Source organism: Bubalus bubalis, chromosome 9, assembly GCF_019923935.1.
Source record: "Bubalus bubalis isolate 160015118507 breed Murrah chromosome 9, NDDB_SH_1, whole genome shotgun sequence".
In the NCBI taxonomy this organism is placed as follows: domain Eukaryota; kingdom Metazoa; phylum Chordata; class Mammalia; order Artiodactyla; family Bovidae; genus Bubalus; species Bubalus bubalis.
In genome coordinates, this window is record NC_059165.1 from 90,472,348 (window position 1) to 90,598,004 (window position 125,657).

General features: G+C 53.4%; 5 protein-coding genes across 8 annotated transcripts; 4 read left to right on the top strand and 1 right to left on the bottom strand.

Annotated features, from left to right (window-relative positions):
• Positions 1–3,962: 3,962 nt before the first annotated feature.
• TLE5 (TLE family member 5, transcriptional modulator) lies at positions 3,963–12,198 on the bottom strand. The gene is made up of 7 exons (XM_025293155.2): positions 12,040–12,198; positions 10,803–10,900; positions 8,462–8,525; positions 7,115–7,159; positions 6,432–6,494; positions 5,160–5,234; positions 3,963–5,077 (listed from the first exon to the last, which is right to left on the bottom strand). The coding sequence occupies exons 1-7, from the start codon at positions 12,064–12,066 to the stop codon at positions 4,856–4,858; spliced, it is 594 nt and encodes a 197-aa protein (XP_025148940.1). The 5' UTR covers positions 12,067–12,198; the 3' UTR covers positions 3,963–4,855.
• Positions 12,199–35,167: 22,969 nt separating this feature from the next.
• GNA11 (G protein subunit alpha 11) lies at positions 35,168–52,670 on the top strand. Its single transcript, XM_006047865.4, has 7 exons — positions 35,168–35,366; positions 44,828–45,012; positions 47,164–47,318; positions 47,872–48,000; positions 49,341–49,470; positions 49,551–49,704; positions 50,437–52,670. The coding sequence occupies exons 1-7, from the start codon at positions 35,231–35,233 to the stop codon at positions 50,625–50,627; spliced, it is 1,080 nt and encodes a 359-aa protein (XP_006047927.1). The 5' UTR covers positions 35,168–35,230; the 3' UTR covers positions 50,628–52,670.
• An 8,798-nt stretch (positions 52,671–61,468) lies between these two features.
• On the top strand, positions 61,469–82,139 carry GNA15 (G protein subunit alpha 15). Of its 3 annotated transcripts, none has more exons than XM_006047867.3 (7): positions 61,972–62,674; positions 70,875–71,059; positions 72,930–73,084; positions 73,898–74,026; positions 76,671–76,800; positions 78,412–78,565; positions 80,879–81,190. In XM_006047867.3, exons 1-7 carry the CDS (start codon positions 62,530–62,532, stop codon positions 80,932–80,934), a joined length of 954 nt encoding a protein of 317 aa, XP_006047929.1. In that variant the 5' UTR covers positions 61,972–62,529; the 3' UTR covers positions 80,935–81,190. The 3 variants fall into 3 exon arrangements, with proteins under 3 accessions (XP_025148941.1, XP_006047929.1, XP_006047928.1); XM_006047866.3 differs by lacking the exon at positions 80,879–81,190 and adding an exon at positions 81,200–81,560 and having other exon boundaries at positions 61,984–62,674; XM_025293156.2 differs by lacking the exons at positions 78,412–78,565; positions 80,879–81,190 and adding an exon at positions 81,200–82,139 and having other exon boundaries at positions 61,469–62,674.
• An 11,442-nt stretch (positions 82,140–93,581) lies between these two features.
• On the top strand, positions 93,582–99,349 carry S1PR4 (sphingosine-1-phosphate receptor 4). Its single transcript, XM_006047868.3, has one exon. The coding sequence runs from the start codon at positions 94,407–94,409 to the stop codon at positions 95,562–95,564; it is 1,158 nt and encodes a 385-aa protein (XP_006047930.1). The 5' UTR covers positions 93,582–94,406; the 3' UTR covers positions 95,565–99,349.
• A 2,826-nt stretch (positions 99,350–102,175) lies between these two features.
• NCLN (nicalin) lies at positions 102,176–116,178 on the top strand. Of its 2 annotated transcripts, none has more exons than XM_006047869.3 (15): positions 102,176–102,487; positions 107,776–107,966; positions 108,058–108,202; positions 109,041–109,135; positions 109,968–110,048; positions 110,341–110,444; positions 111,319–111,407; positions 111,491–111,630; positions 111,846–112,024; positions 112,963–113,050; positions 113,142–113,180; positions 113,267–113,430; positions 114,328–114,381; positions 114,473–114,551; positions 114,645–116,178. In XM_006047869.3, exons 1-15 carry the CDS (start codon positions 102,304–102,306, stop codon positions 114,699–114,701), a joined length of 1,689 nt encoding a protein of 562 aa, XP_006047931.1. In that variant the 5' UTR covers positions 102,176–102,303; the 3' UTR covers positions 114,702–116,178. The 2 variants fall into 2 exon arrangements, with proteins under 2 accessions (XP_006047931.1, XP_025148942.1); XM_025293157.2 differs by having other exon boundaries at positions 113,270–113,430.
• The last annotated feature ends 9,479 nt before the right edge of the window (positions 116,179–125,657 follow it).

A 125,657-nucleotide genomic window follows, 5' to 3' on the forward strand; every position in this document is an offset into this window, starting at 1 on the left:
TTATTTCTGGTACTGCCTAGTGGGGCTGAGAGCTCTGCCAGCCAGCCAGCAAAGGGCAGGAGACCGGCTGTGGCCCTGTCTTGTCTTGTGACTTTTGACAACTTCCTGCCCTTCCTCAGGCATCAGTTTTCCTGTCTGTACAATGGGGTGAGCGTGTGGGGTGGTCATGCCCAGGTCCCTGATTCCACATCACTGCAGGTGCTTTTTGTTTCTCCCCCAAGTCTAATCTAAGTTCAAGGCGCAAACTCCAGACTCTGGAAGGAGGAAGGCCACGTAAATATTTCAGGCAGCAGATGTACCTGGCCAGCCTGGAATGTGAATGTTTAATGTCACATCCTCATTTACAGGATGCTTTTTTTCCCCAGCTGGCTGGAAAATCTGTTAGCCCTTGACCCCTCCTCAGCCTGGGAGGCCAAATCAGGAGGAGGAGGTGAGCCTGGCTCTGGGGGACTGGGGTGCAGGAAGGTGCTGGGTCAGCCTCTTGTTACTGGGGCCTGTGGGAGGACATGATTGTCCTCCCACATCATGAACATCATGATGTGAACATCATGGCTTAGAGAGAGTCAGGGACCTGCATACCTTGAAGCACAGGGATCCTCGCTGCTGGAAAGACCCTTAAAAAGGGGGAGAGGAAAAAAAAAGGGGGGGGAGAGGGTAGAAAAGGGGACTCCCAGAAGGGCCTAGGGTCTGGGGGTGGGGTGGTGTAGTCAGAACAGTTGGGTTCACCAAGACTTGTGCCCCCGCAGCCCCCTCTGGGGTCTCTCTGCCCCTCCCCCTTGCCTCCCTCCCCCTCTTCTGGTGCTCCTTCACTCCCCGCCTTCCTCCCCTCCCCCACATCCCCCCTTCTTTCCTTCTCCCTCCTTTCCCTAACCCCCCTCCTTCCTCCAGCCTCTCCCTTCTCTCCCCTTCCCCCCTCCCTCTCTTCATTCTCCCTCCCCCCTCCTCCTCCCCCCTCCTTCCTCCCTCCTTTCCCCCTCCTCCCCTCCACCCTCCCCACTGCCCCCTCCTCCCCTTCCTCCCGCCTCATTAGGCGCGGCCGCGGCGCGGGGCCCATTAGCAGATCAATTAGCCGAGGTCGCCGGCGGCGCGGTCGTTAAGCGCGGGAGGCCGCGGCGGGGAGGGGGCCCTGGAGACCGCACCTCCGTCCGCCCCGGCTTCCCGGCTGCGATTGCCTCTCCTCTCCCGCCCCAAGACCCTCTGGTCACGCGCCCCACAGCAGACTCCAGGGCCCTCGCTTTACCGTTCCCAGCCCTACGGGAGGGATGGGGGAGCTTCAAGGCCCAGAGGGACACCCCAGGTCACAGCCGTGGTGTCCGTGACTGGGCAAGGCCCCTTTTTCTTTGGAGCAGACCACCCCCCCCCCAAAACGCCCTTCATCTGCCAGCAACATCAGTAATAGTACTAATAATATCAGCTGACTTCTCTTGAGCCCTTGCAGGCTTTCTGCTAATCCTCGGAACAATTTCCCAGAAGCAGATCAGACGAGTGACTTCACTTTCCTCCCTGCCTCGGTTTCTATCCACACACCCGCTGACCCATTTTGTATTTTCCCAACACATGTGTCTATCTGGCCACAAGGGTGGGGACTTAAGTCTTTCCTTTTCCTTCCCTGCTGTCCACAGGGCTCAGAGTAGGAGCTCAATATGTTTTATTTTATTTTTTTAAAGGAAGAATGAATGAATGGGTGAGACTGTGCTAAAGCACTTTCTCCGGAGTCCATGATAGGATCTTCATGACAACGGTGTGATTATACCCATTTCACAGATAGGGAAAACCAAGACCCAGAGCAGTGAAGCTGCTTGCTTGCTCGAATCACCTTGCTGTGAGAGGAAGCCCAGGCTGGAGACTCTGTGTCCAGAACCATTATGGGATGTATTAGTAACAGCTGCTTTTCCCATTCCAATTGAAATTTTCATAGTACCAGGGAAACTTGCTTTGTGAGGGAAGGTCAGAAAAATGACTTCTGGAGGTTTTGGGGGATTAGAACCTAGGGGAGGGGTAAAAAATAATCACTGTTCCAGAACAGCATGTGCAATGGTCTCTATTCAAGGAAAGGAAAAATGTTTCGACCTGGCTCCAGCCTGCTGAGGAGGAATAATTAGAATGGTGGGTAGCAGATCCTCAGGGTGTCCTGGGCCTAGAATTTATTCCTAGGGTCACAGAGGCCAAAGATAATCTATTCTTTAAAACATTTTTTAAAATTTTGAGAAAAAAAAAAGATAGCCCCCTGCCGGGATTTACCTGGCAGTCCAGTGGTTAAGACTCCATACTCCTAATGCAGGGGTTCCATCCCACCGCCTGGGAACTAGATCCTGCCTGCCACATGGCAAAAAGATAAAAATTGTGAAGTAGAACGCATAGAAGAGTGCCCAGATTATAAATGCCCAGATTATCATTTGATCACTTATCACAAAATGAATACACTTGTGTAATCAGCCCCCAAGCTTCCATAGTAGGTAGAGTCTGCTTGGGTAACCCCATGACATATGCAACTATATAGGTCACTTGGGGCTGTTCTTGATATAAATGGAATCACACAGCATCTCTTTTGTACTTGGCTCCTTCAGTGTTGTGTGTGTGTGCTGCAGGTGTTGAGTGAGGTGGTTTCCGGTTCTTTTTCTGACTGCATAGTATTCCATGGGCAGCTGGCGTCACAAATTACCCTTCTGCCCTTTGATGGACAGCTGGTGGTTTCCAGTTTGGGGCAATAATGACTTGTTACAGCTGCTCTAAACACTCTGGTGGCATGTCTGTTGCATGGATCTAACATTGAAATCCAGGGGGATTGCTGGGTGCCAAGCAGTCTTTTGGAGGCAGATGTTAAGTTTATATTCCCCAAGTCACAGAGATGAGTTTTGGGTTTTTTTTGCTGTTGTTGTTGCAGCATGTGGGATATAGTTTCCCGACCAAGGATTGAACCCTGGCCCCCTGCATTGGGAACACAGAGTCTTAACCACTGGGTCACTGGGGAAGTCCCTGCGTTAACATATGAGGATACATGTTAGCCAGGGAGTGAGTGGTCTCATTACATTGATTTTTGCACGTGATTTCACTGTAGTGGGGGAGGAGGTGGGGTACAGAAGGAGGGTCCCCCTGTCCCCTCTACACCTTCTTTCTCTCCTGAGGGACAGAAGACATTTTCTCTGAAGTTGGCTGTCCATCACCACCCCTTCCCACGTTCCCTGTGCCCTTGGCTGCCTGGAAAGCCACTGAATCAGGCAGATAGTTGAGAATTCCTTGGTCTCATGCTCCCAGTCCCTTGAGAGTGAGAGCTCTATGCCAAGAAGCCCTGGCAAGATCTTGCAAGATGGAAGATATTGCAAAGTCAAAATGACGGCTCTCACTCTCCAACCCGCTCCCTGCCCTCAGCCCCATATCCTGGATGGGGAGACTGATGTTCTCTTAACTGAAGTGCCAGGTGCCCCAGGGAACCACCTTTCCTCCTGGCTCCCCCTCCCCAGGTGGTCCAGCTTGGATGCAGGGGCATGAAGGCAGGCTCCGAGTGGTCCTTGGAGAGTTGAGGTCCAGCCAGGAATCAGTTCTCTGATCTGGAAGAAGCCATGTGTGTGTGCGTGCACAGTGACTGCTCGTGGTCTTAACATCTGTCTCTTAAGGGTAAAGAATTTCACTTAGGAACCATCTGGCCTGAGGCTCAGAAACCAGTCCCACCACTTATGCTCAGTGACCCATTAGCTTTTTTGAGTCCTTTTGCCTACCTGTCAAAACAGCTGACCAGACCTCAAACACCGAGGCTTTGCTGTGTGACCTCAAGCCTCCATCTGACCATCTCGGGGCTAGAGACTGCGTTCAGGAGCTAAATTATATTTACAAGCTGGACTCAGGACTTTTCATATCCAGTCCCATAACAGAAGAGGGGGCTCAGGCTTGCAGGAGGCCCCCCTCCTCCCCTGGGAAGGGGGTCACCGCGGGGCAGCCCGCAACACAGGCAGAAACACAGCAACCAACCTTCTCACGTCTTTATTTGAAAGGCACAGCTAAGCCCACCCTCGATACAGCATTTTCACTTCTCTCCGTAGAGATCAAACGACTGAACACAACAAAAGCTGACAGTCTAAAAGGCTATATACAGACACAGGTGTGGGTGTTGCTTTTTTTTTTTTTTTTTTTTTTACATTTTTGTCTTTTTCCTTTTTTTAATATCCCTTTTCTTAAAAGACAAGCTAGTATACTGGAAAAGGGGGGGGGGAATAAAAACCAAGACAACTTGAGTACCCTCATCTTTATTCGGGAAGGGGAGAAAGGGAATTCTGAGTTGCTGGCCCCACTCTGTTGCCCTGGGGCTAAGCTCGCTGTCGGTGGCCCCTTTCTTTTGTGGGTGCGGGCATCAGGAACTCATGGAGGGTGAGTGGGTGGGAGGGGCAGACACGGGGTGCCCAGGGTGGGGAGGGGCAGCTAGCATTGTGTTTGCATGCAGTGCCAGAATGGGAGGCTGGGTGACCCCTGGGGTGGGGGCCCCCCCTGGCGGGCAGACTGTCAGTTACATGTGTGTGAATCAGGGAAATGCAGGGGGTGTTGGACCTCTTGAGGTTTTGCTCCCTTAGGACCTGGCCTCCCACCTGTGTCTCCAGGCCTCAGCTTGCCTCATCTGTGGTATGAGTGGGTACTGACCCATTCAGGCTACAGGGGAGGAGGAGGGAGGCCAGGAATTCGGGGTAGGAGCCAAGCCAGGGTAGGGCACAGAAGCAGGGCGACAGCCCCAGCAGGCAGCTACCATAAATACTACCAGAGTTTGGCCAATCCCAAGCTATTACTGTGTCTCATGTGCTGAACCTTCCTCTCTCAGTGTTTGTCTCCCCTCTGTCCCACCCCCCACCCTCCCCATCCCAGCCGCCCACTAATCCGACTTCTCGCCGTCGTCCTCCTGGTGGGTGTCACCATCATGCCCGTTTTTGTCTTCCTTGGAGAGGTGGGCCTGGGAGCCCAGCGCCGACAGCGAGAGGAGGCCGGTGCCCGCGCTGACCGCCGGCAGAGAAGGGGGCTGCAGCCCCACAGGCAGGGGTGTCAGGGGCAGGGCCAGAGCCTGCAGCTGAGAGAGCTGGTGGGCTTGGAGCTGCTGCTGCAGTACACAAACAGGGGAGCATTAGCCCCCTTGAGCCCACCTGTCCCTCCCCCATCCCCCCACAAGACCCCAGACGTACTCGGATGATGGAGTTCAGCTCAGGAGCAGTGACCTGCTTAGCCCTCTCAATGGCTCCCAAGACCTGCTGCTGGTGCTGGAAAGTGGGGGGTGGGGGATGGAGAGGTGTCAGATGATTCACCCCATCTTGTTGGGATTTGTGGCACGGAGCCCAGAAGAAGCCCCACTCCCATCTCCACTGTTCGAGCCCTCCCTCTCTATGATTTCCCATCTCTCCCCTCAGGAAACGCCCCTCTCTCCAGTAGATTCCTTTCACCAAGCCTCGGTCTCTTCATGTGGAAAATGGGATACATAGAGATGCACAGAAGACCCAAAGGGCTTCGTACCAGAATCTTAGGAAACTGTGGACTATGACCGATGCCACATGCAAAGAAGTCAAAGCTTGTAAGAGCTCAGAACAGGACTGCTAATGGAAGAGATCTGAGGTCTGCTAACCCAAGCTCCTCTTCCTCCACAGCCGGGAAGGCCCAGTGAATTCTGGCAGGGCTGGGGTATGAGTCAAGGTTTGGGGCAATCCCCCAGCTTTCACTGAAAATTTGTCTCTCTGGCTATCAGATGCTAAAATCTGCCAAGCTCCTTTGTGCCTTGGCTACCAGGGAGCCCCTGCTATGAAAGGAAACCAAAAGCTAGATCTTCAGGGTCCTAAGAATCCCCTTCTCTGGGGCTTCCATGGTGTCCTCCTGAATTGTCCCTGGGCATCATCCCCTGTGGGACCCCAAGGTACCAGCAGAATTTAAAAAGAAAATGATGAATTATCAGCAGTAAATCTGGCAGAGAGCAGAGGGGCCTTAGGTGACCCAGACGTGTGTGTGTGTGCGCGCGTACAGTGGGCTTCAGACCGAGAATCCCAGGAAACAGAAAAGACTTGGGTACATAGTCCCTTTGTGTGTCTATGTTTTGCATCTGTGCGTATGTCTGTTGCATCTGTGTCTGCCTCTGTGTGTGGAGTGCCTTCCTGTACACCCGGCGGCCAGCAGGACCAGGCAGATGAATCTCAGGAAGGTGAAAGGCAGAAACAAAATTCTTGGTGCAGTGTTCGGCAGTGTAGCTGACATTTTTATGGTGCAATGACTCACGCAGACTGGGAATTCCACAGCAGGGTGAGGTCCTTCCCTTCACCCCTGGGGTTTCTCCTGCACAGACTGGCTGATGGCTGGGAGGTCCAGAGAAGGTAGGCGTGTGCCCTGGGGCACGCAGATGGCTACAGAGGGGTGGGGCTGAGGGAAGTTCAGGGTCTATCTCTTCCCAGCAGACCCCCAGGGGCTCCACTCACCTCTTGGGACAGGTAGGGCAGGACCTGGGCACATATCCCATTTAGCCTCTTGACGATTTCAGCCTGGAACAGACAGACACTTCAGCCCTGGGCAGCAGCCAGCCAGGGCAGGTGCAGACCAGCCCTGGGAGGCCCAGTGGTTCTGTCTAATCCAAGAGGAGGCCGGCTCGTCCCAGGATCATATCAACTCATCAGGCCCATGGGCACCCAATCAGCAGCAAAAGTGGCCCCGGGGGCTGAGTCTCTGAGGGTAGTTAAGAGCCCAGGACAGAGCGAAATCCAGGCCCAGTGGCTTGGGGTCTGGGTGGCCCTGGAAAGATGCCTGATGCCTCGTAGGTAGTGAGCATTCCGTGGGAGGGAGGAAGAGGTGGGGGCAGCTGGCATCAGAATTCTCTAACCTGAGATAGGGTTTGGAGGGTGGGTTGGCACGTCACATCACCCCACTCCCCCAGGGCTGTCACAAAAGAGAGACAATGGGGTGGGGGTGGCAGGTCCTGGGAAAGCCTCTGCCCCTCCCCCTCAGGGAGAAAAACCTCCCAGGGAGGCCTGAGAAAGAACAGAAGTGGGGGGGCTCTGGAGGTAACAGGATATCAAGGCAGACTTGGTGCTCAGCCAAGGGGCGGCGGGTTCCTACCTGCCTGGGCCAGAGCGGGGAGCGGGGAGGAGGGGGGAAGGGGGCATACCTGCTTGTGCATCTCGATGTTCAAGCCATAGGACATCTCGTAGTACTGTGTAGGGGGAGACAGAAATGGGGGCGGGTGAAGGATGTGGAGCTCCAGAGACAAAAGACACAGGGGAAGTGACAGAGACAAAGAGGGGAGAAAGGGAGAGGTGGGGGGAGGGGAGGGCAGGCAAGAGAGATGGAGGCGAAAACGGGGAGACACCCACACCTGGAGCTGGGGCCCAGGTGCCTGGCGAGGGGACGCCAGTGGGGCACTGAGTGCCCCATTTCTGGAATAATGACCTCACCCCCTACACATACACACACACACACACACGCACACACGCACGCACGCACGCACACACACATTCCAAGGCTCCTAATCTTTTATCTTTATGTGTCTTGTCTGCGGGTGGCCCCGGACTCCAGGGAAGTTTGTCTTCCTGGGTATAAATAATCGAGGATAAACAAATCCTGTTGGGTCTGCCTCTGGGGCCAGCGGCACCCCCCTCACGCCCCACATCTGACCCTGCCCTTCCCCTGCTCTAAACCCTCCTATGACTCCCCATCACCCCCCAGGGAAGATAGGGGGAGAAAGCCAGGTTTGTGTGGCCTCTCCTTCTCTGCCCAGCTGGCTCCTATCCATTCATTAGGACCCCAGCTGCAATGCCTCCTTCTCCATGCAGTCTTTCTCCAAATGGGAGCACACCCTTCTGGAGTTCCCCAGCCCCATCCCTCTGAATCCAGAGGTTCCTTTTCCAGCTCTGCCCCCATGGCCTGGGGAAAGTGGGCTCTGGGCTGGACTTAGGCAGGGGTTTTGATGCAGAAATCACCACCTGGTGAATATGAAGCAAAGCAAGTGATTCCGGCAGTATGCAGGGGCAGGGTCTCCAATGTCAGGCCCAAGAAGGCAGTGCCGCCCCCTCCCTCCCTTCCACCCACCCACCTCAAAAGAGTGTCAGCCTCCTGCCTGGGGAGGGGGGCCCTCCAGGAGTCCTCCTCCAAAGCTCGGACTAGGAGGGGTTAAGCCTGGGATGCTCAGACCATGGGGGTGGGGAGGGGAGGGATCAACAACCTCCCCCCCAGTTCCTGGCTTTCACAGCCACTGGCTCCTCCGCTGCCAAGGACAGCCGGGGACCTGGCAGGCCCAGGCCGCAACCCGGTGGCTTGGCACCTCGGCCACTGCCCGGGCCGGCAGCCAGGCCAACAAGATTAACTCAGCCCGGCCAGGGGCTGGCTGAGCGGAGAGCAGACCCTGACTCCTTGCACATCCCAGAGGAGATGGCCAGGGTTCAAACAGCAGCTGCCAGTGCTGGAGGGGGACCTGGGGTCCTCTGGCCCTGCCCACCAGACCCCCGAGCTGGCTTACCATCACGTAATGACGCTGCATTTCTGACTTCTCGCTGGCCAGCTTGTCACATTCGAGTTTCAGACTGAGGAAAAAGAGGGGGAGGGCTGGGGCTGGGATGAGGTCCCCCCCATTGTGCAAGGGAGCCCCAAACTTTAGTGGGGGTCAGAGAGAAGAAGGGGGAAGGGCAGCCACAGCTGCCTTAGCTGGAAACTGGGGATGATGAAACCCCCCTTGAAGATGTGGGGCTAGAGAAAGCAATGAAAATAATAAAAACAGAAGTCAGAGCAAATACCCTGACTGTAGGTCAGACAGGGATTCAAAGAAACTTTTTCCTATCCTGAAATCCAACGAGGTCAGGGCTGTTAACGTCAGTCTCCTTTATAAAGATGATGCAATGGATGCTCAGAGAGGTTGAGTGAACAGGCTCAAGGTCACACAGCCAGGAAGTGGGTTTAAGAGGCCATACTCCCACCCACTGGGCAAAACTCTCCAGCAAAGGAATAGACAGATATTGCTGAGAGGTTACAAAGGCCTGGAGCCCACTGGCAGGGCTCTGGACTGAATTCAGTAAGGAATCTTCAAAGGCACCCAGCCCCTCTTGTGACCTCTGATTTCCCTGGTTGGGGGGAGGGGTATAAATTTCTATCACTGGGTAATAGAGTTGGTGATCCCCCTCCTGTCTTAGGTTGCGCCAGCAAGGATGAGCTTTGGATACTTCTCAAAGGCCCCCAAGGGGGTGTCAGGGTGACAGGTAGACAGCTGAGGTCACAAACTCAACTAGATAGACTGGGTCCAAAGTTCAGCCTCGCCACTCTGATGCTGTGTGACTCTGGGCAAACACCTCTACCTCTCTGGGCCTTGGTTGCTGAGTCTGCTGAGCTCCAGCCTCCCAGGGTGGAGTGGTGAGGACAAGATGAATTAAGACCAGAAATGTTCTTAATGATGGCATACAGTAAGTACCCAATAAATACTTTGTTGATCTTGTGGTCACCCCAGGGGACTTAGCGTTTCGTTCCGCCAGACTGATCACTACTTGTATACCTGGGTTCACAGGTGAGACACACTTAGTCTAATTCTCTTTAAAAATGTCCATGTGTGACCACCGTTAAAAATAAACTCAGGCAATTTCATTCCAAATTCGGCATTTCTGGCCTTTCCTGAGGGACGTAGATATTGTGACAGCCCCAACACGGTGGAAGCCCTCAGTGTACAGCAGGAAGCCTAAGTCCAGTGAAGGGAGACTCTGAAGCTCAGAGAGGGGGTGTGACCTATCTGAGGTCACACAGCGCTCTGGCAACATCTCTAGAATTGGATTGGCTCCAGTGGTCACCGTGATGTGGGCATGGGCCAGGCAGGGAGAGGGGACCCCCTGGAGAGGCTCAGAAAGGCCAGATCTGTTGGGTGAAGCCCCTAAACCCTCCATATCACAGGATCAGAACAAAGTCCCTAGGCCTGCCCTTCAATCATCTACACCTCCGATTCCTCATCTTTGAAATGGGCACAATGATAAGACAGCAGGGAAGACGAAACAAAAGGAAGTATGTTCACTCTTCAGCAAAGGGGGAGAAGGGGTAGTACCCCCTAAAGAACAAATGTATCACTCTTTCCAATTTTTTCTTGGAGAAATCCCAGGATCCTTCAAAAAATACTTCTGTGTGGGTAAACAGATCCAGGGAGGCCCCAAACCCCACTGGTATATAGACTCCCCATCTGATTTCCAGGCAAAGCCCCGCTCTGTAGCAGAGCCTTGAGGATCTGCTTCCTTCAATCCAGAGATGGGATATAAATCTTGCTACTTTCTTGCTGTGCAACCTCAGAAAATCTCTGGGCTTAAGTTTTTCCAAGTGTAAAATGAAAAATAAATAGTTCCTTTCTCTTTAGATCAGGCACATGGCAAAATCCTTTAGCAATGTCAGATTCAATTCTGGAGGGAGAATCACCTTACTGCTGGGTGGCAGGAACCCTTTCTCCAAAACCAGGCTACAGATTTGGGGGTGGTGGTGGAGGGCTTTGGGGAGGTGGAGAATCAATCACCAATTCTAGATGCTGGGGGAGTTTTTTACCCATTGGTGTTGGGGTGGGGAGAGGGGCTCTAAAACCAGACAACTGAGTCTGGGCAAATTATTGGCATTTTTGATGCCTCAGATTTCTCATCTAAATGGGACTGTTTTAAAGACTAAATGAATGAATGTCATATCCCTGAAGTGGTAAAGACAGCGCCTGCCACCTAAGACCTTCAAGGCCTCTATTTTTTGGAGTCTGTATATAAAGCAGAGGCCACAATCTCCGCTCCAGGCCTCAGTCTGAAGCAAGGGGCTCCACCTTCTCCCGAGTCGGGGACCACCAGCCTCCAGCTCACCTGTGGTACTGAGCCTGCAGCAGTTGAAACTCATCTTTGATGCGATCGCAGGAGTCCGAAGTAGTGAATTTGAGTTGCTGGGGGAGGTGCGACGAGCCCTGTGGGGAGGGGGCGGCGGCCCGGGTCAGGACCCCACAGGGCAGACATCCACCTCTCCCCCGCCACAAGAGGCCCCAAGGCGGCGGCAGGCGCAGCTGCAGCACCCCCCCCCCCACCCCTGCCCCACTTCCCGGGCCCGTGTTTACAGCTCCTGGCGCGGCCCCCGCCCTCGCTTCCTGCCCCCGCCTCTTCCAGCGAAGCCGAGGGGGGTGGGTGCGCCCGGAGTCGCTCGTCCCCCCCCCACCCCCAGGCTGTGGGGGTGCGTCTGAAGGCCCGCCCTTGGTGGGGGGCAGGGTGCGCCCTCTACCGCGCCTCCAAAGCGCCGGGAGGGGGTGCACTCTGAGCGTCCAGTTGCCTCTGGGGGAAGGGTAACGCGTCCTAGAGAGACCCCCCCCAAGTTGGGGGGGAATGAGGTTTCCTAGCCTAGTCTCCTTGGGGGAGGGGCCTCTCTCACCGCCTGAAATTTCCGAGTGGGGGCACCCCTGATTCTGAGCACCCTTCCTCCGGGCCGCGCTCTTCCGGGAGGGGTGCGCCTTGGGTCTCCCCCCAACTCCCGGACCCCGAAAGCACCCCCAGCCTTAGAGGTGCCTGGTGAGGCTTCCGGGGCGCCCTAGGCCTGAGGCCAAGGCCGCCGAGGCCCAGCCTGGCTTGGGGGGTAGGGGGCAGGGCCCGGGCTGGCGCGGGGTGGAGGGATCTAAGCAGGGAGCTGGAGGGGACCTGGCTTGGAACCTAGCGGGGTACTCTGGTCCCGGAAGCCGGGAGGGGGGCCAGGAGCTACGGGGGATGGGAGGGAGTCCGGGAGCTGGCGGCGGGGGTGGGGAGTAGCGCTGGGCCCAGAGCTAGAGGGGACTGGGCCCAGGAGTTGGGGGGGAAATGCCGAGCTGGGGGGTGGGGGTGGCCCGGCTGGGATCTGGAGCTGGGGGCGCAGGGCTTGGACCTAGAGAGGGGCGCTGAGTTTGGACCTGGGGGGGGGGGCAGGGCCCGAACCTGGGGGAGGGAATGGTTCGGCTGGGAACTGGGGGGACCGGGCCGGGACCTGGGGGGACGCAGGGCCCAGAGCTTGGGGGATGGCCCGGCCAGGAACTGGGGGGTGCCGGACCCGGATGGGGTGGGCGCCGGGCCGGCGGGCCCCGCTTACCGAATGCCTGCTTTGTGGAAACATCATGTCAGTCGCGGCGGGGGGCGCGGGCTGCGCCCCGGCTGTGCGCCCCGGCTCGGGCTGCTCGGGGCGCCGGCGGCCGCGCCTTTGTCCCGGCGCCGATCGGCAGCTCCCGGGGCCGCCGCCGCCGCCTCCCGCGCCCGGCCTCGCCCGCTTCCTGCGCCCCCTCCCCGCGCGCCCGGCCCCGGCGCGCCCCGGGCCCCGCTTCCTGCGCGCCCGGCGCCCCTCCCCGCCCCTCCCCGCCGCCCGCCTCCCCGCACGCCCGGCCGCCGCTCCTATTGTCTAATGGCGGCGACGCCGGCAGTGGCCGCGGCCTCGGCTGCGCGGAGGCTCCGGCTCCACCTGCTGCTGCCGCCGCCGCCGCCGCTTCTGCTTCCCGGGCCCCGTGCGCGCCGCCGAGGGGGGGGCGCGCGCCCGGGGAGGCCCGCGGATCCCCACCCATCCGCCTCCCCCGGGCAGGCCGGCGCGGTGACCTTGGGCCCGGCGCGCCCCCGCCGCGCCGGGGCCCCTGCTGGCCTGGTGGCCGGGACGGCAGCGCCTGGGCCTCGGTTTCCCCATGTGTCAGAGCCGGGGGGCCCGGCTGCTCCCATCGAAACCTCCGGCGCAGTCATGGCGCGACCCGGACGCGTGCCATGGACATGCTCTGTAACCTTGGCTCACGGGATGTTTTCTGAGCCTCGATTTCCTCTTCTGTAGAAAGGAGGTGGTGATAACCACCGAGTTTCTGGGAGCCATGGCTTCCACACACATTTATGGAGCGCCTACTGTGTGCCAAGCCTCGCTCCAGGATGTGGGGGTGGGAGGGGATACAAAGTCCAGGCCCTGGTGGCCCTGGTGGAGATGACATGAGACATAGAGACAGACCCATGAACCACATCCCTAGCAGGTCAGACAGTGGTAACAGCTATGGAGAAAACAAACCAGGAGGGAGGGCCGGAAGGTGCGATTTTAAACAGAGGGGGTCAGAGGGCCTCCTTGGCCTCTAAGAGGACCCAAAGGTGAGAGAAGGAGCTGGCAGGCTATGGGGGTAGTGGCTTAGTCAAGGAGGCAGAGACAGCCAGCGCAAAGGTACTGAGGCAGCACTGGCTGGCACGGGGTGGGGGTGGAGTGCTTGGGAGGAAATGAGGGCAGGGAGGCAGGGCCAGCAACTTCATGCATTCACACAGGGCCCCAGCTCCCAGAAGGGCTGTGCTCTGGTTAACATCTGCCCTTGTGGTCTCTGGAAATTCCTAAATAATTTTTGAACAGGGGTCCTTACAGTTTAGTTTTGCATTGAGCCCCGCAGCTTCTGTAGCTGGTGATAGGGAGGGACAGATGCTGCAGGGCCTGGTGGGCGGTGGGGAGGACGTGGGCTTTTACTCTGAAGAGTAGTGGGAGCCCTGGAGGGCTGTGGGCAGAGGAGGGGCCAGGCCTGACTCAGCCTGGAAGAAGCTATGGAAATAATGCATGGTGAACCCAGTGCAAGTGCTAAAATACACAAGCTTTTAATAATCACCATCACCAGCATCATCAACTGTGCACCTACCTCCGGGATGAGTTTGACTTCTTTGGGCCTTGAGTTTTCCCATCTAAAATGGAGTTAGGACCCTTGTCACCTTTCCTGGGCAGATGAGGGGTTAGGACTAGGTGGAGATGAATAAGCAAAACTGAAGCCTCTTCTGCCCCCAAAGCCCCTGAAGATAAAACAGCATTTTAACACCATATTTTTTCAGTTCAGTTCAGTTGCTCAGTTGTGTCCAATTCTTTGCAACCCCATGAACTGCAGCACACCAGGCTTTCCTGTTCATCACCAGCTCCTGGAATTTGCTCAAACTCACGTCCATCGAGTCGTTGATGCCACCCAACCATCTCGTTCTCTGTCGTCCCCTTCTCCTGCCTTCAATCTTTCCCAGCATCATATTTTTAATTTCTTTCCTTAGTTTTCAGTTCAACTGAGTCGCTCAGTCATGTCCGACTCTTTGCGACCCCATGGACTGTAGCACGCCAGGCTTCCCTATGCATCACCAACCTTTTTTAGTTTAGTTCTTTTTGTTTTATCCCTGGCTATACCATGGAGCTTGTGGGATCTCAGTTGTCTGACCAGGGATTGAACCTGGGCTACGTCAGTGAAAGTCCATAACACCATATTTTTTTAAATAAAAATTAATGCCAAAAAATTCACCATGAAAAAATATCAATATATTAAATAAGGTAGGATCCAATGGGACCAGAGATAAATTAGTAAAATGTGGGGTTTCTTTAATTCCGTTGCTGAAAGAGGAAAGTCGCAAATTTTTAGTAAGTTTACTGTTCCTGGACTAGTAACCCCGGCAGTCCAGTGGTTAGGACTCGTTGCTTCCACTGCTTTGGTTGGGGAACCAAGTGGCATGGTTGGGGAAGCAAGTGGCATGGACCAAAAAAAAAAAAATAGTTATAGAAAGTTTTCTGTTGCTAACTGTCCTGGAATATGTATACCCCACAAATTGTATTGGAATCCTAGATGGGAATGGGCTACATAGTTTTCATGGCCCTGGGCAAAATGAACACGCAGGGCCTCTGATTCAGAAAAGATCAGGAATTTCAGGATGGTGACTACAGGGCATCAAGCTAAGTGCAAGTTCTTTCCTTTTTTTTTTTTTTAAAGGGTTTATTTGGCTGCATTCGTTGGGCTGGTCATGTGGGTGCCCCGAGGCATGTAGGAGCTTAGTTCCCCAACCAGGGATTGAACCCTAGTCCCCTGTATTGCAAGGCAAATTCTTAACCCCTGAACCACTAGGGAAGTCCCAGGCCTTCTTTTGAGGACAGAGTCCTATAGGGCTGCCTGAGTCACAGGCCCAAAAAACCAGCCTTACTGCCAGTCCTCCCCACCTGCCGTGGGGACCAGATGCCCCTTCTCCTGGGAGACCACCTGCATCCAGGCAGGCAGTTCCCTGTATTCGGGTGCCTCAGTACAGTGGGGTAAGGGCTGGGCCTTTCAGCATGTAGAGAAGCCCAGAATTGCAACCCAGACTATGAATAAACCAACCCACCTGTTTTATGTTTTTACCAGTCTCTGTTTTAGCATTTTAACCCTGCCATTATACCCATTTTAAAAATGAAGAAATGAAGGCACCAAGAGGTTAAGAGACTTGGGCAAAATCACATAGATGGTGGGTGGCAGTGCCAGGAGGTCAACCCAGGTCCTTGGGCCCTTGATGTCTATATGATCCTGACCCTCTGTTCATTGTTCAGTTGCTAAGTCATGTCAGACTCTTCGTGACCCCATGGACTACAGCACGCCAGGCTTCCCTGTCCTCCACTATCTCCTGCAGTTTGCTCAAACTCATGTCCATTGAGTTGGTGATGCCATCCAACCATCTCAACTTCTGTCACCCTCTTCTCCTTCTGCCCTTAATCTTTCCCAGCATCAGGGTCTTTTCCAATGAGTCAGCTTTTTGCATCAGGTGGCCAAAATATTGGAGCTTCAGCTTCGGCATCAGTCTTTTCAATGGGTGTTCAGGATTGATTTCCTTTAGGATTGACTGGTTCGATCTTCTTGCTGTCCAAGGGACTCTCAAGAGTCTTCTCCAACAATACAATTCGAAAACATCAATTCTTTGGCGCACAGAAGAACTTCATGCTGCTGCTGCTGCTAAGTCGCTTCAGTCGTGTCCGACTCTGTGCGACCCCATAGACGGCAGCCCACCAGGCTCCCCCATCCCTGGGATTCTCCAGGCAAGAACACTGGAGTGGGTTGCCATTTCCTTCTCCAATGCATGAAAGTGAAAGTGAAGTCGTTAGGTCGTGTCCGACTCTTTGCGACCCCATGGACTGCAGCCCACCAGGCTCCTTGGTCCATGGGATTTTCCAGGCAAGAGTACTGGAGTGGGGTGCCATTGTCTTCTCCCAAAGAACCTCATGGACAGTATGAAAAGGCCTTTTTAGGTGGGGCATAAAGGCAAAGCATGGCAGGGAGACTAACTGGAGAGGGCCAGGACTCTGGATGATGAAGGACCCTGTGTTCTGATCTGAGGAGTTGTGGTAGTACCTGGAGGGCACTTGGGAGCTGTGGAAGACTTCAGAGCAGGGTTTGTCAGTACCACTCTTAACATTCTGGCCTGGATCATTCTCTGGGGTTGGCTGTCCTGGGCACTGTGGGTTGTGTGGATGCTGTGGAGCAGCATCCCTGGCCCCCACTTATTCAATGCCAGGAGCCCCCCAGCCCCAAATTCCCTGAGGCAAAATTTCCCCCAGCTGAGGAGCACTGACATAAAGCAGCAGAAAGAGACCACCATGGCTCGTGGCAGAAGACGCTTGCCGGTAGTGGGAATGGATATAAGCAAGTCAGGAAGCCAGGAGACCACAGCGGATACCTAAACTAAGGTTCAGGAGAGGCCCAGACTGGCCCAGGCCCGCTGTCTGGAGGAGCTTTGGGGGTAGAAAGAACAGAATGCTAGGGACTTCCCTGGTGGTCCAAAGGCTAAGATTCTACATTTCCAATCCAGAGGGCCCAGGTTCAATCTAGTAGTGAGTCTCGACCTAGAAAAAGCAACTATGGGGGTTCATTGTCATCGTCTTACAACTTCTGTAGGCCTGAAATATTTTCAAAGTCAAAAGATGCGTGAAAAAAAATGTGGATTTCCTAACTTTATGGTCAGATGTTGGTCTCTAAATGTCAAGAAGAAGCAGGGGGACTTCCTTGGTGGCCCAATGGATAAGACTCTACGTTCCCAATGCAGGGGGCCCAGGTTCCATCCCTGATCAGCAACTAGATCCCTTGTGCCGCAGCTAAGACCCCACGCAGCCAAATAGATAAATAGTTAAAAAAATAAAAAAAAGAACTATGCCAGTGGGTGGGGGAAAGACAGGGCAGAAGGCTGCAGCCGAGAGGGAACAGTCTTCATCATATAATTAATTTGGGGAGGGGTAAACTGGGGCTTTTGAAGACCTTACAGTCAGAGTAGCTGTCATCCACACCCCTCAGCTCCTACCCATCCCCAGCTCCTTTCCCTCCCTGGGGTTCTCTGGCCACATCTGGGGCCAAGTGGGGGCGGGGATCTGCTCGTATATCCAACAGCCTGAGACCAGCCTCTCGGCCTGCTTACAAATGAGCACTGGGCCCCGAGGCCTCAGGGCAGAGCCAGGCGCTGGCTGGCCTTTGATGGATGGGGCTGCGGGGCCATTAATCAGAGGCGGGGGAGGAAACAGGTGGCCGCCGGGCAGGCACGGGGGACCTCCCTGTGATAGGCCTGGTGGAGCGGGGGCCTCAGCTGTCCAGCCTAGGCTTGAGACCCTGGCTGCAGTAACCTGGCTAGGTGACCCCGGGACAGTATAACTTTACTGCTCTGTGCCCTAGTCCCCCCTCCCCAAATGGAGCTGTTATTCATTCATTCCCTCGGTCAACATCGATCACACCTCCTGTGTGCCTAGCATGGTTGTGAGTGGAAGTTTACAGCGGTGATTAAGGAGGACGAAAATCCTTTCCCTTGCAGAGCAGACGGGCTTTAAAAACTTGACTCAGGTCCCGCCCCTCCTCTGCCCACAGCCCTCCAGGGCTCCCACCTCCCTTGGGATAAAAGCCAAGACCTCTCTCCAGCCCACAAGGCCCCACTTGACCTGCCCAGTCCCCTCTCCGCCCTCCCCTCCTCCCTCTCTCGTCCTTGCTCACTCTGCTCCAGACACTTGGGCCTCCTCCTCCTCCTCAGTGTTCCTCCAACATGCCAGGCACGGTCCTGCCCAGGGCCTTTACACGGACTGACTGCCCTATCTGAAAAGCTCATCCTCACATCCCACTTTGGCTAATTCCTTTGTCTCCTTCCAATCTTGACTTAAATGTCACCTTCTCAATGGGGCTGTGTTGTGACTTTCCTGTTTAATTCTGGTAGGGCTGGCAGAGGATGTGTAGGGAGACACTTTCTTCAGGCATAAAACTTAAGAAGGCACCAAATCTCAGTCAACAAGAGACGTACTATTTTAATGTGCTTAGTACAGTTTTTAAATTGTGGTAAAACACACATAAGATTAGGGCTTCCCGGGTGGCTCAGGGGTAAAGAATATGCCTGCAATGCAAGAGACCTGAGTTCAACCCCTGGGTTGGGAACATCCCCTGGAGAAGGGAATGGCAACCCACTTTGTTATTTTTGCCTTGCAAATCCCCTGGACAGAGGAGCCTGGAGGGCTACAGTCCACGGGGTGGCAAAGAGTCGGACCCGACTGTGCATGAGCCACCATATGAAGGTATTATTTTATTTCCCTTGGGTGTATACCCAGAAATGTAATTGCTGAATCAGAGGGTAAGCTTATGTTTAATTTTTGAGGAATCGCCAAACTATTTTCTACAGGGGCTGTACCATTTTACATTCCCAATTGCAATGTATAAGGATTCTAGTTTCTCCACATCTTTGCTAATAACTGTTATTGTCCTTTAAAATATATATAAATACATATTTTATACATATATATGTGTTTTATCCACCCATTCTAGGAGATGTGAAGTTATATCTCAATGTGGTTGTGATTTGCATAAGGCAATATTTGAACAAATCAAAAGTAAATGACAATATTTCCATGATGAACAAAATTTCAAAATTTTAAATAAAAACAGGATGCAGGGACTTCCCTGGTGGTCCAGTGACTAAGAGTCTACACTCCTAATGCAGGGGGCCTAGGCTCAATCCCTGGTCAGGGAATTAGAACCCACATGCCACCACTAAAGATCCCGTGTGCTGCAACCAAGACCTGGAGCAGACAAATAAATAAAATATTTTTAAAAATACAAACTGGATCCAGCTCTGCACTTGCCTATCACCCACTTTACTTGATTCCCTCTTCCCAGCCCTGTGGCAGCTGCTGCTTGTCCTTCATCCTTCTAATCCAGTAATGAGTTTAATGTTCCCTCACTCCTCCCCATGCAGCATGCAGGATCTTTGTTCCCCAACCAGGGATCAAACCCATGCCCCCTGCAATGGAAGCTCGGAGTCCTAGCCACTGGACTGCCAGGGAAGTCCTGAGGTCAATGCTTTCTTTACTGCATATGACTTACCACCATTTGATATATAATGTCTTTATGTATTTATTTGTTGGTTTTCTCCACCACTAGAATGTTAGTTTCAGAAGGGAGGGATTTTAAAAATGTAATTATTGTAGTTGATTCCCAACATTGTGTTAATTTCTGTTGTGCCTGCCTGTTAAGTCACTTGAGTCGAGTCCAACTCTTTGCGACCGTATGGACTGTAGCCCACCAGGCTCCTCTGTCCGTGGGATTCTCCAGGCAAAGATACTAGAGTGGGTTGTCATTTCCTTTTCCAGGGGATCTTTCCAGCTCAGAGATGGAACCTGTGTCTCCTCCATCTCCTGCCTTGGCAGGTGGGTTCTCTACCACTAACGCCACCTGGGAAGCTCCAATTTCTATTGTACAGAAAAGTAAATGTTATATATATATATATTTTTTTAATTCTTTTTCATTATGGTTTATCACAGGATGTGAATATAGTTCCCTGTGCTATGCAGTAGGACTTGTTGTTTATCCATCTTATATATGATAATTTGCATCTGCTTATACCAAACTTCCGATCTTTCTCTCAGAAAAAAGAAATTTTTGTCTGCCGCAGATATAGTTGTACCTCCAGCTCATAGAACAGTGACTGGCTCACTGTAAATACTGAAAATATGATGAAGGTGTGTGTTGTTAAGATCCACTGGGTTGTTGGAAAGATTAAATAAGAGGTCCCAGAAAGCATTTAGCACTCATGGCTGATATATGATGTCTGGGACTTAAGGTTTATGGCCTGATAGAATCCTCTGATTGACCAGGCTTGGGTCACATGATTACCATAATTCAATATTTATTGTGTGAATAGATGCTCTGATTGGCCAGATTTACTTCACATGACTTTACCAAATCCATTAAAAGAGGAAATGAGTGATTATTATTACGAATTACCGTTTTCCTTCTCCCACCTTCCTTTGTTTAACAAATATCTCCTATTTGCTGTGAGAAAAGGGTAGGGAATAAACTGACATTAATCAGGCCAACAACAACAAAAAAGATGACTTTATTCTTTATTATATAGCTCCCATGGAACTTGACAGGGAAGGCCTCTCTGAGGAACGGCTGTTCAAGCTGACAAAAAGAATTGAGTCCATGGGAAGATCTCGGGAAGGGCATTCTAGGCAGAGGGGGCAGCAAGTGCAAAGGCTCTGTGGTCAGACCGATCTTCCTTCCGTGTGTATGTGCTTTGCACTGTAATGTTCATGGGTGCGTGCGTGCTCACGTCCGACTCTTTGTTACCCCAGGGACTGCAACCCCGCCAGGCTCCTCTGTCCGTGAAATTCTCCAGGCAAGAGTACTGGAGTCGGCTGCCATTTCCTCCTTCAGATTCTTCAGCTGTCAACATCATTTCCCTCAGTTCTGAGTGCAAGTGACCAAAAAAGAACAAAAAATGAAATGGCTTATTTATTGATTTTATTTTTGGCTGCACTGGGTCTTCACTGTTGCACGTGGGCTTTCTCTAGTTGCAACGCGTTGTGGCTACTCTCTAGTTGCGGTATTTGGGCTTCTCAATGGGACGGCTTCTCTTGGAGTGGAGCACTGGCTCTAGAGTACTCGGGCTCAGAAGCTGTGGCACACGGGCTTAGTCACCCCGTGGCATGTGGGATCTTCCCAGACCAGGGATCGAACCCGTGTCCCCTGCATTTGCAGGCGGATTCTTAACCACTGGACCAGCAGGGAGGTCCCGCATGTAACTTTTGAAGGAGATAAATCCCTCACTCCTGTCTCCTGAGTACAGCCCTGCAGAGAGCATATTCTGTCCACAACTCATAAAACCCGGGAAAGAAAAACAGACAACAGTACCGATGCTGTGGATGCCACAGGCCTCCTGAAGGCTGGAAACCTATCCAAGTCTTCGCACGTTCGTTTGTTTACTAGTAACCCATTTTGCAAATGGGGACAAGAGAGACTCAGTGAGAGTGCGGCCCATCTGGAGGTCACTCAGCCTGGCAGAGGCTGGGAACCCAGGCCTCTAGGCCTTGACACCGCACCCCCAGGGCCCAGCTTGACAATGAGTGTGTTTTGTTTCTGTGCTTTTCCTTCTCCCTGGAGCTTCTGGTTGCACCCTTGGGAGCCTGGCGTTGGCAGGTCCGGGAGCGGCTGTTGGGGTGTTTAAAGACCTTTAAAAGGTCTTTCGCAGCCTTTCCCTGGGGCTGGGTAGTAATTAGGTGCTGAGATTAGGGGCTGCCCCTGATGGGTGTGTCTCTGGGGGCACCTGGGGACATTTGGGGATTATGGAGAGCAGGGAGGTGTGGCTGCCCACCTGGCCTGCCCTTCAGAGGGCCCCACAGCCTCTCCTGAGACACCTAATGACTAAGTGCCAGCAGCTGCTTTGCAGCCGGTGGGCTGTGTGACTCTGGGCAACTCTCTATCCCTCTCTGGGCCTCTGCTTTCCCATCTATGTCATGGTTGAGGGTATAGTGCAGACCCCACAGGACCTGTACTGCTGTCCTCGCTCCCTGGTGCCTAGAGCCTTCTACCCTCCCCTTAACAAAATCAATGGCCCCTTCATTGGAAGAGGCCAGGGTCTACCAAGCTCTCAAATAACTCCAGTGCTGTTCTGAGCCCTTGAGGTGGGCAGGATGATCACTCCCACTTGACTGCTGAGGAAAGTGAGGCCCAAAGAATTTGAGAAACGGACCCAGGAGCACACAGCCTGTGAATGGAAGAGCCAGGATTTCAACCTCAGTCACCATCCTAGGCTTCTTTGGTGGCTCAGATGGTAAAGAATCTGCCTGCAATGCAAGAGACCCAGCTTCGATCCCTGGTTTGGGAAGACCCCCTGGAGAAGGGAATGGCAACCCACTCCAGTATTCTTGCCTGGGAAATCCCGTGGACAGAGGAGCCTGGTAGGCTATAGTCCATGGGGACGCAAAGATTCAGACATGACTGAGTGACTAACACTTTCACTTCACCATTCTAAGACTACCAGCAAATATTTCCTGACATGCTACTGAATATGGGCAACACTTTTAGTGTTTTGCATGAGTGCTGCGGAAAAATGGTGTCCGCCCACCCCCTGCCACATCACAGGTTTGCGATGAAGCCCTGACCCTCAGTGGGAGAGTATTTGGAGGTGGGGTCTCTGGGAGAGGGTTCAGGTTAGATGAGGTCTTGAAGGTGGGGCCCTCATGGTGGGATTAATGCCCTTCCAAGAAGAGGAGGAGGGGTGAATTCCCTGACAGTCCAGTGGTTAGGAGTCCGTGCTTTCATTCCTGAGGGCCCAGGTTCAATCTTTGGTTGGGGAACTAAGCCTCCCACAAACTGCTCCACCCTCCCCCCCAAAAAAGAGGAGACCAAAGCTCTCTCTCTCTCTGCTGTGAGAACACAGCAAGAGGTGTGTATCCAAGGAGAGAGCTATCACCAGACTCTGACCGTACTGTCACCTTAATCTTAGACTTCCAGTCTCCAGAATGGTGAGAAAATAAATTTCAATTGTTTAAATCACTCAGTCTATGCTATAGTACCCCAAGCAGACTAAGGCAATGAGTTACATAATTTAATCCCCAGAATAATCCCAGGAGGAAATGGTTATAGCCAAGGAGACCCAGAGGCTCAGAGAGAGCAAGACACACCTCTAAGGTCACACAGCCAGGAATCCACTGACACAGATGAGATTACAACTCTAGTCTGGCTAGCTTTCAGTCCCACATATGTCTCCCTAAACTTTCCTGTTGTTCAGTCAATAAGTCGTGTCTGACTCTTTGCAGCCCCATGGACTACAGTATATGCCAGGCTTCTGGTTCCACTGAGCGCTTGATAGATAATATTTTTTTTCTTTGGTATGCAGTGGGTTTTCCTTGTGGGATATGGGCTCCCTGTGTGGGTTTAGCTGCCTGGCAGCATGTGGGATCTTAGTTCCCCAACCAGGGATCAAACTCCATGTCCCTTTCATTGGAAGGTGGATTCTTTTTTTTTTTTTTGGAAGGTGGATTCTTAATCACTGGACCACTAGGGAGGTCCCAATAATTTCTTTTAAAAGTTCATAAATTCAAACACGTTCACCAGTTCACCAATGTGGAGACACACAACACGCACAGACACACATACTCACACACACTAGGACCCCATCTGCTCAGGGATGAGTGGATAAGTAGCTCCTTTCTCTACCAACTGGACTGCCCACCTTGGTCAGCACAGAGCTCCCATGCCTTTTTGCATTAAATGTAAATTAATTGAAAGGAAATTTTAAAATTGAGTCCCTCATTTGCACAGGCCACACCTCAGGTCCTCATCACTGGGGGCTGGTGGCCACCACACTGGGAAGTGCAGGTTGCTGTCATCAATCACCATGGTGGGACATTCTACGGAGAGCATTCAAAAGCAGGATGGAATGTTCAAAAGCAGTGGTTTTCATCTGGGGGTGATTCTGTCCCTAGGGGACACTGGGTGATGTCTGGAGACATTTGTGGTTGTCAAGAATTGAGGGGATCCTGGCATCAAGTGTGAGGGGAGCAGGGAGGCTGCTCCACACCCCACATGGCCCAGGACAGTCCCCAACAGGGAATAACCCAGACCCCATGTCAGCAGTTCTGGAGGGACCCTGGGATAGGGCAATGAATCTCAAACAGGTCCCCAGACCGGCATCCCCTGGGAGCTTGGAGGAAAGGCAAAAATCTCCATCCCCATCCCCCAGCCAAGACTACTGCTCACACCCTACAATGCAGAGGACAGCTGCCATGGACCAGACCTGGTATTGAGTGTTGTGCTCAGTCATGTCCGACTCTTTGCATCCCCGTGTACTATAGCCCACTAGGCTTCTCTGTCCATGGAGTTTTCCAGGCAAGAATACTGGAATGGGTTGCCATTTCCTACTCCAGAGGACCTTCCCCACCCTCACTTCACTTTATAGCAGGAGATGGAAACAGCATCTCCTGCTATAAAGTGAAGTGAAGTCACTCAGTCGTGTCCGACCCTTTGCGACCCCATGGACTGTAGCCTGCCAGGCTCCTCCACCCATGGGATTTCCCAGGCAAGAATACTGGAGTGGGTCGCCATTTCCTTCTCCAAGGGATTTTCCTGACCCAGAGATCGAACCCAAGTCTCCCGCATTGCAGGCGGATTCTTTACCATCTGAGCCACCACAAGCCCCTAATCTTACACGGTTATATACTTTTACACTGAAATTGATGGAAATGAGGTGAAAGACGCCATGTCCCCAGTTGCCCTGGTCACATCTCAGGGGCTCAGTGGCCACAGCGACAAGCATGCCGGGCAACACTAAATTTGAATACTGCCATCCTGGACGGAAAGTGCTGGTGGGCAGCGTCGCGTGAGACCCTCCTCAAAGTCAGTCCAGGCTGCCAGCGCGCTCCAGCCCCTGACTAGGGCGCGGAGGCTGCTATTCCATGGCTGTCCACAGGGGGGCAGCGTGTCCCAGGACCCGCGCCCGGGGCGGAGGCAGAGTTGCGCGCTGGCAGCCATCGGCTTGCACATGCTTGGGGAGCGAACACCGTGAGCCAGGCTCTGTGCTGAACACGGCACTGCACACTGCACAACCTAGTCCAGGTTACCCCTCTGCGCTTGGAAACTGGTGCCGAGGCTATCCTGGGCACTATGGGGTGTGGAGTAGCACCCATGACCCCACCCAGGCAATGTCAGGAGCCCCCCAGTAGTAATGACCACAGATGTCCAGTTACTCCCCAGTGTCCCCTGGGGGGCAGAACTGCCCCGAGAGGATCCCCTGGACTAGGGGATTCCATGACCCCCCCAGGAGACTGGGTCCCATGGCCATCTGACCTCTGAGGTCCTAGGATGATGCACACATTTATTTTTATTATTATTTTATTATTTATTTTATTTTATTGGCTGTGCTGGGTTTTCACTGCCATGCTCCCTCTTCTCTCATTGCAGTGGCTTCTCTTGTTGCGGAGCTCAGGCTCTAGGATATATGGGCTTCAGTAGCTGCAGCACACAGGCTCAGTGGTTGTGGCCTGTGGGCTTAATTGCTCTGCTGTGTGGAATCTTCCTGGACTAGGGATCAAACCCAAGTCCTCTGCATTGGAAGGCAGATTCTTATCCACTGCACCACCAGGGACATCCAAGACACTGCTCACATTTAAATACACACCTTAGTAGGAGGGAGGGGAGGTGACTCACACATGCTGGGGGTCACCCTGGTTTACACCATCTGACCATTGGGAATTTATTCTGGTGTCTAAAGTGAGGGAGGGATCAAATTTATTTTTCCATCAAATAATTAACACAGAATCCCTTCCCCCCACCTAGGACACTTGGGTCTAGATAATTCTCTGTGGGGGACCACAGAATCACCCCCAGTTGTGACCATCAGAAATGTCCCTGACATTGCTGGCCATCTCTCAGTGGGGCAAAATTACCCCCCACTGGGAATCACCATTCCAGTGAATGGACTCAGCACACACATGAATACATTTTTTAAATATTTATTTGACTGCACCAGGTCTTAGCTGTGGCTCTCAGGATCTTGTTTTAATCTTTTTTTTTTTTTTTTAGTTGCAATGTGGGAACTCTTTGTTGCAGCATGTGGGATCTAGTTCCCAAACTGGGATCAAACTGGGGCCCCTGCACTGGGAGTACAGAGTCCTAGCCAGTGGACCACCAAGGATGTCCCACACACATCAATATTTAAATTATGAACTAAGAGTCTAGGGAGTTCTCTGGTAGCCTAGTGGTCGGGATTTTAGGCTTTCAGTGTTGCAGCCCAGGTTCAATACCTGCTTGGGGAGCATCCCACAAGCTACATGGTACATCCAAAAAAAAAAAACACAGTAAAATAAGGACATGAACAAAAAAGATGCAGTCTATAAGGATTGGGGAAGGACTTCGAACTTCTTTTGACCATGACATCTTCACTCAGCAAAACTAAATTAATTAATTAGAAAATATTTATATACATGCTCAGGACAGATATTTTTAAAGTATTAAAGAAAATTATTTATTTGGCTGCACTGGGTCTTAGTTGTGGCATATCTAGTTCTCTGACCAGGAATCGAACCCTGGACCCTTGCACTGGGAGTCGGAGTCTTAGCCACTGGACCACCAGGGAAGTCCCAGGACACATATTTAAATACATACAGCACCCCAATAAAAGTTGTCCAAGATAATACTTCTTGCCCAGCACGATGCATTATACTTCTTATTCTGTATCACTGAAAATAAAAATGTGGGTCATGACCCACTAAATTGATTTCTTGACCTGCAGATGGCCAAAAACAATGATTAGAGTCCAAGCTGGGAAGGACACAAGTCAGGAACCCAGATCGTAAAGCCTGTGGACCTCAAGCAAGATATTCTTATGCTAGGATCACTGCACTGAAAATGGTCAATGGCTACTTTCACGACCTCAACACATCTGGCAGACACAACGTGGCTGGAGGGCAGGCATGAAGAGCTAGTAGTCCAGCTGCACATATATGAAGTTCAAGAGCAGGTCACACTAACTCAGTAAAGACATGGACAAAGGACTTAAGTAGGCTTTTCTACAAAGAAGATACACAAATGGCCAAGAAGCGCATGAAAAGGATGTTTAACATCATTAGTCATCAGGGAAATGCAAATCAAAACCACAAGGAGATACCACTTCACACCCATTAGGATGTCAATGAAAAAAAAAAGCAAAACTTAAAAAAAAAAATCATAAAACCTAGAAAGTAACCAATGTTGGCGAGGATGTGGAGAAATCAGAACCATCATGTTTGGCTGGTAGGAATGGAAAGTGATGCAGCTGCTGTGGAAAAGTCTGTGGAAAAGTCTGGTAGTTCTTCAAACTGTATCTCCCGCGTTGGCAGGCAGATTCTTTACCACTGAGCCATCTGGGAAGCCCTGGATATGACATTGGGTATGTGCCCACTGGTTGTGCCCACTGGTTGTGCCCACTCTCCTGGGATTCTAGGCTTTAAGAAGACGCATCAAAGAATTGTACCCCCTTCCTGTGTAAATGTGTTTAGACATGAAACTGCTAAGCACAGAGCCTGGCAGGAACAGAGTATTCAGAAATGGTTAGCTATTCCTCCCTCCCGGGCACAGGGCAGTCGGCCGGCTCACACTGCCCACGTGTCTGCTGTTATCTGCTCTCGCCCCTGCCTGCTGGGGAGCCTTGACGATTTTTATTACTGGACACAGATAAGGGGCAATAAGGGAATCGAGATGGGAAGAGTTCCAAATAAAACTCAGAACCGAAAGCCTCTGCAGCCGCTTGGGTCAAAGCTCCTTGTGCCATCAGGTTGGCTGGGGCAAGACTCTGGACCAACCTCACCCCCTGAACCTCAAGTTCCATCTCTGAAGTTAAGGGTGGGGACATTTCCTAAAGGCATGCCTCATGGCACTGATTGTTCCACGCTGATGGTTTTGTTGGTGTTTTTGTGTTTGAAGTTTTTTGTTTGTTTTGTTTATTTTGGCTGCGCTGGGTCCTCTAGTTCCTAACCAGGGATCAAACCCGCATCTTCTGCACTGGCAGGCAGATTCTTAACCACTGGACCACCAAGGGAGTCCCTAAAAAGGCAGTTTTGATTTTATTTATTTTGCAGCACCAAAGAGCATATGGGATCCCAGTGCCTTGAGCAGGGATTGAACCCGTGCCCCTGCAGTGGAAGTGTGCAGTCTTAACCACTGAACTGCCAGGGAAATCCCAAGTTTTGATTTTAATGTATATGGTGGTGGAAGCTTATTGAACAGTTGTTTGGGGTTGTGATCTAGACTCTAGATTCTAGAGTGAGGCAGGGTGAATGTAGGGTCCCTGCTTCTTATTCACAGAAGTTCTGTGCTACATCTGCTACAAACGCTGAATTAGTGAACACTGCATCGCTTCTCCTGGGGATACGCAGGGTTAGGCTTCTGTGAGCCTCTGGTCACTGCACTTTTGTCAACTGATCAACACATAGCCTTCTGCCATGTGTGTTTCTGCTTAGAGACACCTTATTTAATAAAAGCTGTTGATTCATTAACACTGAGCTCACAGCACACAGGGCTGTAACTCACAGCTGAACGAAGCTCATCTGACACACATGTACTTGATCTGTGAGGCCTGTCGCCGCCCTCCTCCGCTTAGGAGACTAGACAACATTTCAGCTCTACCTCCATCCAGGTCCATCCCGCCTCATCGCTCACCTGGACCAGCACAGTTCAGTTCAGTCGCTCAGTCGTGTCTGACTCTTTGCGACCCTATGAATTGCAGCACACCAGGCCTCCCTGTCCATCACCAACTCCCGGAGTTCACCCAAACTCATGTTCATTGAGTTGGTGATGCCATCCAGCCATCTCATCCTCTGTCATCCCCTTCTCCTCTTGCCCCCAATCCCTCCCAGCATCAGGGTCTTTTCCAATGAGTCAGCTCTTCGCATGAGGTGGCCAAAGTATTGGAGTTTCAGCTTCAGCATCAGTCCTTCCAATGAACACCCAGGACTGATCTCCTTTAGGATGGACTGATTGGATCTCCTTGCAGTCCAAGGGACTCTCAAGAGTCTTCTCCAACATCACAATTCAAAAGCATCAATTCTTCTCTGCTCAGCTTTCTTCACCATCCAACTCTCACATCCATACATGACCACTGGAAAAACCATAGCCTTGACTAGACGGACCTTTGTTGGCAAAGTAATGTCTCTGCTTTTCAATATGCTATCTAGGTTGGTCATAACTTTTCTTCCAAGGAGTAAGCGTCTTTTAATTTCATGGCTGCAATCACCATCTGCATTTTTGGGGCCCCCAAAAATAAAGTCTGACACTGTTTCTACTGTTTCCCCAGCTATTTCCCATGAAATGATGAGACCAGATGCCATGATCTTTGTTTTCTGAATGTTGAGCTTTAAGCCAACTTTTTCACTCTCCTCTTTCACTTTCGTCAAGAGGCTTTTTAGTTCCTCTTCACTTTCTGCCATAAGGATGGTGTCATCTGCATATCTAAGGTTATTGATATTTCTCCCGGCAATCTTGATTCCAGCTTGTGCTTCTTCCAGCCCAGCGTTTCTCATGATGTACTCCGCATATAAGTTAAATAAGTAGGGTGACAATATACAGCCTTGACGTCCTCCTTTTCCTATTTGGAACCAGTCTGTTGTTCCACGTCCAGTTCTAACTGTTGCTTCCTGACCTGCAGCACAGTCACCTGTATTTTGTACCCGACTCCCACCCTTGCCTCCAGTCGGTCCTCCTAGGAGCAGTCAGCAGAGGGCGCCCGTGAGTACCTAAGTCAGACCTCGCTCCTCCACTGCCCATAGTCCTCCAGGTTCCCACCTCCTCGTTGGTAAAAGCCCAGAGTCCTCCCCGAGTCCCACTGTGGTTCTGATTTTCATTTCCCTGGTGACTAATGATATTGAACTTTTTTTAAAAATTCACACAAACCAACAGTCCTTGAGTGTCTATTATGTGCAGAGCATCTTTTCATGTGCTTAGTGGTTACCCGAAAATTCATATCATCACCTTCGTTTTAACAGATGAAGAAATGGAAGCTCAGAGAGGGCTGGCCACTTCTTGAAAGACACATAGCCTGCAGGGGTGTGTGTGTGTGGAGGATGGAGACCAGACAGTCTGATTCTTATCTACTAGCTTAAAATGAGACTGCTGTGATCATCCGTGTACAAATCTTTGTATGCTTTTGTTTCGGTTTGGTAAATACCCAGGGGTGGAATGGCTAGACCCCCTGATAGGTGTATGATTTTAAGAACTTTTTGAGAACCCACCACACTGCTTTCAGCAGAGGTTGCCCCATTTTGCTCTCCCACCAGCCATTGTGGATGAGAATCCCAGTTGCCCTCTTCTCGTCAGCACTTACTATGCTCAGACTTTCCCATCTTAGCCACTCTGGTGGGTGGCATCTCACCGAGGTCTTCCTGGACTTTTTCTTAACATTCTCATTGACCACCTGCATGCATTTTGTTGCTGTTGTTAGAGTAAAAGCTAATATTTATGGAGCTGTGCAATAAACATGCATTGCTAGGCAGGACATGGAAGCAACCTAGATGTCCATCAACAGAGAAATGCATAGATATATACGCATGTACATATATGCAATGGAATGTTGTTGCTGTTGTTTAGTTGTTAAGTCACGTCTGACTCTTTGCAACCTCATGGACTGTAGCATGCTGGGCTTCCCTGTCCTTCACTACCTCCCAGAGTTCGCTCAAATTCATATCCTTTGAGTTGGTTGTGGGTTATTACTCATCCATAAAAAGGAACAAAATGGGGTCATTTGTAGGGACATAGATGGACCTAGAGACGGTCATACAGAATGAAGTTAGAAAAAACAGACACCATATATTAACACGTATGTGTGGAATCTGAAAAAATTGGTATAGATGATCTTATCTACAAAGCAGAAATAGAGACACAGATGTAGAGAACACACCTATGGATATGGAGCAGGGAGAGGGGAGTTGGCTGGATTGGGAGGTTGGGACCGACACACGACTGATACTGTGAGCGTGCGTGCGTGTGCTCTATTGATATGGTGAGCGTGCGTGCGTGTGCTCAGTCTCGCAGTTGTGTTGTACTCTCTGTGACACCATGGGCTATAGCACAGCAAGCTCCTCTGTCCATGAAATTTTCCAGGTAAGAACACTGGGGTGGGTTGCCATTTCCTCCTCCAGGGCATCTTCCTGACCCAGGGATCGAACCCGCGTTTCCTGCGTTGCAGGTGGATTCTTTACTGCTGAGCCACTGAGGAAGCCCTGATATTATGAGTATCTACTGTAAAACACAGGGAATTCTACCCAATGTTCTGTGTTGACCTAAATGGGAAGTAAATCCAAAAAGAGGGGATATATATGTTCATATAGCTGATTCGTTTTGCTGTACAGCAGAAACTAACACAATATTTTAAAGCAATTATACTCCAATAAAAAATAAAAAAGAGAAGAAAAAAACAACATTCATTGTGTGTTTGCTGTAGGCCAGGCCAGGTCAGACAGACACTGACTCCTCACTCTGACCTTTTTGGGTGGCAAGAAAAAGGAAAAAAGAACAAATAGAGACCCTCTGGGATTGCAGGTTGGGGTGTAAGGCAGGATAATGATGCAACTCCCTTCTGGTTCCTCTGATGCTGAGTGTCCATGAGACATGGGTGATGAACACCCTATTTTCAGCTGTGAGGACTGGAGAAGGGCAGGGACTTGTACAGGTACAGTGGAATCTGCCCCCAATTCCAGGGCTGTGCTCTAGCCTCTGATTCCCCCCCCACCCTGGCCCCCCCTCCTCTGATCCCTGCCCTGTGTGCCCCCAGCCTGGCCATAATCACCTTTGCTCCTGTTCTCAGCTCTGTGCCGAGAAATGGCCTTGCTCCCTGGCCCCTGGACCCCCTCATAAAATTGAACCCCTCGGGGCATGGCAGACCAACTTCCAATGATGGAGGAGCGGAAGAGGCAGTGGGGACAGGAGGATGGGGCCTCTGAGCCATCAAGGCTTGCAGCCCTGGACTTTGTCTCTCTGGGCCTCTGGGTGGAGCAGCCAGAGTTAGTAATTAGCCACCAGCTGGGCCCTGGGACCAGCTAACCATCCCTCCTCCGTGGGCCTCCCTTCCCCATCGTTTCCCCACCTGGTCCCCACCCAGGTCCAGCACAAGGAAGATGCTAAGTGAATGGCTGAGAATGACAAGCCACCCGCTGTGGATTCTGCTCCATTTCAGTATCCTTTAAGACATTTAAGCACTTATTAAGTACCTACTGTGTACTTTACAGGGCTTCCCAGGTGGCACAGTGGTAAAGAATCTGCCTGCCAGTGTAGGAGGTGCAGGAGACATGGGTTTGATCTCTGGGTTAGGAAGATCCCTTGGAGGAGGAAATGGCAACCTACTCCAGTATTCTTGCCTGGAGACTCCCATGGACAGAGGAGCCTGGCAGGCCACAGTCCATAGGGTCCCAAAGAGTTGGACACAACTGAGTGAATGAGCAAGCATACGTGTGTACTTTATGGCTACCACCTCCTTGGACACCTCTTATTTTGGCAGCTTTATGAAGGTGTAATTTACATGCCACGAACCACCTGTGTTTAAAATGTACATCTTGATGAGTTTTGTTATACGTCCACTCCCATATAACCATCGGCACAAGGGGGCATGGGTTCAATTCTTGGTCGGGGAACTAAGATTCCACACGCTGCATGGCACGGTCAAAAAAAAAAGAAAAGAACCCAACTATTCGTCCCTTCAATATTTACTGAGCACCTACTGTGTACCAGGTTTGGGTCTAGAAGCAGCAGTGATCAAAGCAGAGATGCCCTATAGTATGGTGGGAAGAGGAGAGGAAAGGAAGAGAAAAGATGATTTCACCTGGGAGAAGGGCTCTGGGGAGCCCAGCAGGGTGGTGCTGGGGTGGGGGTGTCATTGGAAAGTGTGATCAGGGAAGGCCTGGCCCAACTACCTTTCCTGGAGGAGGGGACAATGGATCCAAGGCGCCTGGAACCAAGTTTTTGTTCGGGTTCTCTGGTTGTTGGGTCTTTGTTCAAGTGGAGCTTTCCTCTCTTGTGGGGGCGGGGGGAGGCCCTGGGGGCCCCTACCCTGGCTGTGTGTCCAGCAGGGGTGCCCCCAAGATGAACATCTCAAAGAATCAACTTTTCCTCAGTCCCAATCAACTAATAAATGGAGACTTTGACCTTTGTCTCTCCCATTATCTCAAGACAGGCGAGCCCAGTGTGTCAAGGTACAGCTTGGAAGGTGTGTGATGGGATCTGGGTAGGGCCAGGTGGGGAGAGAGTTGGGGTTCTGACCAGGTCAGGGCTGGGACAGGTGTCCTCATCAAGGAACCATGCAGAAGGGCACCTCGGGTTCCTCATCTGTGAGATGGGTCTCCACTTCAGACGTCCCCCCCTCCCCTTTTCCATCATTCAAAACACATGGATCAAAAATGTCTAAGATTTTAAATTACATTATGATATGCAATGGGATGGCCCTCCAGGTTCCTGTGTCCATGGGATTTCCCAGGCAAGAATACTGGAGTGGGTAGCTGTTCCCTCCTCCAGGGGATCTTCCCAACCCAGGGATCAAACCTGGGTCTCCTGCATTGCAGGTGAATTCTTTACCGTCTGAGCCTCCAGGGAAGCCCAAAGGGGTTACAGGGTGAAACCAAATAAGAACAAAGTTTACAAAAAGGCATATCCTACTATTCATATACGGCAGTGAAAATATGTCCCTTTTTGAAACTAACCTTAAAAACCTCTAGAAGGACTTTCCTGATGCTCAAGTTACTAAGGTTCTGAGCTCCCAATGCAGGGGGTTGTGATTTTGATCCCTGGTCAGGGAACTAGACCCCACATGCTACAACTAAGAGTTTGCATGCCTCAACTAAAAAAAAAATAAACAAAAACAAAAAACGGAGAAGATCCTGCACACTGCAACTAAAAAGCCCACATGCTTCGATAAAGACTGGACATCTCACCTGCTGCAACTAAGACCCAGAGCAGCCAAACAAACAAAACCCTACGGGAGGGTCAGACACATTGGCACAGACACCTTAAAGGTAGCGTTTGAGAAGTAGTTGCAGTGTAGCACCCAGTCTTGAGGGAGTTCATTTGCATTGATCAGTTAGTAGTCCTAACTGAATGCCAATTGTTTGCTGAATATTGTTAAGAAAAAAAGAAACTCTGTCAGATAAAAACCATGTGAGAGCTGCCAGTGTCTTTATTTATAGTATTTTTATGAATTTTTTTAATGAATTTTTTAAAAACAATTCCAAGAATGAATTTTTCTATCTGATGCTGTAACTATGTCTTTCCCATTTGCGTGATTTCCAGATCCCTGTTGCTGACAGCAATGTCATATTTATTTTGAATTTCATTATTTTATTTTTTGACTTATTCACATCCTTTTTTTCTTTCTAATTACCTATTAGCCTGATATATAGTAGATGTTCAATAAATGAGAATAAATAAGCAAAAAAAAACATGGATTGATCACCTACTGTGTGTTTAGACCCCGTCCTAGGTCTCTTTTCCGAAGATGCCAGATAGTAAATATTTTAGTGACGCTGCAAAAACTCAACTCTGCCCTGGTGCAGGGTGAGAGCGGCCAACCTCCGTAATGAATGGGTGTGGCAATGCACCCATAAAAATCAACCCTGCAGTACTTGGTTTACAGTAGGTGCTTCATTAATGCTTGCTCCCTGCCTGGAATACAGCAGGCAACTCACTAATTCCTGATATACAGCAAGTGTTGCATTAATGCATGGTGTGTGCCTAGCTTACAGTAGGCATCACACTGTTTTCCGCCTGGTAATCCTTAGACAGTTGCTGTTCAGTTGTGTCTGGCTTTTTACGACCCCATGGACTGCAGCTAGCTACACAGTAGACACTACGTGAAAAGCTGGTCCATGCCTGGTATACAGTAGGTACTGCATAAATGGCTGGTAAATGTCTGGTATACAGCGGGTATTCCATTAATGCTCGCTCCATACTTGGCATATTAGCAGGTTCTGTATTAATGTTAAGCCCAAGCCTGGTATACAGGAGGCGTTCCATTAATGCTTGTTCCAAGAACGGATGAGAGGAAGTTTTGTTTCCAGTCAGGCAATGCCAGGGCGCCCCGGGAGGCCCTGAGGGCTGGTATCCGAGAGTCTCACGTGGGGCCTGGGTCGCTCAGCTCTGCGACCGCAGCGACCGGTCGAAGCCCCCTGCTCCTGGGCCAAGTGGGCCGCCGGTCGGAGCGGGGCCGAGCGGAGCCGAGCGCAGCCGAGCCGGCCACCCGAGTCGGCCCAGCCGAGTCCGCCACATTCCCAGAATCCCGGGCGGCCCCGCCCAGCTCCCGGCTGCGCGTCCCCCTTCCCACGTCGGCGCAACCTAACCCGCGGGCGCGCCCGCCTCGCCCCGCCCCTCCCCGCCCGCGTGACGCCCCGCCCAGCCCGACCGCTAGTCCCACCCCCGCGGCGGGCGCGCGGGCCGCCGCCCACTCCCATTGGCCGCAGCGGCCGCCCGTCGGCGCTGTCCGCTCGCGGGTTAGGTTGTGAGGCGCTGTCGCTCGGTCGCGGCGGCTGCGGTTGGCGGCGGCGGCGGCGGTAGTGGCGGTGGCGGCGCGGGTGGAGGGCGCCCGGGCGGGACCAGCGGCCGAAGGGGACCGGCGCTCGGAGGCGGCCGAGGCGGACCGCCGGCCCGGGGGCCGAGCGCCGAGGGCCGGGCGGGCGCGGCCGGGGCGGCTCGGGACCAGGGCCGGGCCGGCCGGGGGGCGGCGGCGGGGGCGGCCGGCGAGCGGCCGGGGCCGGGACGATGACTCTGGAGTCCATGATGGCGTGTTGCCTGAGCGATGAGGTGAAGGAGTCCAAGCGGATCAACGCCGAGATCGAGAAGCAGCTGCGGCGGGACAAGCGCGACGCCCGGCGCGAGCTCAAGCTGCTGCTGCTCGGTGAGTGGGGCCGGGGCCTGCGGGGTCCCGGCCAGCGATGCGCGTGCCGGCGGGCGGGCGGGCTGGGCGGCCCTGCGTGCTGTCTAGGGCGGGGTCGACCCCCGGGGGGTCAGCGCCTACCCACCTGTGCTGTCCTCTGCAGGGCCAGGGTCTGGGGTCAGCCCCTACCTACCTGTGCTGTCCGCTGCGGGCCCAGGTCTGTGGTCAATGCCTGCCCACCTGTGCTTTTTTCTGCGGGCCCGGGTCTGGGGTCAGCGCCTGGCCACCTGTGCTGTCCGCTGCGATCCCGGATCTGGGGTCAGCGCCTACTCACCTGTGCTGTCTGCTATGGGCCGGGTCTGGGGTCAGTGCCTACCCACCTGTGCTTTCTGCTGCTGGTCCGGGCCTGGCTTCAGCGCCTACCCACCTGTGCAGGGCCCGAGTCTGGGGTCAGACCCTTCTTACCTGTGCTGTCCGTCTCTGGGCCAGCCCATCCCTTCCACATGTGCTGTCTAGTTGAGCCTCTGACGTCAGAGGGGCCTGCCTCTGCCTCTCCTGTCCACATCAACGCCCTGGACCCTCTGGGTATGCCTGTGCCAGTGCTGCCCATGGCTGGTCCCCAGTCCCTGCAGGGCCAGCCCCTGCCTCAACTACCCAGCTGGGGTCCTTTGGGCCCTTTGGGATCAGTTTTGTCTTGGCTGTTCACCTCCGATCCCTGCAGGGACAGCTTCTGCTTCCAGGTCTGGCCCCCAGAACCCTCGAGGGTCTGCCCCTTCTCATGAGACCAGCCCCCTCCCTGCACTGGGCTGGCCCCTGTCCCTACCCCGCCAGGTGTGCCCCCTTGCTGACCCTAGCATCTGTTTGGGACCAGACCTTTGGGCTGTAATCCATCAGACGCACCCTTGCTTCCTGGGATCCCTTCTCGACCCTTCCACCAGGTGGAGCCCTGTTCCCTGCACACAGGGCCTGTCCTCCACACACACACACCACCATCGTCCCCCTTCCCCTCAGGTGGGTCCCCACCTCCCTTCCCTCTGCCGGGAAGACCTGTGTCCCTTCCTTTCCCAGTGGAGTATAGCCCGTAGGGGAGAAGACAGCCTTTCCTCTCTTTTTGGGGCCGGGGTGGGTGGAGCCCCTGAAGGAACCTGGGCAGCTTTTCAGAACTGGCCAACTCCTTGACCCCTCTCCTTAGTCCTAGTGGGAGCCTAGGTCCTCCTCCCCATCCTGAGGGAGACCCCTCTCCCGGTCTCCGTCTCCCTGTGGCACACCTGTTGCAGGGACCTGGTCGGCCTGGTGGTTGACACAGTGTAGTCACCCCAAATAAGGGCTGTTGGAGGACTTACCTCTGCAGTCAAAGGTAAGAAGTGGCGCCTGCGAGGACAGCGTGGTGCAGGCTGGCTTTTGCCAGTAGAGCTAGACTTTATTCCGAGGTGTGTTTGGAAGTTACGGCACGTTAATGTTACCAGGCCGAGGGACTTACTTGGGGGCTGCGTGCGCTTCCGCCTGCCCTGAGTGCACCCAGGCTCTGAACTGACCCGGGGTTCCAGCATGTGGGTTGGCGGCCTATACTCCTGCACCCTCGCTGGACCTGGGCTGAGGAGTCTTGCAGCAGATCAGAGCGTGTCCAGGGTCAGGACGGGGCGTCTGCACCCGCCCAGGAAGCTGTTAAGTCCCAGGCACGGGGGCAGATAGGAGGATGAGCGCCTGCAGGTCCAAGGTGAAGGTTAATGACCCCAGGAGGGCGGCTGTAAATGTGGGGCAGAAGTCCAGGGAACATGCTGCGAGGGTGGGGTGGGGGGGTGGTGATGCTGAACAGCCGCCCCGCCCACTCGACACCAGAAGCACCCCAGGTCCTGACAACCACAGGCGTCCCTGGACGTTGGCCCCGGGTCCCCTGAGAGCAGGGTCACCCCCGTTTGTGTTATTGGAATCAGCTCTGCGCTGTGTCAGTACACAGAGCTCAGTGTGTGTGACAGGGCTGGTGGTGATAGGTGTAGGTTGTTTTGTCATGTGTCTGGATGCTTAAAAAGGGACTGTTCATGTTTGTATGGTCCAAAGCCACATATGTGCTTGTACTCAACACAGTATGTCTGCGAATGTGGGTGATGATTCGATTTGGTTGGTCTTGTTACTCCTGGCCGCGTCCTTGTGGACAGTTGTCTGTGGTGGGGAACGGGCGACCCTGAGGTGTGGGGGGGCACTGCAGTGGGTAGACTGAGGTCCCCATGGCTCAGCATCACTCTCCCGCTTTGCAAGAGAGACCCCAGGCCCAGGTAGAAGCTCCTCGTGGGTGTCCCTGGCAGGCTGGCCAGCTTTCACTTCCTGGAACCCTTCTTGGGGCAAGTGCGGAGACCCACAGAGGAGACCCCTTAGGGCAGGTTTCTGCTCCTCAGAGCAGGTTTCCCTAGAGAGCTGAGGCCTGCCGCGGGAAGCGTCGCCCTGGGAGCTGAGCAACAGAGCGGCTCAGGGATTTCTAAATAAAGCAGGGCGGTCAGTTCCACAGGCTTCCTGTCCGGCCCGCGGCGGTGGAAAGGCCCGGAATCCGGCCCGGGGTGTGGTGGCCCCAGCGGGAAGGGTGTGCCTGCCCCGTTTTGAGGCACGAGTGGAACGTGGCCGTGGCTATTGGCAGTGGCCTTGTGTGTCCTCCATGGACCCCGGGAGCTGGATGCCCCTTGGGCCTCTGGGCCACTCCTTGCAGCCACCCCTCTCAACCCACCCCAGAGTGTGTCTTAGGGGCTTAAGAGCTAAGTAGGCGCCATCCCTGGAGGTGCGGGAGCCTGGACCCACTTTCAGGACGCCTCTCTGTGCCCTGTGTGCTGCGTGGGAGGGCGGGACTCTCCCTTCCCAGGGCCCCCAAGCTGTCTCCAGGCTTGTCCCTGGGCCCCGACTCCTGTACACAGATGCGTCCCAGCCTCCAGGAGCCTCGGCTGAGCTGCTGAGAGCCCCGAGGAAGTGCTCCGCTCAGATGTTTAACCACAGGAGGTTTCACTTTCTGATTTTTGTGGTGGAGCCCTGCTCCCTGCTGCTCCCCGTGGTCACTGCTGCTCTGGAGCTGGGGGCTGGGCATTTGGAAGCGGCTGCAGTGGGGACCCCTGGCAGGAGGGAGGGGAGCCCACTTATCCCTCCTCTGCCCAACAGGGTCTTGGGGGCAAAGTCCAGCCCTAGGTGGGCGGGTCTGGTCTGGGCTGAGCCTGGGTGCGCGGAGCCCAGGGCAGTGGCGTCTTTGGTCCCCGCAGGGCTCCTCTCCTATCAGGACAGGGAGCCATGGGCCTGTTGGCCTGGTGTCTGTGGTGGGACACCATGGTGTCCAGGGCGTCTCCGTGGGCTTTGGGGGTGCCCACGTGCAGGGGTATTTTTTTGGTGGAACTCCAGCTTCTCAGCACTGGGACCCCGGCCTCAGGCTTGCAGTTAGTGCCCCATGCCCCAGCCCCTCTGTCTCCTAGGTGGCCGTGGTCTCTCCTCTGCAGGGCACCTGGCCAGTTGCTGCCAAGGTGTCCCCATTGTTCCCCTCACGACATGCCCCCTCTAGGCGCTGCCACCCCTCAGCCAGCACAGAGCCCTGCAGGCCTCTGAGACGTTTGCTGGGTGACTCTGCTCAGTTGAACACAGTTCCTCCCGGCAGGTGGAATGGGGATGCCTGGGTGCCCCGGCTTGGGCGTCCTCACATCTCTTCTATATGTGAAGCTTCCTGCTCAGAGGCCCGTTGCCACTGCCGGTGGCCCTCTGCTCCGGGGCATGGATAGACAGTGACTCAGGACAGCCCACAGTTCCCACCTGCCCGAGGCCTCCCGCAAGCGGGCGTGGAGGGCCTCCTGCCGTGCCTGTCTGCTGGGGGTTAAGGCGTGGTGCCGCGGGGCGCTTGGCGCACAGTGGTGCTGAGCCAGTGCTAGGTGCTGTCTCCCCCTACCTGAGGCTTTGCCCAGGTGCCCCTGGGAGGGGGTTTTGGTCCCCGGTGCCTCCTGAGCCTTGGTTTCTGTTCTGTGAAAGGACAGTGTCCCACTGATTGCAGGGCTATGGGGGGGTCAGGTGGAGTGATATGTCAGATGGGAAGCACCCTCTGCACCCATTTCCATTCACAGCGTTGCACTGGCCGGTGTCCCGCTGCTGCTGTGCAGGCCTCCCTGTCCCTCAGGGAGGTCTCTGGAGCTTGGCCCTCAGAGCCAGGCCCTGTTCTGATCCCAGCCCCCACCATGGAGGTTTGCTCATGGACCTTGATCAGGCCCAGAGCTGGAAGGTCAGAGCCCTCACGGAGGCCGGAGGCCGAGGAGGGGGAAGTTTGAATGGGAGGTGGGTCGTCCCATCTCTCCTGAGCCTCAGTGGGTAGGCGGGGTGGGGGGACTCACAGCAGGTCTCCTGACTCCTGAGAGTCAGGTTTCAGGGAGGGCTGCACTGGGACCCAGCATGTGGGGACGAGTAGGGCTGGCCCGGAGGGGTCTGGTGTCCTGCACCTGGAGCCACCTGGGCAGGACAAGGCCCTGCCGGCTTAGCAGCCACTGTGTGGAGGTCAGATAAAGGGGTGAGTCCCAAGGCCCATCCCACGTCCTCCCTCTGGCCATTGTCTGCCTCGAACCCACTGCTGTGGTGTCTTCAAGGCCCTGCGACTGTCCCCCTGGCGCTCCTGCACTCTCTCACTTCCCTGGGTGGCTGACACACGGGCCATGGCGAGACAGACTGACATGAAGCCGGAAGCTCTGAGCCTGTTGAGGTCTGACAGTTACCAGCTGTGTGACCTCAGTGAAGCTGCGGGACCTCTCTGTGCCTCAGCCTGCTCACCTGTCCAATGGGAGGTGGGGTGGTAGACCTACCAGTGAATGAATGAATGATGAATGAATGAATGAATAGGCCAGTGGGGACAAGGGGGTGCGTGCAGGCACTATCCTCGACTACATATATGAGGAGTCTGCGCTTTCTTTGTCCTGGCACGAGGTTGGAGTCCTTCTTTGATCTTAGACCTGTTGACACAGGATTTCTGGCTGTGTCTTCAGGAGCCCAGATATCCGGTGGTGTTCTCGCCAGGGCTCCTGGGCTCCTGGGCTTCCTGGCTTCACAGGGGTTAGGGACAGCCAGGCGGCAGCCCTGAACCCCAGCTTCTGACGCTGATGTTCTCTTGCTGGATGGTGGCCACCTGCTGCACACAAGAGGCCCCAGGGATGATGTCAGCCCAGCGCCTCCCTTCTGCCCTCCAAGCCCTGGCCCTGTCCCCAGCTTTCCCATATCAGAGTGGCGGCTGCGGGCTCAGACCCACTTCCTCCTAATCCGAGGTCTTAGATCTTGGCCGACCTGGCAGGCAGGCTGTGGCTTTCTCCCTCCCTCGTAAGACAGGCTGCTCTTCTTCCTCTTCTCCAGGCAGTCTCCACTGGGCAGCTGGTGATGCCGCTGAGTGCCCAGAGGGCGTCCTGCAGGCTCTGGGCCTACTGCGTCAGGCTGACCCTGCCAGGTCCCACAGCCAGGACCTCCCTCGCCTGGGCTGACCTGTTCTTGGGGTAGCCACTGGGGATGCAGAGGGCCCGGGGTTGGGGTGAGGGGGTGGGGGGCGTGTGACAGAGCCGAGACCACGGGTGGGGCCAAGTTCTTTTGGTTCATTCAGGGAAAATTTGTGTGGTGCCTTCTGTGGGCCAAGCCTGGGCTGGGGTGCAGGGCTTCAGGCAGACCCTCGCCTTCAGGGAGCCGGCTTCAGCTGGTAGGATGTTGGGGGTGCTGGAGTGCTTCTTGGAAAACATGAATAGGGGTTTCTGTGCAGAGATTTGGGTCAGTGTTTGGACGGGGGAGGGCCCGATGGGTGGTCGAGTCCTCATGTAACGTTGGGCCTGTCCTGTTGGCGGGGGCCAGGGACCCACAGATGCAAGCCTGGGTTCTGAGCATGGCCAGGAGGGGAGGGCTGTGGCCGTGGGTGCCCTGTGCGTCCCCTGTGCAGGTGTAGGGCTGGAACGAGGCCAGCACAGGTTCTCCACGGTCTTGCTTGTGAGGCCTCGCTCTTCCCCCTGCAGGCAGCTGTTGAAGGGTTTTGAGCTGAAGGGCACAAGTGACCAGATCTTCTGGAGGGACTGACGAAGAGCTGGGGTGAGCTGGAGCTGCCTGGGACACCTGGGCATCAGCCACAGCAGACGAGTCCAGCTGTGAGGGCCAGGCGGGCCTTGCGCCCAGAGACTTCTCTTTGCAGATAGACGTTGGGTCGGGTGCACTGGGGCCTGGCTGTTGGCAGCATGTGGGCTGAGTTGGCCCAGGAGACGGGCATCTGGAGGGGACGCCCAGACCGTTTCCTCTCTCACGCTCCCGGGCACAGTTGTGGCCAAGCGCAGGCCTGTGGGCTCCTGCCCGTCGTGCTGCTGCCTTGCTGCGGAGGTTCCACAGGGGCTGGCCCTGAGCACGGCCGACAAAACCCTTAACTGGTGAGGCTGTCCCTGGGGGCCTGGCCTCTGTGGCCACCACCTCCCCCCACCCCCTTGCCTTTCTCTGTTCTTCCTGGCAAAGTGACACTGCCACGTCCCACTCTGGGCCCGCCGTGTCCCTTTTACACCTGGTTAAATTGAGATGCTCCCTGAGCTGTGTAGGACTTGGAACAGGCATTGTGACATGATCGCCAGTCAAGGCCATCTTGCCCTGTCACCTCGCCAGTGCCTTTTGCTCCTGGCCTGGATCATGGCTCTGTCTTCACAGCGGCTTCTCTGCGCTGGCAGGGTTTGGGCCACGTGCCTTGTCCAGGACCCCCGTGTCTCCAGGGTTGATTATATTTCCAGCTTCCTTGGGGTCCATCTTCCGTTTCTCGGTTGGGGCGTGTCCCACTGGCGGTGTCTGGGTGGGCCCTCGGCCATCCCCGTTGTCCTCGGCCGCTCTCTGGCCTACATTCACGGCTCCTTAGTGGTCACTCCCTGCCCACGGTCCCTGGCTGTGGGTGCAGGCCATGTGCTGGTGTGTGTGACCCTTGGTGCTTGGCACTGCCCTTGAGGGGCGCTGTGGGGGCTGCTCACCCCTTTGGTGCCGGTTCTGAAGATGCTGGCTATGTCTGCCTCAGAGGCAGCTTTCTCTGGTCTCCTGGTGCCCTTGCACTCACGTGGCTCACTTGCCTGTCCTGCAGTTGAGGGGGCTCAACACAAGGGGCCGCCCTCTCCTCCTTGGCTGACCTGCGGCCTGCAGGGGCTTGGGCTTGAGTGGCCACCGTCTGGTGTTTCCAGTGAGAAACCCTTCCAGACGACCAGCAGGGCATGGATCTTTTTACAGTAGAATTTTATCAAAACCAGCGATCCTGCCCCCAGAGGACCTTGGGCCCTGTCAGGGAACATCCATGGTTGTTTCACTGAGGATAGGGGCATCAAGAGGGTGGGGACAAGGAGACTGCTCCACAGCCCATAGAACCTGCGATGAGCCCGATAGCAGCAGTGTTGGGAGGACCTTGGTCCAGAGGTGACCGCGCTGGACATGGTACTCCTGTGTGCCACCACCTCCTGCCCACCCCCACCCTACCCCGTGCAATGAGTGTTCGTGGATCTCTCAGGGAGGTGTGGGGTCATCCTCTCCTGCTCCAGAACTGGGGTGCCTTCATGGGAGTGGGCAACTGGCCCTGGTTGGTGCTGTGCAGAGATAGGAAGGGGAGGGGTGGCATAGGGGTAGTCACCACTTGGAGACAGAACCAGAGTTGGGTTTGTTTATTACAAACCCAAGGACTGAGGGCCTTTATGGATATCCTAGAAGGGGCGGCTGCATGAGGCTCCTGCTTTGTCCAGCTTGAGACTTGGGTCTCCCCAGGGGACCACCTGCAGTCAGATGCAGTTGGAGGGCCTACTGCTGCAGGACAACGTGGTCACTGCGGGGCACTCAGAACCTGTCTCTTCTCCAGGAACCCCCCTGAGCAAGGAGGCGGGCAGCAGATACCTGAGAGAGACCCCCGCAGGCATGGTGATAGGTCCCAGTGCAGGGGGGGCTCCTGCCCCCTGCCCATGGCACCGGTGGCCGTGAGCCCCACAGGGTGTGGAGAGCATGCAGCTCAGGCCCCCGAGTCGGGGTGGGGGGCACAGGCCACTCCGGGTGAGGAGGATGAGCCTGGGCAGGTGGGCTGGGGTGAGTCTGGGGGATTCTGAGTCCCCAAAAGGGGGCCCTGGGCCTTCGGTCCATGGGTGAGTGGGACCTGCATTTGTTATCAAGTAGGGATTGAAGCGGAGAAGGCAATGGCACCCCACTCCAATACTCTTGCCTGGAAAATCCCATGGACGGAGGAGCCTGGTGGGCTGCAGTCCATGGGGTCGCTAGGAGTCGGACACAACTGAGCGACTTCACTTTGACTTTTCACTTTCATGCATTGGAGGAGGAAATGGCAACCCACTCCAGTGTTCTTGCCTGGAGAATCCCAGGGATGGGGGAGCCTGGTGGGCTGCCGTCTGTGGGGTCGCACAGAGTCAGACACGACTGAAGCGACTGAGCAGCAGCAGCAGCAGGGATTGAGGCGGTGCATCCTTAGGATGTAGAGTTCTCTCCTGCTGTGCAGTAAAGTCACCCTGTAACTTGGTAGCTGAAAACCATAGGCAGGTTCTGAGGAGAGGGTTCTGGCATGGCCCCTCACATGGCTCCTGTCTATGTGGGCCCCTGTGGAGCTATCCCCTAGCCCCTGAGAGTCCCAGAGAGACCAGGGAGCCCAGTGCCTTCTGGGACTGTCTCGCAGTGCCAGGCTGTCCTTGGTCTGGCTCTCTGGATTGGAAAGGGGGATCAGGCTCCGTTTCTGTGAGGGAGGTGTCACAGAGATTCCTGGACACATTGAAATGTAAAATTGGTGTGGCTATACTTGGGGGTGAATGAAAGTGGGGAGATGGTTTTGCCACTTAGAGGTGACAGGGCAGTGAGGGGCTGAAGCAGGAGAGGCTTGGGGAGCACTGGTGCCCGTGGGGCCAGGTGGGGCTGGCGCCGGCACGCTGTGCATTGGGTAAGGAAGGGGAGGACAAAGAGGCCCCCGGGGTCCCTCTCAGGGGGGTTGCAGCTGACTCTGATCCCCAGCTCTGAGGAGGTAGAGCCTCTGCGCTCCCCTCCCTGAGGTGCACAGATGTCAAACTCATGCCCCGAAGGAAAGCTGTTCTGGTTGGAAGTCATGGAAGAGGAGCAGCTAGGGGTTGGTGGGACGCTGCCACACAAGGGTGCTTGGGACCTGGGAGTGAACCTGCAGCCACCCGCAGTTAAGCAGGTGGTGGCATCTGGGAGACACTTCACTGTTGCAGCCTTTGGTTCCTTGGCTGCGGACGGAGTTAATTCAGGCCCCAGTCTCTGCAGGTGCAGCTGCCGCTCCCCTCCTGTCCCTGCCCACATCATCGTCCTGACCTCCTAAGAGGCTCGGTTCCCTGGCTCCCCGCGTAGATGTGGGTGTGCAGGGGAGGACGCCTGATTCTAGGGACAGCAGCGGGCCGGGCCAGGCATGTCCCTGCCTCGCCCCCACGTGGGTGGGGCTCCTCATGGGCGGGCACAGGGAACACAGGGCTGGGGTCTCACTGGGCCGTTTGCAGGCACGGGCGAGAGCGGGAAGAGCACGTTCATCAAGCAGATGCGCATCATCCACGGGGCGGGCTACTCAGAGGAGGACAAGCGGGGCTTCACCAAACTGGTGTACCAGAACATCTTCACCGCCATGCAGGCCATGATCCGCGCCATGGAAACGCTGAAGATCCTCTACAAGTACGAGCAGAACAAGGTGAGGCCGGTGCTGCTGCGCATCCTGCAGCAGTTCACAGCCTGTCCTGCAGGCCTTCCGCGTGCGGAGTTGGACCTTTGGGACCCTGGAGAGTGGCACTTTTTCTTACTTTCTTTTGTAACAGCTTTATTGAGAACATTTACGTATGAAGTCATCCACTTAAAGTGTGCATTTCACTCATTTTTAACATATTCACGGCATTGTGCAACCATTGTCTCTAATTCCAGAACATTCTTATCATACCAGAAAGAAACCGTGTCCCCATCAGCAGTCACCCATCACCCCCACCCCCTCCTTCCTCCTGCCCCAGCCCTTGACAACCAGGAACCCACCTCTGTGTCTGTGGATTGGCCTGTTCTGGACATTTCCCATCGGTGGAGTCACACCCTGTGTGTCGTTGTGTGTCTGCTTTTCTCACTGAGCGTCATGTTCTCGGGGTCTGTCCACATGGTAGCGAGTGTCAGGGCTTCTCTCTGTGGCTGAGTCATGCTCTGTGTGTGGATGGACCACAGTTGTTTATTCATCATCCGTCGAGGGACATGAGGTTGTCTCTACTTTCTGGCTCTTGAGGACACGCCACTGGGACATTCGTGTGCAAGTTTCTGTTGTGTGCGCGTCCTCGTGCTCCTGGGTGTGTCCACAGCAGTGGAGTGTGGAGTCCAGCATCCCTGTTGGTCTGCCCTCTGGAGCGGCTGCCCCCTGCTGGCCGAGCGGTGTTCTCCTAGTTGTGCATCACAGCGGTCTCTTGCTGGCCGCCTCCCTTGGCTTTCCTTTTGTAGATCTGTTTTCAGGGGCTCCTCATTCAACCCCAGGAGTTGCCCAGGCTGACAGTGGCACCAGAGTCCACATATGTCCCATAGGGTTTATTTACATTAATCCCTTCACTTTGAAGCTTCAGACAGCCAGTTCACCAGATGTTGGCATCTTCATGCCTTGACGCTCGCTGTTATCAGGGACCCTAGAAGCCCAGTGATGAGTTGGGGGCCTGGCCGGCCTGGCTGTGGGGCCAAGTGTGGGGGCCTGCTGGAGCCTCTCGCCCTCTGATTTGTAAGATCACTTCCACTCGAGGCCCCTCCAAGTCCACCTTTGGTCATGAAGTCCAGCAGAGTCTGGAACAGGGATCAGTGGATAGAGGCCTGTCTCTAAATGGCAGATTTCTCGGCACAGGCCACGCCTGCTCGCTTACCTGTCATTCATGGCAGGGACAGTGTGGCTGTAGGAACAGACCTCTGGTCCCTGATCTCCGTGCATCCACAGTCAGGCAGGTTTTCTGGGGCTGGAGTTGCTTCTCCAGGCTTAGGCTAAGAAGTGGGAGGGGCTGAAGGACATGGCTGTAGGGGAAACTGGAGGCTGGGTGCCACAACTGGGAGGGCAAGGGTTTGGGTTCCAGAGCCCAGGCTGGGGCCCCCTCACTCCATTTGGGATCCACCCCACTGTGTCTCCTCCCCAGTCACTCAGCTGAGTGTGACTGGACCACCCTGAGCACAGGGCTGAAGGGGAAGGGGGGGTCTCCTGAGAGCCCTCTGCCCCATGTTGTGTGTGTGTGCACACCAGTGTGTACATGTGTGTGTGTGTGCGCACATGTGTGGCCCTCTGGGCAGCAGTTCTTGAGGAGCGGGTCTCTAAGCCCTGTACTCCAGGGTCTGTGTGGAGGCTCCATCCTGGAGGCGTGAGTCATTGGGCCGCTCCTATGAACCCAGCCTCCACTCCGTGGTAGGTGGCTCTGGCCCCCAGCCCTGTCCCAGCTGCACACAGAGTACCTAGCCCTTCAGAGACTCTGAGGGTTTCCAGAGCCATATGCCCGGAAACGGGGCAGATTCTTCCCGGGTCAGAGCAGTTGGTCAGAGCAGTTCTCTGTGCCTTGGTTTCCTCTCCTGTGACCTGGGAACACGGGAGCTCTGCGGTGTTTGTTCCTCCGTCCTGTTCAGAGCCTACTGTCCCCTCCTTTGGGGCACCTGGGCACTGAGGCATGTGGCATTCCTGCTTCTGGGAGCCGCTTTCTGTCCTGAGTTTTGCTTCGGGGATCCGGGCCTGGGGAACGGTCACTGCCTGTCACTTTGCTGTGATTTGTGTTCATGGGAAATGGAAGTCGATGGTTCTGAGTCGGCCACTGGCACCGTGTGTCCCCCCTGCCTACCTCTCCCCCTGCAGGCCAACGCACTCCTGATCCGGGAGGTGGATGTGGAAAAGGTGACGACCTTCGAGCACCGGTACGTGAGCGCCATCAAGACCCTGTGGAACGACCCCGGCATCCAAGAGTGCTATGACCGCCGGCGCGAGTACCAGCTCTCTGACTCCGCCAAGTAGTGAGTGGGGCCGGGGCGTGCTGAAGGCTGGGAAAGGGGATGTGGGGGTGTGGATGGGTGGGGGGTGTGAGTACCAGCTCTTGGACCTCACCAAGTAGTGAGTGGGGCTAGGGCAGTGCCTGGGGCCAGCGGAGGGGAGTGGACAAGGTGTTGGGTGACGCCGTCTGCACGCTGCTCTTCAGCTGGGACGTGGACGATTCACCCAGGGAGGAGGGCATCTGCGGGGGTTTCTGTTGTCTCTGCCCCTTTTCTGTGTAGCTAAAACTGTTCCAAAGGAGTAGGCCTGGTTTTGAAAAGCTACCCTACTCCAGCCTACAGTCTCTCTTGGAACTCCTGCTCCATCCCCAGCCCTGATAGCTGGCCCCTAGAGCCGACGGGGCTCATCCCATGCCTTCCCTGCAGCCTCATTTTGTCCCTGTCCGTTCTGTCCCAAGTACTTGGGCTGCTTCGGCCCCTCCCAGCCACTCAGGGGCCCAGGGCAGTCGAGGGAGACCCCAGGGGTGGCGGGAGGCCCCTCGCAGCCTGCCTGAGCCCACCCCGCACTGTGTTGCAGCTACCTGACGGACGTGGACCGCATTGCCACCTCAGGCTACCTGCCCACCCAGCAGGACGTGCTGCGGGTGCGCGTGCCCACCACGGGCATCATCGAATACCCCTTTGACCTGGAGAACATCATCTTCAGGTGCCCGGGCCCCGGGGGGGCGCCAGTGAGGGGTTGTCATCTGGGGCTGTCCCCAGGTTTCCCAGGGAGCCAGGGCCTCGTGGCGTTCAGGGGCTGAACGGGGGCGGCCTGGGGAGCATGGCTTCAGACGGAGGAGGATGCGGGTGCCTGCAGGTGGGTGGGGGGTCTGGAGTCCGGGCCAGAGCAGGGGTGCTCTGGGCAGTGGAACGACCTGAAGGCCCCTCAGCAACCCTGTCCTACAGGCTTTGTGGCCAGAGTGGACTCAGGGCTGTCCCCAAGGACAGGCCCTGCCACTCCATGAGATCATAGCTTGTCCAGAGCTGCCAAGTGGCAAAGCCAAGTGTGTCTCCTGGGACATCCATAACAGATGACCACAGATGGGCAACTTAAACCATAGAAATGTGTCCTCTCCCAGCTCTGCAGACCAGCTGTCTGGGGTCAAGGTGGCAGCAGGGCTGGGCCCCCCGAGGGTGTGGGGAGTCATCTGTCCCGCCCCTCCTGGCGCTGGTGGTGCTGGCTGCCTGCGGCATTCCCTGGCTCATAGCCATATCGCTCTGTCTCCCTGTCGTTATCATGTGGCTGCTTCCCATGTCTGTGCCCATATTTCCCTCTTACGGTGACACCACCAGTGTCTGGGTTCAGGGCCCTGCTCTGGGGTGACTGTGTCCTAATGGTGATGCCTGCAGGGACCCCACTCCCAGATGAGGCTGTACAACTGCAACCAGGGCCCAGGCTCCGGGCGAGGGGAGTCTGCTCTGGCTGTGAGCCCTCCCTCCCTGCCATTGCCTCACAGGGTCCCCTCTGCTGGGCGAGCCCACCCCAGGTGGGGGCCCAGAGACAATGCTGCTGGCAGATGCTGCCCTGCACCTGGAAGTGCCAGCCAACTCGGTCAGGTTAACCTTGAGGTGCCCTCTGGCTAGAGACCCAACTCTGCCCCCTGGGACCCTACTGCTCAGGCGAAGGCTCCTGGGACAGAGAGAGAGCCTCGGGTCCCCCTGCCTGCCCCCTTCGCCCTTTTTCACCCATCAGAGCCCCTGATGATTCCCTCAGGCCCTCAGAAGTTGCAGGCATCACCCCACCCATGCCTGAGGGTACATTTTCTGGTGAGAGTTCAGCATTTTGGTCTCTTTCAGATTTTTGATAGAGTCTGGGATGGCAGAGGCCCGCAGGGCACAGACGGGTCTCTGCTGCCTGTGACAGATGACTGAGGGACGGGCTCCGATGCCATCAGGGGGTCCTCGTGGCTCTGGCCAATGCAGCCGTCCTGAGGGAGGCAGGGTTTGCTGCAGGGGCAGTGTCTTCTGCAACCCAGTACTGAACCTGTGTGCCTCGCTGTGCAGGATGGTGGATGTGGGGGGCCAGAGGTCCGAGCGGAGGAAGTGGATTCACTGCTTTGAGAACGTGACGTCCATCATGTTCCTTGTGGCCCTTAGTGAGTACGACCAAGTGCTGGTGGAGTCGGACAACGAGGTGAGGCCCGCGCTGAACCTGGGGATGTGGGCCACAGGCCTTTTGGGGGGCCTGATGCCAACCTACCACCCTCCCCGCAGAACCGCATGGAGGAGAGCAAGGCACTGTTCCGGACCATCGTCACCTACCCCTGGTTCCAGAACTCATCCGTCATCCTCTTCCTCAACAAGAAGGACCTGCTGGAGGACAAGATCCTCCACTCCCACCTGGTGGACTACTTCCCGGAGTTCGACGGTGAGGCGCCCTGCCAGCCATCTCTTACCCTCTCTGGGCCTCGGTGTCCTGGTCTCTGGCGCAGGGCGGGTGCTTCCAGAGGCTGTAGAGAGGCCGCAGCACAGTTAGTGTGGCTAAGCTTCGCGGGTGCCTCCTGGGACCCTAGAGGGTGGGAGACCTTGGTGTCCCCCAGGGGAGTGTCTGTGGGAGGGGGTGCCCTGCGGTCACTGCTCGCTGGTATGTCCCCTGCCTCCCCAGGCTTGGGCACTGGGAGGTGGGGGGCACTGGAGATGCAGGTGGACCCGGGACCATCCCCACCTCCCACCTGGGGATCCCTGGAGGTCTGGGGAGTGGTCAGAGCTCCGCCACTCCCACCTTGGCTGGTGGCAGGGAAGGAAGGAGCATCACAGATGTTCCAGGACATGTCCCCCAAGATGCTGCCTATGGAGCCAGGAGGCTGGGTGGGGCCAGAAGTGTGGGCTCTAGGCTGGGGTGGGTGGTGGGTGAGCACAGGAGGCTCTGGGGGGTGGGGGCCAGGAATGTAGCTGGAGGTGCGTTATTGACACATGCCCTAGCGTGGGGTGTGCTGTGGGCCGAAACCACAGAGGTGAGGCAGGAGTGAGGGAGGTAGGGAGAGGAGGTGGGTGATGAGTGAGGGGTTAGGTGAGGGGGGCTGACCCCAGGCCAGGACAGGGACCTCTTCCCAGAGCCTCCCCCACCCCGGCTCACCCCGCCCTGCCCCGCCCCTCCCAGGCCCCCAGCGGGACGCGCAGGCCGCCCGGGAGTTCATCCTGAAGATGTTCGTGGACCTAAACCCCGACAGCGACAAGATCATCTACTCGCATTTCACCTGCGCCACCGACACAGAGAACATCCGTTTCGTCTTCGCCGCTGTCAAGGACACCATCCTGCAGCTCAACCTGAAGGAGTACAACCTGGTGTGACCGGGACTCCCGCCAGCCGCCTGCCGGTCGCCAGTCACCCCACGAGTCGGGGTTTCATATTTTTAAACAAATGGTTTTTATTTCACAGTTATCAGGGGACGTACACCTCTCTTCCTACACACCTCGTGCACCTTCTCGTCTTTGTCAGTGGCAGAGGCCGCCTTTTTCTGGCCTTGACTTGTGGCTTGCTTTTTTCTAAAAAAAAAAAGAAAAAGAAAAAAAAAGAGAACCCACAGCAGACAGGCAGAGAGGAGACCCGGCACCAGCGGCGCTGGGTCGCAGGACATGGCCGGTTTCCCGTTGATCTCGGAGCCGCGGAGATGCAGTGGCTGGGCTTCTCTTTCTTCCCGTGTTAAGTTATTGACACCCTCACCACAGTCGCCCTGTTTCTGCACCGGACTCCAAGAAGTGGGGGTGGGTGGCGCCCCCCGCTGCCCGCCCTGGGAAGTGCCTAACCATTTTTTTTTCTTTTTTTTTTTTGAGGAAACAAAACTGCAGCCCAGGGCCTCTGGCAGTCCTGCCTTTGGTGGGAGCCCGAGGGTGGGAGCCCAGGTGCGTCGGGTTCTCTGGTCAGGGTGGGGGTGGGGGGGCTCCCAGCACCTGTGCTCCCCCTGGGAGCCCTCCTGGGCTCCAGCGCCAATCCCAACACCGAGGGGCCCACAGGGACCCAGAGTCGCTCTTTATTTTGTTGTATTTTGTGGCCATTTCGGAAACAGTGGGGATGCGGTGGGGACTTTTTCAGAATCTTCTCAGGTCTGTCCCCGGGAAGCAGAAAGAGAGTGAGGGTCGCCCTGGCAGGTCCATGGCCATCAGGGCGGTGCCCACTGCCCTGCGTGTTGCCCAGAACCAAGACCTCGGGCTCGTGGCAGCCGGAGGTGGGCCCTCGGCCTGGTCACAGCCGCGGCCATGGCCAGGCACAGAGGCACCTCCCAGAGGGCCTGAGGCTCGGTTTCTGGGGAAGGCGTGGGCCAAGGGCTGCGGTGGTTGGTTTTGTGTGCTTGGCTTCTTGCACCAAGGTGCGGAGAGTGGCCCACTGGTGGGGCTCGCACCTGCCCAGCGCACCTGGGCCCTAAACCTGAGCACTCGGGCGGCCCTGGATCCCTGCAGAGAAATGATGGGAGAAGGCAAACCAGCTCCGCCCAGCCGGGTCCCGGCCCCACCCCCACCGCGGCAGCCCACCCCCACCCCACCCCTGCCCTCGTGATAGGCGGGGCCCGGGGTCGGGTGGGGGGCACACTTCCTGGCCTGTTTTCCCCTGGTGTCTTCACCGGAAGGGCCCTCTTTTGTGCCATGTGTCCACGTGTGGGATTTATACCCTAAGCCTGATGTGTACCGAGGGGGGAGGGGGGGACGGGGGGACAGGTGGTGCCGCTGGCGGTGGGCTCCCGCGGTCCCACATCACACAGGGAACTGGATCGGGCTCTTGAGGGGGAGGCGGGGTGGGCGACGTGCACCCAGAGTATTAACTTCCTGAGAGGTCAGCGTGCCAATATCCCAGGGCAGGCCCGGCCCCGCAGTGCCAAACCTCCCCATCCGGCCTGCTGGGACCCCACCAACTTGGCCCCACCTCCGCGCCGGGAGAATGGGGTGGCAGGTTTCAAGCCCTCCTCGCCCCCAGTATGAACTTCACCTCTGCGGCGCATCCCTGAGTGCCAGCCCCCACCCCCATGTCACATCACCCAGCAGAACTGCCCTCCGAGTGCCAACGCCCCAGGGGCGTGAGGAGCCCTGCGGCCGGCGGGGGCGACTTCGCCTGCTTGTATATTAAACAATCCTGATTTCAGACAATTTAAATCTTAATCTATTTAAAAAAGAATATTATATAAAGATGCTGTTTTTAAACCTTTTGTCATTTGAGATGCATGTATCTTCTGTGCGGGCTGAGGGGTGGGTGGTCAGCTCAGTGCCGGCCATGTCCAGGCAGTGCGTCTGCATTGGGGCCCACACCCCTTAATCCAGAGAAAGCTGGTGGAAATTGACTTTTCATACCTTTCTCCTGAAATGAATTCTGTTTTAAATTGGAATAAATTTTGTTCCTAAACACGTGGCCCCACTCTGGCTTATTTTCTGTTGCTGGCTGGGGTGGGGTGGGGGGGGGGTGCAGCAGAGGAACCCTGAGGCCCCCAGGGTGTCACTGGATTCCCATGTGGCTGGAAGGGGTCTTGTCACCTTCAGGTTGGGGTCTCAGCTCGGGAACCACAGCCCGGCTGCCTGGGGTGTGCCTCCTTCCCTGGGCCCAGCTGGCCATTCACTGTCACGGATGCTCTTGGAAATATGTGCCCCTCCCCTAACCCAGTTGTGTAAACCAAGATGTTGGGCCAGTAATCTCCTTCCCATCTCTCAGTCTTTTTTGGTTTAAAAATTTTTTAAATACATATATTGTGGTAAATACACATATAACTTACCATCTTTACAATTTTTAAAATCAGATTTTATTTGTGTTCCAGTGGGTCATTAGCAATAAGTCATGAGATCAGGTCGTGCATGCATGCCTAGTGTGTTTGACTCTGCAACCCTATGGACTGTAGCCCACCAGGCTCCTCTGTCCATGGGATTTTCCGGGCAAGAATACTGGAGTGGGTTGCCATTTCCTCCTAGGGGATCTTCCCAACCCAAGGATTGAACCTGCATCTCCTGTATTGGCAGGCAGATTCTTTACTACCAAGCTACCTGGGAAGCCTCTCTTCACCATTTTTAAATGTGCAATTCAGTGACATTAATTTCATTCATAATGTTGTGCAACCAGCAGCACTAACGGTCTCCAAAACCTTTTCATCACTTCAAACAGAAACTCCGTCCTTGTTAAGCAATAACTCCCAACCTCTTCCCCAGCCCCCGGCCCCTGCCACCGTATTTTCTATGGAGTCTATAGGGATCTCCTGTGAGTGGAATCGGAGTTTGTCCTGTGTGTAGCTTCTCTCACTGCACATCGTGTCCTCCAGGTTCATCCATGGTGTAGCAGGTGTCAGAACCTCCTTCCTCTTTAAGGCTGAATCATTCCAATGGTGTGGATGGGCCACACCATGTTTGTCCATCATCTGTCTGTTGGTGGACACTAGGCATATTCTGCCTCTGACTGCCATGAATCATGCCTCTGTGAACACCGGTGTGCAGGTGCCTCTTTGAGAGGGCTTTCCATCTTACTGGGTGTAAAGAGAAGTGGAACTGCTGGGTCACACCGTGATGCTACAGTCAACCATTTGAGGAACCACCAGACTGTCTCCACAGCAGCTACCTTATTTTCATGTTCCCACCAGCCATTCACCCGATTCCCACTTCTCCACATCGTCCTCCAGTTTTATTTACTCACTCATCAGCGGAATGGAAATGCCTAGAAGACCTGTGTATGCCAGGCATTGTCCTAGGCACTGCATATACAGGGAGGAGAACAGTGTTTATCACCACGACTCACTCTGTGAACTAACAGCCAGGGAAAGAGGCATGGGGAGCAACAGGGGCCACTTCAGACAGGCTGTTCAGGAAAGGCCTTTCTGAGAAGGCGGCATATGAATAATATGCTGGGAGATGTGAAGGGATCTGTGCTTGTGCTTAGTTGCTCAGTGTGTCCAACTCTGCGAGTCCATGGACTGTAACCCGCCAGTGTCCTCTGTCCATGGGAATTCTCCAGGCAAGAATACTGGAGTGGGATGCATGTCCTTCTTCAGGGGAACTTCCTGACCCAGGAATCGAACCGGGGTCTCCTGTATCGCAGGCGGATTCTTTACCAGCGGAGCTACCTGGGAAGTCCCAGTGAAGGACTTTCCAGGCAAAGAGCACAGCCCAGTGCAAAGGCCCTGGGGCAGGACTGTGCCTGACTGCTGGAAGATCAGTGAGGAGGCCTGCTTGCAGCAGAGTAAGGAGGGAAAGAGAAGGAGAAAGGGAAGGCAGGGAGGGCACAGGCAGGTCGTGCAGGGGCTCGTGGGCCAAGGGAGGAACTGGGCTCTTACCCAGAGGGAGGTGGGACCCTGGAGGGCAGCGGGCAGAGGAGGGGAGGGGCCTGACTTAGTGCTCAGGTGCGCCCTCTGGTGGCTATTGCGCGGAGGAGAGACTGAGGGGATGAGGGCGGAACCCGGAACTTGGATGGAGGGGACCGCTCTAGACCAGGCAGGACATGATGGAGGCAGAGGAAAGGAGTGGGATTTGGGATGTGGGGGCGGGGAGGGGGCCCACAAACGCTGCCGGCGCACCTGGCTGTCATGCCTTCCTCCGCCGGCAGGTGCCGCTCGCCGGCTTTCCGCGCCTGCCAGCCCGCCACCTGCGGGCTCCAACGCGCACCTGCGGGGAATGTCCTCTCCACATCCCCGTTCAAACAGGGAAACTGAGCAGCTGGGCCCTTGCCCTGACGGCAGGCGGTGCCCTCGGGCCTGGGCACTAGCAAAGTGAAAACGCAGGGTCCTTACAAAACCAGGAGGCTTTCAAGACGGAAAACCTTTGGACCACCCACCTACGCAGGTGGCCAGGGAGGGGTTCCGGGTGCTTTCTTCTTTTGGCCGCGGTGAATCCCGCTGCGGTGGACTTGGGTAAGAAGGACCTGGTGCAGACCCTGCTTTGGATACATCGCAGAAGTGGAATCAAATCTGTGATTCATCAGCTAATAAAGGAAGAGGGCGGGCCTTTGTAGCCCAGGCTTGGGATAACCCTGGTGGGGGTGTGTGTGGCCAACGCAATGGCCAGGGAGGGACCCCGCTGTGGTCTCTCATCATCTGAGGAGCGCCAGGTACTTTGAAGCTATGTAAACATCCTCATTAAACAAAAAGGACTTATTTTAAAGATGTTTTTAATAAAGAATCTTCATAGGATTTGTTACAATATTGCTTCTGTTTTTTGTTTTTTGGCCAGGAGGCACATGGGATCTTAGCTCCCTGGCCAAGGATCAAACCTGCACCCCCTCCACTGGAACGCAAAATCTTGACCACTGGACTTCTAAAGGACATTTTTAATATTGAACGAACAGCACTTGAAGGGAGTGGCTTGTTTCTAAAGAAAGGAGAGACTATGCATTTATAGCATTCAGTTCAGTTCAGTTCAGTCACTCAGTCATGTCCGACTCTTTGAGACCCCATGAATTGCAGCACACCAGGCCTCCCTGTCCATCACCAACTCCCAGAGTTCACTCAAACTCATGTCCATCGAGTCAGTGATGCCATCCAGCCATCTCATCCTCTGTCGTCCCCTTCTCCTCCTGCCCCCAATCCCTCCCAGCATCAGAGTCTTTTCCAATGAGTCAACTCTTTGCATGAGGTGGCCAAAGTACTGGAGTTGCAGCTTTAGCATCATTCCTTCCAAAGAACACCCAGGGCTGATCTCCTTTAGAATGGACTGCTTGGATCTCCTTGAAGTCCAAGGGACTCTCAAGAGTCTTCTCCAACACCACAGTTCGAAAGCATCAATTCTTCAGCGATCAGCTTTCTTCACAGTCCAACTCTCACATCCATACATGACTACTGGAAAAACTATAGCGTTAACTAGATGGACCTTTGTTGGCAAAGTAATGTCTCTGTTATTAGTACACAGTATTATTAGTATTATTGATTCCCATACATCTACAATTCTTCCATGATACTTAGAGCAAATGGAAACTCTTATTGGTCACTATGATGATTTGAATAAAGATAGCTTTATAAAGACCTAACAATGCTGAGATAAAGTATTCATTTGTCAGAGTACTCTATGGAAATAAAAAGTCACCTAGAAAAAAAAAGAAAGGTGAGACTTTTGGGTGGGATACATTTAGATCTAGAAAAACTCACCAGAGGGAGCGGGGGTGTACATTGGTGCATGCACTTTGGCGAGAGAAGTCATATTTGGGAATGTAAGCCAGGTGTAAGCTGGCAGGTCCACAATTGGGCATTTATTTACAGAGAGTCATACATAGGTCTTCAGAAAGGCACACCCCAATGGCCACAGCCACCCCTCTCATTACAGCCCCAAATGCCCATCGACACGAATAGATGACTAGCCCAGCATGGTGATGACAGTTAATAACACTGTATTGGGACTCCCCTGGGGGTCCAGTGGTTAAGACTCTGAGCTCCCAATGCAGAGAGCATGTGTTCGGTCCCTAGTCTGGGAACTAGATCCCGTGTGCCACACGGCAGGGTGGCCAAAAACCCACACAAAACTGTATTGTACTTTGAAAATGGCTGAGAGAGTCGGTCTTAAAAGTTCTCATCACGGGATTTCCCTGCTGGTCCAGTGGTTAAGACTCTGAGCTCCCAATGCAGGGGCCCAGGTTTGATCCCTGGTCAGGGAACTAGATCCCACATGCTGCAGCTAAGACCTGGTGCAGCCAAATAAATGAATAAATTTTTTTTTTTTAAAGTTCTCATCACAAGAAAAATAACCACTCCATGTGCCAATGGATGCTAACTAGAGTTACTGTGGTAACCATTTCACAATATATACAAATGCAGAATAATTATGTTGTACAGCTGAAGTGCATATGTTATATATCAATTATAGCTAGCTTTAAAAAAATATATATATATAGAAAATGCTGACTAAAAGGATATATACATGGATGATGGGATGTTCACCCAATGGTATAGCCTATAGAGGTGAGAATTAGTGAATTTCAACCACAGGTAATCATATGATTTATGACACAAACAAAGTGTTGAGTGATAGATAATTTGCAGAATGTTCAAAAATGACAGAAAAAGAACACAATTTTTAGAGTCGCTTAATACGATTGTAAATAAAGAAAGCAAAGAAGTATAGAGGGACATTACAAAAGGGAACCACAAGACAGTCAGCTCAGCAATAGGACATAGTAATCCTAAATGTGTCTGCATGAAACAGATGAAGCAAAATATGATATGGCTGAAAGGATAAGCAGAGAAAGTCACAGTTACACTTCAAAACTTCTACAGTCATCTCTTGGTGATCGGCAAAATAAACAGACAAGATATTAGCAAGAATAGAGATCTAAACAATACCACCAACCAGACACAAAAATATGGTGAAATGATTTGGGACAAAGATACAAAGGCAGTTCAACAGAGAAAGGACAGTCTTTTCAGCAAATGGTGCTGGAAAAATGGGATATCCTATGCAGAAACAAACAAAACAAATAAAAAAAAAAACCCTCTACCTAAACAAAAAGGAACACAAGCTGGATCATAGGTCTAAATGTGAAATGTAAAACAATAAAACTCTAGAAGAAAACAGAGAACTTCTTGGGACTCCCCTGGGGGTCCACTGGCTAAGACTCTGTGCTCCCAGTGCAGGGCGCCCAGGTTCAAGCCCTAGTCAGGGAATTGGATTCCATGTGCTACCACCAAGAGTTCACAGGCCACAGCTAAAAACAGATTCAGCGTGCGCAGCTAAGGCCCACCGCAGCCGAATACACAAATAAAGGGACACGTGTATACCTGTGGAGGAGTCATGTTGATATATGGCAAAACCAATACAATATTGTAAAGTTAAAAAATAAAATAAAATAAGTTAATAAAAAAAAAGAAATAATAGGGCCCCCAAGTTTCAGACACGACTGAGCGACTAAACACACACACACACAATAGAGAACTTCTCTGTGGCCTTAGGTCTGGCAAAGGGTTCTTCATGACAGCACTGAGAACATGACCTATGAAGGGGGGAAAAACTGATAAATTGAGCATCATCAAAATGAAGCACCAAGGACACAGCTAAGCGAATGAAAAGCCAAACCACAAGCTGAAAAAAAAATTTCAAACCCCATATCCCATAAAATCACTTGTATCCAGAATATATAAAGAATTCTCAAGACATAATAATAGGAAAAAAAGCCCACTAAAAGAAATGGCAAAATATTTGAACAGACGCTTCACCAAAAAAGATTCATGGATGGTACATAAATACATGCAAAGATGTTCAACATTGTTAGCTGATCAGGGAGACACAGATTAAAATCCACAATGAGGTACCATTACATGCATCTTTGCTGTTGTTCAGTTGCTCAGTCGTGTCCGACTCTTCGTGACCCTGTGGACTTCAGCATGCCAGGCTTCCCTGTTCTTCACGGTCTCCCGGAGCTTCCTCAAACTCATGTTCATTGAATCGGTGATGCCATTCAACCATCTCATCCTCTGTCTTCCCCTTCTCCTCCTGCCTTCAATCTTTCCCAGCATCAAGGTCTTTTCTAATGAGTCGGCTCTTCGCATCAGGTGGCCAAAATATTGGAGCTTCAGTTTCAGCGTCAGTACTTCCAATGAATACTCAGGATTGATTTCCTTTAGGATTGACTGGTTTGATCTCCTTGCAGTCCAAGGGACTCTCAAGAGTCTACTCCAACACCACACACAGCTCAAAAGCATCAATTCTTTGGCATTCAGCTTTCTTTATGGTCCAACTCTCACATCCATACGTGACTAGTGGAAAAACCATAGCTTTGACTATATGGACCTTTGTTGGCAAAGTAATGTCTCTGTTTTTTAATATGCTGTTGAGGTTGGTCATAGCTTTTCTTCCAAGGAGCAAGAGTCTTTTAATTTTGTGGCTGCAGTCACTATCTGCAGTGATTTCGGAGTCTAAGAAAATAAAGCATCTTAGAATGGCTAAAATTAAAAAAAAAAAATAGGACAATACCCAGTGCTGAGGAAGATGTGGAAAAACAGGAACTCTCAGGTGTTGGCGGTGGGGATGAAAAACAGCACAGCCACGTTGGAAAACCAGCCATTTCTTACAAAGTTACACATACAATTACCCTTTAACTCAAGCAGCCTGCTTCTAAGAATTTATCCTAGAGAAATAAACACTGATGATATTTATATAATATGTTTATAGCAACACTGTTCATGATTGCCCCAAACTGGGAGCAACTCAGATGGCCCTCTACAGGTGAACGGATAAAGGGTGATGAGCCCACACAAAGGAAAAGTACTGGACAGTCCAAAGGGAGGGGCTCCTGACACACCCAAAGGCATGGACAGGTCTCAGATGCTAAGTGAAAGAAGCCAATCTCAAAAGCTACACAATGTATGTTTCTGTTTGTATGACATTCTCAAAAAGATTTTTACAAAAATGGGGACTTCCCTGGTGGTCCAATGGCTAAGACGCACTCCCAATGCAGGAGGCCTGGGTTTGATCCCTGGTCAGGGGAGTAGATCCCACATTCTGTAACTATGACCTTGGTACAGCCAAATAAATAAAAATAAATTGAAAGGTTCAAAAAACCATAGCAACAAAAAGGCAGATCCACAGTTTCCAGGGGTGAGGGCTTGGGTGAGGGTCTGGCTACAAAGCAGTATCTGGAGGAGGTTCTTCAGGCAGGAGAACCATGTTCTGTCAACTGTACATTTGTTAAAACTTAGAACCCTGCACCAAAGAAAGTGCCTACCAAGCCACATAAAGTGAAAAAATGAAAAACAAAACAAATCTTGTAACCAAAAGGTACCCCCCAAACACAGAACTACCATAGAAATCGCTGTAGTGCTGATTACCTGGCCAGAGGAGGGGGTGGGAGGTTGTTCATGTTTGAAAGAGCATGTGGGGGCCCTCATGGGGCTGATGACACCCTGAATCTTGGCCGGGGTAGGGATCACATGGGTTTTGGTTTCACAAGAAATAATTAGATTAATATATGTTGATGTTTTCTGTGTTTTCCATGTGTGTTTGAATTTAAAGAATTATTATTTATATTAATATTATTTGGCAGCCCCGTGGTATCTTAGTTCCCTAACCGGGGTCCAAAACCCACCATCCTCTGCTTTGGAAATGTGGAGTCTTAACCACTGAACCACCAGGGAAGTCCGTATTTGTGTGTATGCATAGAGCTCACCCTGTTTTTCCTGCATCAACTAATAGGTGACGGGCGTCCCGGCTGGAAGGGAGAAAACAACCCTTTCCTGTTTGGGGAACTGAGAAGATTTGCTGTGAGGCTAGAGAAATTCAGAGTCTGGGCCCTGGAGCAAAAGGAACCAAGGCACTGCTTGTTTTTTCTCAGGAGGTCAGCGGGAGCCAAGGAAGGTATCAGACCAGTGCCTACCACCCTGGCCCCATATCACATGCTGAAGGCCTGGTATCCTTTGGGAAATAGGCAGCCGGGTGGCCCCAGGGACTCCCTGCCTCACCCCACCATCCGCTCTCCATCCCGTGACTCAGCCTGGCTTCTCAATTTTGCCAAGCTGGTCATCTCTGTTCTCTCCACCCAGCTCTGCACGGCCCAGACTTATTTCTGTTTTTCTTCACCTGCCTGGGAGCGGGAAGTTACCCAGACCTCAGGGCCCCGGGGAGCATCCCCTCCCCATGGCCATCCGGTCTGGGGGCGGGGACAGGGGTGGGCAGGGCAGCGCTTGCCGGGCCCCAGTGACCCAAGGGGGCCCCTATCGAACTTCCCATCTGCCAGTCGTTATGAATCAACAGCAAGAAAACCACACCGGTCGCGGCTAGGGCGTGGTGGAGGGAGACGGTTGCGGCTGTGTGTCCCAAGTGCAACACACACCCTCTCTGGGTCTCACCAGCACCTTTGGGAGGGGCCCGGAGGCTGCAGGATTCTGTGTATCTCTGGGGAGAGGGGTGTTTGGGAACTTTCTAGAAGTGTCTAGAACCTCTCCCAGAGAGTTCTGCTCCCAAACACAGCAAAGTTCTTACTGGATTGGAGGCAGTCAGTGGGGGACCAGCCACAATTCACCCTCTGGTCCCCCTCTACTTCTGGAGACCTGGGCATGGTGACTTCTTGGCTTTTTGGGGGAGCAGCTTCCACTCCTGAGATTCTATGGCCAGGCTCCCTGTCCAGTTTCTCGTCCTGGTCCCAGAGGTCCTCTCATCAGAGTGACCTTCTTTGGCTCCCCCTGCCTCACGTTTCAAGCCACAGATGAGCCCCACTACATCTCCCATCCCCTCCCTGGGCTTTATTTTCCTCTCACACACACTTTATCACCATCTGATAGGCTTGGATATACATATATTTAAGGTATTTCTTTGTCTGTCAAGGGTATCACACAGGGAGGTAGGGGGGCGTTTGACGTTTCAGTCCCATCTTTGCGTAGATTGCCTGCCACATAGGAGGCGCCACATACGAGTTTGCAGGGAGAATGAATGGCCCTGGCTCTAAAGCTGCCGACTCTGCATTGAAACCCTGGGGCCCCACAGGTGGGACAGCCTCCCCCGGGAGTCAGGCCTGGTTGTGCCTCCATGTCCCCATCTGTGCAGGGGGCTGGAATGAACTTGGGGTGCTGTCTGTGTGAAACCCACTTCCCGTAATACACAAAAGTGCTTAAAGCAGTATGTGCCCCTGGGCCTTGGATGTTCTTTTAAAAAAATATCAGGATGGGGGACTTCCCTTAGCAGTCCAGTGGTTAAGATGCCAGGCTTCCAATGCAGGGGGCGCTGGTTTGATCCTTGGTGGGGGAACTAAAATTCCACATGTTTCTCAGGATGGCCAAAAAGTTATAAAAAAAAAATATATATTAAAGATGGTGACAGGTATTCTGAGGATTGCGTCTAATTGGCCCAGAGGAAGGGAAGAGGGGCGTGGGCCAGGGAGGGCGTCAGAGGCTCAGGGAGGACGGAGAACCGGGTCCACCCCTTCTCCAGAATGAGGAAGGAGGCCCAGCGTGCACCCAGGCGGCTGGCCTTTCCTCCCCGGCCCGCCCTCCCCCGAGGCGCCCACCTCATCTCTGAGCTCTTCTGCCGTCAACCGTCAACCTGTCGGGCCGGGCCAGGCAGGTCTGGGGATGGGCGGGGAGCCCTGAGCCAGCATCTTTTCTCCTCCTCCACCCCGGGGCTGGCACACAGGCCTAGAGAAGCTGGGCCGGCTGGTAACCCAGGCCGGGAAGCCAGGGGGTCCCTGGGGGGGCTACCCCCACGACAAGGGAGGCCCTTCCCGCCGGCTGCCAGGAGCCCTCCCCAGAGCGGCTGGGCTGGGGTTCCTCCCGGGGCGGGGGCGGGGGCGATGCCGCCTCGTGCCCACTGAGGCCCTGCCATGGCTCGCTCGCTCACCTGGCGCTGCTGCCCGTGGTGTCTGACTGAGGACGAGAAGTCAGCGGCCCGGATCGACCAGGAAATCAACAAGATCCTCCTGGAGCAGAAGAAGCGCGACCGAGGGGAGCTGAAACTGCTGCTTCTGGGTGAGTAGGAGGCCACCCAGGGCGGGGCAGCCTGGGAGCCCACTTTCAGGATGAATCAACTGAGGCTCGGTTCCTCCGCCCAGGGAGGGAGCTGTGGGCCCGTTCCCTTGGCCCAGCCACCACCTGGGCATCTGCAGGGGTGGAGGTGGCTCAGTTGGGTGGCCTGACTCTGGCCTGGCTGGCCCAGCCTGCCCTACGGGCTCCTGAGTCATGAGAAGGGAATGAGCTGCCCAGCGCCAGGACCTCCAGCCTAGCCCTGCGACCATGGAGAGTCCAGGATCCTTCCGTCCCTCTGAGGGCTTGACCTAGGTTTGTTCTGGTGGTTTATCAGGACGAGTCCCATGGTCAAAGCATGGCCAAGCACCTTTAATGGATTGATTAATTGATGGATCGGTTCATTCATTCAAGATGTACTGCATAATTCCTAGAGGTGGGGTACAATAGCAGGGGAGATGGAGCGTTGTGTGTCCCTGACTTTAGGGACCTCAGCTTCTGGTGACGGAGCCAAACCGTGAGCCTGTAAACTAACAAGTAGATAAAATAATTTCCGGCAGCAAGAAGAGGAGGTAAACAAAACCCTGTGAGGGAGCTGGGGTGATTCGGGTGTGATGGATTGGAAGGCTCTGAAGTTGTGACCTCTGAGACCTCACGTCTTATGGTCCACATGTGTCCACTCCCCCAGTCACTTTGCCCTGTGTGTGGCCCCACAGGCCTAAGCCCAGGGACCCCAACCTTGGAGGGTCTCCTGGGAATGCCTGAGCCCTGGACGAGGGCTGGGGAAGGCCCTGAGGTCCCAAATTCCCACCTGCCTGCCCTGGGACAAAGGGCAGGGCTTGGTCATCTGCATAGCTGCCCTGTCTCTTCTCCTGTTCAGTGGGAAGGGGCAGCCCTCAGGGGTGGAAAGAGAGGAGAAAGTGGGGCACAGCCCCCTAGTGAAGCCATCTGAGCCTGGAAGGGGTTTTTATTTTGTTTTGGTTTTTTGACCTCGCCCTATATGGCATGTGGGCTCTTAGTTGTCTGGCCAGGGATCAAACCCATGGTCCCTGCTGTGGAATCTCAGAGAATTTCTTTGAGTCTTCCTTTGGAAGTCACAGGAAAGTTTTAATTAAGACTTTAATAGCTATCTCTATTCACTTTCTGAAATAACTAGGCTTTTATATATGATATGGTATTTACTATTTTTTAATAAATAGAGCTACGTTGGCGATTCTTTTGTGAGCTCTGGTTATTGGTATCTTCCAAATAATTTGTCTGTTTCCTTGAAGTTTTCAAGTATACAGGCGTACATTGTTTCTAACACTCCTTTGTCATCCTTTCATGTCTGTAGGATTTGTAGTGATGTCTCTTTTTTCATTCTTTGTCTTCTCTTCCTTTTGGGGAAGCTAGGAGCTCAGTTTGGAGAAGGCAATGGCACCCCACTCCAGTAGTCTTGCCTGGAAAATCCCATGGATGGAGGGGCCTGGTGGGCTGAAATCCATGGGGGTTGCTAGGAGTCGGACACGACTGAGCTACTTCACTTTCACTTTTCACTTTCATGCATTGGAGAAGGAAATGACAACCCACTCCAGAGTTCTTGCCTGGAGAATCCCAGGGACGGGGGAGCCTGGTAGGCTGCCGTCTATGGGGTCGCACAGAGTTGGACACGACTGAAGTGACTTAGCAGCAGCAGCAGCAACAGCAGGAGCTCAGTTGGGCTAGGGGTTTGTCAGTGTTAGCGATCCTTCCTTGCACATCTCAGGTTTCTCTAACTGTGCCTCAGGACCTCTGCACTTGCTGTTCTCCCTGCCAAGGGCTCTCAGCATCCCTACAAGCCTTTGCCTGGCCGGTGGGTCTCAGCTCAATTGCCACCTCCTCAGAGACATCTTCCCTGATTTCCCTGGCTTCAAAGTCAGACCCATCCTTCTTCCTCTGCCCAGTTTTTCTTCATAGCACTCACTTCGTGACACTCTCTCTGGTATTTTCCTGTTTCCTTTTTCACCATCTGTCTCTCCAGTGACACAGCAAACAACACAGAGGTAGAGACCATGTCCATCTTATTCACTCCTTTGTCCTCAGCATTTTTCAGGAGTACAGTGGCCTGGTCATGAGGGCATGCTTTATAAATGAGTGAATGAATGAATGAATCCAGTTTTCGGGGTGATTTTTCCCAGAGTTTATACTGTATCTTCCTAGAGCTGGTAGAGTCCTTTGCTCCACTGACTACTGGACAGCCAGCCCCAAATCAGGAAGCCACTTCTGCTCGTGGTCAGGGGGGAGGGGAGAAGGGAGATTGTTCACATGTCCAAGCACTGATGTAGCCCTGTGGACGGCCTGCTGGACTGTGGTTTCAACCATCCCCATCCAAGCCCCAAGGGCTGCCTCCACACCTGCCCTCCTTCTTAAAAACAGGAATTGAATTTAAAAGTTTTTGATTTTTTTCTGGGAGATAGTTGATCCTTTTGAGGAAGAAGCCCAAGGGACCAGGGGTCTGTCCCTGGCAGGAAGTAGTCACCACATTGAGAAGGGGGAAGAGTCTGAAGCAAACAATTAAAGTAGCCATCTCTGGGACTTCCCTGGTGGTCCAGTGGTTAAGACTCCAAGCTTCCATGGCAGAGTGTGCAGGTTTGATCCCTTTTTGTGGAACTAAGATCTTACATGCCATGCAGTGTGCCCCCTCTAATAATAATAATAATAATAATAATAAAGAAGCCAGCTCTGTCTGTCCTATGTGAGGTGGGAACCATTCCTATCCCCAGATGGGGAAACCAAGGCCCAGAGAGGTGAAGCAACTTGTCCAAAGTCACAGAGCCAGGACTGGAGCCTAGAATTTCAGTTCCAAAGTCCACGCTGTTGACTGCCCTGTCAGATGGGGAAACTGAGGCCCAGGGAGGTGGCAGGATTGGGTCTGGAGTCTGCAGCCGGTTTGGAGGCAGAGCTGGGCATGGAAGCTGAGCTGTGTGGTCTCCAGCTGCCCGGGCCTGACCCCCTTGGCCCCAGGAGCCCCGTCTTCCAGGAGTGGATGGTGGGGTGGGGGCTGCGGTTTCCCATGGAAGGAGCCACCCGGTGTCTTGTGATGCCTGGGACTTGGCGCAGCTCCTGGCCTCTGCATTTCCACTTCCTCCCCCGTGCCCAGGAGGAAGCGGCCACTTCCCGTCTGGGCTGCAAGGCTGTGCCAGGTGGAGACAGCTCTCCTACGTCTTTCAGCATCATATGGGGAGCTTCCTGAACCATACCACGAGAGGCTCCTGAATCCTCAGTGATTCTAGGAGTAATGGCTGCAAAGGTGAAGTGTTTCAGACTTCAGGTTGGGACTCACATGTGAGTCATGAAACCCAAGTTCTGGGTGGCAACCAGGCTTTTTATTTTTTGTTTTCTTTAACGAAACAGTGCATCCCAACAAAATTAACTGTTGCTTGGTGAGATCTCTGTTTGTGCTCCCAGAGTAGCAGCCCAGAGGAAGGTCAAAGAATGTAGTCCCCTGCCGTAGGTCTCACTGCCATTTTGGCAGCACCCAGAGGAGCCGATGAGCTTCGGAGTGTGTGAAGAAAAATCCTATTAACTGATATTTTGATGATGCCTGACTCAGCCTGCCATCCACATCCTATTTTGTTGGTGAAGGATCCACAAGGGTTTGTTTTTACTCCTCTGCTTCTCCATTAGCTGTGTGACCTTGGGAAAGTCACTGCACCTCTCTGAGCCCCCATGTCTCCACTGTGAATGGGAACACAGCAGGAATGTTTGTGAGGATCCACCAAGGTCAGTCAGAGAGGACCTGGGCTCAGGGCTTGGCAGATACTAAGACTTAAATCTTTGTTGCTGGGAAGACACGAATGATGACAATGATTCATGCAGCACCTGGGGAATTTCCCAGAATGATCATGAAAGAGCCCAAGAACTCTGGACTCAAAACTGGGTTTTAGTCCCAATCTGGCCACTCACCAACTGCAGGACCCCACCAATCTGGGACTCAGTTTTTCCACCTGAAAAGTGGAGCCAAGGGCCATTCCTCTTGTCGGCTTGGGGGAGCTGGGGCATGGACCCCCCACCAGACTACCCAGGTAGTACAGTGGTTAGGACTCCTTGCTTCCATTGCAGGGGAGGTAGTGTCAATGCCTGGTTGGAGAACTAAGGTCCCACATGCCACGTGATATGCCAAATAAATAAATAAATAGAGCTGTTAAAAAGCAGAAACCAGCCCATCTGTCCAGGTTTCCCAGTGGGAGGTGAGGTTGTGGGTTTATCTCACCGACTGTGATAGTCAGATATCCCACTGCAGGAATATTTAGTGAGTTTGATGTATCTCTGTCCTGAAACCCAAGGAATTTCAGAATCTGAGACAGGTGGCTCCTGACTGAAGGGGTGGTATCTCTTTGTTGTTAATTTGTTTATAGTAAACATTTAACTTATTTAATTGTTGGCCATGCTGCATGGCATGCGGGATCTTAGTTCTTCATCCAGGGATCGAACTCATGCCCCCTGCATTGGAAGCACAGAATCTTAACTACTGGACCACCAGGAAAGTCCTGGAAACTTTTTATTTTGGAATCACTTTCAATGGACAAAAACGTGGCAAAGACTGCACAGAGAATTCCCAACTTCTGAACAGCTTCCTCTATGATGACTTCTTACATAAGTGCCCTGGGCTGTCATAGCTGAGATATTAACGTGGGAACTGTACCCTTAAGTTTCTGTGAACTCAACTCCAAAGTTTAGATTCCACTGGTTTTTCCACAAATACCCTTTTCTCATTTCAGCCTCCAATGCAGTATCTCACCTGGCATTTGAGGGGTTTTCCTCCTACTTTCTTAACTTTACATTTTGAAATGCTTTCAGAGTTTCAGAAAAGTTGTACTGGATTCTTCTGAAAATGTTAATATTTTATCTCATGCCCTTTATTCCCTCTCCATACACATACACATATATATATGTGTGTGTATATATTTATAATTTACATGATGTATGTCTATAGCTTACTTGCTATATATTTATTTTTTTAAATGCAATTACATTTAAAAATATTTATTTATTTGGCTGCTCTGGGTCTTAGTTGCAGCATATAGAATCTTTAGTTGCAGTATCAGATTATTTAGTTTTGGCATGTGGGATTGAACCCAGGACCCCTGCATTATGAGTGCAGAGTCTTAGCCACTGGACCACCAGAGAAGTCCCACTTTGCTATACATTTATATATTTAGTACGGATATATTCATTGTTTTTTGATCCATTTGTGAGTACAGTTACAGCCCTGATCTTTTTTTAAAATTTTATTTATTTTTAATTGGAGGATAATTACTTTTCACCTTTTTATCCTCCAAATACTTCTGTGGGTTTGGGTCCCACTAAAAAGCAAAGATCCCCAGGACGATGATGAGCGGCTGATGCATGTGATACAGTCTTGTCTCCATCACGTCCCACCAGTGTTTCCAGTTTCCCCATGAATGTCCTTTAGGGTAACAGAAAAGTGACTCTTCTTCTTGGATCTCAAGTGCGGTAGTGTCAGCAGCCCACCCCTCACTGCACTCAAATGTGCTGGGGGCAGGGAGGGACTGGAGCCCCGCCATGGGTGATATGGGAGATCACTCTCTCTTCCGCCACTTCCCACACTCCCTGCCTCCTCCCCACTATGTTCCCACTGCTCCCGGTTCCTCTTTCTGGCTCCAGCCAGGCTACCCCTTCCCTTTCTGCAGCTGGTCTCAGTTCCTCCTGCACGAGTGTCCCCTGCCCTTGGAGGGACCCCACGCCAGGGTCCCCCAGGGGCTGGCAGGGTGATGGAGGTGTGGGAGGAGGCCTCCTGGCCATGTATCTCTCACCTGGCTGTCAAGCCCATTTCACAGATGAGAAAACAGAGGCTCCAAGAGGGAGATACTGGGGCTCAGAGAGCATCGAGCCAGGCCTTTCTCTTTGAGCTCCTGGTCCTGGGCTCTGGAAGGTTCTAGTGTTAATATCACAGACCCACTCCTGGCTTTTGGGCCATGCAACCCTGCACTCAGAAGGGCCCTGAGGGTTCATCCTGCACTTGGCCCTGGAAATTCTGTAGATGAGCCTGCAAGGAGCCTCATCCCACTCTGTTTCACTGTGAGGTTGTGTGGGTTCTGTCTCCCAAGTATCTCATGTGAATGTCCCCTTCGGTCTCACTCCACTTGGCCACCTGGGTCAGTCTGAACCATCTGGCTGGTGGGAAGCCCTCCCTGCAGTAACCAGAGAGCACCTGTGAGCACCTGCGTCAGGCCCTGCCCCTCCTCTGCCCACAGCCTTCCAGGCTTCCACCTCCCTGAGGGTAAAAGCCCAAGTTCTCCTGTAGCCCACAAGCCTCTGCATGACCAGCCCCATCCCCTCCCTGCCCTCCCCTCCTCCCTCCCCCTTGCTCACTCTGCTCCAGCCACACGGGTCTCCCATCTGTTTGTCAAACACATCAGGTACAGTCCTGCCCCAGGGTCTTTGCACATGCTCTGTCTGCTGCCTGGTGCTCCCTTTCCCCACACCTTGACACGGGAGCAACCTTCTCAGCCTTCAGATCTCAACCCCAATGTTACCTCCACTGAGAAGTGTTCCATGCACTTAGCAGTAGTCACTTAATCACTCTGTTTATCCTATTGTATTTCCTTCATAAAACTTTCTCTACCTGAAATAATTATAGCAAATAATGATAACAGTAATTATAATTATGGTAAAGACTACTACTGCTAATAGTAGTGAACAGGAATGTAACTCTTACTATATCAAAGTGCATTCTAAGCCAGGGGTCCACAGACTTTTTCTGTAAAGGGCCAGATATAAAATCATTTTGGGCTTCCCAGGTGGCTCAGTGGTAAAGAATCTTCCTGCCATGTGGGAGACTTGACTTCAATCCCTGGGTCAGGAGGATCCTCTAGAGAAGGAAATGGCAACCGACTCCAGTATTCTTGCTGGGAGAATCCCATGGACAGAGGAACCTGGTGAGCCACAGTCCATGGGGTCTCTAAAGAGACAAGACTTAGCGACTAAACAGCACGGTACAGTAAATCTTTCCAGCTTTGCAAGCTGGAGGGTCTCTGACTGCTCAACTGTGCTGCTGTCCCAAGAAACCAGCTCTAGATAATTTATATACAACCAGGTGTGGCCATGTGCCAATTAAAACTTTATTTGCTGTGCTTAGTCGTGTCCAACTCTTAGAGATCCCACGGACCGTAATGCACCAGGCTTCTCTGTCCATGGGGATTCTCCAGGCAAGAATACTGGAGTGGGTTGCCATGCCCTTCTCCGGGGGAATCTTCCTGACCCAGGGATCAAACCCAGGTCTCCCGCTTTGCCGGAGGATTCTTTACCATCTGAGCTACCAGGATAGCTCATGAATACTGGAATGGGTAGCCTATCCCTTCTCCAGGGGATCTTCCCTACCCAGAAGTCAAACCGGGGTCTCCTGAATTTCAGATGGATTCTTTACCAGCTGAGCTACCAGGGAAGCCCAGAACTTTATTTACTGACCCTGAAACCTGAATTTCATGTAATTTTTAGGTGTCATCAAACAGCGTCTAGATTCCTCTCAGCCATGTAAAAAATGCAAAAACTAACCATTTAAAAACTGTAAAAATTGTAATCGTGAAAATAATTAGAAATGTAAAAACCATGCACACTGTAAAAATTTGCTGGCCATGCAAAAACAGGTGGCTGTCAGGAATTCCCTGGAGGTCCACTGGTTAGAACTCCACACTTTGACTGCCGAGGGCCTGGTTCAATCCTTGGTTGGGGAACTGAGATCCCACAAGCCATGCAGCTCAGCCAAAAACAAAATGCAAACAAAACAAAAAACAGGGACTTCCCCAGGGGAGTCTAGTGGGTAAGACATCAACCTCACAATGTAGGGGACCTCGGTTTGACTTCTGGTTGGGGAACTAGATCCACCATGCTGCCAAGAAGACCCAGCATAGCCAAATAAATAATAATAATGAAACAGAAAATCAAATCAAATCAAACAAAAACGAAACAAAATCAGGCACTGACAAGCTTTGTCTGAGGGCCAGTGGTTTGTCAACCCTCCAGGACGACGTTTTCCTGAACCAGTTTAACCCTCAGGCCACCCAGCAAACCACGTTTTACAGGTGGAGACACAAACACCAGGGCCGTGAAGGCGCTCGCCCAGGGTCATGGAGCCGGGATTTGAGCCCCATTGCCCAGGGGTGGCGGGTGCCAGGTGGCAGGAGCCCCCCGAGGGCTGAGCTGACCATGGTGGCCGTTTCCCCAGGTCCCGGCGAGAGTGGAAAGAGCACGTTTATCAAGCAGATGCGTATCATCCATGGGGCGGGCTACTCAGAAGAAGACCGCAAGAACTTCCGGCCCCTAGTCTACCAGAACATCTTCATATCCATGAGGAGCATGATTGAAGCTATGGAACGGCTACAGATCCCCTTCAGCTGGCCCGAGAGCAAGGTGAGCCCCGTGGGGAGGGGGCTCCCTTAGGGCTTCCAGGTGGGACCGCATCCCCTCAGATCGCCTAAGTTCTTAAGAACCGCCCCCTCCAAGGTTTCTTGGGATCCTGGTGTGCATGTAAGGCAGCTTAGCACTAGCTGGTGGCTCAGTAGGTAAAGAATCCGCCTGCAATGAGGGAGACCCGGGTTCGATCCCTTGGTCACGAAGATTCCCTCGGAGAAGGGCATGGCAACCCACTCCAGTATTCTTGCCTGGGAAATCCCACAGACAAAGGCACCTGGTGAGTTACAGTCCATGGTGTTGCAAAGAGCTGGACAGGGCTGAGAGGCTAAACAGTTTCACTTTCAGCACCAGCATGTGCCCCCACCTCAAGGGTTCCCCCGTGGACTCCCAAGGCTCAATCATCTCTCCCTCGGACCTTATGATGCCTGGTAGGAGTCCTGAGTGGGCATATGTTTTGTTCTAGAAGTATTATTATGGTGGACTGGTTCCTGAGCCCTGCCCCACCCTGCTGAGGGAACAGTGCTAAGCAGACCATGTGTCACATCACCCTTCTTTTTATATTTCTTTATTTTATTTTATTTTTGGCTGCACCAGACCGCATGTGGGATCTTAGTTCCCTGACCAGGGATCAAACTTGCACCTCCTGCATTGGAAGCAGGGAGTCTTAACCACTGGAACACCAGGGAAGTCTCCACCCTTCTTTTTAAAGATTTTATTGTATGAAGAACATTCCACATGAAATCTACTCTCTTAGCAAATTTTAAGTGCACAATACAGTATCAGTAACTGCAGATACAATGTCATAAAGAAAGAATTCTAGAAGGCGTTCCCCTTGACTAAGAGGAACTTTATTCATATCAACCCCCAACCCGTCCCCTCAGCCCATTCCATTCCCTGTGTCCGTGCACTTGCTGCTTCCAGATTCTTTGTGTAAGTAGAATCAGGCAGGATCTGTCTTATGACTGGCTTATCTCACTTAAAATAATGTTCTCAAGGTTTATCCGCCTTGTCCTCTGTTGCAGAATTTACTTCTCTTTAAAGGCTGCATAGTAGTCCCTATATCTACATCCTTATTCATTCATCCATCGATGGGCATTTAGATTCTTTCCACATCTTGGCTACTGTCAATAACGCTGGGTTGAACCTGAAAGTGCAGATATCTTTTCAAGATCCTGATTTCATACCCACGAGTGGAATTGCTGGATCATATGGTAGCTCTATGTTTAAAAAACAAATTATTTGCTTATTTATTTTTTTGGCTGCTGCACACAGCCTGTGAGATCTTAGTTCCCTGACCAGAAATTGAATCTGGACCCTCGGCAGTAAAAGTGTGGAATACTAACCACTGGGCTGCCAGGGAATTCCTGGTGGCTCTATTTTTAATTTGGGGGGAACTTCCAAAGGGTTTTCCACAGTGGCTGTACCAGTTTACGTTCTCCCCAGCAGTGTATACAGGTCCTGACCCCTAAGACCTCAGGGTTGGTTCACTATGAGTCTTCTTTCCTTAGCTTGCAGACGGCTGTCCTCTGTATCCTCGCATGGCCATCCTTCGGTTGTGTTTGTGTCCCAATCTCTTCTTATAAGGGCACTCCGGACTAGGGCCACCTTCATGACCTCCTGGTAGCTTAATTACCTCTATAAAAAGATAATTCAAACATAAACAAGAGCGCCTGCTTCCGGTGCAAAGAAAAGCGGACAGATGGAGCAGAGGTTGCTGCCCCGCGCAGGGTCACCCTAACTGGCGCTCCTTGCTGCCCCTGCGGCCTGCAGACACGTGCGCCAAGGGGGCAGAGACGGCAGGAGGGCAGCCCCGCCCCCCGCCCTCCCTGTCCTGCTGCTCTGACCCGCCCCGTCCATCCCTTCCCAGCACCACGCCAGTGTGATCATGAGCCAGGACCCCTACAAGGTGACCAAATTCGAGAAGCGCCACGCTGTGGCCATGCAGTGGCTGTGGGAGGACACCGGCATCCGCGCCTGCTATGAGCGCCGGCGAGAGTTCCACCTGCTTGACTCGGCTGTGTAGTGAGTCTGGGGTCCGCGGGCCGGGTAAGGGACCAAAGTCTGGGGCGGGAGGCTGTGCCTGGACAGTCTGAGGAGACCCATTCCCAGGGATCCAAGCAGGCAGAGCGATCCCAAGGCTGGTCGGCTTCCTCTGCGGGGGTGCTGTGGGTGGTCTTGACTCCCAGGTGAGGGTGTTTCTGGGGTGACGTTGCTCACAGGTGACTCAGTTCCTGGGGTGCACTGTTACCAGGGTGACACAGCTCCTGGGGTGATGCTGCTCCTGGGGTGACAGAGCTCCTGGGGTGATGCTGTTTCTGGAGTGACATAGCTCTCAGGGTGATGTTTCTGGGGGGACACAGCTCCTGGGGTGATGCTGTTTCTGGGATGTCATAGCTCTTGGGGTGATGTTTCTGGGGGGACACAGCTCCTGGGATGACACTGTTTCTGGGGTGATGGCACCTCGAAGGTGACTATTCTAGGATGACATTGCCCTGGGGTGACACCATTTCTGGCGTGAGACCATTTCTGGGGTGATGGTGTCCTGGGCTCAACGCTGGCTTCTAGTCCTCAAGGGTATCACTGCTCTTGTGGCAGTGATACACCTGGGGTGACACCCTCCCCAGAGAGACACACTGCCCTGAGGGTGAAGCTGCTTCTCGCTGAGGCTCCTGTGGCCTCAGGCTGTGCTCCTCAGCCAGCTGGGACCCACAGAAATGCTGGCCTCTCTGGGGGCTCTCCTCCCCCAGCAGGGTCCTCATGGGGCCCTGGGTCAGGGGAAATCTGAGAAGCAAAGGGAGGTTGCAAGGCCAGCACTCAGGTCTTCCGGCTCCACAGCTACTTGTCGAATCTGGACCGTATCACGGAAGAGGGCTACATCCCTACCGCACAGGACGTGCTCCGCAGCCGCATGCCTACCACCGGGATCAACGAGTACTGCTTCTCAGTGCAGAAAACCAACCTGAGGTGAGCACAGAGCTTGGAAGCTCTTGTAGGAAGGCCAAAGGAGCTGCAGCGCTGAGGGCTGAGTAGGAGTTGTCTGTCCCAGCCCACAAAGGGCCTGTCAGGCTGGAGGAGGCAAAGCTGGGTATAGACATCTCCATCCCCCCATGGAGTCAGGACTGGGACCTGGAAGGGCCCACACATAGCCCCCAGAATTCTGGGAGGGGAAGTCTTTCTGGAGGAGGAGGCATTGGTCTTAGCACATTGAAGAATGATTAGGAGTTCACTAGAGCTATGGGGTGATGGGAAGGAGGAGACAGAGACTGTGCAGTCAGGGCTAGATCAGAGGGATTGATTTGGGGCTGGGGAAGCTCAGAGGGTGATCCCTCTAGTGATCAATGAGGGGTTCAGGCTGGGCATCAGGAGACCCAGGAGGAGGCAGGAGCCATGGTTCAGGCAGACAGGGTTGGGAAAGGTCTGGGCAGTGGCCACGAGCATGGAAATGATGGAATGGTGCAAGAAGTGTTTCTGATGTAGAATGGGTGAGTGTGGGAATTAGAGCAGGCAGTCAAAAATGATTTGCTGTGAGTTTCCCATCAAGATGATGGTGTAGATGGTAAAAACCACTGTGGTGGTGGTAGAGAGGGAGGTGTTAGAAAAGCTGATGGAGTTATTTAGGGGCAGGTTGGGTCTGAGGAGTCTGGGACATCTGGGAGATGGCTGGGCACAAACAGGCCTGAGCTGGAAGACAGAGAGGTGTGGGGGTCCTGTGCAGCCAAGAATGGTCCATGCAGAGCCATGACCAGTGTCAAAGACCAAGAAAAGGTCAGAGAGACAAGCAACTTCTGGAATTGGCCTTTAGAGAATCTTCAATGACCTTAGCAAGATGGTGACAGAGAGCTGTGCAGGTGTGCCTGAAAACCTCCAGTGTTCAACCCACTCATGTTGACCTCTTGTTTCCTTGAATGGCCCTCCCTCTTGGCTCCATGCTTTTGAAACAAGAAGGTTCATAATTTACTGTTTGCGTTTGGGTCTCCTCCACTAGATGGAGAACCCCTTGAAGTTACAGCTTGAGACTGATTCTACTGCTTCTTTGATTGATATATTATGTGATATTGAGTGAGTGTGTGTGCTCAGTCACTTCAGTCGTGTCCAATTCTTTGTGACTCCCTGAACTGTAGCCCTCCAGGCTCCTCTGTCCATGGGATTTTTCTGACAAGAATACAGGAGTGTGTTGCCATGCCCTCCTCTAGGTGATCTTTCCAATCCAGGGATTCAATCCACGTCTCCTTTGTCTCCTGCATTGCAGGTGTATTCTTGACTATTGAGCCATCGGGGAAGCCATCGCTCCTCTAGTGATAATCAACTGAATGTCAGAGTGCAAGTTTGTGTATATGAGTGTATGGTTGGAAAGATAGAAGAATGGATGGGTGGATGGATGGGTAGATAGATGGGTGGATAGATGGATGGAAGGATGGATGGATGAAGGAATGAGTGAATGGATGAGTGGATTGTTGGGTTGGTGAATGGATAGATGGATAGGTAGGTGGATAGATGGATCAAAGGGTGGCTGTATGAGTGGATAGATGGATAGATAGATGGATGAATGCATGAATGGTTGGGTGAATATGTGGACAGATGGGTGACTAGATGGGTGGGTGGAAAGATGGATAAACGAGGAGGTGGGTGGATGGATGAACAGGTGGATGGGTGAGTTGGTGAAAGTTTAGGAGTAGAAGTAGTGGTTGGGGAAGTTCAGAGGAAAGACTGGGTAGAGGAGAGGAATTTTCAGAAGGGGAAACTTAAGTCCATTCTCAAGGCAAAGGTGAGGGCTCAGAGGAAAGGGAGACTCTGAGCTGGGAGGCTGGACAGTAAGTGAACCCCACAGCTGTCTCAGCCTCTGGAGCCCCATTCGAAGCCACTGCCTCCCCCATATGACCCTGGACACAGGGTCTGAGGCAATCTGGGGATCACCAGAAAGGCCGGTTTTGGGACTCAGGAGCCTCAGGCACCAGTCTGGATTTTCCTCCTGTACATCAGGGCAAGTCTTTTCTTGCTCTGAGGCTTCTGGCATTTCCTGCCTGCTGCCTGAGTAATGGTCGCATCCCCGGGTAAATGACGCAGGGTTTGTTATCAGCGACCCATATTTCTTAGAAGAGACAACAGGAAGGCGGGAGGGCTCAGGTTTTTGTTGTGGTGTGTCTGGGGGTGGAGGCGAACACTCGTCCTGGGACGCAAACAAAGGGGATGGCTCTTGTCCATCAGTGTGGCTGCTGGACGCTCCCGTGGTCACCCAGAACACAGCCAATGGAAAACTGAGTTCTGGAGACATTTTGCAACTTCCCCTGGGTCATCAGTCAACAGGGCAGGCTGAGGATGTGTCCAATCAGCTGTCCTCTACTGTGGGGTAGAAGGCAGCCCAGTGCAACAGAAGTTCAGGATAGTCCCCTCTCCTCTCTGTACTTACAGTTTTCTCATCTGTAAAATGGGTATAATAGTGATGCCTACCCCATGGGGTGAAAGGCAGTCACACACAGGTGGCTAGCATCTATTCTTGCTGCTATTAATGTTGATTGTGGCATGTCCCAGCCATGACTGGGGTCTGGGGTGCCATGTCTCAGGGTCCTTGATTGGGTCTGAGCTCTGACAGGAGATGGTTTCCCCGCAGGATCGTGGACGTCGGGGGCCAGAAGTCAGAACGCAAGAAGTGGATCCACTGCTTTGAGAACGTGATTGCCCTCATCTACCTGGCCTCACTGAGTGAATATGACCAGTGTTTGGAGGAAAACAACCAAGAGGTGAGGTGCCACTGGGGATGTGGGGGTGCTGTCTCCCCTACCCTTCTTACTCACTCCTTGGCCCAGGGACCCTCAACTGAGCAGGAAAGCCTACCGCCACTCTTGAGGGAGTCTTTGTGTGTCTGGCGTGGCTTTGAGCTTCACCGTCCACTCTTTTGTGGCCTGACCATTGAACCCCAATGCACAGATCCACAAGTATTTGTGAGACAAGGACCCTGGGGACACACACACACACACACACACACACACACACACAGTTGGATACTCAAGCTTCAAGGCACACCACCCTATTCCCACACCCTGAAGCACAGTGTGTGTGTCCTGGGAGTATGGGTCATGCTGTGGGAATGGGGCTATGTCCTGTTTTTATTCAGGATTCTTCTCCTTTTCATGAATTCTTCTCCTAATTCAGCTTCCCTAGTGGCTCAGCGGTAAAGAATCCACCTGCAATGCAAGAGATGCAGGAGATGCGGGTTGAATTCCTGGTTCGGGAAGATCCCCTGGAGGAGGAAATGGCAACCCACTCCAGTATCCTTGCCTGGGAGATCCCATGGACAGAAGAGCCCAGTGGGCTACAGTCCATGGGGTCACAAAGAGTCAGACACGACCAAAGCGACTGAGCACGGTGAAGGTTGGGCACACTATTATCTCTGACATGTGCACTTTTCAGAGTTAAAGTTTCACATAGACAGTTTCAGGATCCAAGGGTCAGGTATTATAATTTGTACTTTCGGGCTGAGTCAGATAGAATCAAACTGAGTCAGATAGAATCAATTTGAGGTCATTCTGACACAGATCTTGCTTGAACCGAGCCACACACGATGTCCCACTTTGCTTGGGCTGCTGTGATGAAGTCCCACAAACTGGGAGGTAGGGCTGGTCGTGGGGAGTGGGTGGTAGAGCTGAAACAACAGAAATTTATTGTCTCATGGTCCTGGAGGCCAGAAATCTGAGGTCAAGGTGTCAGTGGGGCTGTTTCCTTCTGACCCTGTGAAAGAGAATCTGTCCCAGGCTCTCCCAACTTCTGGTATGCTGACAATCTTTGGGGTTCCTTGACTGGAGAAGACACCACACCATTTATGCCTCCATCTTCACATGGCCATCTCCCTGAGTCCTATTTTTAAAAATAATTTTTAAACTTTTTTGGCTATGCTGCATGGCATGTGAGATCTTAGTTCCCCAACCAGGGATGGAACCCTTGCCCCCTGCATTGTAAACACAGAGTCTTAACCACTGGGCCACCAGGGAAGTCCTTTGATTTCCCCTTTTTATAAGGACATTGGAGTCAGAGCCCACCCTACTCCAGTGTGACCAATTCTTAACTAATTACATCTTCAAAGACCCTATTTCCAAATCAGGTCTCATTCTGAATTTCCAGGTGGACATGAGTTTGGGGGTGGGGTACACTAGCCCAACCAGTACAGGCACAAAACAATCTTGGGCATACACAGGCAGCCGGCCCCACTGCCCTGAGTCCCAGCCTGGCGGGAACTGGGGAGCCTCAAGCTGCTGGATGGTGGGCTGCCAGCCCCATCTCCACCTGCGGGGAGGGCTCCTGTTCAGGCCGAGCATCCATCTGGATCCATGACCAGCCTGTGCCTCCCAACCCAGAACCGAATGAAGGAGAGTCTGGCCCTGTTTGGGACCATCCTGGAACTGCCCTGGTTCAAAAGCACTTCCGTCATCCTCTTCCTCAACAAAACCGACATCCTGGAGGAGAAGATCCCCACATCCCACCTGGCTACCTACTTCCCCAGTTTCCGGGGTGAGTGGTTCTAGAACTTTCTATACCCTTCACTTTCCAAAAGCAGCTCCCAAGAGAGACAGTGGTTCAGGCCACACCTCAGCCTGGAGTCACTGGGGTTCCAAGTGCAGTCAGACAGACCTGAGTTCCAGACCCATCTCTGATCTCTGCCGGAGACCTCTGAGTCTCAGCTTCCCCCTCCGTTGAATGGGGAGACAGTAACAGAAGCCTAAACACTGGGTGCTGAAAGCAGCAGAAATTTCTCCCTCATCGTTTAGGAGGCCAGAAATCTGAATCAGGCCTCCCTCCTAATTTCTGGCAGTCACCTGTAATCCTTAGCATTCCGTGACTTGTAGTTGCGTGTCTCCAATCTCTACCTCTGTTACCCGTGACTCTCTGTCTCTGGTTGTCTCTTCTCTTCTTTTTTTGTTCTTGGCTGTGCTGGGTCTTTGTTGCTGCATGTGGGCTTTCTCTTGTTGTGGGGAGTGGGGGCTATTCTTCGTTGTGGTGCACAGGCTTCTTATTGTGGGGGCTTCTCTTGTTGTGGAGCATAGGCTATAGGTGCATGGGCTTCAGTAGTTGTGGCTTATGGGCCCTAGAGCTCAGGCTTAGATGCCCTGCGGCACGTGGAATCTTCCCAGACCAGGGATTGAACCCATGTCCCCCTGCGCTGGCAGGTGGATTCTTGTTCACTGTGCCACCAAGGAAGTCCCCATTTCTTCTCTTCTTACAAGGACACCAGTCATTGGGTTTAGGACATGACCTAACCTCGTGTGATCTCATTTTAGCTTAAAATGCACGTCCAAAACCCACAATTTGTAAATAAGGTCATATTCTGAGATTCTGAGTGGACATGGATTTGGTGTATCACCAAATTGTGAGTTTTGTGTATTCATCCTAATACACAATCAACCACAGTAAGTGAAACCCTTAGCATGAGCTTGGTGTGTAAGTCTTGATGATGTCACCACAGGTGTGCAGAGAAGGCAATGGCACCCCACTCCAGTACTCTTGCCTGGAAAATCCCATGGATGGAGGAACCTGGTAGGCTGCAGTCCATGGGGTGGCTAAGAGTCGAACACGACTTCACTTTCACTTTTCACTTTTATGCATTGGAGAAGGAAATGGCAACCCACTCCAGTGTTCTTGCCTGGAGAATCCCAGGGACAGGGGAGCCTGGTGGGCTTCCGTCTGTGGGGTCGCACAGAGTCGGACACGACTGAAGCGTCTTAGCAGCAGCTGCAGCAGCAGCCACAGGTGTGACCACTGGTCTGTCAGAGCCTGTGTGGCCAGTCTCACCCAATCTTACCCACAAGACTTGAGGTCTGGGTGACAGATGTCAGCTTGTTCCAGGAAGGTGGCCTGGACACTCTTCTCCCTCTTCCCCGAGCATCCCCTGGGCAGTTCAGAAGTGGGACCATGGCTTGGAGAGTTGGAAACAGGGATAAAGTAGATCGTTTTGAGGATGGTTTGTTTTCCTTCATGTCGCAGGGAACCCCCATAACTCATCCTTTTCTCCCAGCCCCAGAGGCTGGAGCACCCTTTGCTAACTTCTGACTCACGGTCTTCTCTCCTCTCTACTAAATAATATTCATGACAATAATAATAAGCCAATAACAGCTAATACATCTAACACTGATGGAAGCACCCTCGTGTACTGACTTGTTAAAAATGCTCATTAAAAAATCGCTGTTCAGTAGCACTCATGTCTCTCACCACTATAGAGATGGGGAAACTGAAGCACACAGAGAGGCATAGTTATTTGCCAAAAGTCACACAGCTAGTGACTGGCAGAGGCAGGATTCCCTCCCAAGTTTCCTGGATCCAAAGCTGGCAGGTCGTAAGCACTATGGGAACCTGCCTTTATGACAGAATGATGATAGTACAGACTCCTGAAAGCTTCTCTGATTGAACACTGAGCCCTCGACATGATTGTGTGGAGTCTTCACAACACTTTAGGGAGGCCTAGGATGGTTATGATCCCTGTTTTAAACAAATGAGGAAACAGACTCTCAGAGGTTAGGTGGATTAACAGATAAGGTAACCCATCTTGTAAGTAGTGGAGGCGGGTCTTGGGTTCCAGAAGCCCTTGACTCACTCTCTCTCTCTATATATATATATATTTCATATATACATGTGTCCGTGTGTATATGTATATATGTATACACACACACACAGAGTCCGACACGACTGAAGCCTCTTAGCAGCTTCATACACATACTTATACGTATATTCATACACATACGTATATGAATGAGAGATGGGGAGGGGGTGGAAATCCCATGTGTGCCTCACCAGGGCAGCCATCCCTGCCCTTCTCTTTCATCTCCCCAGGATGTCTTTCTCTGGACCTCCAGGCTCCAAGTCCAGCTAAGAGAGAGGGTCTTTAACACGGTTCTGTGCAGTCTCAGAGACCAGCCTCATTGGTCCATTCCAGGCCGTGTGACCCAAATGAGCCTACCCCTGAGGCTCCTACTGGCTGGGCCTCAGTCTTGTGAATGGCTAGAAACACAAAAGATGGTGGAGGCTGGCAGGCACCCTGCCGGATGGTTCCTGCAGCCCCGATGTTGTCCAGAGTCTACCTTGGTCCCAGGAGGGAGGGACGCTCACCTGCCACACGAGCCGCGTACTCTGACTGCCCACCCCTGTCCCCAGGCCCCAAGCAGGACGCGGAGGCAGCCAAGAAGTTCATTCTGGACATGTACACCCGTATGTATGCCGGCTGCGTGGACGGTGCCGACGGGGGAAGGAAGGGCCCGCGCTCCCGCCGCCTCTTCAGCCACTACACATGCGCCACGGACACACAGAACATCCGCAAGGTTTTCAAGGACGTACGGGACTCGGTCCTGGCCCGCTACCTGGACGAGATCAACCTGCTCTGACCCAGGCCTGCCGTTCCGAACTCGGACCCGCGAGGGGCAGGTGGAACCTGCGGGCAGTGGGCGCGGGGTGGGCCAGCGCTCAGCTAGCCCAGATGCCCCATGTCGCTCCAGCCCCAGACCCAGGTAGAGGAAGGACCGCGAGTGAGCCGGCGTGGAAGGCCGGCCGCTATCCCCTTCCTTCTCCGCCCCTCGTCAGGACAGCCTCTGGATCCCCTTTCCCTCGACTCAGTTTACCTCCTCGGAGAGAAAACACAGTGGCCGTTTAGGAGGCCAAGGTGCAGGAAAGGGTGAAAAGAGCAAGGGATCCAGGACTTGGGTGGGTGGGGCTCTCTCAGGACCCTATAGGCATGTCCTCTCAGGCAGAGACCCTTTGGGGCTTCTGTGCCAGTGCCGGGATGGGGGGAGTGGTCCTTCATGCCGGGGACGCGGGATCTGGCGCCCCCTAGCGGACAGGAATCGACATCCCAGCCTGAGGTCTGGGGAACTCAGGGACTTCCGTTTTCTTAGGAGAAAGAGACGCCTTTTCAGAGCCTCTTTGGCTCAAAGTGTGTCTTGCCCCGGTTTGCAGATGAAAGAAACCGAGGTCCACAGGCATCCGCCTTCCTTCCCAGGCTGGAAGCCGGAAGCACTGCATCTTACAACCTTCTGTATTTATTCCCTCACCTTCTGCATGGCCCCTTGCAGGGTGGACATTAAAGAAATGACATTCTGGAGAACTTTGGTTTCTTAGGGGCGTCCTGTTTAACACCCCACCCCCCATCCCTGGCCCCCGCTGTCCTGCCACAAGTCTCCTGCCCTGGACAGGGTAGCAACATGGCAAAGGAAGGAAAAAGTTCTACTTGTCCATCCGCTGTGCAGGGCACGGAACACAGAGCTGTGCGGGACTGTGTGCACTTTAAGCCAGGAAGTGAAGTCCAGCCTCTCTCTGTGATCATGGGGTCGTATTAGCGGGCCCTCTGCTGCTACTCACCCAAAATCCCAGCAGCAGCCACCAGCCATCTCTGATGGAGACAATGATGACTCTACTCACCATATCCTGGTCTCAGGGCAGCCCCATGTGGCACAAATTCCATTGCCCCCATTTTACAGATGAGGAAACTGAGGCACATGAGAAACTGAATAATTTGACTAAGGCTACACAATGAGAAGGCAATGGCAACCCACTCCAGTACTCTTGCCTGGAAAATCCCAGGGACGAAGGAGCCTGGTGGGCTGCAGTCCATGGGGTTGCTAAGAGTCGGACAAGACTCAGCTACTTCACTCTCACTTTTCACTTTCCTGCACTGGAGAAGGAAATGGCAACCCACTCCAGTGTTCTTGCCTGGAGAATCCCAGGGACGGGGGAGCCTCGTGGGCTGACGTGTATGGGGTCACACAGAGTCGGACACGACTGAAGTGACTTAGCAGCACACACCTGAAGATGGCTGAGCCAAGACTGTTATTCATTCAACAGTTTTTTGGTTTCTTTTAAAAATTTTTTTCCTGCATCGTGCAGTGTGGGTGATCTTAGGTCCCCAACCAGGGATTGAACCCGTGCTCCCTGCAGTGAATGCCCAGAATCTTAACCAATGGACCACCAAGGAAGCCTGTTGTTTTTTAATTTTTTTTTAATTAACTATTTTTTAAAATAGTCTTAGGTTTATAGAAAAATTGTGACTACAGAGTTGCCTTATAAAACCACATCTGATTTCCCATATTATTAATATATTAATATGGTATGGTGGCTCAGATGGTAAAGAATCTACCTGCAATGTCGGAGACATGGGTTCAATCTCCCGGTCAGGAAGATCCCCTAGAGAAGAGAATGGCAAGCCACTCCAGTATTCTTACCTGGAGAATCCCATGGACAGAGGAGCCTGGCAGGGTTCTGGCAGGAGCCTGGCAGAGTCCATGGGGTCACGAGTGATTAACACACAAAAACATTGAAACATTTATTAACTGAAGTCTACTCTATATTCTGATTTCCTGTTTTCCCCTAATGCCCTTTTTCTGTCCTGGGACACCACCCAGGATCCCTCATGACATTTTGTCATTGCATCTCTTTAAGGTCCTCTGTGCTGGGATGGCTTCTCAGACTCTCCTTGTCTTTGATGACCTTGACCATTTTGAAGAGTGCTGGTCAGCTCTGTGGCTTGTCCAGGGTTCCAGTAATGAAGTACCCCAGACAGAGGGACTTAAAACCACAGAAATGTAATCTCTCAGAGTTCTGGAGGCAGCGTCTGAGACTGAGGCTCCAGGGGAAGGTCCTTCCTGTCTCTTCCCGCTTCTGGTGGCTCTGTGTGTCCCTTGGCTTGTGGCAGTATCCCTCCAGTCTCTGCCTCTGTCCTTACATGGCCGTTTCCTCTTGTGTGTGTCTGTGTCCAATTTTGCTCTTCTTACAGGGACATCCGGAGAAGGAAATGGCAACCCAATGCAGTATTCTTGCCTGGAGAATTCCATGGACAGAGGAGCCTGGTGGGCTACAGTCCATGGGGTCACAAAGAGTCAGACACAACTGAGTGACTGAACAACAACAGAGACACCAGTCATACTGAATTAGATGAACCTGACCTCATTCTAACTTGATTGTATCTGCAATGGTCCTATTTCCAAAGAAGGTCGTATTCCCAGATACCATACCTGGGTTAGGACCTCAGCTGTCTCCCAGCAGGTGTTTGGCCAGACGTCCTTTAGTTGTTTCGTCTGATGTTTTTTCTTGTGATTAGACTGAAGTTTAATTTTTTGACCAGGAGAGCAGAGAGGTGAAGAAAATGTTGGCCCATTATAGCAAGAGTGCAGGCATGTGTGCTAAGTCACTGCTGTTGTGTCTGACTCTTTGTAGACTGCAGGCTTCTCTGTCCATGGGATTTTCCAGGCAAGAATACTGGAGTGGGCTGCCATGCCCTCCTCCAGGAGATGTTCCTGACCCAGGGATTGAACCCTCATCTCTTACATCTCCTGCGTTGGCAGGCAGGTTATTTACCACTAACGCCACCTGGGAAGCCCTATAGTGAGAGTACCTGCTGTCAGCATGACCTTGGTTCCCTGTCTGAGTCCGGCACCCAACTCTTTTTAGAACCTAAGTTGGAGGGACTTCTCAGTGGTTGACTCTGCATTCCAATGCATGGGGCCTGGGTTCAATCCCTGGTCAGGGAACTAAATCCCACATGTCACAACTAAGACCTGGTCCAGCCAAATAAGTAAACAAGTAAGTAAATAAATTTTTTAAAAGTAAAATAAAACCTTTGTAAGATGGAAAATATCAAACCTCCCAAAGCAGGGAGACTAGCCATTAAGACTCTCATGAGTCTGAGGCACTTTTGTTTTCATAGGCTTCTTCCTTGATAAAACAATATTTAAAATTATTTTTTACAACCCTGTTGGTAGAAAGAAGGATGAAATCCAGACTGGGTTTGTTGTTATGTATTCATGATTAGCCTATTAATTTTCCTCTTTAGATCTTAAAAGGGAATGAAAATTAACACATTCCACGGACCCCTGAAAGTGCTGTGAGCCCTAAGCCTGAAGGCTAAGTTGACCTTGAACCTAGTACACAAACCCCGTCATCCCACGAGTGACAGTTCTTCACGCCTGTTCCACGCATATCTCTCCATCCTCCCTCCCTGCCCCTTCTGCCTCTTGAAAGTGAAAGTCAGAGTGGGTTGCCATTCCATTCTCCAAGGGATCTTCCTGACCCAGGGATCGAACCTTCATGTCCTGCATCTCCTGCATTGCAGGCAAATTCTTTACTGTCTGAGTCCCCAGAGAAATCTGCCTCTTGGTTACTTTCATTTTCCCTGATATAGTACCATTTCATTCACATCTTTCTAGAATATAAAGACTTTTCTAGGGACTCCCTGCTTCCAATGCAGAGGGCTTGGGTTCCAGCCCCTGCAGGGGAAGTAAGATCGCACATGCCTCTCATGGCACTGCCAAAAACAAGCAAAAAGACAATACCAATAAAGCTTAAAAGCACATCAGAATTGTAAAAAGCAAAAGACAAAACTCACTTCTAAAAAGAAAAAGTATAATGCAACGTGAACACGTCTAAAAAAGTTAGCAATGATCCCTGTGTATTTAATATCCACTAGGTACTCACATTTCCCCATGTGTCTTGTAAATATCTTTTCTAAAGGTTTGTTTGTTTGTTTGTTTTGGCCCCACTGTATGGCTTGTGGGATCTTAGTTTCCCCACCAGGGATTGAATGAGGGCCCTTGGTAGTGAAGGCTCGGAGTTCTAACCACTGGACAACCAAGGGATTCCCTAAAGCTTTTCATTTTGTAATCATTTTAGTTTTACAGAAAAGTTGCAGCAATAGTGCAGAGTTCCAGAACACCCTTCACCCAGCTTCCTCTGACGTGAACGTCTTAGGTAACATGCTACAAACCAGGTTATAGAAGCCGGGGAATTCACATCAACCATCCTGCTAACCTCTAGACTTGCTAGAATTTGGCCAGTTTTTCCCTCTTCTGTCCTCTGTCTGGGCCAGGATTCCACACTGCACCTCCTGATCTTCGTCTCCTTCCTGGCTGATGGTTCCTTAGCCTTTGTCATGGCCTGTTTAAAGAATTCTGCCTGGTTATTTTGTAGAACAGTCCCACAATTTGGGTTTGTCTGAGGTTTGCTCACAATGTGATTAACGCCATGCATTTTGGGCAAGAGTCCCGCAGGGTTCCTCTCAGACGGGTGGGTCCCTGGTGGGGAAATGCCTCATCACAGATGATGAAATGCTACCTGTGTTTTTTTTCACAGTTGGTTCATTTGAGTCACGACCCAAACAAAGCCCACATGTGGCATTTGGTTGCTGTTCAGTTCGGTTGCTCAGACTCATTGGGACCCCACGGACTGTAGCCTGCCAGGCTCCTCTGTCCTTGAAATTTTCTAGGCAAGAACACTGGAGTGGGTTGCCATTTCCTTCTTCAGGGGATCTTCCTGACTCAGGGATCAAGCCCATGTCTCTTGCATCTCCTGCACTGGCAGGTGGATTCTTTACCACTGCACCACCTGGGAAGCCCCTTGGTTTTTCTATCTCTTAAGAAGCTTTTCACCAATAACTATCACCCAACCTTTTTTGTGTGTGCCATTTATTTGTTGAATAAATGAGATCACTTGTCTGGTAGAGTTTCTCAGCTTCCTAACTGGTAGATTGCTTTCCAGCTGTGGCTCAATGGGCTCCTCTGTGCCCTGTAACCCCTGTGAATGATCTGCCTAGATACATGAACAGACTTTCTAGGTGGTGTGAGCTCCAGCAGATGACACATAACATCCAGTTGGTTCTCTCTCTGTGTATCTGTGTGTCTCTCTCCATGAAACATGTAACAACACAACAGCCAGTTGGTTCTCTGTGTGTGTGTGTGTATGTCTCTCTCTCTTCTCATTAAAATGGACCAGTGGGTTCAGGGGGCATCGGTCTGACTCATCCATTGTGAACTTCCCAATGAGAAATTTCTCTCTACTAATAATCTTAGTGGCCACTGATGATCATCACTTACATACATCAATCAGGGTTGCAAAAATGGTGAATTTGAATACTTGCATTCCTTCCGCATTTATTGCCTGGAATTTTTCAACAACCCAGCTCACTCAAAAGAACTTAAAGCAGGGTCTTGAAGAGATATTTGTACACCCATGTTCACAGCAGCATTTCTAATAGCCACGAGGAGGAAGCAATCCAAATGTCCCTTGAGAGACGGATGGTTAAACAAATACGATCCATCCATACAATGAAATGTGATTCAGCCCCAATGAGGAAGGAGACCCTGCACACACTACAACATGCATGAACCTTGGGGACGCTATGCTCAGTGAAGTAATCCAGACACAGAAGGACACACACTGATTCCATTCACAGGAGGACCCTAGAGGAGTCAGATCCACAGAAGGAGATGGTGGGGCCAGAGACTGGGGGAGCAGGAGGGGGAATCAATATTTCATGGGGACAGAGTTTCTGTTTGGGAAGATGAGAAAGCTCTGGAGATGATGGTGGTGGTGGCTGCGAGACAATGTGAATGTGCTTAAAGCCACTCTGGGCACTTAAAAATGGTTAGTGATAATTAATGCCACATGTGTTTTACCACAATTAAAAATTTTTAATGTAGTATGATCAAAATATCTTTCCCCTATCAAGTAATTGGTTACCCAGAAATAAAAGCTGTGCAGGAAAGAAAAGTTTAATGCTTGATTTTTGATTTTCTTTAGCAGTTTTCATAATAATGAGTTAGTTCCTTAATAGCCACAAAAGATCACCAAAGGGTTTTATTTTCTCCTTTGTGTCACTATGAACTCATGGATGTAACATTAGATGTGTTTCTACACAGTGTACATCTTATTCTTCCCTTTGTTGTTCAGTTGCTCAGTCATGTCTGACTCTTTGCGATCCCATGGACTGTAGCACACCAGGCTTCCCTGTCCTTCACTATCTCCCAGAGTTTGCTCAAACTCATGTCCACTGAGTCAGTGATGCCATCCAACCATCTCATCCTCTGTTGCCCCCTTCTCCTCCTGCCCTCAATCTTTTCCAGTATCAGGGTCTTTTCCAATGAGTCGGCTCCTCACATCAGGTGGCTAAAGGATTGTAGCTTTAGCTTCAGCATCAGTCCTTCCAAAGAACTTCAGGGTTGATTTCCTTTAGGATTGCTGCTACTGCTGCTAAGTCACTTCAGTCGTGTCTGACTCTGTGCAACCCCATAGACGGCAGCCCACCAGGCTCTGCCATCCCTGGGATTCTCCAGGCAAGAACACTGGAGTGGGTTGCCATTTCCTTCTCTAATGCATGAAAGTGAAAAGTGAAAGTGAAGTCGCTCAGTCGTGTCCTACTCCTAGCAACCCCATGGACTGCAGCCCACCAGGCTCCTCCATCTATGGGATTTTCTAGGCAAGAGTACTGGAGTGGCTTGCCATTGCCTTCTCCGTCCTTTAGGATTAACTGGTTTGATTTCCTTGCTGTCCAAGACGCTCAAGAGTCTTCTCAAGCACCACAGTTCTAAAGCATCAATTCTTCGGTGCTCAGCCTTCTTTATGGTCCAGCTCTCACATCCATACATAACTACTGGAAAATCTATATTTTTGACAATATGGACATTTTTCTGCAAGGTGGTGTCTCTGCTATTTTCCTTCTCTGGCCAATGGAAGCCTCTTCAAGTTGGCCCCTAAGTCCTTGTGATGTGACGCAGTGGTCTTAAGAGCTCATGGTTCTGGCATAGTGAGACACTTTCTGATCATCTCATACTTCACAGCCCCAGCCTTGGATCCGGTTGTTTCCCCAAGGAGCCCTGTTTCCTTTTTTTTTTTTTTTTAATTAACGTATTAATTTTGTTCATTTGACTACACTGGGTCTTAGTTAGTTGCAGCATGTGGGATCCAGTTCCCTGACCAAGGATTGAGCCTGGGCTCCCTGAGATAAGCATGGAGTCTTATCCACTGGACCACCCGGGAAGTTCCCCTGCTTCCTCTTGATATTTAGAGACCATCACTTGACCACAAGTTAGGAAATCCACATTTTCTTCACTTATCTTTTGACTTTGAAAATATTTCAGGCCAACAGAAGTTGCAAGATGATGATAATGAACCCCCATAAAGGCTTCCTCTAGGTCAGCAGGGCTCACTACCTGCTCTAAGCCTGCTTTGTAAATAAATTTTTATTGGCACATAACCACACCCATTCATTTACACATCATGGGGGGCAGCTTTCTCCATGACAGCAGAATCACTGTGACAGAGACTGGCCCTCAACACCAAAGATAGTTACTGTTTGGCTCTTTGCAGAAAAAGTCTGCCCATCCCTGAGCTAGAGCTTCCCACAGTTAACCTTTCGCTTTACATTTCTCTATAATCATAATCTAAAAGTATATAATCTATTCCCTAAAGAATATGCACAAAATAATTTTGTTCTTTTTCTTAATCTTTTCTAAATAATTTGACAGTGAGCTGGAGACATCATGCACTTTGACTCAAAAACAAAACAAATAAAAAACAAAAACAAAACAAAGACCCACCCACAAAACAAAAAAACACGTCTTGTTAAGTAACCAGGATGGTCAAATTCAGGAAATCTAGCACTGAGACAATAATAGTAGCTAATATACAGCCTGTATGAAAGTGTCACAAGTTGTTTTAATATTGTCTTATATAGCAACACTCCCCTCCCCACCCCTCACTCTCCGCCGGTGGTGTATTCAGTTGGGGATCACTTACTGCACATAATTTCACGTATCTGTGATCTCCTTTCTTCTGAGTCAGCTTCTGGCTTTTCGTTGTTGCCGTTGTTGTCTCTTAATACCTTTCAGGCTTCCCAGGTGGCTCAGTGGTCAAGAATCTACCTCCAATGCAGGAGACGCAGGAGATGTGAGTTTGATTCCTGGGTGGGGAAAATCCCCTGGAGGAGGAAATGGCAACCTACTCCAGTACTCTTGCCTGAGAAATCCCAGGGAGAGAGGAGCCTGGTGGGCTATGATCCATGGGGTCACAAAAGAGTCAGACAGGACTGAAGTGACTTAGCACGCGCATACACACACACACACACACACACACACACTTAATAGCTGTTACGACCTTGTCCCTCAGTGTGGGTTTGTCTGATGGCTCCCACGATCAAATGCAGGTGGTCTGTGTTTGGCAGGAATATCCCGGAAGCAATGTGTCCTCCTCAGCGCCTCCTATCAGGAGGCCCACAAAGACCATTTGTCCTCATTCCCAGTGTGTTTACCTGGATGGCTTGGTTAAGAAGCTATTCACTAGGGTTCTAAGTAAGGCATTTGTAATTGCTAAGTCATCTGTAGGAACATACTTTAAGATTACTTCTCCCCTTCAAACTTCCACCCAATCATTTTAACATCCACTGATGAATTTATTTTTTACTGTGCTGGGTCTTTGTTGCTGAGCACAGGTTTTCTCTAGTTGCGGTGAGCGGGGGCTACTCTCTACTTGCAGTGCCTGGGCTTCTCATTGCAGTGACTTCTCTTATTGTGGAGCACAGGATCTGGGGTACTTGGGCTTCAATAGCTGTGGCTCCCTGGCTCTGGAGCCCAAATTCAATAGTAGTGGTGCCCGGGCTTAGATGCTCCTCAGCATATGGGATCCTCCCGGACCAGGGATCAAACTGGTGTCTCCTGTACTAGCAGGCAGATTCTTTACCACTGAGCCACCAGGGAAGCCCTCCACTGATCAATCTTCTTTGGGTCCATTACTGCTGAGATAATTATTGAATGGTGATTTTTTTCTAACACTCCTTTTTGAGTGAATGCCTGGGAGTGGAATTGCTGGATCATATGGAAAGGTCATTTATTTTTTCTAATTTTTAAAAAATATTTATTTATTTGGCTGCACCGGGTCTTAGTTGTGGCATGTGGGATCTAGCCCGGGCCCTCTGCATTGGGAGCGTGGGGTCCTAGCTACTAGACTACCAGGGAAGTCCCTTCAAAACTGTTTTTTATTGTGGTAAAATAAACATAACATAAATGAACCATGCTGAGCATCCATTTCAGAGATAGGACCGAATGAATACATTCTTAATATTTGCAAATGTCACGACCACATTCTATCTGCAGAACTCTTTCTTTTCACCTTATAAAACTGAAACTCTCTTCTCGTTAAACACTAAATCTGAATTCTCCCTCCCCTGCCCCTGCATCCACCATCCTATTTTCTGTCTATATGATTTTAAGATCATTCACTGATGCTTTCCCACTGTGATGCTGGAGAAGACTCTTGAATGTCCCTTGGACTGCATAGAGGACAAACCAGTCCATCTGAAAGGAAATCAACTCTGAATATTCATTGGAAGGACTGATGCTGAAACTGAAGCTCCAATACTCTGGCCACCTGATGCAAAGAGCTGGCTTATTGGAAAAGACCCCAATGCTGGCAAAGATTGAAGGCAGGAGGAGAAGGGGGCAACAGAGGATAAGATAGTTAGATAGCATCACTGACTCCATTGACATGAATTTGAGCAAATTCGGGGAGATAGTGAAGGACAGGGTGACACGATCTAGTGACTGAACAACATTTGTTCACAATCAAATTGTCCCAGATTTGTCCAGCCTGTATCTCTCTGATGGGTCCCATCCTTCTGGGAGCCCTTCCTTACTCTTTGATGCACCAAGACATTCCAGCCTCACCTTGTATACACCTTGTATCCTGGATTCTGCCATTTCTCCCAAGAGTCCTGCATTCCCCTTCCCACCTTTCTGAGGGGATGATATTTAGAAGCCAAGATTAGGTGCTAGGTGCACTCATTCCTATTGGGTTGTCTCAGTGGACAGAGTTAGGAGGTAGATTTTTGTTTAACTATCAAGTCCACGCAGATACTTTAATCTCATTCTGTCCCCATGGGATTCTTCCATTTCATCTTTGCACTTTCTTTCTCCCCCAGGAAAGACCTGATTGTTAATAATATCAACACACTTGCTAGTTTGCTCAGTCCCATAATACACATGAGAGTTTCAGAATCACTATGCCTGTGCCACTCCGGAACACACCAATGTACTGAACCAAGATTAAAATATTTTTTGCAGTTCCTTTTGTCTTTAGAATCAGTACCGTGTCCACAAGTTGCATAAGCTGGTTCTTTTCTATTTCTGGGGGTTATGGTTTTCATTTGAAATATCATTCGGTTCATTTGTTTTCTACTTATATCCCATCTTTTTTTTTCTTTTTTGGCTGCACTGCGTGCCTGTGGGGTCTTTGTTTTCCAACAAGGGATCAAACCCATGCTCCCTGCGGTGGAAGTGCAGAGCCTTAACCACTGGACCACCAGGGATGTCTCTATATTCCATCTTAAAGCTTTTGTCCTCCATTGTTGTTGATTTAAATTTTTGTTGAATGTAGAAAGCAATAACAGTTTAAAAATTATACAAAAAGGAAAATACAAAGGATGGTATCCCATCCTTTCTTAAATTTCAATCCCAGCCACTCTTGTAGGTAACCAATTTGATTGCTCTTTGCTTTACCTTTCATTTTGCAAAAACAAGCAGATATGTGGATATTTTATTCCCTCTTCTTTATTATACAAAAGGTAACATAATATCTATACTCTTGTACTTCCCCCTCAACTTAACAATATGTCCTGGAAATCACCCCATCCCATCACAGAAATAGACCTTATTCTTTTTCATGGCTGTGTAGCACTCCACTCTGAAGTGCAGTGTAATACATCAGTCTCTCTCCTGTATACAGACATGTGGGTGGCTTCCAATATTTTGCATTTACAAATGACAATTAATAACTTTCTCCATACTCACTTGGGTATTGTTAGAGCTGTGTCTTCAGGATTAATTTCTGAAGGAGGACTGCTCTTCTGTAACATAAGGATAATTGTAAGGTTAAATAAGTTATAATGCACATATGGCTTTTCACCTAAGCAGCAGGTAATCCATGGCATAAGATCACCACAGTTGGACAGCTTGGCCTCAATTTAGTCAAACCCTGCTCTCTCATAACATTTCAGTCTAGTTCTCAATTTGCTCTTCCAGGCTGGGTCAGGGGCTCACCTGGGGATAGGGTTTAGTCAGGGTTGGGGTTCAATAGGATCAGGGCTTAGCTTGCAATCAGGGCTCAGTTCAGGGTCAAGTCTCAGCAAGGGTCAGGGGTCAGGGTTGGAGTCAGCCTATGGTCATGGGCTCAACCAAGGTCAGTATTCAGCCTGGGGTCAAGGTTCAGTCCAGGGTCCAGGCTCAGACTATGCATGTGTCTCTCTCTGAGTGTGCCTGGGTCGGGGGTCCCTTGTGAGGCTGGGACTGGGGCTTGGTGGTCCTACTGCACAGGGTAGTACCTGAGCAAAGACTTCACTGCTTGTGCCCTCCTCGCTCTCCCGACCTGCCTGCATAGCCCCTCCTCCCATCCCCTTCCCACCTCAGATCTGTTTCTGCTTGGTCACCTCCAGTGATTATATGTGGCTGCCTCTCAGTGCAGCCCCCCTCCCCTCCCTGTAACTGTCCTGCTCCAGGCTGAACAGTGAACTCAGGGGAGGGTTGCAGGGCTGCCCTCTGGCCCCAGGTCCTGCCCATCCTCCACTCAGGGGGGCTAGGGAGCCCCGCAGATGCCTGTGCCACTCCCCTCAGACACTGGCCAGGGCTGTGCCTCCCCCCTCAGGCTCCCCCAGCATCACTCCACATGTCACCCCCCACTTCCTCTCCCCCACCTGGTCCCCACACACCTCGGTCCTCCACCTTCTCAGGCTGAGTCAGTCTGAGGGAGGTCGAGCAGTTGGGGTGTGAGCTCCCCACTTCTGTGAGCCCCTTCTCCCTCCAGAGGTGAGGCGCCACCCTGGGTGGGGGTTCCCTGCGGCTTTGCTGCTAGCAAGGTCAGCTCAGGGGTTGGAAAGCAACAGAAGACCTGGGTAAGGAGGGTCCTCCCATCCAGACCCGCGTGGGTGCGTGGGGTTCACTTCCCCACTGTGTTGTCTTCAGCAGGGTTCCCCAGGGACTGCCCCTCTCCAGGCCTCAGTTTCCCCTCAGAACTGTTTGGTCCTGGCCCTATTGTGAGGATAAAATGGGGGTACAACTGCACCGATGAGGGAGCTGGCAGTGCTTCTGTGTGTGCGGCCACTCTGTACACACTTATTAAGCACCTACTGTGTGCCAGGCGGGCCTGGAGAGATTGAGGAGCAGGTGATGGAACAGTGGGTCCAGCCTGCAAGGAGCTGTTGGTGGGGGCGGGAGAGTCGTCCAGCCTGGATGCCACAAAGGAACCGGTTACCCACCCTCTAGAGGGAGTGAGGGGGTGGGGGCGGGGACCCCACCCTCAATGGGCTTTCGAGGACCGGAAGGGGGCGACAGGGGGTGACCGCAGCGCCCTGCCCTCTGGGAGTAAGGATGGGAGCCGACCGTTGGATGCCCCTCCCCGTCTCAGCCTCACCCCCACCCAGGGGGGTACCTTGAACATAACAGGAAATTTCAAATAACAGGAAACCAAGGCCGGGCAAGGCTCGCGGCTCCACCCTGCCTGGGGCGAACGAACCACCCCACCCCGGGGCCTCAGTCTGCCCTCGGGGAGGGGGACCGCAATGAACGCCACGGGGACCCCGACGGGGGACCCCGAGTCCTGCCAGCTGCTGGCGGCCGGCGGGCACAGCCGGCTCATCGTCCTGCACTACAACCACACGGGGCGGCTGGCGGGGCGCGCCGGGGCGGAGGAGGTCGGCCTGGGGGTGCTGCGAGGGCTGTTCGTGGCCGTGAGCTGCCTGGTGGTGCTGGAGAACCTGCTGGTGCTGGTGGCCATTGCCAGCCGCATGCGCTCCCGGCGCTGGGTCTACTACTGCCTCGTGAACATCACGCTCAGCGACCTGCTCACCGGCGCTGCGTACCTGGCCAACGTGCTGCTGTCGGGGGCGCACACCTTCCGCCTGGCGCCGTCCCAGTGGTTCCTGCGCGAGGGCCTGCTCTTCATGGCACTGGCTGCCTCCACCTTCAGCCTGCTCTTCACGGCCGGCGAGCGTTTCGCCACCATGGTGCGGCCGGTGGCCGAGAGCGGGGCCACCAAGCGGGGCCGCGTGTGCAGCTTCATCGGGCTGTGCTGGCTGCTGGCGGCGCTCCTTGGCCTGCTGCCCCTGCTCGGTTGGAACTGCGTGTGCGCCTTCCAACGTTGCTCCAGTCTCCTCCCGCTCTACTCCAAGGACTACATCCTCTTCTGCGTAGTGGTCTTCGCTTGCATCCTGGCCACCATCATGGTGCTCTACGGGGCCATCTTCCGAGTGGTGCGCGCCAACGGGCAGAAGGCGCCCAGCACCCCGGCGCGCCGCAAGGCCCGCCGGCTGCTCAAGACGGTACTTATGATCCTGGTCGCCTTCGTGGTGTGCTGGGGCCCGCTTTTCGGCATGCTGCTGGCCGATATCTTCGGCTCCAACGTCTGGGCGCAGGAGTACCTGCGGGGCATGGACTGGATCCTGGCGCTGGCCGTGCTCAACTCGGCGGTCAACCCCATCATCTACTCCTTCCGAAGCCGGGAGGTGTGCCGGGCCGTGGTGGGCTTCCTGTGCGGCGCATGTCTCCGGCTAGGGCTTCGAGGGCCTGGGGACTGCCTGGCTCAGGCCGTCGAGGCCCACTCTGCAGCCTCCAACACCGACAGTTCACTGAGGCCGAGGGACAGCTTTCGGGGTTCTCGATCCCACAGCTTCCGGATGCGGGAGCCCCTGACCAGTGTCTCTAGCGTGCGGAGTGTCTGAAGCCACGGTCGGGGTGGAGGCTCAGCAGCCTCGATCCCCGTGCAGGGATGCTGCAGTCGGGCCTGAAGAAGAGGAAGGAACCGGTTAGCCACCAGGGGCCTGCATCCCAGGGCCCCGCCATGCTCCCGGAAGCCTCCTGGGGCTGCTGTCACCAAGTGGGTTTCCTATGGTTGTTGTGGAGTGGGAGGCAACGGCTGGTTGGAACCGAGAGCACGCTGGACTGGAGATCAGTAGGTTTGCTGTGTGCACCCCGCTCCTGTGTGACTCGGAGGAAGTCCCAGCCCTTCTCTGGGCCTCGGTAGGGGTGGGCTGGGGGGGAGTGGGTGGATGCCCTGGGAACAGGGAAATTCAGTGGTGGGATGAGATGGTGCGGTCCCTCATTCACAGGGGGTGTCAGGGTGAATGCATGAGGGTTGTGGGTCTGCTGGAGCTGGGCCAGTGACCAGGGAGTGACATGGGTCTGTGTGCTGGGGGGTGTGGTTGTGACGGCAAGGGGTTTGGTGTGGGTGAGACTGTCTGTGTGTGTTAGACAGAGAGGGATAGAGAGGTTGAGGGCAGAGAAAGTTGTGCCAGTGAGCAGAGTGCACTGGTGTGCAGATATCCTTGAGTGTAGCAGGCCTCTTGTCTGAGGGTGTGTGCTTGTGCACACATGTGCGTGACCAATCCACTCTGTTGAAGGTGTAAGCTTTGGGAGGCTACCAGAAGGGGGGGTGGGGGCGGTGACACCGACACCCACCCCTTCCCATTCACTTCCCCTTTGCCTGCCCTATCTCTCATCTTGGGTTCTGGGCAGCCTCCTCCCCCCACCTCTGGCTTCTGCATCTTTTGGGACTCCGCCTGGAGTCCAACAGAGAGGGAGATGCTTTAGCACTAACTGCCTCTCCCTTCCCCATCTGTAAAATGGGCTGATGGCAGATGGAACTCACTGCAGGAGGCTGTTGGTGATCACTCAGTGCTTTTGCTGTGGCGAGCAGGCATCAGTGTGTCAAAGAAACATCCGGTGATAGTGGAAATGTTCTACATCTGTGCTTCCCAGTATGGGAACCCTCCCCACCACATGGCTACTGAGCTCTCAATAAGAGGTCAATGGGACTGAAGAAATCAACTTTGAATGCGTTCGAATTTAAGCACTCCACAGGACTCGCAGCAATGGTACCAGACAGTGCTACAGGGGGACACCTTCTGAATGTAGCCACTTTTGGCTAGTGGGAAGTTCTCTGTCTCCATCCGCCCAGCCGAGACAGTGCCCACAGGTCTTTCTGCCTATGTCTTGCCAAGTCCTTGGGGCAGCATCCTGTCTGCCACTCCAGAAGGGACAGCTCTGTTCTGAGCCTCCATTTCTCCCCTGATAGGGGATGGCATAATGGACATGTTGACTGTGCTGTCCAATAAAGCAGCCATTAGCCACATGTGGCTACTTAAAATTAAAATGAATTTAAAAAATTCAGTTTCTCGGTGCATGTCTCAGAGCTTCGGTGTCCAAGTATCACAGACTGGGGAGGGGGTGCTTGAATAATAGAAATGTATTTGCTCACAACTCTGGAGGCTGCAAGTCTGAGGTCAAGGTGCCAGCAGAGTTGGTTTCCCTGAGTCCTCTCTTGTGGATCCTGGGGGTTTGCTGGCAGTCTTGCATCCCTCAGCTTGTAGACACATCAGCCGCATCTCTGCCTCCATCTTCACATGGGTTCTGTTTGCCTGCACGTCTGTGTCCAAATTCTCAAGTCTTTTTTTCTTTTCTCGGCTTCTCTGGGTCTTTACTGTGGCACAAGGGCTTTTCTCTAGTTTTCTGGCTTAGTTGTCCTGCAACATGTGAGATCTTAGTTCTCTGACCAGGGATCAAATACAGGTCCCCTGCATTGGAAGGTGGATTCTTTCAACTTTTTATTTTGTATTGGGGTATAACCAAATAACAAGCAACTTTGCAATAGCTTCAGGTGAACAGGGAAGAGAATCAGCCATGCATATATGTATCCGTCCATTACATGTATCCATTCTCTCCCAAACTCCCCTCCCATCCAGGTTGCCACATAAGGTTGAACAGGATTCCATGTGCTATACAGTAGGTCCTTCTTGGTTATCCATTTTAAGTGTAGCAGTGAGTACATGTCAATCCCAAACTCCCTAACTATCCCTTCCCCCTATTCTTCCCAACCAGCAACCGTAAGTTTGTCCTTTATGAGTCTCTTTCTGTTTTGTAAATTCATTTGTATCATTTCTCTTTAGAGTCCACATGTAAGCGATGACATACGATCTCTCTCTGGAAGGAGGATTCTTAACCACTGGACCATCAGGGCAATCCCTCCCCTTTTCATAAGGACACCAGTCCTATTGGATTAGGGCCACCCTATTCCAGTGTGACTCAGATTAACTAATTATACCTATAAAAATCCTATTTCCAAATAAGGGCCTCTTCTGAGGTGTTGGGAATTAGGATTTCGAGACATGAATTTTGGAGGAGACACAATTCGGCCCATGACATTTGGTCACGCTAACCCCATTTTGAGTGCTTGTGGCTACTGTTTTGGATAATGTAGACACAGAATCTATCCATCATCACAGAAAGTGCTATGGGACAGGGAGGGGAAAGTTCTAAGCATGTATAAGCTAGGATTGTGTGCTTGCGTGCTCAGTCACTCAGTCATGTCCAACTCTTTGTGACCCCATGGACTGTAGAGCTCACCAGGTTCCTCTGTCCAGGGGATTCTCCAGTCAAGAATACTGCAGTGGGTTGCCATTCCCTTCTCCAGGGAATCTTCCCAACCCAGGGAATGAACCCGTGTCTCCTGTGTCTCCTGCATTGGGCATTGGCGAGGGGTTCTCCCTTCCCAGAGCACCCCCTGGGTAACTCATAACCTGGGATACTTACCTTTTCCAGATTCCTGACCACATGTGTTTATCTGGAACAGTGACAGGGTGGGTGGGGTCTTGGTGGAATTCGGGGCGAGTGAAGCCTGGGCTGCCTTAAAGCTCTTGACCTGCAACCCCAGGCCTGTGTGAGTTGGGCCTGTTGGCCCCGTGGCCCCCTCCACCCTGTGAGTGTCACACTTTGCTTTGACTGAACTGGACTATTTGCTGCTCCTTCCTATTTGGGACCTTTGCACCTGTCGTTGTTAACCCCACTAGAGTGGCCTGTGCATCCTTCAGGTCTCAGCTTCAGCATCACCTCCTCCAGGAGATCTCTCTGATTTCTCCTCTTCCTTAGCCCTCTTCCAGGCTCACACATCTGCCTGTGCATCTCTATCACAGCTTCAGTCACACCTGGTCACACATCCACCTTCTCCCCTGGACTTTGAGCTCCATGAGAGTGGAGTTAGTGACAGTGTTTGGGTCACTGCTGTGTCCCAAACACAACACAGGGCCCAGCAGACAGGAGATGCTCCATGAACTAGAGCTCTGGTATAACTGGTCCCAGCAGCATGCCTTCCAGGGAAACCTCTTCACCTCCTTATTCCCCACCTCCCTAACTGAGGTGGAGCCGTCATGAATGCGGTCCTCTGCTCTTAGGTGGCTCAGGTGTCTGTAACCCATTGCTGTTCCCCAGCTCTGCCATGCACCACGGGCTTCAGTTTCCTCATTTGTAAAATGGAGATATCGATGTCTCCTGCCCTCCTGGGATGTTGATAAGGCAAGGAATATAAAGGCTCTCAAACTATGTATGTTTGTGTAATGCTCTGTGCTCAGTTGCTCAGTCGTGTCTGACTCTTTGTGATCCCATGGACTGCAGCCCGTCAGGCTCCTCTATCCATGGAATTTTCCAGGCAAGAATACTAGAGTGGGTTGTCATTTCCTCCTCCAGAGGATCTTCCAGACCCCAGGATTGAACCGGTGTCTTCTATGGCTCCTGCATCGGCAGGCAGATTCTTTACCACTGCACCACTTGCAAAGCGTGTTTTTGTAACAGGGAAGAACAAATCTGACTCCCTATTAGATCTGTTCCTCTTTCACCTTTGTGCCCTGTTGCCTGTCATGCTGATTCTGCACCTTTTGTACAAGAATGTTGCATTAGAGCCTGAAATATACAGGAGAGCCTGTCCTCAAGGCTCTGATACTTGAATCTATTCATACAGGGGTAAAAAGTTGCAGAACAGAGAATAACATTTGTCTCATTGGAGGTTTACAGGAACATCCTGTCCTTCGTGGCCAGCTGCAAGAACAAAGGATTCCAACACTAAGAAGTCTGCAACAATCAACCACATCCCTCTCTTACCTTGCTTTGCTGAAACCCTTTGGGGAGTATGAGTTTATAAGGCATGAGCCACTGGTTTACTTGCATGGCCCTGCAATAAACCTTTCTCTACTCCAACTCCCAAGGTTTTGGTTTGTCCTGGTTGTGAATGAACTTGCTTTTGGTAACATAGTTAAATGAATAATAACAACGAAGCCTTAAAGACCACTCAGGGTTGTTCTAATCACCTGTGTGTTAATTTATTTAATCCTTGCAAAACCTCCAGGAGGCAGATACTGTCATTAACTTCATGTTACAGATAGAGAAACTGAGACCCAGAGAGGTTAGGTAACACACAAGTTCACACAGCTGGGAAGAGGCAGAATTGGGATTCAGACTCAGGTGACTTCTTGATCCCTGTTCGTTACTGCCTCTTGAATGAATGAATGAATGAATGAATGAATACCAGTTCCTTCCCTCTTTGGAAAACTAAGAATGAATGTTCCAAGTTATTCTTTGGGCTGCCCCAAGGTTTCACCTCCATAAAGCAGGATTAGTTGAAACTCCCCATTTTACAGACAGAAAAACCAAGGCTCAGGGGAGGAGGTGGCACAGGCAGCCCTAAGATCCAAGCCTCGTTATCTGAGCCAGGTTCAGGCCCCTTTCTTGCTCTATCTCTGGGTGAGTGTACGTGTGTGTGTGTGTGTGTGTGTGTGTGTGTGTGTGTGTTGCCCGTTCATAGCCTGGCTGGGAGGAGCAGGGGTAGATGGAAAAGCAGATAATAAATATTTGCTGATGAAGATCACATGGGCCAGAATGAGTTCTTACCCCTCTCCCTGCCCTGCCAAGCCACTCCTGACTTCTCCAGCCTGGGACCACCCCCACCCCCACCCCCTGAGAGACCTGTGGATGGCCAGAAGCAGGTGACATAGCTGGGAGGGATGGGCTGGTATGTTAGGGTTTTCATGACTCATTTTTTCACTCACTCATTCACTTAACACTGTATGTCAGGCTCTATTCTGGGCACTGGGGTTGCAGCTATGAACAATCTTGCACCTGCTTGCACAAAGGTCACAGTTTGGCGTGGGTGACAAACACCAAACTAAGAGTCCAACGTCATTTTCGGTGAGGAACTACCCATGAGAAAGCAGGAGGGGTCCGTGAGGATTCTACAGGAAGAGCAGATGCAGCAGCTCCAAGGCTGCAGGAGCTTGGTGCATTCTTGTAATACCCGCACTTACTGAGCGCTTCATGTATGCCTCATCCTTTCAAAGTGCGTTCACATGAATTATCTTACTGAATCCTCACACACCCCTGAGGAGCCTGGGAAGAGTGTTTGATTATTTATCATCGTATTCGGCAGGCAGTTGAGGAAATAGAGGCTCAGAGAGGTGAAGAGACTTGCTCAAGTTCACACAGCTGGGAAGTGGAGGAGCTGGGACTTGAACTCATGTTATTAATCAACACAACTGCCTCCTCTCACTTGGGACAGAAGGGAGGCTCAACTCTTTAGGCAACAGTACCAGAGCCTAGGGGCCAGGGCCATTGTGTTCTGCACCCTGTGGCCTCAGCCTTCTCATCCGTACAGAGGATATGAATTACTGATGACCCTTAAGGCCTCTGACCCAGGGACAATTGGGTTCTTAGGGTGGGCAGATTAGAAAATATTAATTTAAGACACTCGGTAGAGTTTGAATTTCTCATTATCAACGAGTAACTTTTTTACTATGAGTATGCCCCAGATATAGTTAAGCCTAAGTATAAATAATATATCCTCAAAGGCAGCACAACGCCAGGTTGCAGACTACAAGTCCCATAATCCATTGCGACATTCCCTTTTAGGAACCTGTCATGATTTTTTGATTCTTCTTTCATTCATTTATCCAAAAATTATATAACCCACCCGTTGTGTGCCAGGCCTTGGGTCAAGTTCTGATGAATACATCAGTGCACAAAGCAAACACAAGTCTTTGCCCTCAGGCAATTTAACATCTATATTCTTTGGGAGTTTTAAGTGATTTTTCCCAGACATCTGCCAGGAAGACTTCAGCTCCCATGATCCCTTGTGCTTGCTCGAGACCACAATTCCCAGGAGTCCTAGCGCAACAGGCCCTCCCCTCTCTTCCTTATTTCTAACTTTCTTCCGGGTCGCAAGGTCACCTCCTGTACAACCTCTCTTCCTTCCGTCCCTCGCCTTTCTCCCACAGCAAAGGCAGGGTTTCAGTAAGTTACACTGCCAATAGTTTGTTTTAAAGTCTCCGTATTTCCTGACTTGGAGTTTAAGCGAAACTTTAGCCAGACAGTCCACCACAGCTTTCTCTATTAGGGAGTAACAGAATGGGCCCACAACTCCCATGTGGCTCCGCGCGCCGGGAAGACTACAACTCCCAGTAGGCAGCGCGGCGGACAGGCGGCTCTCGGCGGTGCCGGCAGGACCCCGGGGCGGGCGCGGGCTGTCCCGCGCGGCGCCCGCAGGACCCCGGCGCCTACCCATGCCGAGGTGAGTCCGCGGGAGCCACCGCCACCGCCGTTCCGACCCCGCCGCCGCCCCGCGCGGCCCCGCCGCCGGCCAGGATGCTGGAGGAAGCGGGCGAGGTGCTGGAGAATATGCTGAAGGCGTCGTGCCTGCCTCTCGGCTTCATCGTCTTCCTGCCCGCTGTGCTGCTGCTCGTCGCACCGCCGCTGCCCGCCGCCGATGCGGCGCACGAGTTCACCGTGTACCGCATGCAGCAGTACGACCTACAGGGGCAACCTTACGGTGCGTGGACCCGGGCCCCTGGCCTCCCCCGTGGGCCCAGCTCTTCTCCTGGGCTCTTGGTTTCCCCCAGCTCAGCCTCCCCGCTGGGGCCCTGACCTCCCGCCCAGCCTCCCGCCTCCCTAGGGCCCCGGCCTATGCCGGCCAGGATGCCCCTTCCCGCGGTTCGGTCTCTGCTTCCTGGGCCTCAGGACCTGCCTCTCCCACATGTCCAGCAGGAGTCCAGCTTGCAGACCTCACTTGGCCTGCCAGACCCTTTACCGGAGCTCCAGGCAAGTCCGAGCCTGGATACCTGGACCGCTGCTGGGCCCCTAGCTCTCTCTGTCCAGTGTCCCGGGGACCCACCGCGCTGGCTCCCACAGCCCTCTGGCCCCGTCCCCGACAAGGGCTACCTGCTCCAGAACGCAGAACTCCCTCCCAGCCTCAGGCCACACTGTCGCTTCTCCAGACCTCCTGGGTCCCCTCTCTCTCCCCAGTCCCCAGCTGGAATAGAACCCCGCCTTGGGCCTCCTTGATTTGGAGTGGAGCCTCTCAGCGCCGTTTTTCCAGGCTAAGCTGGCCAACCCTGCACAGCCCTTCAGCACCCGGGTGTGCTTTATCTAGTGCTCACATTCTGCTCTGCTTTAGGCCTCAGAGCTCTGATCGCTCACCCCAGCCTTCTCTATGTGGTGGCCCTCCCTACTCCCTGGTCCCAGCTAATGAATTCGGTTCCTCAGAAATTCTTCTGCCTTTGGGCTCCTGAAATCCGTTGGACCCCATGTCCTGCTCCCCGCTTGGGAGCGCACCCACCCCTCAGCTTCCTGGAAGCCCCCCTGCTGCTTCCTTCTCCCCAGGATTGCAGGCCTCCAGGCCTGGATCCTGCCTAGCTTCTGTTCCTCAGCCCTGCCCCCTCATCTGTTAAAATCTTTTGAAAGTGTCCTCTCTTTTCCCGGCCTTGCTGTATCTGGTGTTCCAGAACCTTCTGGCCTCTGCTTGCGCTCCCAACTTGGTGTCTTAGGCCCCCGGCAAGCAAGGCCCATCCACGCCGTGAGGGCTTCCCTTCCCCAGTGCCCCTGTCCCCTCATCTCTGAGCCCTGGTTCTCTTGGACTGGCCTCTCTTGTTGGAACATTAGAGCCAACCTGAGTCCCCTGGACGCCTTGCCGCTGCCAGGTCCTTGGGGAGCCCCGGGGTCTGGAGACGTCCCCGTCAGGCCCCTCTCACCCCAGAGTTGTAGCATTTCTGTTTAGTCCGATGGTTGCCAGTCCACGGGTCCCTGAGTGATGACTTTGGGTCGTTATGATTGACAGGCTCTTGGCATTTGGTGGGGCCCGGCCAGGGGTGCTGCCCCACACCTCACTGTGCCCAGGACAACCTCACTCAGAAAATTATCTGGGCCAGATGGTCAGCAGTGCCAAGGGGGAGAACTCAGGGTTACAGTGTTGGCTGCAGACCCCAGGCTCCTCACCAGTGGGGTGGTAGGCCAGGAGCCCCTAAGGAGTGGGCAGTTTATATGTATTGTTGGCATCCCCCTGGGAAGAGAGTCTATGCCAGGGGTGTCACAGGTGGCCCTTTGGGATGACTTTTGGCATTTCATCATCATAATTTTGAATAGCCATGTGTGACTGGCGGCTCTGTCCTGGTCTGGAGAATTCCGCCATCCCGTTGGGATGGGATTCACACCCTTGTCCTGTCTCACACTGGGAGCCTTGCTGCGAGCTCTCCTAGCACACCCAGCTCTGCCCCAGCCCCTTGGGCAGCTGTAATCTGGATGTCCCATGTCTCCTGCTGCCTGCTCAGTGCTGGCCTGCTTGCTGATATGGCCCCCTGTCCTTGCCCAGACGGGCGCTTCCTGACACTCCAACCCTGATCACAGAGCCATGTCTGCCTCGTCCTCCACGTGGGCCCTCGGAACCTTCAATACTTTCTCCCTGTCCTCCTCCCCTCCTCTCTCTCAGTCCTTTGCCCCCAGTCCTTGATTCATTCCTACTTTTTCTGACCCCATGACTCCCTCACCCCACACGCCCTCCTTCCCGGCCCCCATCTTTGCCAGACACTGAGTGGGCTCAGGGATGAACAGAGAGGCCTGGCGGGGCACCCACCCATCTTGACTTAAACATCTGCACCCCCACCCTGGTCCCACCTGGCAGTGTCCACATTGGCAGGGATGTGGGGTGCCTGCCACTGCCTGGGGAGATGCTGTGGGATAGTTTGGTGGAGCAGGGAACTCCAGCTCCCTCCGAGTGGTGGAGCATCTGAGAGCTGCTCTGCTGGGTCATCGCTGATTGCAGTGTCCCCAGCATCGCACATGCCCTTGCTTTGAGCCTCATTTCCCAACTTCCTGTCCTCTCTCCACACCTCTTGAGAAATCAGCAGGAGAGGCGTGTGCTCTTTGAGCTGGGGTGTGAGCTGGGTCCTGGGTGTGGCCTGCCTCCCTGCCCTCCCACAACGGACTCCGGCCTCCCTGGGCTGGGCTGCTCATGTCCATCCCACTTGGTCCCCTGCAGAAACGACTCTGGCAGGCGGGGACGTGGGCACCCACGCCGGGCACCGGGATGGGCTCTCCACCCCTGGTTGTAAATAAAGTTTTATTGGCACTCCGCCACACCTAGTCAGTGGCTTTGCACTGCATAAGACTAGTGCCACTGCAGGGAGAGAGGACTGGCCTTCGATTGAAAAGTCTGCGACCTCCGTTCAGATCTGGTCCCACCGTGGGGACCTGCAACTTCCTGTCCAGGTGTCCAGAGCCCGTTGTGACTCAGGGGCAACAGGCCTTGCAGACTTCAGCCTCGCACCAACCAAGGCGGTCTCTGCTCTTGGGGTGCTTAGCCTCTGAGGGGGCACTTGGGGGTCTGGCGTTAGCCTGACTCTGCTCTCACCCCCTCCTTCCTCTCTATGGCCGTCCTCCTTCTGGAAAGCGGGTCACAGTAGGCTCCACAGGTGGCCCTGTGTGTCCCCACCCCGAGGTGACATCTGAGCCAGCCCCGGGAGGCTGCAGCTGGGACAGGTGGGGCACGGGGGAAGGGCCCACCCGCCTTTTCAGGGTTTCAAGGGCTCCTGAAGGTCTCTGCTGCCCTCTCCTACCAGGCCCTTGGGGGCTCCCCTGTCACCCTAAAGCAGAAGTGGGGGCCCGGAGGGGTGGGGAGAGGCATGGAGGCCCCTGCCTGGGGTGCACAGCCCGGCCCCCTTGGTCACTGGCCCCTGCCCCAAGACGGCCCTGCCCTTTCCTACCTGGGACACCGTCCCTTCTGTGTCCTACTGGTTCCCTCCCCCGGACGGGCCCTCAGGACGGGCTGTAGGAAGCGACCCTTCTCCTGCTGGCCAGTGCATTCCTGCAGAGCAGTGGGGGGGACCCTGCCCCCGGTCTGAGCCTGAGGCTTCATGGGGCTTGGTATGTCCCCCAAGGACACCAGTGTCCCCTCGCCCGGCCGCCTCATCTTCCGGGCAGCGTGGTCCAGCTCCCATGTGGAAACAGACCTGTTTGTGTGCATTGTTGTCTTGACACTTGCTGTGAGGGGCTCAGGGTGGAGGCTCTGGGGCCACACCTGCCCCCAGTGTGGGAGGATTAGTGTGCTTGCCTTGTGCATCCCAGCTCAGCCGGGGCCTGAGACATTTTGGGGACTGTGTGCCTTTGTCATCTGGGAGGTCTGACCTAAGAATCTGGAGTTTCGGCAGCATCCTGCTGAGTGCTAGTGGCCCTGGCAGTTGAGGAGGCCTGCCTGAGCCCCCCCCTCCCCACCCCCTCTGTCCAGGGAGGATAGAGGGCCCCGAGGGCCGGCTGCCGGGGGCCATGCACCCAGGCAGTGCAACCACGGGAGTCCACGTGCTGCATCAAATGTCTGCACTGCTTCTTGCCCCTTCAGCTCTCAGGGCAGCGGTGCTCTGTGTGTGGGGGGACCCACCAGCCTTAGAACAGTGGGCTTCCCTGGTGGCTCAGACAGTAAAGAATCTCCCTGTGATGCAGGAGACCTGGGTTCAATCCCTGGTTTGGGAAGATCCCCTGGAGGAGAAAATGGCATCCCACTCCAGTATTCTTGCCTGGGAAATCCCATGGACAGAGGAGCCTGGTGGGCTCCAGTCCATGGGGTCGCAAAAGAGTCAAATACAACTGAGCGACTTTCACTTTGGCTGCACAATCCTGGTTACAAACTGCCCCTTCCACTCTGGTGGGAAGAAGTCAGTTGCCTGGAATAAGCTTGTGAGCAAGGCAGGGTCCACTCCAGGAGGCAGCTTCTCACTTCCTACTTGATTCTCTGGATCTTTCTTGAGAAAAATCTGGGTGGCCCTGTTCCCAGGGGACTCAGGGCCATATCTGGGGTCGTCTGTGATTACCACGTCTTGGGGGGTCCTGGCAACAAGGGTGTGGGGGCCAGGGAGTCTGCCCTATACCCTACAGCGCCCAGGATGGCCCACAGGCTACAGTGTGGCCCTGACTGTGGAAGAAGGTGCACAAACCCTGGCGCTTGCCCTCCTGAGGGGCCTTGGGGAGACCAAGCATTTGTTCATTCATTCCATGTCCTGAGCGCACTAGGCTGGTAGTTGCTAGGTGATGCTGGGTTCACACTGCAGTGAACAAGGTTCATGCCCCTGGAACCCCAGGCTAGTTGCCTGGGGGCTGGGGCGGGGGGTTGGCCTGAAGAGGGCAGGTTTTGGGTTTTCCCCAGGACATTGACAACCTGGAGGTGGGGAGGTGCAGCCTCCTAGCTTGGGGGCTCCCTCTGCTGGTGTCTGGACCCTGGAGTGGTGTGGGTACTGGGGAAACTGCTGGGCATCTCAGAACAATCTGGGCAGGGCAGGAGGCTGGGGGTTGGCTTTGCTCAGCTGGCGCCTGTCAGCCCTGCGGGTCCTGGAGCCGTGGGGAAGCCAGTGGTGAAGGACTGGCGGAGCAAGACCACTGAGTTCCGGTCCTAGTGCTCTGGCTGAGGGTCTTGCCTGGGGGTGGGGGTGGGGGGCTGGCTGCCTCTGTTGGGTGGGTTGAGGGCACCAGCCCCCTGAGCTGCTTCAGGGACACGGGGTTGGGTGGGGACACGTTGCCCGGCCCAGCGGGCAGCCCGCACGTGGTCCCAGGGTGGCTGAGTGGACAGGGACATCGCTTTCTGGGGGATGACTGCAGCAGGGGTGTAGTTCGGGGAGGCGAGTGCGAGAGCAGCGAAGGCCGCTAGGGCCGTGGTCTAGGAATGTGGGTGTGGAGGGGAGGTTGGCCCAGGGAGAAGGTTCTTGGAAGGCCCCGCGAGTCCCCGGGGTTGGGGTGAGTGTGCGGCAGGCTGGAGGCCGGCGGGGGTCCGGAACCCCACTCAGGATCCCGTCCCCACAGGCACGCGGAACGCGGTGCTCAACACAGAGGCGCGCACCATCGACGCGGACGTGCTGAGCCGGCGCTGCGTGCTCGTGCGGTTGCTGGACTTCTCGTATGAGCGCTACCAGCGCGCCCTGCGCCAGTCTGCCGGCGCTGTGGTCATCATCCTGCCGCGGACCATGGCCGCTGTGCCGCAGGACGTAATCCGGGTGAGCCCTGCCTCGCCCCGGTGTCCCCTCTCTCCCTCCGGGCCCCCTTCCCCCACACACACCGCAAACCGAACGCGTGCCTCTCTCGCAGCAATTCATGGAGATTGAGCCTGAGATGCTGGCCATGGAGACCATCGTTCCCGTGTACTTTGCCGTAGAGGACGATGCCTTGCTGTCCATCTATGAGCAGACACAGGCTGCCTCCGCCTCCCAGGGCTCCGCCTCCGCCGCCGAAGGTGGGCTGGTGAGGGTTGCTGCAGGGCGGAGGGTGCGTGGATGGGCTGCGCTGTGCTGTTTCTGGGGCTCCCCTTTCTAAGCCAACATATGCTTAACCTTGGGGGCACCGGGCATCACAGATCGCATCTTGCAGCCGCCACCCGTAGGGAGGAATCTTCATGGACCAGGGATTGAACCCTCGTCCTTTGCACTGGCGGGTATATTCATTACCAGTGAGCCACCAAGGAATCCCTACAGTTGTGTTTTTAAATGTGTAAAGAACAGAAGAATTTGAGGCAGGGTGAGCTCCTGGGCGTTTTAAGGCAGCCCCTGCCCCCAGGTGAAGTGGACCATTAGCTCACACTGTGGAAGGTGGGCACACCCTCTCCTGATTCTGGAGAGAACAAAACTTTAATTTTTATGAATCTCTGGGTTCTCACACCATCTCCACTATGTGGGATGGGCTAGAGGGTCATGAGCTGTCTGATGGGAAACTCATGTTTTGGCATCCGTGCTCAAGTGACCCTTGGAAAGCTGGGTCAGAGGCAGTGTGCACCCCTCTGTGATTTAGGAAGGGGCCCTGATGGCCCTACAGAGCAGAGCGAGGGCGCACATGGGTCCCGCGTGGGAACCAGGAGACTTTCACCAGCCCTTGTCCTGGATGCCCAGATTTGCTCCCATGTCGTTATCACATTGTGTTCTGTGCATATGAACAGTCCCGTTTTTACTCAGACCGAACGCTTAGAGTCTGGGGTGACGAGGACCCAGGTTCTGTCCTGGGACTCCCCCCCCCCCCCCCCCCAGCTGCTGCAGGGCAGTCACGGGGCTCAGGCTGACCCTCCCTGGCCCTGTTTCCAGTGCTGCTCCACACTGCCACCGCCAACGGCTTCCAGATGGTCACCAGCGGGGTCCAGAGCAAGGCTGTGAGTGACTGGCTCATCACCAGCGTGGAGGTAAGTGCCTGGCGCCTGTCTGTCCCCACTGGAAGGGCTGCTTCTTGGGTGAGGGGATCAAGTCCCTGCCTCTGGGGAGGTGGGGCTCCTCCAGCTCCTCCTGCTTCCCCGACCCCTGCCTCCTGGAATGGCCACCCCTTTCCCTTCATGGAACATTCGCTAAGCTGGTAGAGAGGAGAGCTCAGGGCAGCAATTAAAGCAGAGTGCAGAGAAATCCAGACACCCATCTCCCATCAGGAGGCGTCCAGGCCAGGGCACACTCCCAAGTCCTTCCCCACTTCCATTCTCTCCACGGGCAAACATGGGGTTTTATCACTGCTCCCCCCAGCAAAAAGCTCTGAGCAGTTTTGTTCCCACTCCCCGCACCAGGAGGCCTCTGCTGTCTCCTTGCAGGGCAGCTCTCCATCCAGAGAGTAACAGCTGCAGGGCCTTAGCGCCTGATGCCCTTAGGCAGTGCTCTGGACAGGCTGTTTTCCCAACTGCTCCTCGTTGGATTTGACAGAGGGCCGGTTTACACAAGAGGACTCTGACTCCTGGGCTCTTCCTGTGCTGTCCTTACGGCCAGGGTCTTAGGGACGGGTGGGGTCTCCATCAGTGGAGCTCAGCCTGTGAAGGGTAGGCCAGGTTTTCAGGTGGAGAAACAGCTGGCACCTTGGCCCCCAGCAGAGTCTGGCCAGCCTGTTTCTGTAAATAAAGTTTTACTGGAAAGTGACCATGCCCACTGGTCCACTGGTGCCCACGGTGTAGCCGGCAGAGCCTAGAACCCTGCCCCGTGAGGTGAGGGTGGCTGTTGCTTCCTATGGGCAGGCCCTTCACAACCATGTCTCTACAGGGGCGGCTGACTGGGCTGGGTGGAGAGGACCTGCCCACCATCGTCATTGTGGCCCACTACGATGCCTTCGGGGTGGCCCCGGTATGTCCATGCCCCTCCTGCCCAGCTGGGGAGTCTGGCTTCAGGCTGCAGGGTAGCAGGGTTGGGGGAGCTTCCCACGTGTGCAAGGATTGGGCCACGCCAAGGGTGCATCAGTCAGGTTTGGGCAGAACTGGGGGTTAGGGGGGAGAGGAAGCAATCCCAGCTGGACTGGAAACGAGGACCGAAGGTAAGATTGTGGGGGTGGGGTTCAGAGTGGGCCACAGGCCGGGGTGGAGGTGGGTGGTGGTGCATGTGGAGGTGGGGTGAGCGTGCCCTTTGTCCCTGCCTGCAGTGGCTGTCGCATGGCGCGGACTCCAACGGGAGTGGTATCTCGGTGCTGTTGGAGCTCGCCCGCCTCTTCTCCAGGCTGTACACCTACAAGCGCACGCACGCAGCGTGAGTGACAGGGCCCGGGGCTGGGGGCGGGCCCGACCCGTGATCTCAGAGTTGGTTCAGTCAGGCCCCGCCCCTCCAGGTCCATTCACCTGCCCCCTCCCCGGGAATCCCACCAGGGGCTGGGCTGCTTCCAGATGCAAGAAACAGAAACCCCTGCAAAATCGTCATCACTTAGATGAGCATCTCCCCATCTTGGTGCTGGACACTGCGGTCTCTCGCAGGGGCACTTGTCCACACGGCACGGTGCCCTGGGAGAGCAGGGCCCTAGTAGCCAGCGGGTCTCCCCAAACTTCACAGTCCAGGCCCCACGCCTGCTCTCAGGCAGATGGCTTGAGAAGCACTGTGCTCACAGTTCAGGGGAGGGGCGGGGGGGCGGTAGGCATTGAGATCAAGGTGTTGGCAGGGCCACACTTGCTGTGCCTCTTAAAGGACTGCTGTGGTTGTGGTGAGGCGGGTACTGCTGGGGCGGCGCCCAGTTACATGGTCCTTCCGCACCCCGCTGGCTTCACTGCTGCTCAGGGAGGTGGTGCTGAGTTCCCATCACTTCCTGTTTCCTGGTTGGTCCACCCAGTCTGAGTGGGCGGACCACTCTGAGCGGCCCACCTCTCCACTCTGAGAGGTCTCTGGAGCCTCCCTTCTCACCCTGGAGACACTGGGTGAAGTTGGGATGTCTGTGGTTGTCAGGACTAGGGGGCTCCTGGCACTCACTTGTGGGGGCCAGGGATGTGTCCAGCGCCCGCAGCACTCAGGATGCCCCGATGTCATCAGTGCCAGGACAGGGTGGGATTGGGTACTCAGCGGGGAGACTACCCCCTCCTTTTTGGGAGCCTGGACTCCCACCTGTCAACTCTTTGGCCCCACTCCTCCCTGCCAGGTACAACCTCCTGTTCTTTGCTTCCGGAGGAGGAAAGTTTAACTACCAGGGCACCAAGCGCTGGCTGGAAGACAACCTGGACCACACAGGTGAGCGTCCCCCGCAGCCAGGGTGGCCTCGGGACCCCGGTACTCCCCCACACCCCCTGCCCACCAGCCCTCACTGTCTGCAGATTCCAGCCTGCTCCAGGACAACGTGGCCTTCGTCCTCTGCCTGGACACTGTGGGCCGGGGTGACAGCCTCCACCTGCATGTGTCCAAGCCGCCCAGGGAGGGGACGCTGCAACACGCCTTCCTGCGGGAGCTCGAGACGGTAGGCGCCCCATGAGGGCTGCGCTTCCCGCTGTGTGAACCCTGGGGCCTCAGTTGGGTTTCCAGTGGCAGGTGGGCTTATCCTCAGGCTCCAGAAGCAGGAGGTTGGGGAGGGACTGGGGATCCGTCAGGCGGCAGGAGCCACCTCTGCAGAGGCCGGTGAAGCCAGGGCGTGGCGCATGGGCACCGGGCAGAGCCTCATGGCTCCGCTCGCAGGTGGCCGCCCACCAGTTCCCCGAGGTGCGGTTCTCCATGGTGCACAAGAAGATCAACCTGGCCGAGGACATGCTGGCCTGGGAACACGAGCGCTTCGCCGTCCGCCGGCTGCCCGCCTTCACCCTGTCCCACCTGCAGAGCCACCGCGACGGCCAGCGCAGCAGCATCATGGACGTGAGGTGAGCACCCCCCCATCAGACTGAGCCAGCCGGGGCCCGTCAGGCTTCCTGGAGGAGGGGGCACCAGAACCGAGGGCATGAGCCAGCAGAAGAGAGGGAAGAATTGATTGGGCAGGGTGCTGGGAGAGCCAGCGGCCGCCACCTCACCCTGCCTCCCCGGCAGCCTGCACCCCACGCCCACTCGAGTCAGGATGTGCCGCCTCTGAGGCTCCCGGTCCTGTGTGGCCTCAGCCCTTGCTGACCCTGGGTTTGTGGCTGAGCTGCCGCCCTTGTCTCCCTTGTCATGGGTCCCCTCCCCATGCCTGTGTCCAGGCTCCCCTCCTTATGAGGACAGAGCCATGGACTTCGGGACCCCCTGCTCCACTGTGACCGCATATTAACCAGTCACGTCTGTGGACACCCTGCTGCCAGCTCGGGTCCCATCCTGGGGTTTGGGCGACCGTGGGTGTGGGGGACACCGTAGCCTCTCCACAGGGCGTTACCTCAGCTCTGCCCTTAGCAGCCGGCGGAGGCAGATGTCCTGACCAGCCCCCCCATACCCCCAGGTTCTGAAGGAGCACACGGGCCCAGAGCCGTCTGGTTACTGAGGCCCACAGCATCCTCAGGGCTCAGCTGGGCACCCGGGGCAGCCCCTTGTGGGGTGGGCCTGACCGAGGTGTGGGGTGGGGGACCATCCGCTGGGAAGGCTGATGTTTTTTCTATCTTTTCATCATCAGATTACATATGTGATCATTTTTAGTTTTGGGTGATTGATGCCACTTCCGAATATGTATGTTTTTAAAATCTGCCCTCTAAGGGAGGTGGGAGGGGAGTTCAGGATGGTAGGGCGGGGGGGACACATGTACAGCTGTGGCTGATTCATGTTGTTGTAAAGTAATTAGCCTCTAATTAAATAAATAAATAAAGTAAAAATAAATTAAAAAAACCTGTCCTCAAAGGTCCCGGGTTGACTCGAAAACCCTTACCCGAAACACGAGGCTCATTGCTGAGGCCCTGACCCGCGTCATCTACAACCTGACAGAGAAGGTGAGCCCCCGGCCACCCGCGAGCCACCCTCTCCGCCCCCCCAAGCCCCGCAGTGGGTCTGAACTCAGCCTCGCCCTGCCTCTCTCTGCAGGGAACGCCCCCGGACATGCCAGTCTTCACGGAGCAGATGGTAATGGCCTGGCCGGCGGGTGGATGGTCTCAGGCGCGTGGTGGGAGTGTGTGGGGGGTCCTGTGACCACCACCGCATCCCCACAGCAGATCCAGCAGGAGCAGCTGGACTCAGTGATGGACTGGCTGACCACCCAGCCACGGGCCGCCCAGCTAGTGGACAAGGATGGCACGTTCCTCAGCACGCTGGAGCACTACCTCAGTCGCTACCTGAAGGAGGTCAAGCCGCACCACGTCAAGGCCGACAAGCGGTGAGACCAGGCGCAGCCCCTGCCCCCAGCTGGCAGAGGGCCCTTCCAGGGTCTCCCTGCCTACCCTGGAACCAGACGGAGGAAATGGAAACTCAGGGCGGAATGTAACAGGATGAGTGAGCAGTGCAGGCGCCCTATTAAATCTGAGCTCCAGGTGAACGACGAATTATCCCAGCATAAGTACCTCTCACGCGGTCTGGGACACACTTACCCTGAAAGCCCGTGTCGTCTCTATCTTCAGTCCTCACAGAACTGAAGCCCCGTGTTTTATCTGGCAGCCCTGTATTCCTGCCCACCCTCTGTGGTCCTTCTGTGCCCTGGGCCTCAGGCAACTCATAGCCCTGGCCCCCTCCTGCCCTCAGAATGCTCCTGCCCACTGCAGGCCTCCTGGGTTTTGTCTTTCTGTTTGATGCTCCCATGTTCCCTGGTTGGGATGAATGAGGACTGAGGAAGGGTGTTGGGGACCCTCAGGCAGGAGACACCCCTCTTCCTCCACAGACAGCTCAGTGCCACTCACTGGCTCTCCATCTTGCTCCCAATTTGTGGCACTCTAGGGAGACAGAGCTCTTGAACAGAAGAAGAAACTGAGGGTCACAGTGGACCCACAGCTGTGGAGCTGGGGCTTGCGAGTCCTCAGCTGTGATCATTCTCCCTCTATAGAAAAGAGACCAGAGAATTTCCACAGTCACCACACTTTGTTCTTAGAGAGTTGTTGGCCCAGAAAACCATAGACAAGATGTTAGTTCAGAATAAAGGACGTCCTTCCCTAGGACAGACAGTGGCAACCCCCTGTAGACACATACCCAGGGTCCTCCCCCCTGCTGTGTTCTGGGCTAGTGGGACTTCGGGTGGCTCCGATGTCAGGGTGAGCCTACTGAGCAAGTGCTCTCTTGCCAGGGACCCCGAGTTTGTCTTCTACGACCAGCTGAAGCAGGTGATGAACGCCTACAGGTGAGCGCCCTGTCACCGCCCAGGGGCCTGGGTCCTCCGGACAGCTGGGAGCAGCTGGCTGACCGCCTCCACGGCCCCCTCCCATCCCCAGGGTCAAGCCAGCCATCTTCGACCTGCTCCTAGCCGTCTGCATTGGTGCCTACCTCGGGATGGCCTACACGGCAGTCCAGGTAAGCAGGGGGCGGTGGAAGGCGGGTCCTTGTGGGAGCCCAACGGGTGGCCCTTTTCCCCTGGTCTCATTGGAGTCCTCCCACCGCCCCCAGCACTTCGACCTCTTATACAAAACAGTTCAGAGACTGCTGAAGGCCAAGACGCAGTGACCAGGCTGCCATCCCCGCCTCACCTGGAGGGCAGGGCCTCCCTCTCAGTGGCCGAAACCCTGAATTACAGAGCTTTTCTGTGTTGCTCTTGAGGACTTGGGGGCTTCTTTCTCTTTTTTGTCCTTTGCGCTCCCCTGGAGGAGCTCGGTGGAGGTCTGGGGCCAGGCCACAGACTCGGGGACAAATGTGTGGATGAGCCCCCCACCCTGGAGTCAGCCCCATGGCCCTGGGGCATAAGCCATGGCCAGGAAAGAGGAAACGCGCCCAGCGTGGCCTTGGGCATCACCCCCGCCCAAGACGCTGACCCTGGACCTGGCAGTTGCAGGCCAAGGAAGTCGGGCCAGGTCACCCCCCAAACCCCCAGCCCTCCACCATGCTGGCTCTGTTCTGACCTCTAGGCTGCCCTCGCATTCCCCAACCACCCCACCCCCCACCCCCGGGGCTCTCCCTTCTTTCCTGTCTGGAGAGTGCGCTGCAGGGCCTCTGGGTCTCCGCTTCCCGGCCCTTCTGTCGCAGCCTTGTGCACCGCCTCCACACCCCCCAGCCTGGCTGAGGGCAGCCAGCTCAAGGGGCCGCCTCCGGACTCCCTGAAGCCCCTGGGGAGCTGGCGCCCTGGACACCCGGCACCCTCTCTGGCACCCTCTCTGTCGGCCCTCTCACCCTGCCTCTGGGTTCCTCGGCCCTGTCCCCTGCCCGGGAGCCCCGCCCACCCGGCCCCGCCCACCTCTTCTAGTCCTTGGGGGCTCCTGCTCAGCCTGTTCTCCTGAGGAGCCCTGGGGGCGGAGGCAGCCCATCTGCCCCTGTCCGGGGGCCTCGGTTTCCTCATGGGCAAGGGGGAGGTCGCATTCAGGGGGAGCGTGTTCCCCCATATCCCCGGAGGGGACGTGGCCACAGGGGAGCTCTTCCTGGGACCTGAAGGGGGCAGGTCCAGGCCTGAGCCCCTGGGAAGGGGTGAGATGGGGGAGGCGAGCAGGGCTGGGAGTGACCTCAGGGAGACCCAGGTGTAACCATTCATTAGCAATATAATCAGTGACTTGTCCAGTGCTGGGGACTCAGGGTCCAGGCGGAGGGACTCCAGGGGCCTACTGGCCACCAGGGAACGCTCACCAGCCTTCCGATTCCGAGGGGCCGGGGACTGGCTCCCCCCCGAAGCCACCTACCGCCCACTGGAGGGAACAGGTGACTATTTGGCAGGCCTGGGAGGGGCAGCCGTCAGGGCTGCAGGTTCCTTAACCCTCCCTGTCCAGTGGCCCATCTGCCTGACTGTTTACCCAGTGCCCGGCCCCCTCTAGGGCGATGTGGGGCTGGTGGCCCACCCTTCCCCCGGGTGTGAATGTGTGAGCCAGGGACCGGCTGGGGATGCCAAGTGAGTGTCCTTCCTCCCCGGGGGGCATGGTCAGGGCCACTGACTAGGTGGAGCTCAGGCTGCTTGTGGGATGCGGCCAGACGATGAGAAATAAAGCCATAACAAACCACAGCATCGTGTGTCCTGTTGGGGCTGGGGCCTCAGGGTCTGGACAGACCCCCTGAGGGTCGTATGCATTTCTTGGGGGAAGGTTGGGGGCAGAGCCTCATGTCTGTATAAAGAGCAGAGTCGGTGTCCCTCCTGCCCGTAGCTGGGACCATCACCCGCCCCATGGCAACATGAAGGTGACAGCCAGCTCAGAGCTGATAGATCATGGTGGGGGGTGGCGTACCACAATACAGCTGGGGTCCGTTACCCCCCAGCCCTGGAGGCAGCGTGTGTCCCATGTGTCCCCCGGCTCCTGGCCTCAGGGTCGCGTGGCCATCTCTTCTGATGTCTCATAAGCACGCGTCCGTCTTTGGGTTTAGGGTGCATCCTGCTCCAGCCAGCGTGCCAACTCACTCCACCTCTAGATGCCATTTCCACATAAGGACACTTTCTGGAGTTCTGCATGGTTGTGAATTTGAAAGGACACCATTCAACCTGATATGGGGGGAAGGGTGATGGCTGTATGAAGGTCAAGCCCACTGGCCAGCCCCAGCCCCAGCCCCAGCCCAGGCTTTGGGGAGGCCCTGGCCAGTTATCAGGGTGCCTGGTGCAGCTCCACACTGGGGTTTCAGCAGCGGGCTCCGTGCTCTGGGCCTGGGAGCTCCCGAGGGGTCCGCCAGCTTCCTGAGCTCCACTGGGGGGGACCCCTGATCTGGGGCCTGTCCCTGTTGGCTTCTGCCTGTACACACCGTTCTCAGTGCCTTTGTGTCAGGGTCCCTGCATCGGGGGCTTTGGTTTTGGAGAGCAGAGTACAGAGACGTGTGCAGCGGGGAGAGAAAGCCGGGGGGTGGGGGGGGGGTGGGGGGGGGTGGGGGCGGGGTAGGCAGTACAGGGGGTGTGGCTTGAACTCCAGGGCTTCAGACAAGAAAGAGGGCTGTGAGATCCTTGACCCCAGGGAGGTGGGAGCCTCAGGGGAGCTGTGGGCAGAGGAGGGCTTGGACTCAGGTGCTCACGGGCGCCCTCTGGTGGCAGCTTTGGGGAAGGCAGACTGGGAATGGGTACCCCCAGCCGGTCAGGGGGCTATGCTTGTCCAGGTGGGGAACACATGACTGGAGAAGGGGGCTGGGTTCCCTGGACCCAGAGGAGGGGCTGGAAGGCTGTTTCTGGACCATGTGTGGGCCTGACCACAGAGCTGCTCAAGTCTTCATAGTGACTCCCATCTTCAGGGTCAATGTCACTGCCGCCTCTTCTCAGACCCTCATGTCCTCCACACCACTACCCCGAGGCTGGAAGGTGGCTCTGGCCCCAGCTCGGACTCAGGTAAAACTCCCCACGTTTCAGGGGGAAAGCCAGCCCCTCCCCTTATTTCAACACAGGCTGTTAACTTCCTCTTCCTTTTCCACGAAACTGTGCCCATTATAACCAAAAACATGAAACCCACAACAACACTGGCAGGCAGACACAGCTGTTGTTATGTACGTGCTGGTGTCTCCCCGTCATGTCCACCCTGGGTATGCGGTGTGTGTACATGGGTGTACACCAAGTCACATTCTGGAAATGAGATCCACGTGTGAAAAACAGTATTTCTGTCCGTAGGCATGTTAGGTGGTGAGAAGTGCACACATGTTACACCCACGGAACCATTGCCACATGGAAGGCGTGGTGTATGCATCGCCCTCAGCGCTCCTCCTGGCTTCCATCCATGACCCCTCCCTGTGGCCTCCTTGTCCCCAGGTGCCCTCTGGTCCCGCCACTGCAGATCAGTCTCATTCAACTGTGGAGTCAGCCAGTATTTCCCCAGCATATGCCAGGTGCCCTGCTGGGCATACAGATGCAGCTGCCAAGCAGAGACCCTGGGGCCTGCGGTCCACTGGAGTAAAAATAAACCTCCCAGGTGGACATGAGCGGGCTTTTGAGTGAAATCAGGGTGACAGGAGGGACTAAGCCATATGGAAATTCAGGACAGTGGTCCAAGCAGAGTGCACAGCCTGTGCAAAGGCCCTGGGGCAGGACCAGGCCTGGCGAGTTGCAGGAGCAGTGAGGAGGGGGCCTGTGTGGGTGGGGCAGTGATGGAGGGGGAGAGAGGAAGGAGGTGGGGCACAAGAGGCCCCTGGGGAGTTGGTGGGCATTTGCTTCGTGCTGTCAGAGTGATGGGAAGCTGTGGGGAAGGAAGGGCAGAGGAGAGGAGGGCTGCGGCAAGGCCACTGACTCCCAGGGGACAGTTGTGAAGATGACCCTGTTCTGTGGACTCCCTCAGCATCAGTGAACATGACCGCAGGTCTCCATCAACCCTGGGCAGCAGCAAATGATTTGGGCAAAGGTGCAGTCCCCTACTGGGACCCCAGTGGCATCGATCTCTTTCCAGGGTCTGTGTTTTAAGGCTATAAAACAGGAAGAGCATCTGGTGAAACCACCTTGGTCTCTCCTCCTTCTGCACAGAGGCATCTCCCACTGTAACTTTCTCACTTTTAAAAATGTCTGTGTGTGTGTGTGTTTATGGTTATGTTGTTGTTCAGCCACTCAGTCATGTCCAAGTCTGCAACCCCATGGACTGCAGCACACCAGCCTCCTCTGTCCTCCACTATCTTCCAGAGTTTGCTCAAATTCATGTCCATTGAATTGAATCAATGATGCTATCTAACCATCTCATCCTCTGTTGTCCCCTTCTTCTGCCTTTAACCTTTCCCAGTATCAGGATCTTTTCCAAAGAGTTGGCCCTTCTTATCAGGTGGCCAAAGTATTGGAGTTTCAGCTTCAGCATCAGTCCTTCCAATGAATATTCAGGGTTGATTTCTTTTTGGATTGGCTGGTTTGATCTTGCAGTCCAAAGGACTCTCAAAAGTCTCCAGCACCACAGTTCGAAAGCATCAATTCTTCAGCATTCAGCCTTCTTTATGGTCCAGCTCTCACACCTGTACATGACTACTGGAAAAATCATAGCTTTGATTAGACAGATCTTTATTGGCAAAGTGATGCCTCTGCTTTTTAATATGCTGTCTAGGTTTGTCATAGCTTTCCTTACAAGAAACAAGCGTCTTATTTATGGATATGTACACAATATTCAGCTTTGCTTGTGTGTGGCCTACACATCTGTGGGTCACATTGTACTGTCCTTCTCTTGCATTAATTCTTGCTTTGGTATCTCTCACTTACACTCCATGCTCTTTTTCCCTGCTGTGTAGTATTCTGAACTCAGAAGGGACAACGGCTTATCTACTGGCGCCCTGCTGATGTTCATACCATCACAAGCCTTCATAGGTGCTTCTCAGGAGGGAGTGTGTTTAACCAGATGCCAGAGAACTGTGGCCCTTGACTGTGTCTGGCCCACTGCCCATCTTTGTAAATAAAACTTTATTGGCACACGGCCACAACCAGACCCACCCGGCTGTGAAGCACCCTCAGCTGTTTTCTCACTGCAGGGGCCACAAACCCTCAAATGCTTATTGTTCCAGCCCACCAAAAGTCCACAGCCCCCCGCTGTGGGGGGTCCACTGCCCTCTGGTTTCTCCCCTTTCTCACCATAGGACACATCTGGCAGCTACCAGAACAGACTGGTGGTACAGTCCTTTTGCAGGGGACACACGTCCTGGGCTGCTTTGGACATTTCAGCCTCAGTTCAGGAGCTTCCAGAGTGGCTCAGACAGTAAAGAGTCTGACTGCAATGTAGGAGACCTGGGTTCAATCCCTGGTTCGGGAAGATCCCCTGGAGAATGGGAGTGGCTACCCACTCCAGTAGTCTTGCCTGGAGAATTCCATTGGCGGGCTACAGTCCATGGGGCTGCCAAGAGTTGGACACGACTGAGTGACTAACCCACACACACACACACACATATCCTTGGCTTCTTTTGACATTTCAGCCTCAGTTCTGAGAGTTATTGATAATTTTAATCGTATTTGACCTACAGAAGGTCCAGAAAAAAATTAAGGGAGAGGAGGAGCGGGGGTACAGGGGGCGCTGGTACAGGAACCAGGAATGAAGTGGGAGTGTCACTGCCAAGCTCAGGGCGATGTGTCTGCTGGGTGTCTCACAAGAGAGTCACTGTTCCCCTTTTGTGATTAATGAGCAAGTTGTAGGTTGATCCTTTAGTCCAAGGGTCGGCGACCACTGACAACTCCTGCTTGAAACCACCAGGACCTGGTGCCCAGCGGGGACCCTCCTTCCATTCCTCTCCTAAAGGCATGGGTCAGGATCACATACTTGCATCTATGTCCAGTTTGCAGAGGACAAAAGGGTATCTGGGCAGGAGAAGTATCTTGCCTTAAGGTCCCTTGGCAACAGGACGCTGCTGGCAGTCAGCGTCTTTTAAATATATATATATTTTTATTATTTGGCTGCGTCCTGTAGCATGTGGGATCCTAGTTCCCCAGCTGGGGATTGAACCCGTGTCCCCCCCAGTGGGAGTGCAGAAAATCTTAACCCCTGGACCACCAGAGAAGTCTCCCACCTTTTTTATTTTTCTTTTTTTAAGTCTTACTGAGATACATTCACACACCATAACATTTGCCATTTCAATGTGTATAGTTCAGTGGGTTTTAGTCCATTCACAGAGCTGTGTATCTGTCAGCTCCATCTAATTCCAGAATGTCCTATCCCACTCCTGAAAGGAAACCCTGCTCTCATGAGCAGTCACCTCCCCAGCCTCTATCCCAGCCCCTGGTAACCACAAACCCACTGTATGTCTCTGTGGATTCTGCCTGTTCTGAACATTTCACAGAAATGGAATCCTGCAATACAGACTCTCATGCCGTTTTGATGGCGAGTTACAGAAACACAGTGAGGCTAGCTCATTCAGAAAAGAGCATTTATTCATCTCTTTCTCATTCTAACTTGGGGAGGGGGAAGATCCTCTGACAAACTCCCTAGTTCAACACCCAGGCCCTCTTGTTCCCAGGCTCAGAAGAGGAAGGAAGAAGCCCTGAGGGGCAGGTGTCCACTCCTAGGGCCAAAGGGGCGGGGCCACAGCAGAGGAGGGATGGGGGGAAGGGACCATGATCACTGAGGGGTGCATGGCTGGGTCCCTACTCCTATTTCCAGCCCCTCCTTTCCTTCCCCCACCTCCCCACGGGGGAGAGATTTGCTCAGGGGGTGACAGAGTTGTGTTTCAGATTCCCCCCACCCCCGCCCCCGGCTGTGTCCAGGGAGTGCGGTTTGCTGAGAGAGGGGGGCAGCAAGGGGTTGGCTCAATGAAAAACCTTTTCCCATCCCTGAAGCCAAATGGCGAGGGTCAGAGAGGATCTAGGGGTCCCTGCAGGAAGGCGGACGGGCAGTTCCCTCCCAGCAGAGGGAGGGCAGTGGGGCTGGGGGCGCTGAGCCCTGGACAGCCCCGGGTGCCTTGTATCCTTAAGTGGGTGAAGGCAGGAGGCATCTGGGGCGGGTGGGGACTGCGGTACAGTGTTTCTGGGGGACGCACCCTGAGCCCCTAAGCCCTGTATGGGCACATCTCTGGGGATGTGCCAGAGGAGGTGTACACAGCCTGGACAATGAGGGTCTTGGGGGCACTGAAGGGATGAGGCCGAAGGACACAGGGTCCAAGGGGATGGGGCATGGCTAATCGTTACCCAGGAAGACACTTGGGCTGGCAGTGCAGAGACCACTGGCACTGGTGCTCCAGCCTGGGCCCCCAGTCCCACTGGCTGACCCTCCCACCACCACCAGATGAACCCCCAAACCAAGGACGGCAAGACCAGGACCCAGAAAGGACGTTTCCCTTCATGGGCTCAGTCCTCATCACACCCACGCCCTGTGAAATGAACCCACACCCCATGAAATGAGAGTCTTGACTGTAAACGTCGAGACGGGGACACAGTGGCTGTCTGCTCACACCTTTGCTGCCCCTCACTTGGAGACTGGTTCGAAATAGAGTCCCATGCCCCTCATCATACCCATGGGGTTGGGGGCAGTTCTGCGTTTTCAAGGGAATGCCCGCCCAGGTGGTCTGCACCTCTGAGGGGCAGTGCCGCCTGGACACTGCCCCCCTGATCCCAGTCTGGCCCCTCTGCCAAGGTAAGCCAAAGTAAGCACCTTACCCGTTCACATCAGCAGTTCTCACCTTGGACCCTGGGCCACATCTAGGGACAACTGTCACAACTGGGGGGTGCCCTTGGCACCAAGAGGGTGGGGCAGGGAAGCTGCTTAACACCCCCCCCCCACTGCCTCCCCTGCACAGAGAATGACCTGATTCCAACTGTAGAGAGTTTTCCTTTAAGATAAATTAAGTCTGTGTAATTACTTTGAGAAACTCTATTCTGGGAGACTGTGCAAAGGTCCTGGGGCACGTTTTTGACAGCAGATCCTGAGAGCCAGTCAACCGGCTGGGAAGTATCTCAGCCCCAGATTCCCCATCAGGCTCTGTTCCCACCCTCACTGTCTTTTAAGTAACAGCCCAGACCAAGGACCTCCTGCCACGAAGCTGATGTGACCAGCTTTCCTCTGCTGATAATAAAATCAAAGTCAGCCTCAAGTGTTCTAGGTGCCCTCAGGTACACAGTCTTGGTTTTCTCTGCCATGACCTGTTCCCTAATATGGCTGATGTGTGTCAGGGAATAAATGCCAGGGGTGAAGATTGCTCAGGAGGTGGGATGCTAGTGGTAAAGAATTCTCCTGCCAGTGTGGGAGATGCAATAGATGAGGGTTTGATCCCTGGATCAGGAAGATTCCCCTGGAGAAGGAAATGGCAATCCACTCCACTAATCTTGCCTGGAGAATTCCATGGACAGAGGAACCTGGTGGGCTACAGTCCATGGGGGTCACTAAGAGTTGGACACGACTGATCACACACACAGTTACTGAATTTTAGATCATGGAGTTCAGACTCAAGTTACACTGAGCTCTTCCCCACTCCTTGTCCCCAGTGGGAGAAAGAGGCTGAGGAAAATGCCTCTTTGACTCGCAAGAGAGCTGGTGGGGTTTTATTTTTATTCTTTTAAATGACTCTCCCAGCATATCAGAGGGCCACAGGGCTTCAGCATCCTGTCTCCATGGAGACAGAGCCTGTCTCCAGCCCAGCTCCACCAGCTCAGCCCCAGGCTGAGCTGAGAACCAGGGGCGCAGGGCCAAGGGGTGGGGTGTTCTAGGAGGACACTGGATCCCTTACCCGGGTTCTGCTCCTCCCTCAATCCTGTCTTGGGGTGGCTGCTGGTATCAGGCAGGGTAACAGCCATTTATTGAATGCTAAAGGTGCTCCTGGTTTTATGCTGAGCCTCCCCTATTAGCATCACTGAATGCATGCCAGGGGCTTCACCCTCTTTAGTCCTAACTTGGCAAATAAGGAAATTGGAGCTTGGCTGTCTAAAGCATGGGGAAGATGCTGTGGGACTGTGGGAAGCATGTGGGTTCATATCCCAGCAGTCTCAGTGTGTGACCTTGCCCAAGTGACTCGACCTCTCTGGGCCTCAGTTTCCCCCTCTGTAAAGTGGGTATAGTAACATTACCCACCTCTTATGCTTGCTATGAGGGTGACCTCTACTGAGGAGCAAACTTTAAGGATAGAGAAAAATAGAGAATATTTTAATATAATAGTTTTCAAAAACTAAAAATAATGCTGGAAAAAAATCCATGATGAACAAAAAGGTCAACATTTTAAATAGAATCAGAATTACTGATTTTTCCTTTGGCTCATCACAGCACTATGATTGATACTGTTTTTGTTTCAAAAAAAAAAAAAAAAGAAAGAAAAGAAATAGGGACTTCGCTGGTGGTCCAGTGGTTAAGACTCCATGCTTCCACTGCAGGGGCATGAGTTTGATCCCAGATCAAGGGACTAAGATCCCACATGCTACATGACCAAAAAATAAATTGTAAAAAAAGAGAGAGAGAGAGAGAAAAGAAGCCTTCTGTAGTAAGAAAACAACAACAACAACAACAAAGGAAATACATTTAAACTAAAGTCAGGGTCAGTAGACTGACCCCCCCAGTGGCTGTGTGGTGCTTTTTATCTTACAACCTATGACCCCAGTTCCTCCAACCCTGCCTCAGGGCCTTTGCATCTGCCTTTTCATTCTTAGCTTAAAGGCCATCCTCTTTAAGCCTTCCCTGAATTTGCCTCCTAAAGCCATCTTTCCACTTCTGTTTCCTCCATTGCATTGAACACAGTCCAAAGTATCTGGTTTAGGGGCTTCCCTGGTGGTTCAGTGGTTAAGACTCTGCAGAGGGCTATCCCTGGTGGGGAAACTAAGAGCCCACATGCCTTGCAGCATGGCTAATAATAATAAAGTATCTGGTTTATTTGTCTGTACTCATCCCAGGCATTGTGCTGTGGATTGAGTCAAGCACTGAGCACAGAGCCTGGTGTTGAAAAGAGAGCAAAGTGACTTATCAATCAATCAATCAATGTATAATGATGTGAAGAACTGACTCATTTGAAAAGACCCTGATGCTGGGAAAGATTGAAGGCAGGAGGAGAAGGGGATAAGAGAGGATAAGATGGTTGGATGGCATCCCCAACTCAATGGATGTGAGTTTGAGCAAGCTCCAGGAGTTGGTGATGGACAAGGAAGCCTGGCATGCTGCAGTCCATGGGGTCGCAAAGAGTCAGACACGAGTGAGTGACTGAACTGAACAGAGAATTTAATTAATTAAATTATCATGAGTATAAATGCTATGGAAGAAAAAGGAAGCCTGAGAAAAGAAGTAATGGTGGCTAAATGAGTTTAGATCAGGTAGACACAGAAAGTGATGGGAGACTGAAGGAGCGGACTGGGCGAAGGGCGTTCCAGGCACAGCTGTGCAAAGACCCTGAGGCAGCACCATAGCTCATGTGTTGGGGCAACAGTGAAGCGGTGCATGTGTCTGGAGCAGACTGAGCAAGGGAGAGAGAAGGTGGAGGGGAGGGCAGGGAGGTGCTGCAGGAAACTCAGGCTTTAATTTGGAGACATCTTTGGATATTTTTTTAAATTGAATTGTAGTTGATTTACAATGCTGTGTTAGTTTCAGGTGTACAGCAAAGTGGCTGTGTACATATGTATATGTATATATTCTTTTTCAGATTATTTTCCATTATAAATTGTTACAAAATATTGAATATATATAGTTCCCTGTATTATAGAGTAGGTTCTTGTTATTTCTTTTATATATCTACTAATTATATATATAAATATTATATATATCTATATAGATATAACATAGATATATATCTACTAATATAAATAATATAATACTAATATATCTACTAATATAGATAATATAATTTATTGTATCTACTAATCCCAAATTCCTAACTTATACCCCCCTTCCCATTTGGTAACCGTAAATTTGTTTCCTATATCTGTGAGTCTGTTTCGTAAATAAGTTCATTTGCCTCATTTTGTTTTGATTCCACATTTAAGTGATATCATATGATATTTGTTTTTCTCTGCCTGACTTACTTCACTTAGTATGATAATCTCTAGGTCCATCCATGTTGCTGCAAATGGCATTATTTCATTCTTTTTTATGGCTGAGTAGTATTCTGGTGTGTGTGTGTGTGTGTATACACACAGACATACATACCACATCTTCTTTATCC

Excerpts from the sequence above, each read along its gene's own strand:
- GNA11 (XM_006047865.4), top strand. The coding sequence starts at position 35,231 with ATGACTCTGGAGTCCATGATGGCGTGTTGCCTGAGCGATGAGGTGAAG. Across the intron at positions 49,471-49,550 it reads TGGTGGAGTCGGACAACGAG|AACCGCATGGAGGAGAGCAA; the intron begins GTGAGGCCCGCG and ends CCCTCCCCGCAG. Across the intron at positions 49,705-50,436 it reads CTACTTCCCGGAGTTCGACG|GCCCCCAGCGGGACGCGCAG; the intron begins GTGAGGCGCCCT and ends CGCCCCTCCCAG.
- NCLN (XM_006047869.3), top strand. The coding sequence starts at position 102,304 with ATGCTGGAGGAAGCGGGCGAGGTGCTGGAGAATATGCTGAAGGCGTCG. Across the intron at positions 110,049-110,340 it reads ATGCCTTCGGGGTGGCCCCG|TGGCTGTCGCATGGCGCGGA; the intron begins GTATGTCCATGC and ends CCCTGCCTGCAG. Across the intron at positions 114,552-114,644 it reads TGGCCTACACGGCAGTCCAG|CACTTCGACCTCTTATACAA; the intron begins GTAAGCAGGGGG and ends CACCGCCCCCAG.
- S1PR4 (XM_006047868.3), top strand. The coding sequence starts at position 94,407 with ATGAACGCCACGGGGACCCCGACGGGGGACCCCGAGTCCTGCCAGCTG.
- TLE5 (XM_025293155.2), bottom strand. The coding sequence starts at position 12,066 with ATGATGTTTCCACAAAGCAGGCATTCG. Across the intron at positions 10,901-12,039 it reads TTCCACAAAGCAGGCATTCG|GGCTCGTCGCACCTCCCCCA; the intron begins GTAAGCGGGGCC and ends CCCTCCCCACAG. Across the intron at positions 5,235-6,431 it reads TGCCCTACCTGTCCCAAGAG|CACCAGCAGCAGGTCTTGGG; the intron begins GTGAGTGGAGCC and ends CCCACTTTCCAG.
- GNA15 (XM_006047866.3), top strand. The coding sequence starts at position 62,530 with ATGGCTCGCTCGCTCACCTGGCGCTGCTGCCCGTGGTGTCTGACTGAG. Across the intron at positions 62,675-70,874 it reads GCTGAAACTGCTGCTTCTGG|GTCCCGGCGAGAGTGGAAAG; the intron begins GTGAGTAGGAGG and ends CCGTTTCCCCAG. Across the intron at positions 73,085-73,897 it reads CTGCTTGACTCGGCTGTGTA|CTACTTGTCGAATCTGGACC; the intron begins GTGAGTCTGGGG and ends CCGGCTCCACAG.